Here is a 144,179-nt window from a genome sequence, read left to right on the forward strand (position 1 = left end):
AGTATTGGGACCTGACGAGCTGTTGGAGTGTGAGCTGGGTACTATTTTGTGAAGGGATTCAGGGAACCAGTTAGCCAGACTTGAGTCCTAGAGGTGGGAAGTACAGTGGACCCCCAGTTTACGATCAGCTCCCAATGCGACCAATTATGTAAGTGTATTTATGTAAGAGCATTTGTATGTGTATGTTTGGGGGTCTGAAATGGACTAATCTAATTCACAATATTCCTTATGGGAACAAATTCGGTCAATACTGGCACCTGAACATACTTCTGGAATGAAATAATATCGTAAACCGGGGGTACACTGTACAATGCTTGTACTCTAAAGGAGGAGATCGGGATTTTTGCTGTTTGGAGGGGCATCCAAACTGCTGTATCTGTGCACCTCTGGCAAGGTAGTGATAGTGTGAATGATGATGAAAGTATTTCTTTATCGGGTCACCTTGCCTCGGTGGGAGATGGCCAATGTGTTAAAAAAAAATTTCCTTAATCAAAAATTAAGACATTTAAGTGAAATAACCCCTTTTGGTTTAGGATATTGGCAGTTTGGAGGGATATGTTGTGTATTTTTATATGTGTATGCTTCTAAACTTTTGTATTCTGGGCACCTCTGCAAAAACAGTGATAATGTGTGAGTGAAGTGAAAGTGTTGAATGATGATGAAAGTATTTTCTTTTTGGGGATTTTCTTTCTTTTTTGGGTCACCCTGCCTCGGTGGGTCACCCTGCCTCGGTGGGTCACCCTGCCTCGGTGGGTCACCCTGCCTCGGTGGGTCACCCTGCCTCGGTGGGTCACCCTGCCTCGGTGGGTCACCCTGCCTCGGTGGGTCACCCTGCCTCGGTGGGTCACCCTGCCTCGGTGGGTCACCCTGCCTCGGTGGGTCACCCTGCCTCGGTGGGTCACCCTGCCTCGGTGGGTCACCCTGCCTCGGTGGGTCACCCTGCCTCGGTGGGTCACCCTGCCTCGGTGGGTCACCCTGCCTCGGTGGGTCACCCTGCCTCGGTGGGTCACCCTGCCTCGGTGGGTCACCCTGCCTCGGTGGGTCACCCTGCCTCGGTGGGTCACCCTGCCTCGGTGGGTCACCCTGCCTCGGTGGGTCACCCTGCCTCGGTGGGTCACCCTGCCTCGGTGGGTCACCCTGCCTCGGTGGGTCACCCTGCCTCGGTGGGTCACCCTGCCTCGGTGGGTCACCCTGCCTCGGTGGGTCACCCTGCCTCGGTGGGTCACCCTGCCTCGGTGGGTCACCCTGCCTCGGTGGGTCACCCTGCCTCGGTGGGTCACCCTGCCTCGGTGGGTCACCCTGCCTCGGTGGGTCACCCTGCCTCGGTGGGTCACCCTGCCTCGGTGGGTCACCCTGCCTCGGTGGGTCACCCTGCCTCGGTGGGTCACCCTGCCTCGGTGGGTCACCCTGCCTCGGTGGGTCACCCTGCCTCGGTGGGTCACCCTGCCTCGGTGGGTCACTCTGCCTCGGTGGGAAACGACCAACTTGTTGAAAAAAAAAAAAAATCACTTCAGTTAACTTAATCACTGTATATTATTTCCAATGAACAATTTATGTAATACTATACTGGACTGCAAATGAACATTCTTACAGCATATAATAAACTTAACCAGTTAATTCTTCAATATACAGAAATTTAATAAATTTGAAACTTTCTGAAGACTAAATTATTGTAATAGTTTTTACATAGATACAAGAGAATGCACTTAATGAATATTTTTTTTCAGTTATCTTCGCAGCAGCCATTCCAAACATTGGATTGTTTATCTCACTAGTGGGCGCAGTGTCATCATCTGCCTTGGCCATCATTTTTCCACCCATCTTAGAAATAGTTACATTTTGGCCAAGGTAAGATTTACATTTTGTTTATGCAAATTTTCATAATACAGTGGACCCCCAGTTAACGATATTTTTTCATTCCAGAAGTATGTTCAGGTGCCAGTACTGACCGAATTTGTTCCCATAAGGAATATTGTGAAGTAGATTAGTCCATTTCAGACCCCCAAACATACACGTACAAACGCACTTACATAAATACACTTACATAATTGGTGGCATTGGGAGGTGATCGTTAAGCGGGGGTCCACTGTATAATGAAGTTTCCAGCCAATGCTGTCTGTACATATTTTCAAATCTGTGCCGAGATTATACCTACAGTAATAATTTGGAAACTATTTAACAATTTAGAGAGGAAGCTTGAAAATAGACGAAGATGGAGCTGAATGTTTGTACATGTGAAACACGCTTAGATAAAGGGAGGAAGCTGTTGTATGTACGTATTTGGGAAAGGCACAGGATAGGCAGGATAGGGCAAATATGAGGCTACATGTCATATAAAATAACCATCTTCATTATGTGTTTTTATACTGCCTGTCAGCTTGTTGCTCTGCTCTTCAGGTGGTCAGTTGTAGAGTTTATGAGAAGCTTCAAGGCTTTATTTAAGTTAGAGTAAATGGGAAAGAGGAATATTTACCAATAAAAGCAGCCTATGGTAAGTGTGTGATGTCAGTCTGGCTGATCTAACTAATACCGTAATGTGTGATGTTAGTCTGACTGATCTAACTAATACCGTAATGTGTGATGTCAGTCTGGCTGATCTAACTAATACCATAATGTGTGATGTTAGTCTGACTGATCTAACTAATACCATAATGTGTGATGTCAGTCTGACTGATGTAACTAATACCATAATGTGTGATGTCAGTCTGACTGATGTAACTAATACCATAATATGTGATGGCACTAATGTTGAATAACATTCAGACCTGTAATATAATTTTTAGCTGAACAGTAACTTGCATACAGGTGCTCCTTGACTTACAATGGTTTGACTTATATTTTGACTTGACAATGGTGCAGTAGTAATTACTTTAGAAATAAATCTTAAGATAATTAGCCAGCATGAAGGCAGCAAGTCCATAGCTTGTAATTATTTATTTACTTTTCAATACTGGTATTTAGTAAGTTACAGTAATTATTTATTTACTTATTCAGTGACAGTACATGTAGTTATTTATTTGCTTATTTATTTAGCAAGCATGCATGAGTGTGTTAGAAGTGAATGGAGGTGAATGGTTTTTGAGACCTGATGAGCTGTTGGAGTGTGAGCTGGGTAATATTTTGTGAAGGGATTCAGGGAAACTGGTTAGCCAGACTTGAGTCCTGGAAATGGGAAGTACAATGCCTGCACTTTAAAGGAGGGGTTTGGGATATTGGCAGTTTGGAGGGACGTCTAAACCGTCATATCTGAGCACCTCTACAGAGACAGTGATTATGGATGAGTGATGGTAAAAGTGTTGAATGATGATGAAAGTTTTTTTGGGGGGGCTTTTCTTTCTTTTTGGGTCACCCTGCCTCGGTGGGAGATGGCCAACGTGTTGGAAAAAAAAATTATATTCATATTCAACCTATGATGGGTTTGTCAGAATGTAATCCTGTTGTAAGTCAAGGAGCACCTATGCTTTATATAAGTTATCAAAATTAGGCTTTTTCTTTTCCAGAGTAACAAGATTCACCATGATCAAGTGTGCTTTATTCTTCACATTTGGAATCGTGTGCTTTGTCACAGGAACTTACGCCAGCATTGAAGCTATAGTTGAATACTTCAAGCATTCTGCAGACCCTCTACCTGGGGTAATTTGCTAAAAATAATTATATGTATGTTGCATCTGTCCACTTAAGTGTTCCATACACAACTTTTATTTTGAGGTTAATTATTTTTTAAGGTACTGAAATGAATATAGACCAAATAATACACTTTTGTAGGTCTACTGTGAGAATTTGAATGACTATTTCTTGATTTTGATAAGAACAATCGATGTGGATTTTTGTCTTCATCAGTTTTTAAAAACTTAAAAGTTCAATACAGCAAGGAATAAAATGCAAAATATTTCAGATTCAAATACAAAAAGGAAATAATATTTTTTTACGTAATAGTTTCTAACAGTGTTTGTAGTTACATCTGTATAATTTTTAATCTGGATCACAGAAATTTATCAAACTAGTCTCTTAAATTTTATTTATTTGTTAGCATACTGATAGATAATTAGGACCCCAATAATTGTGGTGCCTTGGTGCAGAATAAATAATATTGGGAGAATTGCCAACAATATGTTAGGTAAAAGGACACAAGTGTAATTAATGTGGCATTTTATTGTGGCAACGTTTTGCTCTCCAGAAGCGTCGTCAAGCTGTCAAAGCTCCTGGAGAGTAAAACGTTGCCATGATAAAATGTCGTATTAGGCGCACTTGTGTTTTTTTTTACCTGACAATAACTTTATTATTTAAACTTCCAGCATTTCCAAGTACCATTAATATATAGAGTCAATAGCCTGGTTGATCAGTTCATTCACTGGGAGGCCTGGTCTGGGACCAGGTTATGGAGTCATTCACTGGGAGACCTGGTCTGGGACCAGGTTATGCAGTCATTCACTGGGAGGCCTGGTCTGGGACCAGGTCATGGAGTCATTCACTGGGAGGCCTGGTCTGGGACCAGGTCATGGAGTCACTCACTGGGAGGCCTGGTCTGGGACCAGGTCATGGAGTCACTCACTGGGAGGCCTGGTCTAGGACCAGGTCATGGAGTCACTCACTGGGAGGCCTGGTCTGGGACCACGTCATGGAGTCATTGACCCCCAGAGCACTCCCTGGGTAGACGCCAAGTAAATAACCTTGAGAAAATCGTTTGTGATTTGAAACGTTCCCGTCTTGCAAATCAGTTCATTTTATACTGTTTATATTACATATACAACATTTATATATTGGTATATTGCTTTGTACAATCAGATAGTTGATAATTTTATACATTTTCATAAAGAATGGATCCTACTTTTAGTGTAAATTTTGTACATAAGTCACTTTCATTTGTATAGGTAAACTCTAAATTCAATCAGTAAAGAAATATTTTCATTTCAGTTTACACCGACCATCCGACTTACGACCGAGTTCGGTTCCGAGAAACCGGTCGTAAGTCGAACTTTACTACTGAATATCAACATAAAATTTTTGTAATGACTTTATTTTATTGTTTTATTTTGGTATTTCATGTTTTACTTTACTTTTTATGCTGTTAGTACTGTATTTTATACTGTAAGGTTTAGGATAAACACTGTGTACAACACAAATAGTTGTTTATTTCCCAGAAATTTGGCATAAAAAACACGGTCGTAAGTCGAGTCGTCGTATGTCGAGCAGGTCGTAAGTTGGATGGTAGGTGTACATATTTATATTTCAGTATGTACTGTATGTTTTCGTTTTTTCAGTCATCTGCCTTTGTGAGAAACCTGTTAAAATATGTATGTATATACTGTATGTATGTATATACTGTATGTATGTACTCTCAATTTTTATAATGTATGATATACATATAGTTACTTTAATATTACTTGATACAAATATTTAATATTGTCAACAGTCGTTATCTGTTACTGTAGCTTCATTATTTGAAGTTTTGTAACATATTAAGACACTATTATACCAACTTTTTTTATATGAAAAAACAATATTTAACCGAGTGATTTGATCACATATATAATGCAGACAAATAATTAAGCCTTAACCCGTAAACGGTCCAAACGTATATATACGTTTTTTCAACATTTGAAAGTTTGTAAAAAAAAATAGATCTTTTTGTTTTTTTACATTTGAAAATGTGTAAAAAAACTTTGATCTACTTTTTTTTTGTTGTTATATTTGAAAATATGTAAAAAAAAACGTAGATCTACTTTTATAGCACTACACGTGTGAACGTAGATCTGCTTGGACCGTTTACGGGTTAAACTGTCCAAACAGATCTATGTTCACATGTGTAGTGCTCCAAAAGTAGATCTACGTTTTTTTTACATACAGTGGTCCCTCGTTGTTCGTAATTAATCCGTTCCTGGAGCCATTACTATAAACGAAATTTACGATTTACGAATCAATTTTCCCCATAAGAAATAATGTAAATACAATTAATCCGTTCCTGACACCCAGAAGTATTAAAACAAAAAAATTTTTTAACATGAAATATAGATGTAGTACATAAACAATACAATGGGAAATGATGAATGAAACATTAACAGCATAACACTTACCTTTATTGGAGATTCTTCTTAGTGTATGGGAGACTGGAGGAGGAGAGAGATTGGATTGTTTACAGTTTGGAAGGGGAATCCCCTTCCATCAACACCTCAGGTACCATTTGCTTTTCTGGGGTTGCTTCTCTTCTCTGTTTCTTAATGCCACTAGGACCACCTTGAGAGTCACTGGAGTCCTGTCTCGCAAAATAACTGTGGAGAGAGCTCTGTTTCTGGCATCTCTTTAACACTTCCCTAAAATGGCCCAAGACTTTGTCACTGTACATGTTGCCAACCTGGCTTGCAACAACCTTGTTAGGGTGATGTTTCTCCATAAAGCTTTCCATCTTACCCCACATAGTAAAAATCTCTTTAATTTCTGAAGAAGGCACCTTCTTCCATCTCTCTTCCTCCTTCTCTGCAGCAAGATTCTGAGCTGTGATGTGTTGCTCTTCCTGCTGAAGCTCTTGCAGCTCCTCAGTGGTGAGCTCTTCATTGTGGTCTTCCACCAATTCTTCCACATCCTACTAACTCACATCCAACCCCATGGAACTCCCCAGTGCCACAATTGATTTTACAACAGACATAGGCTCATTAGGGTCAGTCCCAAATTCTTCAAAATCCCTCTTGTCAACACAATCTGGCCACAATTTTCTCCAGGCAGAGTTCAAAGTCCTGGTAGTCACTCCCTCCCAAGCCATACCTATAAGGGTTATGCAGTGGAGGATGCTGAAGTGTTCTCTCCAAAATTCCCTTAGGGTCAAGTGAGTGTCTGTGGTCACAGTCAAGCACCTGTGAAACATTGCTTTTGTGTAGAGTTTTTTAAAGTTTGCAATAACCTGCTGGTCCATGGGTTGGAGGAGAAGAGTGGTATACGGGGGCAAAAACTTTACTGTGATGAACCCAAACTCCTCGAAAATTAGGTCATCCAAGTTTGGAGGATGAGCAGGTGCATTGTCCATTACTAGCAGGCACTTGAGATCCAATTTCTTTTCCAGGAGATACTCCTTCACACTAGGGCCAAACACTTCATTGAACCACTCGACGAAAATTTCCCTCGTGACCCATGCCTTACTATTAGATTTCCAAAACACACACAATTTACTCTTCATAACATTGTTTTTCCTGAACACACTGGGATGTTCAGAATGGTACACTAGTAATGGCTTCACTTTGAAATCCCCACTAGCATTAGCACAGAACATTAGCGTCAGCCTGTCTTTCATAGGCTTGTGTCCTGGCATTGCCTTTTCCTCTTGTGTAATGAAGGTCCTCTTTGGCATTTTCTTCCAAAAGAGGCCTGTTTTGTCACAATTGAACACTTGTTCAGGTTTCAGTCCTTCAGCCTCTATGTACTCCTGGAATTCATGCACATATTTTTCAGCCGCCTTGTGGTCCGAACTGGCAGCCTCACCATGCCTTACCACACTGTGTATGCCAGTACGGTTCTTAAATCTCTCAAACCAGCCTTTGCTGGCCTTAAATTCACCCACTTCACCACTATTTGCAGGCAATTTCTTTACCAAATCTTCATGCAACTGCCTAGCCTTTTCACAAATAAACGAAGTCATAAGAGTATCTCCTGCTAATTGTTTCTCATTTATCCACACCAATAATAACTTCTCAACCTCTTCCAGTACTGGTGATCTCATTTTTGTCAGCATAGTTACTCCCTTTGCAACAACAGCATCCTTTATTTCATTTTTCTTGGTCACTATGGAACATAAGGTTGTGTAGGGTTTCTTATACATCCTGGACAGTTCGGCCACACCTGTACCACTTTCATATTGTTCAATGATGGTTTTCTTAAATTCAATCGTATTTCTCACCTTCTTCACCACAGGCTTGGCACTAGGAGCTTTCTTTGGAGCCATGGTAGCTTATTTAGTACTTGCAAGCACTAAAATATATGGAATATTATGAAATATTTCGCTGGAGCACGTGAGGGGACCTTCGCTCACTGGTAAACAATGCCAGACTGGCTGCCGCCCCGGCTCACGCCGTGGGTACGCGTCCCGGACGAACTACGACTCGCGAGTCAACCTATGAAAAGCGAGTCCATGTTTATACGAAAATACCCCCATGATTGGCGAATTTTACGATTGCCGGGAACTACGAAAAGCGGGGGACCACTGTATTTTCAAATATAACAAGAAAAAAGACATAGATCAAAGTTTTTTATACATTTTCAAATGTAAAAAAAAAAAATCTGCTTTTTTTACATATTTTCAAATGTTGAAAAAAATGTAGATCTACGTTTGGACAGTTTAAGGGTTAATATCAAAGTGAGTTTTTTAAAGCTTATTAATCAAAATTCTTATTTTTATCAGTATAAGTGTTTTAGTGATTTGTTATTTTTAACACAGTGGACCCCTGCTTAACGATCACCTCCTAATGTGACCAATTATGTAAGTGTATTTATATAAGTGCATTTGTACGTGTATGTTTGGGGGTCTGAAATGGACTAATCTACTTCACAATATTCCTTATGGGAACAAATTCGGTCAGTACTGGCACCTGAACATACTTCTGTAATGAAAAAATATCGTTAATCGGGGGTCCACTGTACATGTACAGTGGACCCCCGCCTTACGATCAGTTCCCAATGCGACCAATTATGTAAGTGTATTTATGTAAGTGCGTTTGTATGTGTATTTTTGGGGGTCTGAAACAGACTAATCTAATTTACAATATTCCTTATGGGAACAAATTCGTTCGGTAACAGCACCTGAACATACTTCTGGAATGAAATTATATTGTAAGGCGGGGGTCCTCTGTACAGTGGACCCTCGACATTCGATACTAATCCGTTCCTGAGAGCTATCGAATGTCAAAAATATCGAAAGTCGAATTAATTTTCCCCATAAGAAATAATGGAAATCAAATTAATCCGTGCAAGACATGCAAAAGTATGAAAAAAGAAAAATTTACCACATGAAATATTAAGTTTAATGCAATAGAATAATTACAATAACAACAATAACAATAGAATAATTGACACTTCCCTTTAATAAAGATCTGGTGATGATTGATGGGATGAGAGGAGGGGAGAGTGTGGATGGTGTTAGTGTTTAGAAGGGGAATCCCCTTCCATTAGGACTTGAACTGGCAGCCTCACCATGCTTTACCACACTGTGTATGCCACTACGATTCTTAAATCTTTCAAACCAACCTTTGCTGGCCTTAAATTCACTCACATCACCACTAGTTGCAGGCCCATGGTTACTTATTTTGCAGAAACAAGCACCAAAAACAGTGATAATATGGAATGTACTGAATGTATCCTTAGATGCGCGCACACTGGCTGGCTTGTAAACACTGGCACACACGGTGCAGTTCAGGCCACATGTGGACACGTCTCGTACGAATCGTATCGAATGTCGGGTTTTCCATCGAATGTTGAGGCGAAATTTTTGCGTTAAAATTCATTGAATGTCGGATTTATCGAATGTCGATGCCATCGAATGTCGGGGGTCCACTGTATTATAAAAGGTATACAGTACTGTATACAGTGATGTATAAGTGACATCATTTTAATGAGCAATAGCTAGTATGTAAATACAAAATTGACAATGTTTTTCAAACATTTTCCTAATACAGTGGTACCTCAGGATACGAAATTAATTACAGTGGACCCCCGCATAACGATGGCATCACATAGCGATTTTTCCGCATACCGATTACTTTTATCGCAAAATTTTTGCCGCGCATACCGATTAAAAACCCGCTTACCGATTTTCGTCCGAGACGCGTCCAATGTGCCCTCAGCCAGCCTCACATGTGCCAGCCGTCCCATTGTTTACCAGCCAGCCTCCGCGGTAACATCCAAGCATACACTCGGAATATTTCGTATTATTACAGTATTTTCGGTGCTGTTTCTGGAAAATAAGTGACCATGGGCCCCAAGAAAGCTTCTAGTGCCAACCCTACACCTCAAAGGGTAAGAATTACTATAGAAATGAAGAAAGAGATAATTGATAAGTATGAAAGTGGAGTGCGTATAGCCGACCTAGTCAAGCTGTACAAGAAACCCCAATCAACCATCGCTACTATTGTGGGCACCAGAAAGACAATCAAGGAAGCTGTTCTTGCCAAAGGTTCAACTGTGTTTTCGAAACAAAGATCGCAAGTGATGGAAGATGTTGAGAGACTCTTATTGGTGTGGATAAATGAAAAACAGATAGCAGGAGATAGCGTCTCTCAAGCGATCATATGTGAAAAGGCTAGGAAGTTGCATGAGGATTTAATTAAAAAAATGCCTGCAACTAGTGATGATGTGAGTGAATTTAAGGCCAGCAAAGGTTGGTTTGAGAGATTTAAGAAGCGTAGTGGCATCCATAGTGTGATAAGGCATGGTGAGGCTGCCAGTTCGGACCACAAAGCGGCTGAAAAATATGTGCAGGAATTCAAGGAGTACATAGAAACTGAAGGACTGAAACCTGAACAAGTGTTTAATTGTGATGAAACAGGCCTGTTCTGGAAGAAAATGCCAAGCAGGACCTACATTACTCAGGAGGAAAAGGCACTCCCAGGACATAAGCCTATGAAAGACAGGCTTACTTTGTTGATGTGTGCCAATGCTACTGGTGATTGCAAAGTGAAGCCTTTATTAGTGTATCACTCTGAAACTCCCAGAGCGTTCAGGCAAAAGAATGTCCTCAAGGATAATTTGTGTGTGCTGTGGAGGGCAAACAGTAAGGCATGGGTCACTAGGGAATTTTTCTATAACTGGTTACACCATGCATTTGCCCCCAATGTGAAAGATTACCTAACTGAAAAGAAATTAGAACTTAAGTGCCTCCTGGTGTTAGACAATGCCCCTGGTCATCCTACAGACGTGGCAGAGCGACTTTATGGGGACATGAGCTTCATTAAGGTGAAGTTTTTGCCTCCTAATACCACTCCTCTCCTGCAGCCCATGGACCAGCAGGTTATTTCCAACTTCAAGAAACTGTACACAAAAGCTCTGTTTGAAAGGTGCTTTGTAATGACCTCAGAAACTCAACTGACTATAAGAGAGTTTTGGAGAGATCACTTTAATATCCTCAATTGTGTAAACCTTATAGGTAAGGCTTGGGAGGAAGTGACTAAGAGGACCTTGAACTCTGCTTGGAAGAAACTGTGGCCAGAATGTGTAGACAAAAGGGATTTTGAAGGGTTTGAGGCTAACCCTGAGATGATTATGCCAGTTGAGGAATCCATTGTGGCATTGGGAAAGTCCTTGGGGTTGGAGGTTAGTGGGGAGGATGTGGAAGAGTTGGTGGAGGAGGACAATGAAGAACTAACCACTGATGAGCTGATAGATCAACTTCAAGAGCAAGAGGCCAGACCTGGGGAAACTGGTTCAGAGGAGGGGACAGAGAAATTGAAGAAGTTGCCTACTACAAAGATAAAGGAAATCTGTGCTAAGTGGCTTGAAGTGCAAACCTTCATGGATGAAAATCACCCTCACACAGCTATTGCAAGCCGTGCTGGTGATTATTACACTGACAATGTTGTGAAACACTTTAGGCAAGTCATAAAGGAACGAGAGGTACAGGCCACTATGGACAGATATCTTGTGCGAAAGAAGTCCAGTGACTCTGAAGCTGGCCCTAGTGGCATTAAAAAAAGAAGGGAAGTAACCCCAGAAAAGGACTTACTACCTCAAGTCCTAATGGAAGGGGATTCCCCTTCTAAACACTAACACTCTCTCTCCCCTTCTCCCATCCCATCAATCATCACCAGATCTTCAATAAAAGTAAGTGTCATTTAATTGTGCATGCCTTTTTCAGTTTGTGTGTATTAAAATTAACATTTCATGTGGTAAAAAAAAATTTTTTTCATACTTTTGGGCGTCTTGCACGGATTAATTTTATTTCCATTATTTCTTATGGGGAAAATTCATTCGCATAACGATTATTTCGCATAACGATGAGCCCTCTTGCACGGATTAAAATCGTTAACCGGGGGTCCACTGTAGTTCCAGAAGACTGCTCCAGTGCCGATACCGAACGAATTTGTTCCCATAAGGTATAATGTACATTAGATTAATCTGTTTCAGACCCCCAAAAATACACTTAAAAAATCACTTACATAAATGTTCAAATTTTGAACAGTTCGTATCCCGAGGTACCACTGTACAGTACAGTGGACCCCCGCAAAACGATCAGCTCCCAACTCGACCAATTATGTAAGTGTATTTTTGTAAGTGCTTTTGTAGGTGTATTTTTGGGGGTCTGAAACGGACTAATCTAATTCACAATATCTCTTATGGGAACAAATTCGGTCTATAACGGCACCCAAACAGACTTCTGGATTGAAATAATATCGTTATCCGGGGGTCCACTGTATTATGTCAGTTTGAATTATTCAAATTCTATAAAATTTGGGAAACATATTTTAAATTTACATTGAATAAAACTTTGAATTGTCCAAATAAAAGCAACACTTATAAATTTCTGTCTAAAATTCAGAATTAGAGAGAATTTCATATGATTTATATTTTTGAAATCTTTCTGTAATTTGAATTTTCCTGCACATCATTATTATAAATAAGTGATATTAATGTACTACTGTCGGGTCTTAAGTTTCACATCACACATTTGCCTTTACATTATTTACTGATCTTCATTTCAGTTCTACAAATTAAATTTTAAAGAATCCTCAACCTGCATTATTTAGTACTGTACACTAAGTACAGTGGACCCCCAGTTTACGATATTATTTCATTCCAGAAGTATGTTCAGGTGCCAGTACTGACCGAATTTGTTCCCATAAGGAATATTGTGAATTAGATTAGTCCATTTCAGACCCCCAAACATACACATACAAACGCACTTACATAAATGCACTTACATAATTGGTCGCATTGGGAGCTGATCGTAAAGTGGGGGTCCACTGTATTTTCAACAAGTACACTCATCCCTTTATTTGCACAGTAGATGAGTTCCAGAATACTGCATTACAAGGTGATAATGTCCTAATCATAAATACTTTAGGATGTGCATGATTGAACACTCAGGCACTTGTATTGGCTGGGAAGCCAGTTTCCTCTCGAGAACTGTTTTGATATCTGCTAGTAACAGGTATTGTGTGTTTGCAAATGCCAACAAATACCTAATGAAATACACTGGCCACTTCATTAGGTATACCATTCTAGTACTGGGTAGGGACATCCCTTTGCCTCCAGAACAGCCAGAATTCTTGGTGTCATGATTGAACAAAGTGCTGGAAACATTTCTTAAGAGTTCCTGGTCCATGTTGACATGATAGCATCATGTTGCTGCACACTCATGCTGTGAATCTCCTGTTTCACTGCATCCCAAGGTTTACACCATATTCTGATCCTACCTCTGCATGTTGCAACAGAAATTGCAATTCATATGACCAGGCAATGTTTTTCCAGTCTTGAACTGCTTCAGTCTTCTATTTTTGGCTGACAGGAGTGGAACTTGATGTGGTGTTTTGCTACTGTAGCCCATCCACTTCAAGGTTTGACATGTTGTGCATTCAAATGCTCTTCAGCATACTGCTGTTGTAACATGAGGTTATTTGAGCTGCTGTCACCTTGTCAGCTTGAAACAGTCTGGTCATTTTCCTCTGACCCCTCATTAAGACATATTCACCCACAGAACTGCTCACTGAATGTTTTGTGGTTCACACCATCTTTTTGTAAACTCTAGAGACTGTTGTACATGAAAATTCTAGATCAGCAGTTTTTGAGATACTCAGACCACACCATCTGTCTGGCACCAACAATCATTCCACAGTCACGAGCCACTTCGATCACATTTCTTCCCCATTCTGAGGTTCAGGCTGAACAACAAATGATCCTTTAGATGATGTCTGCGCTTTTAGCCATTGAGGTGCTGCCACATGATTGGCTGATTAGATATGTGTATTAAAGACAAGGGAAACCGGTTATTTTTATATAGCCGGACTTGAGTCCTGTAAATGGGAAGTACAATGCCGGCACTCTAAAGGAGGGGTTCGGGATATTAGCAGATTGGAGGAATATGTTGTGTATCTTTATACGTATATGCTTCTAAACTGTTGTGTTCTGAGCACCTCTGCAAAAACAGTGATTATGTGTGAGTGAGGTGAAAGTGCTGAATGATGATGAAAGTATTTTCTTTTTGGGGATTTTCTTTCTTTTTGGGTCACCCTGCCTCGGTGGGAGACGGCCGACTTGTTGAAAAAAAAAAATACAGGTGTACCTAATAAAGTGGCCACTGAGTGTATATTGCATCAGTTTGAGTCTACTGTGTCATAGTTAAGCCTTTTACACACTACCTGGGTGTCCTAGGAGCAAGGTGCAAGAATGTTACTATACACCTTCATGTTGTCAGAGATGTAGAATTTATTATAGTCATAATAGTGTAATATCAGTTTGTGAAAGGATATATTTTTCACATAAAGTTGGGTATCATTAGTTCCAGTAGTTGGAAATTTGATATACATGTATTATAAAACTGCATAGAAGTTCTGACACCTCAGAGACTAATTACATAGTGACCAAGACTCACGAAATCATAATGACATGATTGCAAACAAACCATACCACAGGCGGGATTTGAACCCACGGTCAGAGAGTCTCAAAACTCCAGACCGTCGTGTGGCTAACGCGACGGTCTGGAGTTTTGAGAATCTCTGACCACGGGTTCAAATCCCGCCTGTGGTATGGTTAGAGTGACCAAATTAAGACTAAGACCCTTCAAGGCAGGCACTTTGAGGCTAATGAAATTCTCTTGACCTGAGGAATTTGAGTTATGTTCATGTTTCTCAGCTGAAATATAGTTAACTTTCATTTGCCAAGTACTGTATGACCCCAGCAAGTTCAGCACTTCCTCATAAATATAATAATTAGGATAAAAGGTTTATTGTGGCTTATGAAGAAGCTTTGGATGTAGAGTTCTGGAAGTAGGTAGTATAAAAGCTTCAATTTAGTAAGGCACAAAAAGGCCCAGTACCCTGACCATTATGCAAATAAGCTGCTCATAGGAGAATGGGTTTAGTGCTCCCCATGTTAATAACAATAAAAATGCTCATAGGACAATTATTATTTTTTCTAACACATCAGCCATTTCCTACTGAAGCTAAGTAATGGTCCAAGTTGGACCAAAATGTCGTCATAAGTTTTTTCTCCTACGTGGGTTATTAGTATAGAAGAATAACTGGAGAGAGCAGGTGGCTAGAGAAGAGGGTGTTTTGCTGTGATAATAATTGACAGTTCTGTAACCAACACACCTTAACCCTTAAACTGTCCAAACGTAGTTCTAAGTTTTTTCAACATTTGAAAGTATGTAAAAAAACGTAGATCTTTTTTTTCTTTACATTTGAAAACGTGTAAATAAAACTTTGATCTACCTTTTTTTTTTTTTGTTATTGAAAATATGTAAAAAAACGTAAATCTACTTTTGGAGCACTACGCATGTGAACGTAAATTTGTTAAGACAGTTTAAGGTTTAATGGTTATTTCTGGATTAGGTGACCCAGCGACTTTATTCCCTGCCTTGGTGGGAAATGGTTGACGTGTTGAAAAAAAAATGTAAAATGCGTTAAATTTATGGAGAAGCACCAAACCCATGTGGGTCATACATCTCCTGGGGAGTAGGCAGTAATTGGTACTTAATTGAAAAAAGGGAACCTCTGGTTCCTCACATCAAGAACCCTTCACAGGAATCAAGGTAGCTGACTTGAAGGGAGTGAAAAGTGGAGTACCTGCACTCCAAGTGATAGGTCGAGTTTTTAGTTTGGTGAATTTTATGAAGCCTGATGTCTGCACTTTTCAGGCAATCGACTAGAACAAAAGCAATGGTGGATGTGTTTCCTTCTTAGGGTCACTCTACCTTGGTCTGAAATTATTGATGTGTTAAACAAAAGATGTAGATTGGTATAGCATAATGTACGGTGTTGTACTGAATGATTGTTTTGACTTTTTTTTAATAATTTTTTTAATAATTAAATAAAAATTTAACCACTTTGTGTTAAGTGCATCTACATGTGTAACAAATATAAGACAGATTACAGGAGGTCTTCCACATTTGTGAGGGTTAGGGGATCAAGAACCTCACAATCTTGAAAATTCGCAAATGTTTGGTGCACGAAATAATGTAGGGAAATATAATAATACTGTACTGAAGTGTTCACGATTGTTTTGATGCGCAAATATATTGTAGGGAAATATAATAACAGTATTTACTTAGCCTAACAATACTGCTTCCTTAACCTATTGAACCACAAATAATCATAAAACATTGTAAAATATTGTATATACATGTTATGGCTTAATAACAAATAATGAACATTTGCATACGCAAATGTTCGAAGCTCGCTAAAGTGGAGGGTTAGCTGTATTATTATCTTTACCGGAAACTACTAATCCTGTAAGGGTTAGGGAAGGGTTGGGTGTAATCAAGTTTGATCCTAGATCCAATTCCTTGTATCTAGAGCACCTCTCCAGTATCCAGACATCCCTTTTTGAAGGAAAAAGTTGGATGAAATAAATAATAATCTTGTCAGACAGTTATGGATAATTGTATCATGGTCTTATAATAATTATCCTCCCTATATGGCTACTGTATTTATATAATGATTCCACTCATTCAGTAACCTTTTGTTATGTTTTATAGATGTTATTTTGTTAAAGGAATTCAGTTTGTACATTTTAATTTTTTAATTATGTTGTATTTATTACGTATTTTATTATATAAAAGTCTCAGAGTTTTCTTTCCCACTTATGTTCTTGCCATGTCGAATTTTGTGTTGTACAGACGAATTTGTAAGTTCCAATGAGTGTATCTCTTAGAGCAGCCAGCGGTCTACATTTTGGTCAGTGTATAGTATGTACAGATGTCCTGGGCTTTATGCCATAGATGTAGTCAATGCTCATGAGAACTAGTAACCTCAATCAGGTCATCACTTATGTTTTGTAAACCTCATGATCGTTTAAGTCAAATTTATAAAGAACATCGGGAATTATTTACTTGTAGAGATGGGCCATGACGTACTGTTGGAGTGTGATCAAGATAACATTTATGAAGGGATTCAGGGAAACTAGTTAGCCAAAACTGAGTCCTACAGGTGATAAATACAGTGTTACAGTGGAGGGGTGAGGATGTTGCAGTTTTGAGCACCATCTGTGATGCGAGCTGAATGATGTATGGGTTTCCTCTTATTTTTTAGGGGGGTGTCACCCTACCTCAGTAGATAGCCAGAATAAAATGGGTATCACAGAGAAATCCTCATGTAACAAACTGCATAACACAAGGGATTACTGTACTGAATATATACAGGGAACATTAAGACAAATATGTGTACAATACCAGCTTTAGAACTGAAGTTCAAGTCATGCATAATTTAATATGAGCTTATATAAAACTGCAGTGCTGTAGATATTGTAAATAAATGTTATCAGAAGTTAATAATAGTTGTGAGCTTAAGATATATACACGGTACTCTACAAAATATAACAAGTATTGGTCGTAGTACAGTGGACCCCCTGCCTAATGATATTATTTCAATCCAGAAGTCTGTTTGGGCGCCATTATAGACCGAATTTGTTCCCATAAGGAATACTGTGAATTAGATTAGTCCGTTTCAGACCCCCAAAAATACACCTACAAAAGCACTTACAAAAATACACTTACATAATTGATCGAGTTGGGAGCTGATCATTAAGCGGGGATCCACTGTATTAACATGTATTATATACAGGAAATATAGCATTCTTTGTCAAAAACTTTCAGAATTAGCCAAAGATGTGTGTGCATTGCTAGTGGTTTAGAACCTATTATTCCAAAATTATTTCATAGTTTTACTCATAATTTATTGTAAAACTATTTTCTGTAACTATAAATAACTTATTCTAAATATACAGTACTTTACTGTTGTTGTAATGTATGTTTGCATTTAGTGTTTGCAGTGAATGCGCGCCAGATCCTGGGTCGTGTTTATATTCTTTAATCTACTGGTGTGATAACTATTTAACCTCATGGGTTTTGCTGTACAATAAGATGTCAATAATTTGTTAAGATTTAAAACCCAGTAATTACAGTAATGGGTTTCAGATGTTGCCAAGAAAACTCTTGAAACCCATCAAATGTATATCAAAGATAATATTTAGATAGCTACAGTGAGCAAGAGACTGTAATGTTTGTGTAACTTTACCAATGTACAATAATTGTATTTCTTCTTCTTTCAACAAATCGGCCGTATCCCACTGAGGCGGGGTGACCCAAAAGGAAAAACTAGTTTCTCCTTTTAAATTTAATAATAGTATATACACCTAGGTAGTAGGTTGATAGACAGCAACTGCCCAGGGAGGTACTACCGTCCTGCCAAGTGAGTGTACAACGAAAGCCTGTAATTGTTTTACATGATGGTAGGATTGCTGGTGTCTTTTGTCTGTCTCATAAAAATGCAAGATTTCAGGTATGTCTTGTTACTTCTACTTACACTTAGGTCACACTACACATACATGTACAAGCATATATACACACACCCCTCTGGGTATTCTTCTATTTTCTTTCTAGTTCTTGTTCTTGTTTATTTCTTATCTCCATGGGGAAGTGGAACAGAATTCTTCCTCCGTAAGTCATGCATGTTGTAAGAGGCGACTAAAATACCGGGAGCAAGGGGCTAGTAACCCCTTCTCCTGTATGTATTACTAAATGTAAAAGGAGAAACTTTAGTTTTTCTTTTGGGGCCACCCTGCCTTGGTGGGATACAGCCAGTGTGTTGAAAAAAAAAATAGTATATACAGGAGAAGGGGTTACTAGCTTCTTGCTCCTGGCATTTTAGTTGCCTCTTGTGACACGCATGGCTTACAGAGGAAGAATTCTGTTCCACTTCCCCATGGAGATAAGAGGAAATAAACAAGAACAAGAACTAGAAAGAAAATAGAAGAAAACTCAGAGGGGTATTTATATATATGTTTGTACATGTATGTGTAGTGTGACCTAAGTGTAAGTAGAAGTAGCAAGATGTACCTGAAATGTTGCACGTTTATGAGACAGAAAAAAGACACCAGCAATCCTACCATCGTGTAAAACAATTACAGGCTTCCGTTTTACACTCACTTGGCAGGACGGTAGTACCTCCCTGGGCGGTTGCTGTCTACCAACCTACTACCTATTAATTTTGTAGTTATAATTGTTAAAATTATTTCCAGCATAGAGGATGAAGAGTTTTTCATGCTATTGGTTGGTAACTGGTAGCCGAGCACAGGCCAAACTGCTCAAAAGATTTTTAATTCTAAATAAAAGTACAATGCCTGTGCTCTGAAGGAGGGATGGAGATATGTTGCAGTTTTTAAACTGTAGTATCAGCACACCTTTGGCAGGACAGTAAGAGAGTGAGTGATGATTAAAGTGTTTCTTTTTTTCGGATCACCCTGCCTTGGTAGAAAATGGCCGCTGTGTTAACAAAAATAAGAAAATCTAGCAATATCCAGTGCTAGCACCACTTGGGAATTGTGCTACCACAAATTTGAGAAAAGTAAATACACTATTTGTAGCTTGTGTTATCAACGGCTCCTGACAACATGACTAGTTTCAAATTTAAAGACACTTATATTCAGAACACCAGATTATCGACATCCTCATGTACATACATTCTATTTCTTGAAGTTTGTCTTAACTACCATTCTACCACTATAGTGTGTTCTATTAACAACCCATCACAGTGAAGATATTTCTAATTATTTATGTGACTACTGGTTCAGTGTGCTTTACTTACAACCCACCACAATGAAGATACAGTGGACCCCTGGTTAATGATATTTTTTCATTCCAGAAGTATGTTTAGGTGCCAGTACTGACCGAATTTGTTCCCATAAGGAATATTGCGAAGTAGATTAGTCCATTTCAGACCCCCAAACATACACGTACAAACGCACTTACATAAATACACTTACATAATTGGTCGCATTGGGAGGTGATCGTTAAGCGGGGGTCCACTGTATTTCTAATTATTTATGTGACTACTGGTTCAGTGTGCTCTACTTACAAACCATCACAGTGAAGATATTTCTGATTATATATATATGCTTGTTAGGTTCAGTGTGTTCAAGTTAGATAAAATGATGTGCAACTAACATGACAATTTATTGTGGAGCCATTTCACTCTCCAGGATCTTTGTCAGGTGTTACAAAATATATAGGGACACACAAGGTTTATACAGAAAACAGTGTGGAGTGAAAAGGCATACCGTATTTTGCTGCTTATTAGACACATTTTTTCCATAAAATGTCTCCAAAAACCAGCCTGCATCCTATAAACTGAAGGTCAGTGACAGGAGCTATAAGTTTGGGGCGTGGGGTGGGTTGTAGCTCTCCCATTTACGTCTGATACTGAGCCACTGAAACTAAAAAAAGTCTTATAAGCCACAAAATATGGTAAGCACTGTAGTAGGCTAAGTGGCCCACACTGTTGGTAGTAGTAGTAGTAGTGGAGGTAACTGATGGTGACTATGTGATGGCAGGGTTTATTGTTTTGATGACAACAACACTTACTAATACTTCAGAGGTGACAAAGTTGCCTTTATTCTGTTTAATAGTGTTTGATATGACGATTAAAGATGATTCAAAGCATTTTTGTCTGCAAAAATTTAGTTGTTTAATCACAAGGCAGGCATTGTTAAATCTCATCAAATGATTGGTGGAATTCCTTTGTTGTACACATGCATTGCTCAAGTTATTGTTCCTGCACGTGTGTTCTTTTACCTAATATATTGTCAGTAATTCTGCCAAAATTATTACATCACTGTGTTCAATTTACAATTGTCACACTCAAGATATTTCTAATTATTTGTGACTAATTCAGTTCAATGTGTTCTACTCACTACCCTGAAACATGATGTTTCTAATGGTCCGAGTCAGACCAAAACATCGTCATAAGTTTGTCTCCTACATTCGGGTTATTTTGTACCGTTCCAATCACGGTATTATGCCTTTTTATTCTTCATGTCTATTAGTTATTTTTTTTTTTTTTTTTATTATCACACCGGCCGATTCCCACCAAGGCAGGGTGGCCCGAAAAAGAAAAACTTTCTCCATCATTCACTCCATCACTGTCTTGCCAGAAGGGTGCTTTACACTACAGTTTTTAAACTGCAACATTAACACCCCTCCTTCAGAGTGCAGGCACTGTACTTCCCATCTCCAGGACTCAAGTCCGGCCTGCCGGTTTCCCTGAATCCCTTCATAAATGTTACTTTGCTCACACTCCAACAGCACGTCAAGTATTAAAAACCATTTGTCTCCATTCACTCCTATCAAACACGCTCACGCATGCCTGCTGGAAGTCCAAGCCCCTCGCACACAAAACCTCCTTTACCCCCTCCCTCCAACCCTTCCTAGGCCGACCCCTACCCCGCCTTCCTTCCACTACAGACTGATACACTCTTGAAGTCATTCTGTTTCGCTCCATTCTCTCTACATGTCCGAACCACCTCAACAACCCTTCCTCAGCCCTCTGGACAACAGTTTTAGTAATCCCGCACCTCCTCCTAACTTCCAAACTACGAATTCTCTGCATTATATTCACACCACACATTGCCCTCAGACATGACATCTCCACTGCCTCCAGCCTTCTCCTCGCTGCAACATTCATCACCCACGCTTCACACCCATATAAGAGCGTTGGTAAAACTATACTCTCATACATTCCCCTCTTTGCCTCCAAGGACAAAGTTCTTTGTCTCCACAGACTCCTAAGTGCACCACTCACTCTTTTTCCCTCATCAATTCTATGATTCACCTCATCTTTCATAGACCCATCTGCTGACACGTCCACTCCCAAATATCTGAATACGTTCACCTCCTCCATACTCTCTCCCTCCAATCTGATATTCAATCTTTCATCACCTAATCTTTTTGTTATCCTCATAACCTTACTCTTTCCTGTATTCACCTTTAATTTTCTTCTTTTGCACACCCTACCAAATTCATCCACCAATCTCTGCAACTTCTCTTCAGAATCTCCCAAGAGCACAGTGTCATCGGCAAAGAGCAGCTGTGACAACTCCCACTTTGTGTGTGATTCTTTATCTTTTAACTCCACGCCTCTTGCCAAGACCCTCGCATTTACTTCTCTTACAACCCCATCTATAAATATATTAAACAACCACGGTGACATCACACATCCTTGTCTAAGGCCTACTTTTACTGGGAAAAAATTTCCCTCTTTCCTACATACTCTAACTTGAGCCTCACTATCCTCGTAAAAACTCTTCACTGCTTTCAGTAACCTACCTCCTACACCATACACTTGCAACATCTGCCACATTGCCCCCCTATCCACCCTGTCATACGCCTTTTCCAAATCCATAAATGCCACAAAGACCTCTTTAGCCTTATCTAAATACTGTTCACTTATATGTTTCACTGTAAACACCTGGTCCACACACCCCCTACCTTTCCTAAAGCCTCCTTGTTCATCTGCTATCCTATTCTCCGTCTTACTCTTAATTCTTTCAATTATAACTCTACCATACACTTTACCAGGTACACTCAACAGACTTATCCCCCTATAATTTTTGCACTCTCTTTTATCCCCTTTGCCTTTATACAAAGGAACTATGCATGCTCTCTGCCAATCCCTAGGTACCTTACCCTCTTCCATACATTTATTAAATAATTGCACCAACCACTCCAAAACTATATCCCCACCTGCTTTTAACATTTCTATCTTTATCCCATCAATCCCGGCTGCCTTACCCCCTTTCATTTTACCTACTGCCTCACGAACTTCCCCCACACTCACAACTGGCTCTTCCTCACTCCTACAAGATGTTATTCCTCCTTGCCCTATACACGAAATCACAGCTTCCCTATCTTCATCAACATTTAACAATTCCTCAAAATATTCCTTCCATCTTCCCAATACCTCTACCTCTCCATTTAATAACTCTCCTCTCCTATTTTTAACTGACAAATCCATTTGTTCTCTAGGCTTTCTTAACTTGTTAATCTCACTCCAAAACTTTTTCTTATTTTCAACAAAATTTGTTGATAACATCTCACCCACTCTCTCATTTGCTCTCTTTTTACATTGCTTCACCACTCTCTTAACTTCTCTCTTTTTCTCCATATACTCTTCCCTCCTTGCATCACTTCTACTTTGTAAAAACTTCTCATATGCTAACTTTTTCTCCCTTACTACTCTCTTTACATCATCATTCCACCAATCGCTCCTCTTCCCTCCTGCACCCACTTTCCTGTAACCACAAACTTCTGCTGAACACTCTAACACTACATTTTTAAACCTACCCCATACCTCTTCGACCCCATTGCCTATGCTCTCATTAGCCCATCTATCCTCCAATAGCTGTTTATATCTTACCCTAACTGCCTCCTCTTTTAGTTTATAAACCTTCACCTCTCTCTTCCCTGATGCTTCTATTCTCCTTGTATCCCATCTACCTTTTACTCTCAGTGTAGCTACAACTAGAAAGTGATCTGATATATCTGTGGCCCCTCTATAAACATGTACATCCTGAAGTCTACTCAACAGTCTTTTATCTACCAATACATAATCCAACAAACTACTGTCATTTCGCCCTACATCATATCGTGTATACTTATTTATCCTCTTTTTCTTAAAATATGTATTACCTATAACTAAACCCCTTTCTATACAAAGTTCAATCAAAGGGCTCCCATTATCATTTACACCTGGCACCCCAAACTTACCTACCACACCCTCTCTAAAAGTTTCTCCTACTTTAGCATTCAAGTCCCCTACCACAATTACTCTCTCACTTGGTTCAAAGGCTCCTATACATTCACTTAACATCTCCCAAAATCTCTCTCTCTCCTCTGCATTCCTCTCTTCTCCAGGTGCATACACGCTTATTATGACCCACTTCTCGCATCCAACCTTTACTTTAATCCACATAATTCTTGAATTTACACATTCATATTCTCTTTTCTCCTTCCATAACTGATCATTTAACATTACTGCTACCCCTTCCTTTGCTCTAACTCTCTCAGATACTCCAGATTTAATCCCATTTATTTCCCCCCACTGAAACTCTCCTACCCCCTTCAGCTTTGTTTCGCTTAGGGCCAGGACATCCAACTTCTTTTCATTCATAACATCAGCAATCATCTGTTTCTTGTCATCCGCACTACATCCACGCACATTTAAGCAACCCAGTTTTATAAAGTTTTTCTTCTTCTCTTTTTTAGTAATTGTATACAGGAGAAGGGGTTACTAGCCCATTGCTCCCGGCATTTTAGTCGCCTCATACGACACGCATGGCTTACGGAGGAAAGATTCTTTTCCACTTCCCCATGGACAATAGAAGAAATAAAAAAGAACAAGAGCTATTTAGAAAAAGGAGAAAAACCTAGATGTATGTATATATATATATATGCATGTGCGTGTCTGTGAAGTGTGACCAAAGTGTAAGTAGGAGTAGCAAGATATCCCTGTTATCTTAGCGTGTTTATGAGACAGAAAAAGAAACCAGCAATCCTACCATCATGCAAAACAGTTACAGGTTTTTGTTTCACAGTCATCTGGCAGGACGGTAGTACTTCCCTGGGTGGTTGCTGTCTACCAACCTACTACCTATTAGTTATCTTGACTAATTCAGTTGCATAGTTTGTTCTGTTCACTATCCTTACATTTAAGATACAATACGTATTTATAATTTTTTTATCTGACTCGTGCATTTGTTGAAGATATTTCTAATTAATTCTCCATGGGGAAGTGGAACAGAATTCTTCCTCCGTAAGCCATGCGTGTTGTAAGAGGCGACTAAAATGCCGGGAGCAAGGGGCTAGTAACCTCTTCTCCTGTATATATTACTAAATGTAAAAGGAGAAACTTTCGTTTTTCCTTTTGGGCCACCCCGCCTCGGTGGGATACAGCCGGTGTGTTGAAAGAAAGAAGAAGATTTCTAATTAATGGTATTTTATAGGAGTCATTTAGTTAGCATTTCTTAAATGCCTTGTGCTTACTTGTTTGTGATTATCAATTTAAAATGACAGGATTACAGCTGTTTTAGTGGTGTCCTTTTCATTAATCATAATTATCTTGATTATTATTATTATAATCAAAGAGGAAGGACTAAATAATTATTGTGAAATATTTCATTGGTTGTGGTGCATACTACCTCTTCTTTGAGTCCATTCCGGTTAGCTATCATTCTGTTTGTGAAGAAATACTTCTTACAGACATATTGATGTGTTGCATTCTTTAACCCGTAAACGGTCCAAACGTATATATACGTTTTTTCAACATTTGAAACTATGTAAAAAAAGTAGATCTTTTTGTTTTTTTACATTTGAAAATGTGTAAAAAAACTTTGATCTACCTTTTTTTTTGTTATATTTGAAAATATGTAAAAAAACGTAGATCTACTTTTGTAGCACCACACATGTGAACGTAGATCTGCTTGGACCGTTTACGGGTTAAACAGAATTTATCAATTTTGCTTATTCAGTAACACAAGTTTATTAAGTGATTTAAAGACATTAAAGAAGATATATATGTATAGTTATGCCACTTAAAGGAGATGCTTTCTCTTTGCACATCTTGTTGGTATCACATACCCTCTACAACTTTTTATTTTTTATTTATTAATTTGAACATGGTACGGAAAAGTACAAAAGAATACAGTTAAGTGCAGCATGCCAAAGCCCCTTGTATGCAGAGCATTACGGGCTGGCTTAAAATTAACTTAAGATTAACTAAGCAATGATGTAATCAGTGATAAAACATTATTGTAAACAGATAACAATAAAGCACAAATGAGTATTACAAAGATACTTTAATCAAGGAAAATCTTTCTTGGTCGACGTGTTACCCACAGCGGAACCTTATCAAACGATGGGTAAAACACAATAAAATTAAAGTTCTGCTGCTTAGTGTCTTTCAGTTATTATTTATCAACCTTCACCATCGTCTACCTGAGAATTATTTTGTCAAAAATTTTTGCATATATATTTTTGCTTTAACTCCACATCAACAAATTAATGTACCGTATTTATTAATTATAACTAATAAAAACTGATTTTAAGTTGCTGGTGGGCAGCACTTAAATTACAACTACGGTTTTGCCATGTAGAATATCTCTAAAAGCAACAAGTGGCAACTTCTAACAGAATAAAATGTTATAGATAATTTTGTACTGCAATCACGAACACAATTACCAACGCAAACAAATAACTGGGACAAGAATGAATTAGTATTATTACAAAGCTGTTGTTCACTGAGAACATTTGCAGATGTATTTCTTCACTAATTAACATTCCCTTATATTAACTTAACAGATTACAGTTGATTTGACTGGTTCAGGAGTCAGGTAGGGCATTTTATATGTGTAACAAACGTAAAACATATTTTATTTTCTAAGTATTGTACGTACTATGAGAGCAGAAATATACATATATCCATATTGCAGTATTTTCTCTAACCTAATGATGCAGTAACTTCTTTCTATAAAATATAGAGGCGAAACAACATGATATACATCACCATGTACAAGTCTGGCTTAGAGCAAGTAAGTTTATTCAGGTACTATACATAAATACAGTTACATAGATTATCATACATAGCAGCATATGTGTAGAGAACCTATGATTACCCAAAAAAGTCAAAGTGACTTATTTCCATTGGAAAACTCTTGAAACCCTTCATAAGTACATAGTATAACATTTTTTTCCATTGTCTGATGCTAAACTGAAATGGAGGCCATGATTGATCTATAAATTACATAACTGATCACAGCTCCTAAATGATGTAAGTAACATAAAGCTGAGTGCATCGATAAATTTAGTGATTTTGTCACAGTATTACGATTATTCCAAGTTAAGGGTTCTTCATCCAAGAAATTGTAGCTATCCTCCCTCAAATCAAATCTGATTATGTATCTGCTATTCTCCAGGTGCTATATGACCCCTCCCCCTGTTTTTTTAACACACCGGCCATCTCTCACTGCGGCCCCTCACGGAAGGTTCCTTGAAGTTGGTGAGGGGCTCTTGATTTAGGGAATTGGATCTGTGTTCCAGTTCCCCGAATTAAACCTGAATGCCTTCCACATCCCCCCGGCACTGTATAATCCTATGGGTTTAGCGCTTCCCCTTGATTATAATAATAATAATCTCACTGCGGCAAGTGACCTAATAAAGAAGAAAAAAAATTTTCTTTTTACATTTACTGATTTATACAGGTGAAGGTTACTAGCACCTTGCTCCTGGCATCTTAGTTGCCTCTTAAGACCTCTTAAGACATGCATGACTTATAATAATAATATATCTTTATTTTTACAAGTACATGTACAAGGTATACAGGCCTAGCTGACATCAATGACATACTATATAGAAAGCTGCTTGTTATGCAGAGCATTTTGGACAAATTAGGTCAGTTTTGTCCCAGGATGCAACCCACACCAGTCCACTAACACCCAGGTACCCATTATTACTGATGGGTGAACATGGACAGCTGGTGTAAGGAAACACGCCCAATGTTTCCACCCCTTTGCCGGGAATTGAACCCGGACCCCTCACCGTGTGAAGTGAGAACTTTAGCCTCCAGGCCACGTGGCACAGGAGGAAGTCCCCTCAGGGGAGAGTCTTCGATGCTGGTGAGGGGCTCTTGATCTAGGGAATTGGATCTGTGTTCCAGAGCCTGAATGCTTTTTATCATCCCCCACCAGTGCTGTATAATCCTTATGGGTTTAATGCTCCCCCTGATAATAAGGATTCTTCTCCACTTCCCCACGGAGAATGGCCTCTAGGAATAGTAATAATAATGATGATAATAATCCAAATTGAGAAAACAAACATAGACTGGATAGTTTAACAAGTGACAGTTACAAACAACTGCACTGCTCAGTGCTATGACCCTTATGGGTTTAGCACTTCCCCTGTTTAAAATAATTTTTCCAGATTCACTTGAAGAAAAATGACTGAGCTAGAGCCAAAAGGATTATAGAAGAATTGTTAAGTGTGTTAAATGATCTCAACAAGGAGAGAATGGAAGAATATTAACAAAATTATTTAGAAAGACGAAACTAGTTTCTAACTCAAACTTGCTTCACAAATTCTAAATGAGTGATTACCAAGTCAATATGGAGGTGAAACAGCATGATATACACCACCAATAGTTTGTTATTATATTGCTGCGTATTTCTTCACTGGACTTGTGGTTGGACTTGTGGGTTTAGTACTTAGTTCTTACACAAAAATTTAATTATAATAACAGCACTTAGTTCTCATTGTAATAAAAATAATAATAATAATAATATTTCTTCACTACACTGCAAATTAATTCCCCACTACTCACCCTCGCTGGTCTCTGATCTGACATGTTACATATTTAGCACATCCTACCCACCAGCATTGTATGACCCTTGTGGGTTTAGCACTTGGTCCCCTCAAGGGAGATTCCAATTCCCTGAATTAAGCCTATATACCTTCCAACCCCTCCCCGCAAACAGGCGCTGTATAATTCTTAAGGGGTACATTAGAATGTACCACTCCATAACCTGTGTCAGTATAGAGTAAGAATTAGTATTAGTCTGCCCAAAATGCCTAGGCATGCTAGTGGCTTTCTTTGTACTTCATATTTTGTAATATGTAAATCACACATTCTAAACTTTACAAATAAATAAAAATTTTGATTTTGATAATAATAATTTTGATTATAATAATTAGTGCTTGGTGATTAGAGATGAATAGTTTTTTGGGACCTGATGAGTTGTTGGAGTGTGAGCCAAGTAATATTTTGCGAAGGGATTCAAGGAAACCTGTTAGCCAGACTTGAGTCCCGGAGGTGGGAAGTACAATGCCTGCACTCTAAAGGAGGGGTTTGGGATTTTTGCTGTTTAGAGTGACATCTAAACTGTCGTATCTGAGTGCAGTGCCTCTGGCAAGACAGTGATAGTGTGAATGATGATAAAAGTGTTTCTTTTTCTTTCTTGGGTCACCCTGCCTCTGTGGGAGACAGCCAGGGTGTTAAAAAAAAATATTCCCTACTAAGTTAAAAATACATTATTTTTATTATTCATGAACCATACAAAGTTCAAAGTGAATATATATAATTTGATACAGTGGCCTGTGGCCTGGTGGCAAAAGCTCTTGCTTCACACACTGAGGGGTCTGGGTTCGATTCCTGGCGAGGGCAGAAACGTTGGGTGCATTTCCCTACAGTAGCTGTCTATGTTCACCCATCAGTATAAAATGTCACTCTAAACAGCAAAAATCCCAAACCCCTCCTTTAGAGTGCAGGCATTGTACTTCCCACCTCCGGGACTCAAGTCTGGCTAACAGGTTTCCTTGAATCCCTTCGCAAAATATTACTTGGCTCACACTCCAACAACTCATCAGGTCCCAAAAAACTATTCGTCTCTAATCACCAAGCACTAATTAGTGGGTGTTAGTGGACTGGTGTGGGTTGCATCCAGGGGACAAAATTGACCTCTCTCAGCATAACAAGTGACTTTCTACACAGTAGTATGGCCTCTCTCAGCATAACAAGTGACTTTCTACACAGTAGTATGTCACTGATGTCAGCTAGGTCTGTATACAAGGTATACAGACCTAGCTGACTGTATACCTTGTATACAGATAATAGCTGACAATGAATATCTTTCAGACAATCGATATTTATCATATTATTATTATAATCAAGGAGAAGCGCTAAACCCGGAGGATTATACAGCGCCTGGGGATATAGCCTTTTATAACATAGGCACGACAAGAGAGGCACAGCTGCGTTGATACATTTTCCTTTTCATCAGCCAGCTTGGGGTAATAATCAAGGATCCCCATGGAAATCAAAAATTCTTAATGGAAAGCAAGGACCCCATGGAAATCAAGGACCCCTATGGAAATCAAGAATCCCCATGGAAATCAAGGACCCCATGGAAATCAAGGACCTGTATGGAAATCAAGAATTCCTAATGGAAATCAAGAATTCCTAATGAAAATCAAGGACCCCCATGAAAATCAAGGACCCCTATGGAAATCAAGAATCCACATAGAAATCAAGGATTTCCAATGTAAATCAAGGACCCCATGGAAATCAAGGGCCTGTATGGAAATAAAGAATTCCTGATGGAAATCAAGGACCCCATGGAAATCGAAGATTCCCAATCGAAATCAAGGATTCATAATGGAAATCAATTACCCCAGAGAAAATCAAGGCTCCCCATGGAAATAAGTCATCATAATTTGTGTTATCCTGGAGGATAATTTACACATACGTATGATAACTGTGCTTATGTGTACCAGTCTAAATAACATACATAAGTGCATAAGGATTATTATTATTATTATTAAGGGGAAGCGCTAAACCCGTAGGATTATACAGCGCCTGGGGGGGGGGATGTGGAAGGCATTCAGGCTTAATTCGGAGCACAGATCCAATTCCCTAAATCAAGAGCCCCTCACCAACTTCAAGGAACCTTCCGTGAAGGGTGCATAAGGAGGAAAGTTCTATGATAGAATAAGCTGTCAATGACCCTTAATACCCACAACATGAACTTGCTGATGTTTTAGTGGCCCTAAACCACCCAAAAAACACATCACAGTTTCTGTGCTTTAATTAAAACCTCCAGTGATCTAAGTGGACCTTAAAAACCAAGAAAAACAACAGAAAAAAAAAACAAGAAATAAGGCTGTATTTGCATCCTCATCTTAGGCCTAAGGTCAAAATCCTCCACGGCCTATGTAACAGGCCTTTTTATCCCTTATCTTTGGTATTTAAAAAAAAATTTACGTCTGGTAGCACAGCTCACACACATTGAGGTCCGGGGTTCGATCCCCGGTACGGGTTGAAACATTTGAACTTGTTTCCTTAAAGACACCTGCTGCCCATGTTCACCTAGTAGTAAGTAGGTACCTGGGTGTTAGTGGACTGGTGTGGGTCACATGCTGGGTGTTAGTGGACTGGTGTGGGTCACATCCTGGGTGTTAGTGGACTGGTGTGGGTCACATGCTGGGTGTTAGTGGACTGGTGTGGGTCACATCCTGGGTGTTAGTGGACTGGTGTGGGTGGCATCCTGGGTGTTAGTGGACTGGTGTGGGTCACATGCTGGGTGTTAGTGGACTGGTGTGAGCCACATGCTGGGTGTTAGTGGACTGGTGTGGGTCACATCCTGGGTGTTAGTGGACTGGTGTGGGTGGCATCCTGGGTGTTAGTGGACTGGTGTGAGCCACATCCTGGGTGTTAGTGGACTGGTGTGGGTCACATCCTGGGTGTTAGTGGACTGGTGTGGGTCACATCCTGGGTGTTAGTGGACTGGTGTGGGTCACATCCTGGGTGTTAGTGGACTGGTGTGGGTCGCATCCTGGGTGTTAGTGGACTGGTGTGGGTCACATCCTGGGTGTTAGTGGACTGGTGTGGGTGGCATCCTGGGTGTTAGTGGACTGGTGTGGGTCACATCCTGGGTGTTAGTGGACTGGTGTGGGTCACATCCTGGGTGTTAGTGGACTGGTGTGGGTCACATCCTGGGTGTTAGTGGACTGGTGTGGGTCACATGCTGGGTGTTAGTGGACTGGTGTGGGTCACATCCTGGGTGTTAGTGGACTGGTGTGGGTGGCATCCTGGGTGTTAGTGGACTGGTGTGGGTCACATGCTGGGTGTTAGTGGACTGGTGTGAGCCACATGCTGGGTGTTAGTGGACTGGTGTGGGTCACATCCTGGGTGTTAGTGGACTGGTGTGGGTGGCATCCTGGGTGTTAGTGGACTGGTGTGAGCCACATCCTGGGTGTTAGTGGACTGGTGTGGGTCACATCCTGGGTGTTAGTGGACTGGTGTGGGTCACATCCTGGGTGTTAGTGGACTGGTGTGGGTCACATCCTGGGTGTTAGTGGACTGGTGTGGGTCGCATCCTGGGTGTTAGTGGACTGGTGTGGGTCACATGCTGGGTGTTAGTGGACTGGTGTGAGCCACATGCTGGGTGTTAGTGGACTGGTGTGGGTCACATCCTGGGTGTTAGTGGACTGGTGTGGGTGGCATCCTGGGTGTTAGTGGACTGGTGTGAGCCACATCCTGGGTGTTAGTGGACTGGTGTGGGTCACATCCTGGGTGTTAGTGGACTGGTGTGGGTCACATCCTGGGTGTTAGTGGACTGGTGTGGGTCACATCCTGGGTGTTAGTGGACTGGTGTGGGTCGCATCCTGGGTGTTAGTGGACTGGTGTGGGTCACATCCTGGGTGTTAGTGGACTGGTGTGGGTGGCATCCTGGGTGTTAGTGGACTGGTGTGGGTCACATCCTGGGTGTTAGTGGACTGGTGTGGGTCACATCCTGGGTGTTAGTGGACTGGTGTGGGTCGCATCCTGGGTGTTAGTGGACTGGTGTGGGTCACATCCTGGGTGTTAGTGGACTGGTGTGGGTGGCATCCTGGGTGTTAGTGGACTGGTGTGGGTCACATCCTGGGTGTTAGTGGACTGGTGTGGGTCACATCCTGGGTGTTAGTGGACTGGTGTGGGTGGCATCCTGGGTGTTAGTGGACTGGTGTGGGTCACATCCTGGGTGTTAGTGGACTGGTGTGGGTCACATCCTGGGTGTTAGTGGACTGGTGTGGGTGGCATCCTGGGACAAAACTGACCTAATTTGTGGGAAATGCTCAGCATAACAAGGGACTTTCTATATAGTAGTATGTCACTGATGTCAACTATGGTCTGTATACCTTGTACATGTACTTGTATACCTTGTACATGTACTTGTATACCTTGTACATGTACTTGTATACCTTGTACATGTACTTGTATACCTTGTACATGTACTTGTATACCTTGTACATGTACTTGTATACCTTGTACATGTACTTGTATACCTTGTACATATACTTGTATACCTTGTACATGTACTTGTATACCTTGTACATGTACTTGTATACCTTGTACATATACTTGTATACCTTGTACATGTACTTGTATACCTTGTACATGTACTTGTATACCTTGTACATGTACTTGTATACCTTGTACATATACTTGTATACCTTGTACATGTACTTGTATACCTTGTACATGTACTTGTATACCTTGTACATGTACTTGTATACCTTGTACATATACTTGTATACCTTGTACATGTACTTGTATACCTTGTACATGTACTGATATACCTTGTACATGTACTTGTATACCTTGTACATGTACTGGTATACCTTGTACATGTACTTGTATACCTTGTACATGTACTGGTATACCTTGTACATGTACTTGTATACCTTGTACATGTACTGGTATACCTTGTACATGTACTGGTATACCTTGTACATGTACTTTTATACCTTGTACATGTACTGGTATACCTTGTACATGTACTTGTATACCTTGTACATGTACTTGTATACCTTGTACATGTACTTGTATACCTTGTACATGTACTTGTATACCTTGTACATGTACTTGTATACCTTGTACATGTACTTGTATACCTTGTACATGTACTTGTATACCTTGTACATGTACTTGTATACCTTGTACATATACTTGTATACCTTGTACATGTACTTGTATACCTTGTACATGTACTTGTATACCTTGTACATGTACTTGTATACCTTGTACATATACTTGTATACCTTGTACATGTACTTGTATACCTTGTACATGTACTTGTATACCTTGTACATGTACTTGTATACCTTGTACATATACTTGTATACCTTGTACATGTACTTGTATACCTTGTACATGTACTTGTATACCTTGTACATGTACTTGTATACCTTGTACATATACTTGTATACCTTGTACATGTACTTGTATACCTTGTACATGTACTTGTATACCTTGTACATATACTTGTATACCTTGTACATGTACTTGTATACCTTGTACATGTACTTGTATACCTTGTACATGTACTTGTATACCTTGTACATGTACTTGTACACCTTGTACATGTACTTGTATACCTTGTACATATACTTGTATACCTTGTACATGTACTTGTATACCTTGTACATGTACTTGTATACCTTGTACATATACTTGTATACCTTGTACATGTACTTGTATACCTTGTACATATACTTGTATACCTTGTACATGTACTTGTATACCTTGTACATGTACTTGTACACCTTGTACATGTACTGGTATACCTTGTACATGTACTTGTACACCTTGTACATGTACTGGTATACCTTGTACATGTACTGGTAGAAATAAAGATATATTATCAATGACATTCTATTATATAGAAAGTCGCTTGTTATGGAGAGCATTTCCTGCAAATCAGGCCAATTTTGTCCCAGGATGCGACCCACACCAGTCCACTAACATCCAGGTACCTACTTACTGCTAGGTGAACATGGGCAGCACGTGTCTTATGAAAACACGTCCCTAATGTTTTCCAGCCGTACCGGAGGCTGAAATCCGGCCCTCAGTGTGTGACCTGAGTGCGCTGCCAATCATAGTGTGACGATAGTGCCAATTTACCCCCTATTATTATTACAATCATGACTAAGTGTTAAACCCACCAGGGTCATAGAGTATTGCAATTTCCCCTAATGGAAAACTAGGGGGAAAATAATGGCTAAATCTTCATAATTTACAACCAATATATGTCTAGAGTATTATGTGTTTATCACCCCTCAAGGAAGGTTCCTTGATGTTGGTGAGGGGCTCTTGATTTAGGGAATTGGATCTGTGCTCCAGTTCCCCGAATTAAGCCTGAATGCCTTCCACATCCCCCCCCCCAGGCGCTGTATAATCCTACGGGTTTAGCGCTTCCCCCTTGATTATAATAATAATAATGTGTTTATCAGATCTATTGTATAATATTATATTCTCTTTAACTGCAATTAGTAACCTAAATATACCTTAAAAAAGTTTTTATTTAGATATTCCATATTACATAAATTATCGTATTTTACGGTGTCGAATAAGTTTTTATCCCCAGAAAATAATGTGTACATTTAGCTAGAATCATGGAAGCCAAAAGTTACATTGCTCATAGGCCTCAACCTAAGCCTCGAGAAGTGTTTCAGTACTAGATAGTAATCTTAGCTGCTGTATATGACACAGTAATGAATTGTGTAATCTAATCTTTATAAAATAATGTCTAAACAACAAAAATAATCATAAATTATGGGAGACCATAATTGCTCTAATGTGATTTAACTATATCTAGTTTAGAATAAGTGGTTTGTGTATCTTCGATAATTCTCAGTGAATAAGCAGAACAGTATCTCATATTTTACACTTCTTCATGTTTGTATTTTTTCAATATACCGTGTATTTTTTTTTTTTTTTTATCACACCGGCCGATTCCCACCAAGGCAGGGTGGCCCGAAAAAGAAAAACTTTCACCATCATTCACTCCATCACTGTCTTGCCATTAAAATTTTAGTCAAATGGTCATTTCTCACCAAAGTAAGGTGACCCAAAAAAGAAGAAACACTTTCATCGTCAGTCACTCCATCACTGTCTTGCCAGAGGTGTCTTTATACTACAGTTCAAGAACTGCAACATATCTGCACCCCTCCTTCAGAGTGCAGGCACTGTACTTTCCATCTGCACCCCTCCTTCAGAGTACAGGCACTGTACTTTCCATCTGCACCCCTCCTTCAGAGTACAGGCACTGTACTTTCCATCTGCACCCCTCCTTCAGAGTGCAGGCACTGTACTTTCCATCTGCACCCCTCCTTCAGAGTGCAGGCACTGTACTTTCCATCTGCACCCCTCCTTCAGAGTGCAGGCACTGTACTTTCCATCTCTACCCCTCCTTCAGAGTGCAGGCACTGTACTTTCCATCTCCACCCCTCCTTCAGAGTGCAGGCACTGTACTTCCCACCTCCAGGACTCAAGTCCGGTAATAATGTCTGACTATTTTTCAGGTCACACAAATTCGAACATGTGTGAAGAAGGTTCAGCCAGTGTAGAGAGCTTACCTTCACTGCCTGGTGCTGATGAAGAGGTGGGAGAATATTATTTTGAGTCAGACCCTCTGGCTCTGAAAGAGAACCCTGATTACCAGCAACTGATCAAGGCTATGGTCAAGTTACAAGCACAACGCACGAAGGCTGTTAAGGTAATTAAGAAACTTCGGTGGGAAGTATCTGGTAATGTTTTACAGTCTGAAGCTCTTCTGTATTGCAGTACTCTACTGTATTTCATTATACAATACAAATTTATTTCTTTTCTGCAGTATGTAAAATGTACTTTACATGTAATAAAATAATGTTAATCACAAAGGAAAGCCACTAGTCAAACAGTGTGACTTATTTCCAGTAAGTGCACACTACATACTTCACTAATATGGTAGGTTAGGCTCCACACCGCTGTTGTAAGGCCTGTATTGCCTTAAAGCAAATCACAGCCTTTTTTTTTTTTTCACTTGCCAGTGCATATAAAAGCCTAAAAACATGATTACACTATCATTTATTAAGTATGCAGTAGCACTAGGCCTAAAAAAATTATACAAAGTAAAAATAATTTTTTTTTAAATTACTAAAGACCATCTTAAGAGCAAATTAAGCACCAAAAATAATAAATATGAATATACAGCCTCTCCTCACTTAGCGACGTACTTGTTTACCAACAATTCGGACTTACGATGACCTCTCTGACCAGTATGCATATCTAAATAATGTACATTAGAGCTAATTTCCTCTATTCTGTTTATTACAGTACACTACTGTACAAACATCAAAAAATATACCAGAAATATAAATGGTGCAAAAATGACATTAAAACAGTATCAAAGATGGCTGACACAAACCCACTACCATTATACTGCACTCCTCACTTACCCATGAATTATTTACCGACCTGGTCTTAACCCTTTGACTGTCGCAACCCCCAATCCTGAGGTGTCTCCTGGTGTCACAAAATTTAAAAAAAAAAAAAAAAATTATTTTTTCTTATGAAATGATAGAGAATCTTTTCCCGATTGTAATGACACCAAAAAAACGAAATTTGATGGAAAACTGACGGAATTATGCTCTCGCGAAGTTAGCGACCTCAGCGATGTTTACAAATCGGCGATTTCGCCAACTTTGAGCAATATTTTCAGCAAATTCCATTGTTCCAGTCGCCAAAACTCATAGCTATTTCTTTAGAACTCCATTTTTTCTATCGATTGAGCACAAGAAACTGCCCATTTACCGATTTCAACTACCTAATAATGTGGTCAGAAATTTGGAATTTGGCCAATTTCACGAGAACTAAAAAATATGACAATTTCAAAATAAGGTCCAGAATGAACAATGCAGACATTCCTGGCTCTAAAATAACATTTTCTTTGCTCATCAGTCACGTCTCCAGGCCCCTCTGATATTATTCTTGCTTTCTATTTTGAATTTTTATTCAAACAAAAAATAGAAGATTTACTATTATGCGGACTACTGCAATACTGTAATATTTGTATAAATAACATCAACCCATTCGTGACTGCATATTAGAATGGCTAGTTGGACATTTATTGGAAAATGGCATCATTTGTTTACTTTTGAACATTGGCAAAAATCAAACATTTCCCCTACTTTGAGCTCCATTTCTAGGTTCTTTTTATAGTAAAATCAATCAAAATCACCTCTATTTCTATAAAATGTTTTCCATTCTATCAAATGAGACCAAGAAAGTGAGAATACAACCATAAATACTATACGAAAATAGACCACAAAGTTAGCATTTTAATAAAAAAAACGGTCGGATTTTTTTTTTCTCATTATGCACTGTGTGCTCCAGGATTTTTTTTATATGGTGCACACTGACCACACAGACCCATTCTCTCACATGTGGGCCTACCAGCTTTCTCCTGCTTGATTTGAAGCCGCTAGAATTTATGAGTATATATACGTCAAACATGGTACCTCGTAAGACGTACATATACGGCCGCGACAGTCAAAGGGTTAAGAACGGAACTCCATCGTTAAGTGAGGAGAGGCGGTAATTGGAAAGTGCCATATTAGTAAGGCACTCTAAAGCGAGCACTGCATTAATTAACAAGGTATGCTTGTATTCAGTCAGGTAATGACAGAGGAAGTCTCTGTTACAGCCATCCACTTGTCTATCATAAAAGTTAGTGTAATATCTTAATTATGCAACCCATACCCATCCTGTGGGTGGTAGTCAAAAGATTACAGAGGTACATAATGGGTCCAGGGACTGTACCCCGAGTTTACAAAGGTAATGAATTTGATTAGGAGGAGGAGCAGCTAAACTATATATTGTACATAAAAAAAATTGCATACTGATTATTTCTTCTGAGAAGCTTGTGTAGTGTTGTTTCAAGGCTTATTATTTTTATTTCCACAAGATATAAATACAGAAGCAGAAAAATTGTAAAAGATTTTGAAGGCTGACAATGTGCTTAATGAGTTGACAGTACAGCTATTCATAAATGCAAAAAATGTGCATAAAACAGAACAGTAATATAGGTGTTTGTCAGTAGCTTCATATACAGTACAGTACTTGCCACTTGCTCAAAATATTGCAAGACTAAATTTACTTACATTGTAAAAAATTTTTTTAGCTTGTAAAAGTGAAATATATGTTTGCTGTCTGAGGATTCTGTCTCTCAGACACTGTCAGACACTGCAACTTCTTGGGATCTTAATACAGTGGACCCCCGGTTAACGATATTTTTTCACTCCAGAAGTATGTTCAGGTGCCAGTACTGACCGAATTTGTTCCCATAAGGAATATTGTGAAGTAGATTAGTCCATTTCAGACCCCCAAACATACACGTACAAACGCACTTACATAAATACACTTACATAATTGGTCGCATTCGGAGGTGATCGTTATGCGGGGGTCCACTGTACTTAGGAATTCTTAGCTTGCCTAATTCTTGGGCACGACCTACTTCCACAATGAACAAATGTGACACCACCTATGACTGCTGCACCTCTCCTGCCATACGGTTTATAAGCTGCTTCTCCGCCCATATGCCGTATTCTATTCAAGATTGATAGACTGAACACATCGACTCAAGGTTGAGGGACTGATTACCTCATTCTCCTCCTGTTCTTCAAGTTTCTCCTACGTATGGACTGATGAAGCCACTGTGTGGCGAAACATTTCCTCAATAAAGATACCCAAGAGTTGCACTTGTGTCTAATTTATCATCCTCTCAGAGGTAATTGTGATATCTTGCTCAAGTTTTGTGTGGGTTTTTGTGAGGTCTCTCAGTAGGTCTGTGTGGGGTCTCTTAGTAGGTCTTTTTGGGGTCTCTTAGTAGGTCTTTTTGGGGTCTCTTAGTAGGTCTTTGTGAGGTCTCTTAGTAGGTCTTTGTGGGGTTTCTTAGTAGGTCTTTGTGAGGTCTCTAAGTAGGTCTTTGTGGGGTCTCTTAGTAGGTCTTTGTGGGGTTTCTAAGTAGGTCTTTGTGAGGTCTGTCAATAGGTCTTTGTGGGGTCTGTCAGTAGGCCTTTGTGGGGTCTCTCAATAGGCCTTTGTGAGGTCTGTCAGTAGGTCTTTTTGAGGTCTCTTGGTAGGTCTTTGTGTGAAATAATTAATATTATATCACTGAATCCTAAGACTAACCTTATTCATTTACATTTATCTATATACACTATTTTTTAAAATAAACTTGATTCATTGTTTTAGCTTCAAGAAACTCAAGTGTTTTTTTCCTTTTTTGAGGATATGGAACGACTGCAAGAAGCAAGAGAGGAGGCACTACGTGATCCTTTAGAATTTGTGACAGCACTGCAAAATGGCGTATGTTTGAATCTTCCTGGTCCTCAGGAAATCACACAGGTACGGTTCATTATTAACCCCCAATTTGGAGGGGAAATGTTAAATGACATTTCAGTCCCTTATGGCCCATTAGCATGTCTAGAAAGAACAAAAAGGCACAATACCATTACTGGAACAACACATAAATAACCCGCACATAGGAGAGAGAAACTTCAGACGATGTTTTGGTCCGACTTTCACCATTTACAGTCACAGTGTGACTTGTAAATGGTCAAAATTGGACCGAAACGTCATCTTAAGTTTCCCTCTCCTATGTGCGGGTTATTTGTGTATCATCCTGTACCAAATGAGAGAAAATTAAAGGTCAGAAGACAGGTCAGGTTAAGTGGTATGGAGAAAACCAAGGTCAGGCCAGGTCATGTGTTCTGAAGAACAGAGTATGTGCCAGTGTACAGCAAAAAGAAGGTATCAACAGAAGCGAAACTAAAACTGTTTATGTAAGGAATGATGTGTATAAATGTTTAATTTTACAAAGGTGGGATCTGAAGGCTAGAAGAGGGAGAGTTTTGGCTGAGGTGTCGCTTATGGAATGACTATGACCTTTAATTTTGACGGAAATGCTGTTAGTGTCACCAAGACAATACAGTGGACCCCTGCCTTACGATTTAATTTCATTCCAGAAGTATGTTCAGGTGCCGTTACCGAACGAATTTGATCCCATAAGGAATATTGTGAACTAGATCAGTCCATTTCAGACCCCCAAAAATACACGTACAAAAGCACTTACATAAATACACTTACATAATTGGTCGCATTGGAAGCTGATCGTAAGGCGGGGGTCCACTGTACTTGTTTTGTATTCTTAAAGTCTGTCAGAAAAGTAAATGGCCAGTTTCAACAATGGCCTGAAGAGGGAAAGGGGATCATGAAATGTTTGACTACATTTAATATAACGGCTGCTCCACGACTTACGATGATTCAGCTCATGATATTTTGACTTTACGATGATGCAAAAGTAATTACTATGGGGATGAAACTTAGGATAATTATCCAGCATGAAGGCAGGAAGTCCATAACTTTATTTATTTACTTTTCAATACTGGTATTTAGTTAGTTTTTATTTTTTTTATTAGCACACTGGCCGATTCCCACCAAGGCAGGGTAGCCCGAAAAAGAAAAACTTTCACCCCATTACTGTCTTGCCAGAAGGGTGCTTTACACTACAGTTTTTAAACTGCAACATTAACACCCCTCCTTCAGAGTGCAGGCACTGTACTTCCCATCTCCAGGACTCAAGTCCGGCCTGCCGGTTTCCCTGAATCCCTTCATAAATGTTACTTTGCTCACACTCCAACAGCACATCAAGTATTAAAATAATTTGTCTCCATTCACTCCTATCACACACGCTCACGCATGCCCGCTGGAAGTTCAAGCCCCTCGCACACAAAACCTCCTTTACCCCCTCCCTCCAACCTTTCCTAGGCCGACCTCTACCCCGCCTTCCTTCCACTACAGACTGATACACTCTTGAAGTCATTCTGTTTCGCTCCATTCTCTCTACATGTCCGAACCACCTCAACAACCCTTCCTCAGCCCTCTGGACAACAGTTTTGGTAATCCCGCACCTCCTCCTAACTTCCAAACTACGAATTCTCTGCATTATATTCACACCACACATTGCCCTCAGACATGACGTCTCCACTGCCTCCAGCCTTCTCCTCGCTGCAACATTCATCACCCACGCTTCACACCCATATAAGAGCGTTGGTAAAACTATACTCTCATACATTCCCCTCTTTGCCTCCAAGGACAAAGTTCTTTGTCTCCACAGACTCCTAAGTGCACCACTCACTCTTTTTCCCTCATCAATTCTGATTCACCTCATCTTATTTAGTTAGTTATAGTAACTACTTGTTTATTTACTTATTAACTGACAGTTACAGTATTTATTTACTTATTTATTTAGCATATCATATTCATATTTGACTTCCAGTATTTTCGACTTACAATTGTTTCATTAGAATGTAACTTCATTGTAAGTCAAGGATCACCTATATTTTGCCAACTTAGGTTTGATTCAGAAACTAAATACAGTGGTACTCCGAGTTTCGAACTTTCTTCGTTCCAGAAGGCTGGTCGAGTGCCGATACCGAACGAATTTGTTCCCATAAGAAATAATGTAAATTAGATTAGTCCGTTTCAGACCTCCAAAAATACACTTACATAATTGGTCAAATTGGGAGCTGTACGAAACTCGGGGTACCACTCTATTACAGTGGAACCTCAAAAATCGAACTGCTCCCAACTCAACCAATTATGTAAGTGTATTTTTGTAAGTGCTTTTATAAGTGTATTTTTGAGGGTCTCAAATGGACTAATCTAATTTACATTATTCCTGATGGGAATAAATTCGTTCGGTAGCGACACTTGAACAGCCTTCTGGACCGAAGAAAGTTCTATATTTGAGGTTCCACTGTACTTTATTCAGTATTTGCATATAAAACTTTCTTTAGCAATTGTGAATTTATAGTTTTGATAAAAATGATATTCTATTTATGCTTAATGCATTTTTTCTTTGAACTAGATTCCACACATTGAATGGGAGAAATATAACGTTAAGTCCATCATGCAAGGCATGAGACCAAACACACGTAAACGTGTTCTTCAGGAGAACTTAGCGGCACAGCAGCCAGTTCAGGTAAGATGTTCACTGCTAATAAATAACACTAACTTTATTGGGATGAAGTAGATTAAATCTACAAAATGTACTGGTACTACAGTGGAACCTTGGTACTCAGTAGATAAATCTACAAAATGTACTGGTACTACAGTGGAACCTTGGTACTCAGTAGGTTAAATCTACAAAATGTACTGATACTACAGTGGAACCTTGGTACTCAGTAGGTTAAATCTACAAAATGTACTGATACAGTGGAACCTTGGTACTCAGTAGGTTAAATCTACAAAATGTACTGGTATTACAGTGGAAGCTCGGTACTCAAACATAATTCGTGCCAGAAGGTTGTTCGAGTGCTGATCTGTTCCATTTTCTTGATTGATGGACGGGTGAAATGTTTCGAGACCCAAACGTTGTTCAAAGTGTCTCATTTATCAATTTCATTAAGTTGTTTGAGAGTTAGAGCTGTTAAGAAGTGGGTGTTAATGCATTAAGGGTTAGTAAAAAATGGGTTTGGTCCATATTTTGTGAATATTATAATAAAAAATATAAAGAGTTGAAAAATTATTAAATATACAGTGGACCCCCGCATAACGATCACCTCCGAATGCGACCAATTATGTAAGTGTATTTAAGTAAGTGCGTTTGTACGTGTATGTTTGGGGGTCTGAAATGGACTAATCTACTTCACAATATTTCTTATGGGAACAAATTCGGTCAGTACTGGCACCTGAACATACTTCTTGAGTGAAAAAATATCGTTAACCGGGGGTCCACTGTACATCAATAATAATAATGTAGTACTTGCAGTTATAATTCATTAATGATCATAAAATGAAAAGCAATAATTTTTTACAGGGTAATATACAGTTGCTTAATATTGATTAAAAGTAAAACAATAACACAATAATTCTTCTTACAGGACAGCAAAGAGTCATTTAATGACGATGCAAAAATTTTGGTACGAGGTCGGATATATGACGGAAGCAAACCTCAAACCTTCAATCAGATCTGGACTGATGAGGAGCAGCGCAAGTTAGTCCACTTACTTTTATATACTACTTGCTTTATCAGGTTGAAATATTTTGTTGTACATATATGTTGGATGGTTGAGAGGAAAGGCGGTTCCTTTATTGTTCAGTGCCATGGCAGCACGCTACCCATAGAGGAGGAGGCCTAGTCCTGGCTATTAAGAGCCCTTTAGGGGTGGAGGTGTGACATACAGAATATGTTATGTGTGGTTCATTCTTAGAGGCAACACCAAGGGTGTTGAAGCCCTTTATAACAGCATCAAGATGCATCCCTTTAACAGTCAGTCATCAAGCTTTCAAGATATTCCCCTCAAGGAAGGTTCCTTGATGTTGGTGAGGGGCTCTTGATTTAGGGAATTGGATCTGTGCTCCAGTTCTCAGAATTAAGCCTGAATGCCTTCCACATCATCCCCCCAGGCGCTGTATAATCCTCCGGGTTTAGCGCTTCTCCTTGATTATAATAATAATAATAATTCAAGATAAATCTTGTTTAACCCATCAATGTGCTTGACCTTTGAGGAGGAATGACTAAATGAAGGCGAAGGGTTCTTGATCTGAGACATTGGAGATACCCTCTCCTTCTTTGGATCACACTTGATTACTTCTCATTTCCCATGTACTGTACTGTAAGATAAGATTTCTTCAGATTTTTAACCCAGAGGGTTAACCACCCAGGACAGCCCAAGAAAGTCAGTGCATCATCGAGGACTGTCTGTCTTATTTCCATTGTGATTTTTCAGTCTTGTCCCCTAGGATGTGACCCACACCAGTCAGCTAACACCCAGGTACCTACTTACTGCTACATGAACAGGGACAGCGAGTGTAAGGTAACATGCCCAACATTTCCACCTGTCGGGGATCAAACCACAGACACTCGGTGTGTGAGGTTAGAGTGTTGCCAACCAAGCCATGGGACACCTGTATGACTCGTATAGGTTAAGTGTTTCCACACAAATCTTGCATCCTCCGGTGGAGTGTACCTCCTGTTTTGCAGAGGACAGTAAAATACAACCTGCAACGTAGGTCCTATTTTACGGCAGATAATAGAATTCAACATTCACATAACCTGCACTACATGCAAGGTTAATATTGGACATTTTATGAATGTAATGGTGATGTAAGTGATAATATTGCCTGCAGAATCTTAGTATACAGTGGTCCCTCGTTTTTCGTAATTAATCCATTCCTGGAGCCATTACTATAAACGAAATTTATGATTTGCGAATCAATTTTCCCCATAAGAAATAATGTGGAGACAAAGAACTTTGTCCTTGGAGGCAAAGAGGGGAATGTATGAGAGTATAGTTTTACCAACGCTCTTATATGGGTGTGAAGCATGGGTGATGAATGTTGCAGCGAGGAGAAGGCTGGAGGCAGTGGAGATGTCATGTCTGAGGGCAATGTGTGGTGTGAATATAATGCAGAGAATTCGTAGTTTGGAAGTTAGGAGGAGGTGCGGGATTACCAAAACTGTTGTCCAGAGGGCTGAGGAAGGGTTGTTGAGGTGGTTCGGACATGTAGAGAGAATGGAGCGAAACAGAATGACTTCAAGAGTGTATCAGTCTGTAGTGGAAGGAAGGCGGGGTAGGGGTCGGCCTAGGAAGGGTTGGAGGGAGGGGGTAAAGGAGGTTTTGTGTGCGAGGGGCTTGGACTTCCAGCAGGCATGCGTGAGCGTGTTTGATAGGAGTGAATGGAGACAAATGGTTTTTAATACTTGACGTGCTGTTGGAGTGTGAGCAAAGTAACATTTATGAAGGGATTCAGGGAAACCGGCAGGCCGGACTTGAGTCCTGGAGATGGGAAGTACAGTGCCTGCACTCTGAAGGAGGGCTGTTAATGTTGCAGTTTAAAAACTGTAGTGTAAAGCACCCTTCTGGCAAGACAGTGATGGAGCGAATGATGGTGAAAGTTTTTCTTTTTCGGGCCACCCTGCCTTGGTGGGAATCGGCCAGTGTGATAATAAAAAAAAAAAAAAAAAAATAATGTAAATACAATTAATCTGTTCCTGACACCCAGAAGTATTAAAACAAAAAAAATTTTTAACATGAAATATGCATGTAGTACATAAACAATACAATGGGAAATGATGAATGAAACATTAACAGCATAACACTTACCTTTATTGGAGATTCTTCTTAGTGTATTGGAGACTGGAGGAGGAGAGAGATTGGATTGTTTATAGTTTGGAAGGGGAATCCCCTTCCATCAACACCTCAGGTACCATTTGCTTTTCTGGGGGTGCTTCTCTTCTCTGTTTCTTAATGCCACTAGGACCACCTTGAGAGTCACTCTAGTCCTGTCTCACAAAGTAACTGTGGAGAGAGCTCTGTTTCTGGCATCTCTTTAACACTTCCCTAAAATGGTACAAGACTTTGTCACTGTACATATTTCTCACCACCTTTACCACAGGCTTGGCACTAGGAGCTTTCTTTTGAGCCATGGTAGCTTATTTAGTAATTGCAAGCACTAAAAAGAGTGGAATATTATGAAATATTTCGTAGGAGCACTTGAGGGGACCTTCACTCACTGGTAAATAATGCCAGACTGGCTGGGTAGGGAGGCCGCCCCGGCTCACACCGTGTGCACGCGTCCCGGACGAACTACTATTCGCGAGTCGACCTATGAAAAGCGAGTCCCTGTTTATACGAAAATACCCCTATGATTGGCGAAATTTACGATTGCCGAGAACTACGAAAAGCGAGGGACCACTGTACAATGGTAGCTCGGGATACGAGCTTAATTCGTTCCAGAAGGCTGTTCAAGTGCCGATACTAAACGAATTTGTTCCCATAGGGAATAATGTAAATTAGATTAATGCATTTCAGACCCCAAAAATACACTTACAAAAGCACTTACATAAATACACTTACATAATTTTTCAAGTTTTGAGTTGTTCATATCCCCAGGTTCCACTATATTCCACACATGACACATGGCACTCCCACACACTGCTCAAATTTCCATTTAGTTTTTATTTTTACAAAAAAATGGAATTGGGATCCACTGGGGTAACCAGATGCAAGTCTAACAATAATAATAATAATAATAACTATAATAATTTTATTTCAAATTATACCTAGATATGCAATAATTTGAAAGCCCATAGTATACACAGCATTTTAGGCATCTTATGTTAGGACTAAGATCACTTAACTTTACAAGACTACATAGTCAATTTTTATGTTCCTCAACATAAATGAAGCAGCTGTGATTAGGGTTAGATCTAAGATGTCACCCCGAAGCTTCCACAGCCGAAGAGGACGTTGTCATAAACTCTTACTCTCTATAACTACTATATCGTACATTTCATTGTTATTTTACAGACTTGAGGAACTACTAATTAAATATCCAGATGAAGCCATTTCCTCTCATCGGTGGGTTAAAATTTCCAAAGAACTTGGTATGTATAATATTTTATATATTAATCCTAAATCTCTCAAATATAATGAAATATTATTTACCATTTTACTACTGTTTTTCAATATTATTTTTACGGTGGTATCTCCAGAACTATAAGTGCCTTTTTTAAGTGCCTTTTCTATGTCAACTTTCCAATTTAAGGTAAAGATTAAAGAGTTGGTCCTATAATATTATTCATAAAGCTAAAAAATATAAATAAAGGTTAAACAGTTGGTGTAAGTTAAATAAGAAAGAAAAAATAATATTGTACAGAAATACAGTTGACTCCCGCTTAACGATCACCTCCCAATGCGACCAATTGTGTAAGTGTATTTATGTAAGTGCGTTTGTACGTGTATGTTTGGGGGTCTGAAATGGACTAATCTACTTCACAATATTCCTTATGGGAACAAATTCGGTCAGTACTGGTACCTGAACATACTTCTGGAGTGAAATAATATCGTGAACCGGGGGTCCACTGTATTTAAAGACATGTGAAGAATTAAATAAAACTAATACAATAGTTTGTTTCCAAAATACATGTACAAGTGTTACATATTTTGAAAAATGAGGTTTTTTTTTTTTTTTTTTCATTTTTTCAGAAAGTTATGCTTAGCACAGTGGACCCTCACATAACGATACTAACCCTTAAACGGTCCAAACAGATCGACATTCAAATTCGTAGTGCTCCAAAAGTAGATCTACTTTTTTTTACATATTTTCAAATATAACAAAAAAAAAAGTAGGTAAAAGTTTTTTTTACACGTTTTCACATGTAAAACAAAAAAGAAGATTACATTTTTTTACATACTTTCAGATGCTGAGAAAACATATATATACGTTAGGACCATTTAAGGGTTAATTGGTACCCGAGAACGAATATTGTTAGGTGAGTTTTTTAGCGTTAGCCGAGGCAAAATGTTAGCGTTAAAATGTATCGTTAGGCTAATTTAACATTATGCGATGCATTCGTTAGGCGAGGGTCCACTGTATATTATAGTAGTGAGAGATGAAGTACACCTGTACTTTGTACAACACCACTGTAGTAATATAGTACATTGGGCTGAACTTTTAATGCAAATTAATATCAATTTAAGTGTACTGTTTTCAATAATGTAAATGAGTTTACACTGCAGGCACACGAACACCACTTCAAGTTCAGAGTCGAGTACAGAAGTATTTCATTGCCCTGAAGCGAGGAGGTTTACCAGTCCCTGGTAGAAACCCCAGAGCATCAGTCATGAGGAGACAGGTAACAAGTGACATCATTCTCTATATCCTCAAAAGTTCACTACTGACTAGGAACTTCTCTGGATACATTTAATATAAATCTAAACATAGGAAGGGTGGAGATATGTTGCAGTTTTGAACTGCAGTGTCGGAATGCCTCTGGCAATACAGTGATGGAGTGAATGATGATCAAAGTGTTTCTTCTTTATTTTGGCGGGCAATGACTGATGTGTTAAAAAAAAAGTGTCTTGATGCTGACGAAGAATTTTTAATTCAAGGAATTAAAGCTGCCCTTCTCCTCCCTAGGTTAAACCCAATAACCTCGTAGACTCCCGGGGCAGTATAACTTATGACTTAGATTTGCTTCCATGCAGCGAAAGCAGCATTTTGTTTATCACATTCTAAACGAAATAATTCACGAACTCGATGGAGAAAGCAAAACAGAAGAAACACTTTCATCACCACTCACACCATCACTGTCTTGCCATAAATGTATCATAAGTGTTGGCAGTACACCTCTGTATCCAACAACTGATAACTGACAGTATAGCCTCACTTAACAAAGGAGTTCTGTTCCTAAGACCACATTGGTAAACGAATTCGTGGCTAAGCAAGGAGCACACTATAATGGTAGTGGGTTTGTGTCAACCATCTCTGATATTGTTTTAATGTCACCTTTGTACTATTTATAACATTTTTAGTATATTTTCAAATGTTTATACAATAGTGTACTGTATATTGTAACACACAGAATAGAGGAAATAGCTTTAATATACATTACAGCGGACCCTCGACTAACAATCAGCTCCCAACTCGACCAGTTATGTAAGTGTATTTTTGTAAGTGCTTTTGTACGTGAATTTTTGGGGGTCTGAAACGGACTAATCTATTTCACAATATTCCTTATGGGAACAAATTCGGTCGGTAACTGCACCTGAACAGACGTCTGAAATGAAATAATATCGTTAGTCGAGGGTCCACTGTATTTAGGTATGCATACTGGTCAGAGAACCCGTCGTAAGTCCAAGCCGTCGGTAAACGAGTATGTTGCTAAGTGAGGAGAGGCTGCATAAGATTCTCAAATAAAATTTATCACCATCTTACACTACATTTCAGGGTGGAAGGAAACGTGCCTCGTTATTCCATGGATATCATCCTGGAAGAATTTCCAATTTTATGAGAGCTTTCAACATGTATGAAGATGAAGATCAAGGAATTAATTTTAACAATATATCAAGTTTGACAGAAGGTGATGCTTATGAAGATGAGGCCACAACTAAAACAGAAATTGTAAGTGTGGAGGTATTCCATACATACTTCAAGGTATTTTATAATGAAATTGTTAGGCAGTAAATTGAAAGTTATTACATGACAGGCATACTTTGCTTTACGACGCTTCGCTTTAGAGTGCTTCGTTAATATTGCCCACTAGTTAAGTAGGCCCGTAATGCCTAGGCATAATAGAGGCTCTCTTTGCATTGCAGCCCACTATTGTAAATACAAAATCTCAATGTACTGTTTGCAAAGACATAAAATAAATAAATAAATAAATAATAAATAAATGGCATTTTTCAGTTGTATTCATGTTTATTATTTTCAGTGCTTGCCTTGCAATACACTGTAGCATTTTTCTTTTTTATTAACACATTGGCCATTTCCTAGCAAGGCAGGGTGGCCAGAAAAAGAAAAACTTTTATCATTATTCACTCCATCACTGTCTTGCCAAAAGCATGGTTACACTACAGTTATAAAACTGCAACATTAATACCCCTCCTTCAGAGTGCCGGCACTGTAATTCCCATCTCCAGGACTCAAGTCCGGCCTGCCGGTTTTCCTGAATCCCTCATATTACCTTGCTGACACTCCAACAGCATGTCAAGTCCTAAAAACCATTTGTCTCCATTTGCTCCTATCTAAAATGCTCACGCACACTTTCTGGAAGTCCAAGCCCCTCGCACACAAAACCTCCTTTACCCCTTCCCTCCAACCTTTCCTAGGCTGCCCCCTACACCACCTTCCCTCTACAGATTTATACACTCTCGAAGTCATTCTATTGCATTCCACCTTCTCTACATGTCCAAAACATCTCAGTAACCCCTCCTCAGCCCTCTGGATAATAGTTTTGGTAATCCCGCACCTCCTCCTAATCTCACAACTACAGATTCTCTGCATTTTATCCACACTGCACATTGCCCTCAGACATAACATCTGCACTGCCTCCAGCCTTCTCCTTGTTACAACATTCACAACTCATGCTTCACACCCAATAACTTATTCTATATACTCTATGTTATTGTACTAATAATATAATGTATTAAAACAACTTTTTCATTTGAACTTTTTTTATATATTTTTATTCCAAATTAAAAAAAAAAACTTTTGTCGTAAAATGCATGACATGAATTTACAAATACAGTGGACCCCCGGTTTACGATCAGCTCCCAATGCGACCAATTATGTAAGTGTATTTATGTAAGTGCGTTTGTATGTGTATGTTTGGGGGTCTGAAATGGACTAATCTAATTCACAATATTCTTTATGGGAACAAATTCGGTCAGTACTGGCACCTGAACATACTTCTGGAATGAAATAATATCGTAAACCGGGGGTCCACTGTACATGTCAATGATACAGATGTATATTTCTTCTTTCTTTCAACACACCGGCCGTATCCCACCGAGGCAGGGTGGCCCAAAAGGAAAAAACGAAAGTTTCTCCTTTTACATTTAGTAATACATGTATATACAGGAGAAGGGGTTACTAGCCCCTTGCTCCCGGCATTTTAGTCGCCTCTTACAACACGCATGGCTTACGGAGGAAGAATTCTGTTCTACTTCCCCATGGAGGTAAGAGGAAATAAACAAGAGCAAGAACTAGAAAGAAAATAGAAAACCCAAAGGGGTGTGTATATATATGTTTGTACATGTACGTGTAGTGTTACCTAAGTGCAAGTAGAAATAGCAAGACGTTCCTGAAATCTTGCATATTTATGAGACAGACAAAAGACACCAGCAATCCTACCATCATGTAAAACAATTACAGGCTTTCGTTTTACACTCACTTGGCAGGACGGTAGTACCTCCCTGGGCGGCTGCTGTCTACCAACCTACTACCTAGGAGATGTATATTTACAATATTAAAAAATAAACAGGCAAAATATCATGACTGGAACGATGCACGAATAACCCACATATAATGCAGGTTGTGTATTTAAAATATTATTTGGTAATATACAGGTTGGTTTATATTAAGTAATGTCAATTAAGAATTCCTTTGTATGCATAATGTTCCAGTTAATAACTAACTTTAATTAAAAGTATACCCAGCACATGGGTACAAGTTTTAGATACAGTATCTCACATATTTTGAATTCTCGCATTTATAATTTGTATCTTGAATTTAGAATACAGTATATTTCTAAAATTTGGAATTTTTGGAATTAGGTGAAAACTCAAAATTTTGATTTATTAATCAGTTTATGCATAATATGGTGATACATATAATGTAAAATTTTCAGACATGTTGATGGGTAATGTGCTTTGATAAGACTAATCCTGGATCCAGATGGCATTCTGCCGACAGTGTTTATCACTGCCGAAGAAGTTTTTATCGAGGCGATGTTCCTCTCCATGTAGAGGAAAACATTGTTGTGATAAACACTTGTTGAAGTCCTCCTGTGTCTTCAAAACTAGTTTTGTCTGCAGGTGATGTACTGCAGCAACAAGACTAGTGATCAAGAAGCACTTGAACTTTGCTTCTCTATTAGTGGCTTTTATACCACAAGATGGGCAGCCAGCAGCAACTTCACTCTGGCTGTAACCTTCTCCAGAACATCACTCCATCTGAGATCATATATACCCAGGATGACTCGAGTATGGAACACATTTGTACAGCATAATGATGTCAACGAGATAAAGTCAGTTGATCAAATGAAAATGCTGGCCCACAGATGGCTCCAATTTCATCCTGTTCCCTATTTGTATGTCTCATAACAATAAAAATGCTTTCAAATGAGGTGATGTAGGTAACAGCTCTTAGCTTGCCAATAAAGTTAGGAATCCTTAACCTGTAAATAGCTTGTCAATAAAGCTAGGGATCCTTAACCTTGTCAAACCCAGTGTAAAAAAAAAAAAAAAAAAAAGAGAACTCTGCATATTAAATTACCATGCAGTCATTAAAGAACATTTAGCTAACACCTCTTACCAACATTTTGTATTTGAATGATATTAGCATATTATAATTAACTAATTTATATTTTTAGGAGGAGGAAGAGGAGGAGGAGGAGGAGGAGGAAGACATAGCCGAAGAGCTTCATAACACTGAGGAGTACCAACAGATTATGAGGCTGAAACAAGTACGGTCACTAAAGGTCCGTGAAATGGAAACTGGCATTATCTCTCATCCAGGATTCACAGTAAGTCCATTTTATTATTTTAGTAAAAAGAGGACCTTAGTAACCCTAGGGCTTTTCAAAATGTTGTCTGTATATACATGTATACTTGATTTTTTTCAAGAGAGATATTACTGATTATTATTATACAGTATTAAAAAGAAGTGCAAAACCCATGTGGGTTATTCAGTTTTCAAAAAAATTATTATCAGTATTCTATTGTCTGTTTGTCCTCCCATTTCAATTAGTATGTTCATTCCTTTGAGCACATGGCACATTTTCATAATGTAATGATTAACTAAAGAAAGTTTAACTGGTTTGTCCTAGTGACTGTTTCACCAGATATAGACATCGAGATGAACTGGGTGGGTTTGCTTTTGTACATCCATTGAGAGATTACAAATTGGGCAGAATATATCACCTACATTTATATAGAAACCTAGGTAGTAGGTTGGTAGACAGCAGCCACCCAGGGAGGTACTACCGTCCTGCCAAGTGAGTGTAAAACGAAAGCCTGTAATTGTTTTACGTGATGGTAGGATTGCTGGTGTCCTTTTTTCTTTCTCATAAACATGCAAGATTTCAGGTACATCTTGCTACTTCTACTTACACTTAGGTCACACTACACATACATGTACAAGCATACATATATACATACCCCTCTGGGTATTCTTCTATTTTCTTTCTAGTTCTTGTTCTTGTCTATTTCCTCATAACCCCATGGGAAAGTGGATCAGAATTCTTCCTCCGGAAGCCACGCATGTTGTAAGAGGCGACTAAAATGCCGGGAGCAAGGGGCTAGTAACTCCTTCTCCTGTATATATTACTAAATGTAAAAGGAGAAACTTTCGTTTTTCCTTTTGGGCCACCCCGCCTCGGTGAGCCACCCCACCTCGGTGGGCCACCCCGCCTCGGTGGGCCACCCCGCCTCGGTGGGCCACCCCGCCTCGGTGGGCCACCCCGCCTCGGTGGGCCACCCCGCCTCGGTGGGCCACCCCGCCTCGGTGGGCCACCCCGCCTCGGTGGGCCACCCCGCCTCGGTGGGCCACCCCGCCTCGGTGGGCCACCCCGCCTCGGTGGGCCACCCCGCCTCGGTGGGCCACCCCGCCTCGGTCTGTATGCTGAGATTGTTGTTGAAAATAGCATTCTAAAACAATTGTAAAGGGACCATTTCAAGTTTCATGTTGTTAAGGATTTGTAAGTTTTTGTAAGTTTAGATCTGTTTGTGACAATGAGTGGAACACTGTTCCATCTACCAATTTTATCAGTGCTTGCGGGTGGCCCGGTGGCCTGGTGGCTAAAGCTCCCGCTTCACACACGGAGGGGCCTGGGTTGGATTCCCGGCGGGTGGAAACATTTCGACACGTTTCCTTACACCTGTTGTCCTGTTCACCTAGCAGCAAATAGGTACCTGGGTGTTAGTCGACTGGTGTGGGTCGCATCCTGGGGGACAAGATTAAGGACCCCAATGGAAATAAGTTAGACAGTCCTCGATGACGCACTGACTTTCTTGGGTTATCCTGGGTGGCTAACCCTCCGGGGTTAAAAATCCGAACGAAATCTCTCTCTCTCTCTTGTGTACTCTTTTTCAGAAAGTCTTACTTTCGATAGAGACTTTCTGATTTTTTATGTCGAGTTAATATGCCAACTTCAGCTTTCCTTGTTAGCTTATGAGTTCATTGGCCACACTACTCCTTTTATGACTCACAAAATTGTAGTAATTACAAACAAAGCACAGAATGAGTGCTGTTTGAAGCCTTGGTGAGAGTCCTAAACCTCCTTTTGTCCACTGTTTCCTCTCAGCCCTGTGGTGCCTCATGACCTACACATGTTAAGCATATTTTGTGAATATGCTGTGGTTTTTATAATACAGTGGTACCCCGAGTTTTGGCCATAATTCGTTCCAGAAGGCTGTTCGAGTGCCATTACCGAATGAATTTGTTTCCATAAGGAAATGGGAAGTACAATGCCTGCACTCTAAAGGAGGGGTTCGGGATATTGGCGGTTTGGAGGGATATGTTGCGTATCTTTATACATATATGCTTCTAAACTGTTGTATTCTGGGCACCTCTGCAAAAACAGTGATTATGTGTGAGTGAGCTGGAAGTGTTGAGTGATGATGAAAGTATTTTCTTTTTGGGGATTTTCTTTCTTTTTGGATCACCCTGCCTCGGTGGGAGATGGCCGACTTGTTGAAAAAAAAAAAAAAGGAATAATATAAATTAGTCCATTTCAGACCCCCCAAAAATACAGTGGACCCCCGGTTTACGATATTATTTCATTCCAGAAGTATGTTCAGGTGCCAGTACTGACCGAATTTGTTCCCATAAGGAATATTGTGAATTAGATTAGTCCATTTCAGACCCCCAAACATACACATACAAACGCACTTACATAAATACACTTACATAATTGGTCGCATTGGGAGCTGATCATAAACCGGGGGTCCACTGTACACTTACAAAGGCACTTAAAATAATACACTTACATAATTGTTCGAGTTGGGAGCTGTACGAAACTCGAGGTACCACTGTGCATAATGTGCTTTTGAAATGCGAACATGGTAACAAGACTCATGAAATCGTAATGACACGATTGCAAACAAACCATACCACGGGAGGGATTGAACCCACTGGTCCAGTGGCTAACGCGACAGTCTGGAGTTTTGAGACTCTCTGACCGCGGGTTCAATCCCGCCCGTGATATGGTTTGTTTGCAATCGTGTCATTACTATTTCGTGAGTCATGTTGACGGCATTGAGGGGACTTGAGCTAGAGTTCATCACGGTCACGCTAGCTTGAGATTCGTCTGTAAAAACTTGCACTTGTGGTCACAGTGGTGCCTATGCTAACCTTCCTATGGTGTAGAAATATACCTAGTTGGACGAATCTTATTGTGGCTAGCTGGTCCAGTGGCAAACGCGACGGTCTGGAGTTTTGAGACTCTCTGACCGTGGGTTCAATCCCGCCCGTGGTATGGTTTGTTTAACATGGTAACAATTTTAAAGGGACTCAGGAAAAGCAGTTTGCAAAACTTAGTCCTGGATGTGGGAAGTACAGTATCTGTATTCTAGAGGGGCGAAGATATTGCAGTTCTGAAGGCCATCTGAAGTGTTATGTCAGAAGACTTCTGACAAGACAGTGATTGAATGAATGATGGTCTCCTTGTTTTCTTTTTTGTCACCTTACTTTGGTGGAAGACAAGTGGTGTTAAAATATAATTCCCTGGTCATTCTACTTCATTTGATATATCTTTACTCCTTGTCCTTCCTGCTCCTTCCTTACATTTACCTCATTTCCTTTATCCTTTCAGTAACTAATGTTTTTAATATTATCTTTACAGTGTGATGTGTGTGGCATGGAGCCAATCATGGGGCCACGTTGGCACTGTGTCGAGTGTCCGGCCTCTACCAGTGTCGATTTCTGTGAGAAATGCGTGAAGACCAATTTAACTATAAATTCACACCAGCCTTCTCATATACTGCAGTCAGTTAAAGCTCTTTGTATGAGAGACACCATAGAAGTTTTAACTTAAATAACTCCATTCAGAAATACAGTTGATTTTAACAAACTGAACAAGTTCTTTATTTTTATCAGGAATAACTTAAATACATTTACTTTTTTACATATGTAAAGCTTTTCCTACATTAAACTTTTGAACATTCATATACAGTGGTACCTCGAGTTACGAAGTTAATTTGTTCCAGAAGGCTGTTCGAGTGCCGTTACGAATGAATTTGTTCCCATAAGAAATAATGTAAATTAGATTAGTCCGTTTTAGACCCCCAAAAATATGCTTACAATAGCACTTACAATAATACACTTACATAATTGTTCGAGTTAGGAACTGTTTGAAACTCAAGGTACCACTGTACATACACTTTTGTATTACAAATAGCAGCTTCAATATTTAGGAATTTTAGCCTGTACATAAACTTGCTTATACACCTACCATCTGACTTACGACCACTCGACTTACGACCTGCTCGACTTGTGACCACTCGACTTACAACCTGCTCGACTTACGACCGTATTTTTTATGCCAAATTTCTGGGAAATAAACAACTATTTGTGTTGTACACAGTGTTTATCCTAAACCTTACAGTATAAAATACAGTACTAACAACATAAAAAGTAAAGTAAAACACGAAATACCAAAATAAAACAATAAAATAAAGTCATTACAGAAATGTTTTGTTGATATTCAGTAGTAAAGTTCGACTTACGACTGGTTTCTCGGAACCGAACTCAGTCGTAAGTCGGATGGTAGGTGTACTTGCCTTTCCTTAGTAGTTTCCACAATAGTTTTTCTGTAGAGGATGAAATACTCATTGATTAATATCTAATATATCCAGAATTTCCTTTTTGAGAAATTAAAAATGTGTTAATATTAAATTTGTACTGTAGTTCCCAATAAAACTGCAAGGAATGACTTGTGAAATTGTAATGGAACGGTTGTAATCAGCCGGCTAAATGTAGTCAGGTTCAAAATCATGGGAAGAGTCCTTTAAGATAGCAAGCAGTGTATTATCTACTGTACCATGACATCCTTCAATGATTTCTACACACTGGCAAGTTAAGGATGATCCCTACTGATAGCACCACACTGATATATTAATTTTAGTACTGACTTATCATGGGGTGTGAATCCCACTTCATTCAATGCATCAATAATGTGTTTTTTATATTATATATTATACCTTAAGCTGAGCTGCACAGCTATGAAGTTTTGAATTGTTAAAAGACATTCTAGAGGAAGTTCCCCAACATACACATTGTCTTTCTGGTGTTTCCAGTAATATTAAGGTTACATACACCAAGGAGGGTATTTTCTCACTGTATATAGTATATACAGGTCTTTCCATGGGGAAGTGGAACAGAATTCTTCCTCCATGAACCATGCGTGTCATAAGAGGTGACTAAAATGCCGGGAGCAAGGGACTGGTAACTACTTCTGTATATAGTATTTCTAAACTGAAAAGGAGAAACTTTTACTTTTCCTTTTGTGCCATTGTGCCTCAGTGGGCCACCCTGCCTCGGTGGGCCACCCTGCCTCGGTGGGCCACCCTGCCTCGGTGGGCCACCCTGCCTCGGTGGGCCACACTGCCTCGGTGGGCCACCCTGCCTCGGTGGGCCACCCTGCCTCGGTGGGCCACCCTGCCTCGGTGGGCCACCCTGCCTCGGTGGGCCACCCTGCCTCGGTGGGCCACCCTGCCTCGGTGGGCCACCCTGCCTTGGTGGGCCACCCTGCCTCGGTGGGCCACCCTGCCTCGGTGGGCCACCCTGCCTCGGTGGGCCACCCTGCCTCGGTGGGCCACCCTGCCTTGGTGGGCCACCCTACCTCGGTGAGATATGATCGGTTTGTTGAAAGGAGAAGATATATACAGTTTACTTTAATCCCTATATCAGGGATTAGTCTCCTTTAAAACTAATAAATCAACTAACCAATAAAGCTGTTAACAAGTCGTTTACGTATTTGTTTTAGTTAAGTGCTAAACCCAGAGGGGCCACATAGCACCTGGGGAATGGGAGGTATTGATTTGATCCAGGAAAGGGGAGATAAAAGTCTAATAGATCGCTGGATCAAGAGCCCCTCACTGGCATCAAGGCACCTCTATGAGGGGAGTTGTTTGTATAGAATACAGAAGAATAAATGATTGGTATGTTTCATACTAATTTGTATAAAAAAAATACCTGGAATGACTGTTGAGATTCCTGAAAGCCATTCTTAGATTTGCCAGGTTAGCATTGACTTCAGAGCTTATTTGAAGTGAGCTTTGGCAACATGGTAGGCACTATGCTTACTCCCAGGTCCTTTTTTGTAATAATGTTGGTAGAATTACTGACAATATGTAAAGTAAAAGGACACAAGTGCAACTAATGAGGTCTTTAGTAGTAGTATTACAATCAAAACTAAGTGAAAAACCCACAAATATCACACAACATTGTGATGAGGGCTGTAGCTTTTGTCCCCCAAATCTGTGTCCACTCCTCCCCTCAAGGAAGGTTCCTTGATGTTGGTGAGGGGCTCTTGATTTAGGGAATTGGATCTATGCTCCAGTTCCCCGAATTAAGCCTGAATGCCTTCCACATTCCCCCCCCCCAGGCGCTGTATAATCCTCCGGGTTTAGCGCTTCCCCCTTGATTATAATAATAATAATGTGTCCACTCCTCTGACCCCTTCCCCAAACTTCAAAACCTTTCATTTTCTGGGGTTGAATTCAAGCAACCACTAATCAACCGTGCAGTTTGTCCAGATCATTTTCTGCAGCCTTTCTCCTGCCCTTGACCCCTCTAGGGACGTTCCTTGATGCTGGTGAGGGGCTCTTGTTCTAGGGAAATGGATCTGTGCTCTGGTTCCCTGAATTGAGCCTGAATACCTTCCATCTCCCCCCCTTATGCACTGTATAATCCTACGGGTTTAGCGCTCCCCCGTGATTATAATAATGATCTCCTGCCCTTGTTTGTTTGTATTCTCGCAGTGCTGTATGGCCCTTAAGGGTTTAGCACTTCATTATGATTACTATAACTGGATTCTCCTCATTAATTTCACTTCAATAGAGATCCACATGACTCAATTCCATCTGGCACATCATTTACATGAAGCAAAAAAAGCACTTGTCCTAATACTGATCCTTGTGGTACACTGCTTGTTACTCTTTCCCATTCTGAAGTCTCCCAGACAATCATTTACTTCCTGTCCCTCAGGTATTCCTCTTGTGTGTATATATATCTGGCAAGACAGCGATAATGTGAGTGATGTTTAAAGTGTTTCTTTTTCGGGTGACTCTGCCTTGGTGGGAGACCGCCGGCGTGTTAAAAAAATATATTTGAGATTATCAGTTCTATATAAACTGTATGATCTCTACGGGTTTGGCACTCTGCCTATGAGTGTAATGTTGAACTCTTCAGATTCCTCACCCACCAGTGATGGATGAGTGCACTAACCCACCAGTGATGGATGAGTGCACTAACCCACCAGTGATGGATGAGTGCACTAACCCACCAGTGATGGATGAGTGCACTAACCCACCAGTGATGGATGAGTGCACTAACCCACCAGTGATGGATGAGTGCACTAACCCACCAGTGATGGATGAGTGCACTAACCCACCAGTGATGGATGAGTGCACTAACCCACCAGTGATGGATGAGTGCACTAACCCACCTGGAGTTTACCTGGAGAGTGTTCCGGGGGTCAATGCCCCCGCGGCCCAGTCTGTGACCAGGCCTCCTGGTGGATCAGAGCCTGATCAACCAGGCTGTTACTGCTGGCTGCACACAAACCAACGTACGAGCCACAGCCCGGCTGGTCAGGAACCGACTTTAGGTGCTTGTCCAGTACCAGCTTGAAGACTGCCAGGGGTCTGTTGGTAATCCCCCTTATGTATGCTAGGAGGCAGTTGAACAGTCTCGGGCCCCTGACACTTATTGTCTGGTCTCTTAACGTGCTAGTGACACCCCTGCTTTTCATTGGGGGGATGTTGCATCGTCTGCCAAGTCTTTTGCTTTCGTAGTGAGTGATTTTCGTGTGCAAGTTCGGTACTAGTCCCTCTAGGATTTTCCAGGTGTATATAATCATGTATCTCTCCCGCCTGCGTTCCAGGGAATACAGGTTCAGGAACCTCAAGCGCTCCCAGTAATTGAGGTGTTTTATCTCCGTTATGCGCGCCGTGAAGGTTCTCTTTACATTTTCTAGGTCAGCAATTTCACCTGCCTTGAAAGGTGCTGTTAGTGTGCAGCAATATTCCAGCCTAGATAGAACAAGTGACCTGAAGAGTGTCATCATAGGCGTGGCATCCCTAGTTTTGAAGGTTCTCATTATCCATCCTGTCATTTTTCTAGCAGATGTGATTGATACAATGTTATGGTCCTTGAAGGTGAGATCCTCCTACATGATCACTCCCAGGTCTTTGACGTTGGTGTTTCGCTCTATTTTGTGGCCAGAATTTGTTTTGTACTCTGATGAAGATTTAATTTCCTCGTGTTTACCATATCTGAGTAATTGAAATTTCTCATCGTTGAACTTCATATTGTTTTCTGCAGCCCACTGAAAGATTTGGTTGATGTCCGCCTGGAGCCTTGCAGTGTCTGCAATGGAAGACACTGTCATGCAGATTCGGGTGTCATCTGCAAAGGAAGACACGGTGCTGTGGCTGACATCCTTGTCTATGTCAGATATGAGGATGAGGAACAAGATGGGAGCGAGTACTGTGCCTTGTGGAACAGAGCTTTTCACCGTAGCTGCCTCGGACTTTACTCTATTGACTACTACTCTCTGTGTTCTGTTAGTGAGGAAATTATAGATCCATCGACCGACTTTTCCTGTTATTCCTTTAGCGCGCATTTTGTGCGCTATTAAGCCATGGTCACACTTGTCGAAGGCTTTTGCAAAGTCTGTATATATTACATCTGCATTCTTTTTGTCTTCTAGTGCATCTAGGACCTTGTTGTAGTGATCCAATAGTTGACACAGACAGGAGCGACCTGTTCTAAACCCATGTTGCCCTGGGTTGTGTAACTGATGGGTTTCTAGATGGGTGGTGATCTTGCTTCTTAGGACCCTTTCAAAGATTTTTATGATATGGGATGTTAGTGCTATCGGTCTGTAGTTCTTTGCTGTTGCTTTACTGCCCCCTTTGTGGAGTGGGGCTATGTCTGTTGTTTTTAGTAACTGTGGGACGACCCCCGTGTCCATGCTCCCTCTCCATAGGATGGTAAAGGCTCGTGATAGGGGCTTCTTGCAGTTCTTGATGAACACAGAGTTCCATGAGTCTGGCCCTGGGGCAGAGTGCATGGGCATGTCATTTATCGCCTGTTCGAAGTCATTTGGCGTCAGGATAACATCAGATACGCTTGTGTTAACCAAATTTTGTGGCTCTCTCATAAAAAATTCATTTTGATCTTCGACTCTCAGTCTGGTTAGCGGCTTGCTAAAAACTGAGTCATATTGGGACTTGAGTAGCTCACTCATTTCCTTGCTGTCATCTGTGTAGGACCCATCTTGTTTAAGTAGGGGCCCAATACAGTGATGGATGAGTGCACTAACCCACCAGTGATGGATGAGTGCACTAACCTACCAGTGATGGATGAGTGCACTAACCCACTAGTGATGGATGAGTGCACTAACCCACCAGTGATGGATGAGTGCACTAACCTACCAGTGATGGATGAGTGCACTAACCCACCAGTGATGGATGAGTACACTAACCTACCAGTGATGGATGAGTGCACTAACCCACCAGTGATGGATGAGTGCACTAACCCACTAGTGATGGATGAGTGCACTAACCCACCAGTGATGGATGAGTGCACTAACCCACCAGTGATGGATGAGTGCACTAACCCACCAGTGATGGATGAGTGCACTAACCCACTAGTGATGGATGAGTGCACTAACCCACCAGTGATGGATGAGTGCACTAACCCACCAGTGATGGATGAGTGCACTAACCCACCAGTGATGGATGAGTGCACTAACCCACCAGTGATGGATGAGTGCACTAACCCACCAGTGATGGATGAGTGCACTAACCCACTAGTGATGGATGAGTGCACTAACCCACCAGTGATGGATGAGTGCACTAACCCACCAGTGATGGATGAGTGCACTAACCCACCAGTGATGGATGAGTGCACTAACCCACCAGTGATGGATGAGTGCACTAACCCACCAGTGATGGATGAGTGCACTAACCTACCAGTGATGGATGAGTGCACTAACCTACCAGTGATGGATGAGTGCACTAACGCACCAGTGATGGATGAGTGCACTAACCCACCAGTGATGGATGAGAGCACTTACCCACAAGTGATGGATGAGAGCACTTACCCACAAGTGATGGATGACTGCACACTCACCCACCAGTGATGGATGACTGCACACTCACCCACCAGTGATGGATGACTGCACACTCACCCACCAGTGATGGATGACTGCACACTCACCCACCAGTGATGGATGACTGCACACTCACTCACCAGTGATGGATGACTGCACACTCACCCACCAGTGATGGATGACTGCACACTCACCCACCAGTGATGGATGACTGCACACTCACTCACCCACCAGTGATGGATGACTGCACACTCACCCACCAGTGATGGATGACTGCACACTCACCCACCAGTGATGGATGACTGCACACTCACCCACCAGTGATGGATGACTGCACACTCACCCACCAGTGATGGATGACTGCACACTCACCCACCAGTGATGGATGACTGCACACTCACCCACCAGTGATGGATGACTGCACACTCACCCACCAGTGATGGATGACTGCACACTCACCCACCAGTGATGGATGACTGCACACTCTCCCACCAGTGATGGATGACTGCACACTCACCCACCAGTGATGGATGACTGCACACTCACCCACCAGTGATGGATGACTGCACACTCACCCACCAGTGATGGATGACTGCACACTCTCCCACCAGTGATGGATGACTGCACACTCACCCACCAGTGATGGATGACTGCACACTCACCCACCAGTGATGGATGACTGCACACTCTCCCACCAGTGATGGATGACTGCACACTCACCCACCAGTGATGGATGACTGCACACTCTTGCACCAAGGTCTTGCTGCGTCTTAATGCCGGTCGTGAAGCCTCCATTACCTGGGATCGTGAGCTTCCTATATGGACTGATCGTGTGTTATATGGCCTCTTGTTCTCACTGTTGACTCCCATGTATTCTTCTCCCACACTGCTCATCTTATAACTCCCATGTATTCTTCTCCCACACTGCTCATCTTACAACTCCCATGTATTCTTCTCCCACACTGCTCATCTTACAACTCCCATGTATTCTTCTCCCACACTGCTCATCTTACAACTCCCATGTATTCTTCTCCCACACTGCTCATCTTACAACTCCCATGTATTCTTCTCCCACACTGCTCATCTTACAACTCCCATGTATTCTTCTCCCACACTGCTCATCTTACAACTCCCATGTATTCTTCTCCCACACTGCTCATCTTACAAAGTCAAAATAAACTATAATCACAAAATACAATAAAGGAGAGACGGTACAACTATAAGAAAAATTACAAATAAACGGTATTTTCAATTTCATTATATTGGACTGAAGACGCCTGCTGCCCAGGCGAAACATTTCGCTAATAAATAAATGTAGTGTGGGAGGCCTACTGTCTCCCTAGTGCTGTCAAACTTGATGTATGGGAGGCCTACTCTCTCCCTATTGCTGTCATACTTGATGTATGGGAGGCCTACTCTCTCCCTAGTGCTGTCATACTTGATGTATTGGAGGCCTACTCTCTCCCTAGTGCTGTCATACTTGATGTATGGGAGGCCTACTCTCTCTCTAGTGCTGTCATACTTGATGTATGGGAGGCCTACTCTCTCCCTAGTGCTGTCATACTTGATGTATGGGAGGCCTACTCTCTCTCTAGTGCTGTCATACTTGATGTATGGGAGGCCTACTCTCTCCCTAGTGCTGTCATACTTGATGTATGGGAGGCCTACTCTCTCCCTAGTGCTGTCAAACTTGATGTATGGGAGGCCTACTCTCTCCCTAGTGCTGTCATACTTGATGTATGGGAGGCCTACTCTCTCCCTAGTGCTGTCAAACTTGATGTATGGGAGGCCTACTCTCTCCCTAGTGCTGTCAAACTTGATGTATGGGAGGCCTACTCTCTCTCTAGTGCTGTCATACTTGATGTATGGGAGGCCTACTCTCTCCCTAGTGCTGTCAAACTTGATGTATGGGAGGCCTACTCTCTCCCTAGTGCTGTCAAACTTGATGTATGGGAGGCCTACTCTCTCCCTAGTGCTGTCATACTTGATGTATGGGAGGCCTACTCTCTCCCTAGTGCTGTCATACTTAATGTATGGGAGGCCTACTGTCTCCCTAGTGCTGTCAAACTTGATGTATGGGAGGCCTACTCTCTCCCTAGTGCTGTCAAACTTGATGTATGGGAGGCCTACTCTCTCCCTAGTGCTGTCATACTTGATGTATGGGAGGCCTACTGTCTCCCTAGTGCTGTCAAACTTGATGTATGGGAGGCCTACTCTCTCCCTAGTGCTGTCATACTTGATGTATGGGAGGCCTACTGTCTCCCTAGTGCTGTCATACTTGATGTATGGGAGGCCTACTGTCTCCCTAGTGCTGTCAAACTTGATGTATGGGAGGCCTACTCTCTCCCTAGTGCTGTCATACTTGATGTATGGGAGGCCTACTCTCTCCCTAGTGCTGTCAAACTTGATGTATGGGAGGCCTACTCTCTCCCTAGTGCTGTCATACTTGATGTATGGGAGGCCTACTCTCTCCCTAGTGCTGTCAAACTTGATGTATGGGAGGCCTACTCTCTCCCTAGTGCTGTCAAACTTGATGTATGGGAGGCCTACTCTCTCCCTAGTGCTGTCAAACTTGATGTATGGGAGGCCTACTCTCTCCCTAGTGCTGTCAAACTTGATGTATGGGAGGCCTACTCTCTCCCTAGTGCTGTCATACTTGATGTATGGTAGGCCTACTCTCTCCCTAGTGCTGTCAACGTCAAGTAACTTTATCCAAGTATACATATTATCATACATAACAGGACATGTGTAGTTACTCAGAATAACCAAAGTAAGTCAGAGAAAGTGACTTATTTCCACTGGGGTCTTTGTAATATTTAAAGCCTAGCTGTATCTATCTATCTATCTATATACAGAGTTGTCAGGAAGTGGAATAGTTTGGGAAGCGATGTAGTGGAGGCAGGATCCATACATAGCTTTAAGCAGAGGTATGATAAAGCTCATGGTTCAGGGAAGGTGACCTAGTAGCGACCAGTGAAGAGGCGGGACCAGGAGCTAGGATTCGACCCCTGCAACCTCAATTAGGTGAGTAACTAGGCGAGTACATACATACATACATACATACATACATACATATATACATACATACATACATACATACACATACATACTTACACATACTTACACATACATACATACTTACACATACATACATACATACATACATACATACATACTTATACATACACATACTTACACATACATACATACTTACACATACATACATACATACATACATACATACATACATACACATACTTACACATACATACATACTTACACATACATACATACATACATACATACATACATACATACATACATACATACGACCTAAAATGGAGAAATCCTGACAAGTTTTTTTGAGAATACAAATTAACTAGTCAGTATTAAATTGGATCTGTGCTCCAGTTCCCTGAATTAAGCCTGAATACCTTCCTCATCCCCCCACAGGCGCTGTATAATCCTACGAGTTTAGCGCTTCCCCCTTGATTGTAATAATTTCCTAAGCCTATTAGAAACCCCAATATACCAAACTATATTGTTGACACTTTCAATGGAAATACAAGGATTCCAATGGAAATACAAGGATTCCAATGGAAATACAAGGATTCCAATGGAAATACAAGGATTCCAATGGAAATACAAGGATTCCAATGGAAATACAAGGATTCCAATGGAAATACAAGGATTCCAATGGAAATACAAGGATTCCAATGGAAATACAAGGATTCCAATGGAAATACAAGGATTCCAATGGAAATACAAGGATTCCAATGGAAATACAAGGATTCCAATGGAAATACAAGGATTCCAATGGAAATACAAGGATTCCAACGGAAATACAAGGATTCCAATGGAAATACAAGGATTCCAATGGAAATACAAGGATTCCAACGGAAATACAAGGATTCCAATGGAAATACAAGGATTCCAATGGAAATACAAGGATTCCAATGGAAATACAAGGATTCCAACGGAAATACAAGGATTCCAACGGAAATACAAGGATTCCAATGGAAATACAAGGATTCCAATGGAAATACAAGGATTCCAATGGAAATACAAAGATTCCAACGGAAATACGATGATTCCAACGGAAATACAAGGATTCCAATGGAAATACAAGGATTCCAACGGAAATACAAGGATTCCAATGGAAATACAAGGATTCCAACGGAAATACAAGGATTCCAACGGAAATACAAGGATTCCAATGGAAATACAAGGATTCCAACGGAAATACAAGGATTCCAATGGAAATACAAGGATTCCAACGGAAATACAAGGATTCCAATGGAAATACAAGGATTTCAACGGAAATACAAGGATTCCAACGGAAATACAAGGATTCCAATGGAAACACAAAGATTCCAATGGAAATAAGGGTTATCCTGGCTGGGTAATTTACACATATGTTACATGTATGTATACCTGTTACATTTATGTATACCTGTAGCTGAATAACGTTAGTGAAGCTGTCACCAGGAGTAAGTCAGTCAGTTTATTTAGACAGGTACACATAGGTACAATTATCATACGTAGTGTCAGTTATCCAAGATTACCAAACACAGTCAGTCAGAGTGACTTATTTCCGTTGTTGTCAACAGTGACTTAATTTATTTGTGGTCAACAGTGACTTATTTCCTTTGTTGTCAACAGTGACTTAATTTCCTTTGTTGTCAACAGTGACTTATTTCCTTTGTTGTCAACAGTGACTTAATTTCCTTTGTGGTCAACAGTGACTTAATTTCCTTTGTGGTCAACAGTGACTTAATTTCCTTTGTGGTCAACAGTGACTTAATTTCCTTTGTGGTCAACAGTGACTTAATTTCCTTTGTGGTCAACAGTGACTTAATTTCCTTTGTGGTCAACAGTGACTTAATTTCCTTTGTGGTCAACAGTGACTTAATTTCCTTTGTTGTCAACAGTGACTTAATTTCCTTTGTGGTCAACAGTGACTTAATTTCCTTTGTGGTCAACAGTGACTTAATTTCCTTTGTGGTCAACAGTGACTTAATTTCCTTTGTGGTCAACAGTGACTTAATTTCCTTTGTGGTCAACAGTGACTTAATTTCCTTTGTGGTCAACAGTGACTTAATTTCCTTTGTGGTCAACAGTGACTTAATTTCCTTTGTTGTCAACAGTGACTTAATTTCCTTTGTGGTCAACAGTGACTTAATTTCCTTTGTTGTCAACAGTGACTTAATTTCCTTTGTGGTCAACTGTGACTTAATTTCCTTTGTGGTCAACAGTGACTTAATTTCCTTTGTGGTCAACAGTGACTTAATTTCCTTTGTGGTCAACAGTCCTTTGTGGTCAACAGTGACTTAATTTCCTTTGTGGTCAACAGTGACTTAATTTCCTTTGTTGTCAACAGTGACTTAATTTCCTTTGTTGTCAACAGTGACTTATTTCCTTTGTGGTCAACAGTGACTTAATTTCCTTTGTGGTCAACAGTGACTTAATTTCCTTTGTGGTCAACAGTGACTTAATTTCCTTTGTGGTCAACAGTGACTTAATTTCCTTTCTCAGCTCAGTTTATTATTATTACAATCAAGGGGGAAGCGCTAAACTCGTAGGATTATACAGCGCCTGTGGGGGGATGAGGAAGGTATTCAGGCTTAATTCAGGGAGCTGGAGCACAGATCCAATTCCCTAGATCAAGAGCCCCTCAACAGCATCAAGGAACCTCCCTTGAGGGGCCCTGGATCAAGCGCCCCTCACCAGCATCAAGGAAAGTCCCTTGAGGGGCCCTAGATCAAGAGCCCCTCACCAGCATCAAGGAAACTCCCTTGAGGGACCCTGGATCAAGAGCCCCTCACCAGCATCAAGGAAACTCCCTTGAGGGGCCCTAGATCAAGAGCCTCTCACCAGCATCAAGGACTCCCTTGAGGGGCCCTAGATCAAGAGCCTCTCACCAGCGTCAAGGACTCCCTTGAGGGACCTTGGATCAAGAGCCCCTCACCAGCATCAAGGAACCTCCCTTGAGGGGTCTTAGATCAAGCGCCCCTCACCAGCATCAAGGAACCTCCCTTGAGGGGCCCTGGATCAAGCGTCCCTCACCAGCATCAAGGAACCTCCCTTGAGGAGCCCTGGATCAAGCACCCCTCACCAGCATCAAGGAACCTCCCTTAAGGCGCCCTGGATCAAGCACACCTCACCAGCATCAAGGAACCTCCCTTGAGGGGCCCTGGATCAAGCACACCTCACCAGCATCAAGGAACCTCCCTTGAGGGGCCCTGGATTAAATGCCCCTCACCAGCATCAAGGAACCTCCCTTGATGGGCCCTGGATCAAGTGCCCCTCACCAGCATCAAGGAACCGCCCTTAAGGGGCACTGGATCAAGTGCCCCTCACCAGCATCAAGGAACCTCCCTTGAGGGAACCTGGATCAAGCACCCCTCACCAGCATCAAGGAACCTCCCTTGAGGGGTCCTGGATCAAGCGTCCCTCACCAGCATCAAGGAACCTCCCTTGAGGGGCCCTGGATCAAGCACCCCTCACCAGCATCAAGGAACCTCCCTTGAGGGGCCCTGGATCAAGCACCCCTCACCAGCATCAAGGAACCTCCCTTGAGGGGCCCTGGATCAAGCGCCCCTCACCAGCATCAAGGAACCTCCCTTGAGGGGCCCTGGATCAAGCGTCCCTCACCAGCATCAAGGAACCTCCCTTGAGAGGCCCTGGATCAAGCACCCCTCACCAGCATCAAGGAACCTCCCTTGAGGGGCCCTGGATCAAGAGCCCCTCACCAGTTTCAAGGAACCTCCCTTGAGGGGCCCTGGATAAAGCGTCCCTCACCAGCATCAAGGAACCTCCCTTGAGGGGCCCTGGATCAAGCGTCCCTCACCAGCATCAAGGAACCTCCCTTGAGGGGCCCTGGATCAAGCACCCCTCACCAGCATCAAGGAACCTCCCTTGAGGGGCCCTGGATCAAGAGCCCCTCACCAGTTTCAAGGAACCTCCCTTGAGGGGCCCTGGATCAAGCGTCCCTCACCAGCATCAAGGAACCTCCCTTGAGGGGCCCTGGATCAAGCACCCCTCACCAGCATCAAGGAACCTCCCTTGAGGGGTCCCGGATCAAAAACCCCTTACCAGTATCAAGGAACCTCCCTTGAGGGGCCCTGGATCAAGCACACCTCACCAGCATCAAGGAACCTCCCTTGAGGGGCCCTGGATCAAAAGCCCCTCACCAGCATCACGAATACCACCTGGTGGTTCACACTTCCACTCACTCACTCATTTGACCATAAACAGAAATATTAATCTCAATCTTAAAATAATGAATCCTGTGATACTCCAATACTGAAACTATGTACTGTGCCAAAACAAAAGCATTCACATTGCTAAACTCACAAACTAGTATTTAGTCACTTAGCCATAATACCAACTTACCTCATAATTTGTAATATTTTACAATTAAGAATAAAACTAAGTATGCCCGAAATGCCTAGCCATGCTAAGCGTTCTAGTGGTACACTCTGTAATCACAATTTTACTACATGTAAACCAAACAATAACCAAATTTCTGTAAACTCAGCATTGTAATCCTTATAGAGAATAAACTTTGAATTGAATTGAACTGAAGGAACCTCCCTTGAGAGGTTCTCAGCTACAGCTTAAATTAACCACTAACATGGATACTATTACAATCACATATCTACCGTAACTAATGTATACCAAAAATGGATTATCCCAGGTTCTCTACACATCTGCTGTTATGTATGATAATCTATGTAACTATATTTATGTATATTTATGTATACTGTCCTGGTAGACAGTAATGGTGAAGCTGGAGATTTTGTCCAGGTAGTCGGGAATTATACGCAGGAAGGAATACATATAAATGACCTCATAGAGGACAGGAGCCATAGTAGGGAAACAAGTGTAGTCAAAGATAAGATAAAACCAATATTGCAAACCAGAAATACCGCAGGAAATAGCAAACAAGAGGACTCCAATAGCAATAGTGAGGATAAATTACCAAAAACAACTGGTGGGAGCTCCATTGTTGGTGCTAAGGAGGATAGGAATAAGACAGGGAAACATGCACCAACAGGGAATACAGTCACAGAAACCCAAGGCAAACGGAAACCAAGCCTGTGCACATACTATGCACTTGGTATCTGCTGGCATGGGAAATCTGGAAAAACAGATGGGACATGCAACTATGACCACCCTAGAAAATGTCATGCCCATATGACAACAGGAAAATGCAAACTCCCTTCCTGTAAGCTTTTTCACCCTGAAATGTGTACCTCTTCAGTACAGGAAAGACTGTGCTATAACTTAAATTGCCAGGCATACCATCTAAAGGGGACAAAAAGATACAAAACATCCAGGCCATGGGAAAACCTGGGTAGCCACAGCCACTCAAGAGGGAGAGGTTTTTTAGTGCCAGGAAGGAAAAAAAACTGGCAGGAAATGGCAGAAATCGTACACCAAATCCAGTCATTCCTGGAGTGGAACCACAGTCGATGGCCTCCACTCCAAACCAACAGATACAGATACTAATGCCGGAAAAAAAATCCCCCCCCAGTACCAACAATACCACCAGTCCGATAACATTCTTCTTTGCAAATATACAGGGTCTAAAGCCAGCAATAAACAACAAAATACCTTTCATCCGTGGACTGCTTGCAGAGGCAAAGGCAATGTTCGCGGCTTTCACTGAGACCCACATAAAGGATCACTTGGACAACGAAATATGGATCCCAGGTTACAACCTATACAGATGTGACAGAGTGAACAGGCAAAAGGGGGGGGTTGGCCTGTACATTGCAGAGTCACTTGTTTGCACAGAACTGCTTAATGCCTCAAATGACGTAGTGGAAGTTTTAGCAGTAAAGGTCGAGAACCAAAACCTAGTCATTGTGGTAGTCTACAAGCCTCCGGATGCAACATCCCAGCAATTCCAGGAACAGCTGTTAAAAATTGACCACTGTCTGGAAAATCTTCCAGCTCCTGCACCCAACATCTTGCTCCTGGGGGATTTCAACTTAAGGCACCTAAAATGGAGGAATATAGCAAATAATATTGTTGCAGTAATAACACCAGGAGGCAGCTCTGATGAAAACTCACACTCACACGAGCTTTTAAATCTCTGCACAAAATTCAATTTAAACCAGCAAATAATAGAGCCTACTAGACTGGAGAATACACTAGACCTCATCTTCACTAACAATGATGATCTGATAAGAAATGTCACCATATCAAAAACAATATACTCAGATCACAACATAATTGAGGTTCAGACATGTATGCGTGGAGCCCCAGACCGACAAAATGAGACTAGTCACGAGGGAGCATTCACCAAATTCAACTTCAATAACAAAAACATAAAGTGGGACCAAGTAAACCAAGTCCTAACCGATATAAGCTGGGAAGATATACTAAGCAACACAGACCCAAACTTATGCCTAGAACAGATTAACTCGGTGGCACTCGATGTATGCACAAGGCTTATTCCTCTAAGAAAAAGGAGGAGTAGATGTAAAATAGAAAGAGACAGGCGCTCCCTTTACAGGCGACGGAAAAGAATAACAGAGCGGCTAAAAGAGGTCAATATATCAGAAATGCGCAGGGAGACACTGGTCAGAGAAATAGCAAGCATCGAACTTAAGCTAAAAGAATCCTTTAGGAGTCAGGAATCGCGGGAAGAACTAAAAGCCATAAATGAAATCGAAAGAAACCCAAAGTATTTCTTCTCCTATGCCAAATCAAAATCGAGAACAACGTCCAGTATTGGGCCCCTACTTAAACAAGATGGGTCCTACACAGATGACAGCAAGGAAATGAGTGAGCTACTCAAGTCCCAATATGACTCAGTTTTTAGCAAGCCGCTAACCAGACTGAGAGTCGAAGATCAAAATGAATTTTTTATGAGAGAGCCACAAAATTTGATTAACACAAGCCTATCCGATGTTATCCTGACGCCAAATGACTTCGAACAGGCGATAAATGACATGCCCATGCACTCTGCCCCAGGGCCAGACTCATGGAACTCTGTGTTCATCAAGAACTGCAAGAAGCCCCTATCACGAGCCTTTTCCATCCTATGGAGAGGGAGCATGGACACGGGGGTCGTCCCTCAGTTACTAAAAACAACAGACATAGCCCCACTCCACAAAGGGGGCAGTAAAGCAACAGCAAAGAACTACAGACCAATAGCACTAACATCCCATATCATAAAAATCTTTGAAAGGGTCCTAAGAAGCAAGATCACCACCCATCTAGAAACCCATCAGTTACACAACCCAGGGCAACATGGGTTTAGAACAGGTCGCTCCTGTCTGTCTCAACTACTGGATCACTACGACAAGGTCCTAAATGCACTAGAAGACAAAAAGAATGCAGATGTAATATATACAGACTTTGCAAAAGCCTTCGACAAGTGTGACCATGGCGTAATAGCGCACAAAATGCGTGCTAAAGGAATAACAGGAAAAGTTGGTCGATGGATCTATAATTTCCTCACTAACAGAACACAGAGAGTAGTCGTCAACAGAGTAAAGTCCGAGGCAGCTACGGTGAAAAGCTCTGTTCCACAAGGCACAGTACTAGCTCCCATCTTGTTCCTCATCCTCATATCCGACATAGACAAGGATGTCAGCCACAGCACCGTGTCTTCCTTTGCAGATGACACCCGAATCTGCATGACAGTGTCTTCCATTGCAGACACTGCAAGGCTCCAGGCGGACATCAACCAAATCTTTCAGTGGGCTGCAGAAAACAATATGAAGTTCAACGATGAGAAATTTCAATTACTCAGATATGGTAAACATGAGGAAATTAAATCTTCATCAGAGTACAAAACAAATTCTGGCCACAAAATAGAGCGAAACACCAACGTCAAAGACCTGGGAGTGATTATGTCGGAGGATCTCACCTTCAAGGACCATAACATTGTATCAATCGCATCTGCTAGAAAAATGACAGGATGGATAATGAGAACCTTCAAAACTAGGGAGGCCAAGCCCATGATGACACTCTTCAGGTCACTTGTTCTATCTAGGCTGGAATATTGCTGCACTCTAACAGCACCTTTCAAGGCAGGTGAAATTGCCGACCTAGAAAATGTACAGAGAACTTTCACGGCGCGCATAACGGAGATAAAACACCTCAATTACTGGGAGCGCTTGAGGTTTCTAAACCTGTATTCCCTGGAACGCAGGAGGGAGAGATACATGATTATATACACCTGGAAAATCCTAGAGGGACTAGTACCGAACTTGCACACGAAAATCACTCACTACGAAAGCAAAAGACTTGGCAGACGATGCACCATCCCCCCAATGAAAAGCAGGGGTGTCACTAGCACGTTAAGAGACCATACAATAAGTGTCAGGGGACCGAGACTGTTCAACTGCCTCCCAGCACACATAAGGGGGATTACCAACAGACCCCTGGCAGTCTTCAAGCTGGCACTGGACAAGCACCTAAAGGCAGTTCCTGATCAGCCGGGCTGTGGCTCGTACGTTGGTTTGCGTGCAGCCAGCAGCAACAGCCTGGTTGATCAGGCGCTGATCCACCAGGAGGCCTGGTCACAGACCGGGCCGCGGGGGCGTTGACCCCCGAAACTCTCTCCAGGTAAATACCTGAATATACTTACTTATATAGTGAGGCTAAACAGAGCTTATCCCATGGTAAGACCAGAGGATTATAACATTACTTATCTTATTGACCTCCTGACATTACCAATCACACTAAACCCTTCAATGATTTCTCAAAGTTTAGTTTAATATGTTTATTATGCACCCCATACCCATCCTGTGGGCGGTAGTCACCCCATACCCATCCCGTGGGCGGTAGTCACCCCATACCCATCCTGTGGGCGGTAGTCACCCCATACCCATCCTGTGGGCGGTAGTCACCCCATACCCATCCTATGGGCGGTAGTCACCCCATACCCATCCTGTGGGCGGTAGTCACCCCATACCCATCCTGTGGGCGGTAGTCAAAAGATTACAGAGGTACATAATTGGTCCAGGGACTGGACTCCAAAGTTTTGATAGCTGAGCAAGTTACAGAGGTAATGAACTCACAATTTACAAAGGTAATGAACTCACAATTTACAAAGGTAATGAACTCCAGGTAGGTCTGGTCACAATCATGACAAGACAAAAAAAAATATGAATTTCAACCAAAAATTATGAATAAAACGGTTTATATTTGAAGTTAGTTAAGAAAACGAGAGGGAGAGCCTCCTTAGCTCAGGGGCAGAGCACTGGTCTTGTAAACCAGGGGTCGAGAGTTCAAATCTCTCAGGGGGCAAGTTTAATTTTTTCTCTTCTTTTCAAGTCAGCAGTTTTATTTAGGCACAGGTATACATGAGTACAATTATCATACATAGTGTAACTTAGTTAGGTTAAGCCCCTTAAAAAAGGTCAAGGTGACTTATTTCCAAAGCTGCCTACACATGGAAATAAATCACTGATTTTTTGTACTTATTCTGTGTAATTTACACATATTACTATATATGCTAATTATTGTAACTGTATTTATGTATAATTGTACTTAAATCTAAATCTTTATTATATTACATAGTAGCCAAAATTTAACTAAAATATATTTACAGGTCAGCACCTGGGAAGGCTCCACTGTGACACTAATGAAGCTTAAGCTTCAGGGCCCCTAATCCCGGAGGGGCCCCAGGACCCACTTTAGTCCACACTGCTTAAAAATTTGGGTCTACTGTATGAAGTGTTGGATATAAGTCACTTTGACTGACTTTTTTTGAGTTATCCTGGAAGGTAATCTTCACATATGCTGCTATGTACGATAATTTATGTAACTGTATTTATGTGTACCTGTACCTGAATAAACTTACTTGCGCGAAGGGGCCCCCATAACAGTTCAAGCTTCAGGGCCCCAAACACAGATTTGCCACTGATAAGCACTACTGACTCAAGACTGAGGGACTAATTACCTCAAACTCCTCCTCTCCTTACACCTTTCTGCTTTGTATTGGACTGATGAAGTCACTGTGTGGCGAAACGTTTCTTCAATAAAGATTCCCATATGTTGCATAAGTGTCTCAATCTTCAACTGCTGACTAGGTTGGGTCATTGGCTCAAGCCGGCAGGAGACTTGGACCTGCCTCGCATGGGCCAGTAGGCCTGTTGCAGTGTTCCTTCTTATGTAGTGTCTGAGGACTCAGAAGTGATCAGTTTTGGCGGGGTCGGGGTGAACAAAATAAGATAGAGCTCTATTGCCCAGGAGCAAGAGCCCATCCCCAGTATCTAGACGCCTCCCACTTCTCAAGAACAAAAATATAACAAATAACAAAAAAGGGCACAATACCGTGACTGGAACGGTCGCCATGTTGTACTGGCACAATACCGGAACGGTCGCCATGTTGTACTGGCAGGTACTGGCTAGTGTAAAAAAAAAAAAAATCACATTTAACTGTATCAGTCGTACACCAGCCCCCTGTATGGTTTTTCTAGTTGTACTCCAGCCCCCTTGACGGTTTTTCTAGTTGTACTCCAGCCCCCTTGGCGGTTTCCAGTTGTATTCTAGTCCCTGGATGGTTTTCCAGTCGTAATCCAGCCTCCTGTATGGTTTTCTAGTTGTACTCCAGCCCCCTGTATGGTTTTTCTAGTTGTACTCCAGCCCCCTTGACGGTTTTTCTAGTTGTACTCCAGCCCCCTTGACGGTTTTTCTAGTTGTACTCCAGCCCCCTTGACGGTTTTTCTAGTTGTACTCCAGCCCCCTTGACGGGTTTTCTAGTTGTACTCCAGCCCTCTTGACGGTCTTTCTAGTTGTACTCCAGCCCCCTTGACGGTTTTTCTAATTGTACTCCAGCCCCCTTGACGGTTTCCAGTTGTATTCTAGTCCCTGGATGGTTTTCCAGTCGTAATCCAGCCTCCTGTATGGTTTTCTAGTTGTACTCCAGCCCCCTGTATGGTTTTTCTAGTTGTACTCCAGCCCCCTTGACGGTTTCCAGTTGTATTCTAGTCCCTGGATGGTTTTCCGGTCGTAATCCAGCCTCCTGTATGGTTTTCTAGTTGTACTCCAGCTCCGTTGATGGTTTCCAGGCATACTCCACCCCGTGGATGGTTTCCAGTTGTCCTCCAGCCCCTGATGATTTTCCAGTCATAATCCATCCCCTGGATAGTTTTCCAGTTGTACTCCAAACCCTGGATGGTTTTCCAGTCATACTCCAGCCCCCTAGATGGTTTTCCAGTTGTACTTCAGCCTCCATTAGGGTCCTTAATTCAAGTCTAATAGTCAGAGTGATAACTGACGAGGCCGGGACATTATTGATCCCTTACTGTAACACCTACATATTTATAATCCCAGTTATTCTCTCTAAAACAAATGTCTGCCACCATGTGTGTTGAAGGCAGATACACACATATAAACACCACATAATACACAGTAATGGTGTAAAGAGGTGATGGTTACACAAGCGACAAAAGTAACTATCAGCCTCCTTAGCTCAGTGGTAGAGCACTGGTCTCGTAAACCAGGGGTCGTGAGTTCAAACCTCACAGGGGGCATAAGCCTTTAGTGCTGCCTTTGTTAAGGGTTTTCATCACAGTTCACTTGTTACTCTCCTCCTAACATAAATTGCAACCCCTTTAAAAACACGGGTACAACTGTCAGTGGATATTACCCGCCATCTTGAGTCTCCATTGAATATTTATCGCATTTGTTAATTAAAACCTCGTTAATCTTACACATATAAAAGTTAACTTAATCTCTCAATATTCAGGTCTGTAAGGGCAAGATTTCCTTCAACATCCCGCAGCAGCACAACTTTAATGCCACACTCTCACAAAGGTCATCCTTCCACGGAAGTTCTGTAGTTCAGTTTATTATGTACCCCATACCCATCCTGTGGGCGGTAGTCACCCCATACCCATCCTGTGGGCGGTAGTCACCCCATACCCATCCTGTGGGCGGTAGTCACCCCATACCCATCCTGTGGGCGGTAGTCACCCCATACCCATCCTGTGGGGGTAGTAGTCGGTAGTCAATACCCATCCTGTGGGCGGTAGTTACCCAGTGGGCGGTAGGTACATACCCATTGTGGGCGGTCCCCCAGTGGGGGGTACTTACAGAGACCCCTGGAAAAGTTATGATAGCTGAACTAGTTACAAAGGTAATAAACTCCAGGTAAATCTGGTCACAATCATGGCAAGTTACAAAGGTAATGAATCATCTATACTCCTATACATGGCTACAATCATGAACAAACTACATCTATACTCCTATACATGGCTACAATCATGAACAAACTACATCTATACTCCTATACATGGCTACAATCATGAACAAACTACATCTATACTCCTATACATGGCTACAATCATGAACAAATTACATCTATACTCCTATACATGGCTACAATCATGAACAAATTACATCTATACTCCTATACATGGCTACAATCATGAACAAATTACATCTATACTCCTATACATGGCTACAATCATGAACAAATTACAAAGTAATGAGAAGCTCTGCATTAGGATAAAACAAGTTTAATTCACGTATACTACATGTACTTCTACAATCTATTAACAAGTGTTGTGACAACTAGCACATCTGGCCACAATAAAATATTCACTTCCTTAACAGACATATATTCTGAGCAATAAAATTACAATGGAAAGCTGTATTAGGCGGTTTTGTGATCTCATATTATTAAGAAGCACGTGTACGTACCCATCTATATTGTTATAGGAATGCAGTTAGAAGCCTGAGTAGATCTATAACCCACTATGATAACATGAACGTAGTTAAGTATGTTTATGGAGCAACTTGCAATGTGAACACTGACTGATGTTGTAGTGGCCAGGCTTAGGCTTGGTTACAAGTACTGACTGATGTTGTAGTGGCCAGGCTTAGGCTTGGTTACAAGTACTGACTGATGTTGTAGTGGCCAGGCTTAGGCTTGGTTACAAGTACTGACTGATGTTGTAGTGGCCAGGCTTAGGCTTAGTTACAAGTACTGACTGATGTTGTAGTTTCCAGGCTTAGGCTTTGTTACAAGTACTGACTGATGTTGTAGTGGCCAGGCTTAGGCTTGGTTACAAGTACTGACTGATATTGTAGTGGCCAGGCTTAGGCTTGGTTACAAGTACTGACTAATGTTGTAGTGGCCAGGCTTAGGCTTAGTTACAAGTACTGACTGATGTTGTAGTGGCCAGGCTTAGGCTTGGTTACAAGTACTGACTAATGTTGTAGTGGCCAGGCTTAGTCTTAGTTACAAGTACTGACTGATGTTGTAGTGGCCAGGCTTAGGCTTGGTTACAAGTACTGACTGATGTTGTAGTTTCCAGGCTTAGGCTTTGTTACAAGTACTGACTGATGTTGTAGTGGCCAGGCTTAGGCTTGGTTACAAGTACTGACTGATGTTGTAGTGGCCAGGCTTAGGCTTGGTTACAAGTACTGACTAATGTTGTAGTGGCCAGGCTTAGGCTTAGTTACAAGTACTGACTGATGTTGTAGTGGCCAGGCTTAGGCTTGGTTACAAGTACTGACTGATGTTGTAGTGGCCAGGCTTAGGCTTGGTTACAAGTACTTCTGGTAGTCTGACAGACACACAGATGACGATCAAACTAAATGTAAATTATGTGATCAGGCATATGGTCACTGTCATGAACACTATGTGCTTAATTGTCCACTTATTGAGGAATACAGAGACAGACAGTATAATAACCTATGTGACATGTCAAGATATCTTATTAATGAAAATAAGATACCAGATATACTAAGCAAATTTCCTAAATTTGCTTGTAACAGATAAGTGAACTATAGATATGTAGATAAATAAAAACCTATATGTACACCTGTTAACCGTTTTGAGGCCTAGTTCCTAGGCCTTTTGTGTACCTCAACATTACAGAGGTACATAATGGGTCCAGGGATTGTATCTCAGCATTACAGAGGTACATAATGGGTCCAGGGACTATACCTCAAACTTACAGAGGTACATAATGGGTCCAGGAACTGGGCCACAAAGTTTTGATAGCTGAACAAGTTACAGTGGTAATGAACAAGTTACAGTGGTAATGAACAAGTAACAGTGGTAATGAACAAGTTACACTGGTAATGAACAAGTTACAGTGGTAATGAACAAGTTACAGCGGTAATGAACAAGTTACAGTGGTAATGAACAAGTTACAGTGGTAATGAACAAGTTACAGTGGTAATGAACTATTTACATGCCTATATCTGGTCAGAATGGTAATGAGTTATTCATGCAGACATGAATTAGGTCACAAAGCGGAACAACAAAACCCCAAAAAACTCATCAAAGGCGTTATTACTGATGATAATAATGGTAAAATAGAGGCGTTTATCACCCCTGGCAGGGGGTAGGGGTCAAGTATTTATGCAGTACAGATACTGGTGGGGGATGGAGGGATGTGTCTATCACCTTGACATCTTGCAAGAAGCAGATGATGATGATGATGGTAGAGGTGATGGTGGAAGCCGCGTTGTTGAAGCACAAAGAAGATACTCTGTTGAGATTTAGCGGGAAAGTTATGAACGTGACTTTCAGTGCGCGATGCTGAGTGCTAGTGTGTGTTAAGGTGGTGTGAAGATGGTTGTACAGGGGTGTTACGGCAGTGCTAGGGTGTTAGCCCAGCTGTAGCATCTTCAAAGATTCTTTATTTTAGCATGGTACAATGTTCATACAGAGATGGGTGACATTTAGGTGTACATACAGAAAGCCCCTTAGTATGTAGAACATAACTACATAAAAAGCACCTACTGGTCCACACTTACACTCACTCACTCACCCATTTGACTATAAGCACAGAAATACGTATCTTAATCTTAAAATAATGATTCCTAACTAGTCACAAGTTTGCCTGTGATACTCCAATATAGAAACTATGTATTGTGCCAAAACAAAAGCATTCACACTGCTAAACTCACAAACTAGTATTTAGTCACTTAGTATTTAGTCAACTTACTCCACAATTTGTAATAATTTAGAGTTAAGAATTAATCTAAGTTTGCCTGAAATGCCCAGCCATGCTAGGTGTTCTAGTGGCCCCCTCTGTAATTAGCATTTTATTACATGTAAACCACACAATAACCAAAATCTGTAAACCCCGCATTGTAATTCTTATAGAGAATAAACTTTGATTTGATTTAGGCTAGATTAGATTTTGCCACCGAAGTGGCTAGTTTATTGTGCACCCCATATCCATCCTGTGGACGGTAGCGCGAGAGCATATGGATACACAAAAGGCCTAGGAACTAGGCCCCAAAGGGTTAACAGGAATACATATGGATTTATATCTACATATCTATAGTTCACTTATCTGTTACAAGCAAATTTAGGAAATTTGCTTAGTATATCTGGTATCTTATTTTCATTAATAAGATATCTTGACATGTCACATAGGTTATTATACTGTCTGTCTCTGTATTCCTCAATAAGTGGACAATTAAGCACATAGTGTTCAAGAGAGTGACCATATGCCTGATCACATAATTTACATTTAGTTTGATCATCATATGTGTGTCTCCCAAACTGCCAGAAGTACTTGTAACCAAGCCTAAGCCTGGCCACTACAACATCAGTCAGTCTGTTCACATTGCAAGTTGCTCCATAAACATACTTGTCTACGTTCATGTTATCATAGTGGGTTATAGATCCCGGCTAGCATCCTGGGCGGGGAGACGTATGGACAATTCTCCTATCACCTGGGTGTTAGTAGATTGTTATGGGTGGCATCCTGGGAAGAGGACTAAGACCCACAGTGGAAATAAGCCACGCTTTTTGACCTTGGGTTATCTTGGGATATTAATCCATCTGGGTTACTAGGAACTAGGCCCCAAAGGGTTAACAGGAATACATATGGATTTATATCTACATATCTATAGTTCACTTATCTGTTACAAGCAAATTTAGGAAATTTGCTTAGTATATCTGGTATCTTATTTTCATTAATAAGATATCTTGACATGTCACATAGGTTATTATACTGTCTGTCTCTGTATTCCTCAATAAGTGGACAATTAAGCACATAGTGTTCAAGAGAGTGACCATATGCCTGATCACATAATTTACATTTAGTTTGATCATCATATGTGTGTCTCCCAAACTGCCAGAAGTACTTGTAACCAAGCCTAAGCCTGGCCACTACAACATCAGTCAGTCTGTTCACATTGCAAGTTGCTCCATAAACATACTTGTCTACGTTCATGTTATCATAGTGGGTTATAGATCCCGGCTAGCATCCTGGGCGGGGAGACGTATGGACAATTCTCCTATCACCTGGGTGTTAGTAGATTGTTATGGGTGGCATCCTGGGAAGAGGACTAAGACCCACAGTGGAAATAAGCCACGCTTTTTGACCTTGGGTTATCTTGGGATATTAATCCATCTGGGTTACTAGGAATACAGTATTCTTCGCTAGCATAGCCTGTAGGTAAACCGACAAGTGGAAATATAGTACCAGGAAGACCTTAGTTTACAACACTGAAGGTAGGTTAGAGGAAACCCACCGACCAGAAATAATAATACGTAACGCAATTATTACCTAATGAATCCTAACTAGTCGTAAGTTTGCCTGTGATACTCCAATATAGGAACTATGTAATGTACCAAAACAAAATAATTCACATTGCGGTTACTTAGCCTTAATACCAATATGTTCCAAAATCTGTACCAATATAGAGTTTTGAATTAATCTTAGCCTGCCTGAAATGCCTAGTCATAGCCTGCCTGAAATGCCTAGTCATGCTAGGTGTGATAGTGGCCCTCTCTGGAATTAGTATTTTATAATAAGTAAACCACACAATATCCTATAATATGTAAACCCCACATTGTAATCTGTATAGAGAATAAACTTGATTTGATTTGAATAAACTTACAGTATGGACTCACTGTTCCTGTTCTTGTGTGACTGGACATTACAAGTCGTGAATGCTCAGAGTAACAAGCCTATGATAGCATCATGCTCTGCTTGTAGGCGATATATACAAGTACACCTATAATTATTTGTAAAAATAACCGTAACCCAATGGAAATAAGTCCAGTTCAAGATTGATGGACTGAACACATCGACTCAAGGTTGAGGGACTGATTATCTCATTCTCCTCCTGTTCTTCAAGTTTCTCCTACGTATGGACTGATGAAGCCACTGTGTGGCGAAACGTTTCCTCAATAAAGATACCCAAGAGTTGCACATGTGTCTAATTTATCAACATGTCGGTTCTCTGAACCATTCATCTACAAGTCCAGTACCCCAAAGGAAATAAGTAATGGATCCCAATGGAAATAAGTTACTCTGACTTTTTTGGTTACCTTGAAGGGTAATTTACACTATGTATAATAACTGTGCCTTAACAAACTCAACAAAATACTTTAATAAATACGCTTAACTGATACAAACGTTCCATCCGCCTCCTTAGCTCAGTGGTAGAGTACTGGTCTCGTAAACCAGGGGTCGTGAGTTCAAACCTCACAGGGGGCAACTATCATGTTAATGACCTTTAATTAACGCCTGTTCTTTAACCTGATGGACGCAATGGTGTTACCTACAAGTACCACTGTGAAGACAAGATATAAATTACAGGTCTGGTTTTATTAGGGACAACGACCCGCTCTTGTTCCTGGCACAGAGAGTAACGTTTTTAGTGTACAGAGAAATGTTGCTCCAATTATATGTTGTTCTGCAGATTGTCTCTATCTCGTGTTTAGTGTCCAATGATTATTATTATTATTATTATTATTATTATTATTATCGTGGGGGAGCGCTAAACCCAGAGGATTATACAGCGCATGTGGGAGGGGGGAAATGGGAGGCATTCAAGGTCAATTCAGGGAACTGCAGCACCGATCCAATCCCCTAGATCAAGAGCCCCTCACCAGCATCAAGGATCCTTCCTTGAGGGGTAGTGTTCAATGAGTTATAATGAACAGGCTTATAGCTGGCCTACACTAACGACCGAATGAACTCACGAAATCGTAATGACACGATTGTAAACAAACCCGAGTTCTATCCCCGCCCGTAGTATGGTTTGACCGAATGAATATATATACACTAAGTGTTGTATCTACATTAACAATTTTATCTACACTTGACCCAAGCCCGGTGGCCTGGTGGCTACAGCTCCCGCTTCACACATGGAGGGCCCGGGTTCGATTCCCGGCGGGTGGAAACATTCGACACGTTTCCTTACACCTGTTGTCCTGTTCACCTAGCAGCAAATAGGTACCTGGGTGTTAGTCGACTGGTGTGGGTCGCATCCTGGGGGACACGATTAAGGACCCCAATGGAAATAAGTTAGACAGTCCTCGATGACGCACTGACTTTCTTGGGTTATCCTGGGTGGCTAACCCTCCGGGGTTAAAAATCCGAACGAAATCTTATCTTATCTTATCACGAGGAGCCTTAGCATAAGCCTACGGCTCCTTTTACGAACCCAATAAACGTAAAAATTACGTATTGTATCTGCTATATACTTTATCTGAAGCCAGGCAGGCGTTGGCTTAGGTTCTCCCTATATTCTTAAAGTTACATTATATGGCTGAGAATACTTGTACCAGCCTGGTGGCAAGCAGCCTGAGAATACTTGTACCAGCCTGGTGGCAAGCAGCCTGAGAATGCTTGTACCAGCCTGGTGACAAGCAGCCTGAGAATGCTTGTACCAGCCTGGTGGCAAGCAGCCTGAGAATACTTGTACCAGCCTGGTGGCAAGCAGCCTGAGAATACTTGTACCAGCCTGGTGGCAAGCAGCCTGAGAATACTTGTACCAGCCTGGTGGCAAGCAGCCTGAGAATGCTTGTACCAGCCTGGTGACAAGCAGCCTGAGAATGCTTGTACCAGCCTGGTGGCAAGCAGCCTGAGAATGCTTGTACCAGCCTGGTGGCAAGCAGCCTGAGAATACTTGTACCAGCCTGGTGACAAGCAGTCTGAGAATGCTTGTACCAGCCTGGTGACAAGCAGCCTGAGAATGTTTGTACCAGCCTGGTGACAAGCAGTCTGAGAATGCTTGTACCAGCCTGGTGACAAGCAGCCTGAGAATGCTTGTACCAGCCTGGTGGCAAGCAGTCTGAGAATACTTGTACCAGCCTGGTGGCAAGCAGCCTGAGAATGCTTGTACCAGCCTGGTGGCAAGCAGCCTGAGAATGCTTGTACCAGCCTGGACACAAGCAGCCTGAGAATATTTGTACCAGCCTGGTGACAGCAGTCTGAGAATGCTTGTACCAGCCTGGTGACAAGCAGCCTGAGAATATTTGTACCAGCCTGGTGACAAGCAGCCTGAGAATATTTATACCAGCCTGGTGACAAGCAGCCTGAGAATATTTGTACCAGCCTGGTGACAGGCAGTCTGAGAATGCTTGTACCAGCCTGGTGACAAGCAGTCTGAGAATGTTTGTACCAGCCTGGTGACAAGCAGCCTGAGAATGATTGTACCAGCCTGGTGACAAGCAGCCTGAGAATGCTTGTACCAGCCTGGTGACAAGCAGCCTGAGAATGCTTGTACCAGCCTGGTGACAAGCAGTCTGAGAATATTTGTACCAGCCTGGTGACAAGAAGCCTGACAATACTTGTACCAGCCTGGTGACAAGCAGCTTGACAATACTTGTACCAGCCTGGTGACAAGCAGCCTGACAATACTTGTACCAGCCTGGTGACAAGCAGCCTGAGAATACTTGTACCAGCCTGGTGACAAGCAGCCTGAGAATACTTGTACCAGCCTGGTGACAAGCAGCCTGAGAATGCTTGTACCAGCCTGGTGACAAGCAGCCTGAGAATACTTGTACCAGCCTGGTGACAAGCAGCCTGAGAATACTTGTACCAGCCTGGTGACAAGCAGCCTGAGAATACTTGTACCAGCCTGGTGACAAGCAGCCTGAGAATACTTGTACCAGCCTGGTGACAAGCAGCCTGAGAATACTTGTACCAGCCTGGTGACAAGCAGCCTGAGAATGCTTGTACCAGCCTGGTGACAAGCAGCCTGAGAATACTTGTACCAGCCTGGTGACAAGCAGCCTGAGAATACTTGTACCAGCCTGGTGACAAGCAGCCTGAGAATCCTTGTACCAGCCTGGTGACAAGCAGCCTGAGAATACTTGTACCAGCCTGGTGACAAGCAGCCTGAGAATACTTGTACCAGCCTGGTGACAAGCAGCCTGAGAATACTTGTACCAGCCTGGTGACAAGCAGCCTGAGAATGCTTGTACCAGCCTGGTGACAAGCAGCCTGAGAATACTTGTACCAGCCTGGTGACAAGCAGCCTGAGAATACTTGTACCAGCCTGGTGACAAGCAGCCTGAGAATACTTGTACCAGCCTGGTGACAAGCAGCCTGAGAATGCTTGTTCCAGCCTGGTGACAAGCAGTCTGAGAATGCTTGTACCAGCCTGGAGACAAGCAGCCTGAGAATATTTGTACCAGCCTGGTGACAAGCAGCCTGACAATACTTGTACCAGCCTGGTGACAAGCAGCCTGACAATACTTGTACCAGCCTGGTGACAAGCAGCCTGAGAATACTTGTACCAGCCTGGTGACAAGCAGCCTGAGAATACTTGTACCAGCCTGGTGACAAGCAGCCTGAGAATGCTTGTACCAGCCTGGTGACAAGCAGCCTGAGAATACTTGTACCAGCCTGGTGACAAGCAGCCTGAGAATACTTGTACCAGCCTGGTGACAAGCAGCCTGAGAATACTTGTACCAGCCTGGTGACAAGCAGCCTGAGAATACTTGTACCAGCCTGGTGACAAGCAGCCTGAGAATACTTGTACCAGCCTGGTGACAAGCAGCCTGAGAATGCTTGTACCAGCCTGGTGACAAGCAGCCTGAGAATACTTGTACCAGCCTGGTGACAAGCAGCCTGAGAATACTTGTACCAGCCTGGTGACAAGCAGCCTGAGAATACTTGTACCAGCCTGGTGACAAGCAGCCTGAGAATACTTGTACCAGCCTGGTGACAAGCAGCCTGAGAATACTTGTACCAGCCTGGTGACAAGCAGCCTGAGAATACTTGTACCAGCCTGGTGACAAGCAGCCTGAGAATGCTTGTACCAGCCTGGTGACAAGCAGCCTGAGAATACTTGTACCAGCCTGGTGACAAGCAGTCTGAGAATACTTGTACCAGCCTGGTGACAAGCAGTCTGAGAATGCTTGTACCAGCCTGGTGACAAGTAGCCTGAGAATACTTGTACCAGCCGGGTGACAAGCAGCCTGAGAATACTTGTACCAGCCTGGTGACAAGCAGCCTGAGAATACTTGTACCAGCCTGGTGACAAGCAGCCTGAGAATACTTGTACCAGCCTGGTGACAAGCAGCCTGAGAATACTTGTACCAGCCTGGTGACAAGCAGCCTGAGAATGCTTGTACCAGCCTGGTGACAAGCAGCCTGAGAATACTTGTACCAGCCTGGTGACAAGCAGCCTGAGAATACTTGTACCAGCCTGGTGACAAGCAGCCTGAGAATACTTGTACCAGCCTGGTGACAAGCAGCCTGAGAATACTTGTACCAGCCTGGAGACAAGCAGCCTGAGAATACTTGTACCAGCCTGGTGACAAGCAGCCTGAGAATACTTGTACCAGCCTGGTGACAAGCAGCCTGAGAATACTTGTACCAGCCTGGTGACAAGCAGCCTGAGAATACTTGTACCAGCCTGGTGACAAGCAGCCTGAGAATACTTGTACCAGCCTGGTGACAAGCAGCCTGAGAATACTTGTACCAGCCTGGTGACAAGCAGCCTGAGAATACTTGTACCAGCCTGGTGACAAGCAGCCTGAGAATACTTGTACCAGCCTGGTGACAAGCAGCCTGAGAATACTTGTACCAGCCTGGTGACAAGCAGCCTGAGAATACTTGTACCAGCCTGGTGACAAGCAGCCTGAGAATACTTGTACCAGCCTGGTGACAAGCAGCCTGAGAATACTTGTACCAGCCTGGTGACAAGCAGCCTGAGAATACTTGTACCAGCCTGGTGACAAGCAGCCTGAGAATCCTTGTACCAGCCTGGTGACAAGCAGCCTGAGAATACTTGTACCAGCCTGGTGACAAGCAGCCTGAGAATACTTGTACCAGCCTGGTGACAAGCAGCCTGAGAATACTTGTACCAGCCTGGTGACAAGCAGCCTGAGAATACTTGTACCAGCCTGGTGACAAGCAGCCTGAGAATGCTTGTACCAGCCTGGTGACAAGCAGCCTGGACATCATGAGGTATACAGGCCTAGGTGACATCAGTGACATACTAATATATACAAAGTCCCTTGTTATGCAGAGCATTTCCCGCAAATTAGGTCAGCTGTGTCCCAGCATGCGACCCACACCAGTCCACTAACACCCAGGTACCCATTTTACTCGCCGGGAATCGAACCCGGATCGTTACGTGTACCTGTGCCTAAAAAAAACTTACTGACTGGTGTAATGAAAATGTAATTCCTGTTTGTTATTCCACCAACATTTGTGTACCATACTTTTGGCTCCATTTTGTTACTGTGTTTCCTGGTCCTTGTTCATGAGAGGGGCATGGAGGAAGGTAGAAGTGGGTCTACCTCTAGTTTACCTGGAGAGAGTTCCTGGGGTCAACGCCCCCGGGGCCCGGTCTGTGACCAGGCCTCATGGTGGATCAGAGCCTGATCAACTAGGCTGTTACCGCTGGCTGCACGCAATCCAACGTACGAGCCACAGCCCGGCTGGTCAGGTACCGACTTTAGGTGCTTGTCCAGTGCCTGCTTGAAGACAGCCAGGGGTCTATTGGTAATCCCCCTTATGTATGCTGGGAGAGGCTGAGGAAGTGACTGTCATGTGAAGGTCTTGCACTAGAAGACGTTAGCAAGGTTCCTGAGGTTTGCAAGCAAATATTTTTTTCAGTGTTCTTGACGACACACACACACACATGGGGCCAGGAGCTTGGACTCGATCCCCGCAACCTCAACTAGGTGAGTACACACGAGGTATGATAAAGCTGACAGAGCAAGGAGTGACCCAGTAGCGACAAGTAGAGGCGGGGCCAGGAGCTTTGAGTCGACCCCTGCAACCACAATCAGGTGAGTGCAATTAGGTGAGTACACACACTGGGAAAGGGCAAAGAAGACCTCAGACAGAGTACAGGCTAGAGGGCCAAAAACTGAAAACCTTACTCATGAAAAAGGATCTCGGGGAAGGATCCTGAGGCGCACACCAACCATAGATTTGTTTAGTTATACCATGAATTAAGAAAAGATCTTAGATTTCATCTTACGAAAGTAGGCAAAGTAAATGCGAGAGTAATTAAATAGTTACACTCAACTAATTAATACACCAACCCTGATCACACAGTTCTCAGCCACCCTAATTGACCACATACTTTGTAACCGCTCTGAGAACATTAGTCAGTCAGGCGTCATTACCACAGGTCTTAGTGATCATTTCATCATTTACTGCACCAGGAAAATCACTAGGGATAGGATAGGCCTACACAGGACAACAAAAATGAGGTCAACTAGAAACTACAGTAAAGAAACACTGGTAAATAGGCTACACAATTGTGACTGGACAGAGATAACAAGTTGCACGGACGTAAACGATGCCTGGGAAAAATTCAAAACAATGTTCACTACCATCCTTGATAATATTGTACCAGTTAAAGAGGTTAGGATTAAACGAAGAACTGAACCCTGGATGACTACTGAGATATTAGATAATATGAAATTCAGAGACCAGCTGCTAAAAAGATTTAAAGTAAACAGACAGGATATTGCAGCACTAAATGAATTCCAAAGGGTGAGGAACAGAGTACAGAGGCTTATAAAAGGAGCAAAGGCAAAGCACTACTGCTCAAAAATTGAAGAGTATAAGCATAACCCCAGAAAGCTCTGGCAACAACTAAAACAGTTGGGGTATAACCATAAGCCAGTAGATAGGTCTAACATAGTACTCACTATCGATAATGAGGTATGCCACGAAACATCTAAGGTGGCAAATTGCTTTAATTCCTACTACACATCTGTTGCATCAACACTAGTAAGTAAACTACCAGCTGCATCAAATACCTTTAACACAGACTCTGATAAGTTTCAAACATACTATACCAATAAAGGGGTAACCCCAAACAGTTGTCAACTAGTAAGTGTATCTCATGACTTTATTCAAAAAGAACTAAGCAGGTTAAACCCAACTAAGAGCACAGGCCCTGATAACATCCCGTCTAAGTTCCTAAAAGATGGTGCTTCTGAACTGTCAATCCCTATTGCTCACATAATAAATCTATCAATCACCACTAATACCGTACCGGAGGGGTTCAAGGAGGCCACTCCTATCTTCAAGAAAAATAGTAGGTCTGATGTCAGCAACTATAGGCCTGTTAGTATACTCAGTATAATATCTAAAATTCTAGAGAGGGCGGTGTATTCTCAAGTAGTTAAGTACCTTAATGAAAACAACATTCTCCATAGCTATCAATCGGGCTTTAGAAGATCCTACTCAACCGACACCTCCCTTATTAATCTGATGGATTACCTGAGAACTGAAATGTCAAAGGGGAACCTCATAGGTATGGTAACCTTAGACCTGCAAAAGGCCTTCGATACTGTCAACCACAATATATTATGTAAGAAACTTCAAGCTATCGGTATAGGTTCTGTAGACTGGTTTAAGTCCTACCTTAGCAACAGGAGACAAATAGTCAAAATCAACAAAACGGAATCAGAACCCCTGCCGATAGCATGTGGAGTTCCCCAAGGTAGTATTCTGGGTCCCTTATTATTCTTATGTTATGTCAATGACATGCCTATCAGTGTCAAGTGCAAACTCCTACTGTATGCAGATGACAGTGCTCTGTTAGTGCCAGGTAAAGATCCACAAGATATTGGTAATGTTTTAACACTGGAACTGGAGTCCTGCAGCAAATGGTTAGTAGACAACAAACTATCATTACACCTAGGGAAAACTGAAGTCATTCTCTTTGGCACGAAACATAAACTGAGAAGGGTAAATAATTTTAAAGTTCAGTGTAATGGGGAGCCCATCACTTTGGTTTCATCAGTAAAATATCTGGGAATCCCCTTTGACCCATGCATGTCAGGAGAATTGATAGGGAAAGCGAATGCCACCACTGCCCCTACACCACCATCCTCCCCCTACCAGAGCCCCAACACCACCACCACTGCCCCTACACCACCATCATCCCCCCACCACAGCCCCAACACCACCACCACTCCCCCCACACCACCATCATCCCCCACAACAGCCCCACCACTGCCCCCACACCACCATCATCCCCCACCACAGCCCCAACACCACCACTACCACAGAGAATCACCATATCAAGTGGGAACTGCTCCTTCCATAACATCCGCCTCCTTAGCTCAGGGGCAGAGCACTGGTCTTGTAAACCAGGGGTCGTGAGTTCGATTCTCACAGGGGGCATATGTCTTTAGTGACCAGAGTATCTATACATAATTCTATATATATAATACATACACAGCTTAGATACCTACACACAAAGTGAATTATGAAACACATCGTGTTATAACACCTAGCTAAATTAACAAGTTTCAAACCTATATATTACTTATATACCTGTAAACCATAGCTTACCACATTACATAATATAATACCACCAATATTACATACCTGGTGGCCTTATTTATACTTAAAAATATTTTATATGTAAGCCTCACGTTGTATACATACAGTGATAGTTTGTATATGTAGGTATGTGTGTACTCGTAGAAAATGGAGAGGCGGGAGAAGTAGATTTTTCAAACAGCCTAATTACGTTTATTCAGGTATCCACAAATATAGTTACATAGATTATTATACATAGCAGCATATGTGTAGAGAACCTGGGATAACCCAAAAAAGTCAGTGATTTATTTCCATTGGGGTCCTTTAACAGGTACCAGTAACAGGTACAGGTAACAGGTACAGGTAACAGGTACAGGTAACAGGTACAGGTACCAGTAACAGGTACAGTACCAGTAACAGGTACAGGTACCAGTAACAGGTACAGGTAACAGGTACAGGTAACAGGTACAGGTACCAGTAACAGGTACAGTACCAGTAACAGGTACAGGTACCAGTAACAGGTACAGGTAACAGGTACACATAAGTACAATAACCACACACAGTGTAAACTACTCTCCAGGATAACCCCAAAAAGTCAGTGATTTATTTCCACTGATCTCAAGAATAAATTCATTTATATTTCCCGACCAATGGAAATAAGTCAGTGTGTCTTGACTGTTATGGGTTATCCTGGACGATAATTTACACTATGTATGATAATTGCACTTATGTGCATCTGTGCCTAAATAAACTTTGTATCGATGTCTCCGACGTTATGGGTCCCCAAAATCTGCACTTCGAGATCCCCTCAAGGAAGGTTCCTTGATGTTGGTGAGGGGCTCTTGATTTAGGGAATTGGATCTGTGCTCCAGTTCCCCGAATTAAGCCTGAATGCCTTCCACATCCCCCCCCCCAGGCGCTGTATAATCCTCCGGGTTTAGCGCTTCCCCCTTGATTATAATAATAATAATACACTTAGAGGTGTAATACAGTGTATACAGGTAGAGGTACACATCAATACAGTTACATAAATTATCATACATAGCAGCATATGTATAGATTATCCTCCACGATAACCCAGTCAGAATAATAATAATAATAATAATAATAATAATAATAACACCTTTATTTACTACCAGTACATGCACAAGGTATACCAGTACATGTACAAGGTATACAAGTACATGTACAAGGTATACCAGTACATGTACAAGGTATACAAGTACATGTACAAGGTATACCAGTACATGTACAAGGTATACCAGTACATGTACAAGGTATACCAGTACATGTACAAGGTATACAAGTACATGTACAAGGTATACCAGTACATGTACAAGGTATACAAGTACATGTACAAGGTATACAAGTACATGTACAAGGTATACCAGTATATGTACAAGGTATACCAGTACATGTACAAGGTATACAAGTACATGTACAAGGTATACCAGTACATGTACAAGGTATACAAGTACATGTACAAGGTATACAAGTACATGTACAAGGTATACCAGTACATGTACAAGGTATACCAGTACATGTACAAGGTATACAAGTACATGTACAAGGTATACCAGTACATGTACAAGGTATACAAGTACATGTACAAGGTATACCAGTACATGTACAAGGTATACAAGTACATGTACAAGGTATACCAGTACATGTACAAGGTATACAAGTACATGTACAAGGTATACCAGTATATGTACAAGGTATACCAGTACATGTACAAGGTATACAAGTACATGTACAAGGTATACAAGTACATGTACAAGGTATACAAGTACATGTACAAGGTATACAAGTACATGTACAAGGTATACAAGTACATGTACAAGGTATACAAGTACATGTACAAGGTATACAAGTACATGTACAAGGTATACAAGTACATGTACAAGGTATACAAGTACATGTACAGGGTATACAAGTACATGTACAAGGTATACAAGTACATGTACAAGATATACAAGTACATGTACAAGGTATACAAGTACATGTACAAGGTATACAAGTACATGTACAAGGTATACCAGTACATGTACAAGGTATACAAGTACATGTACAAGGTATACAAGTACATGTACAAGGTATACAAGTACATGTACAAGGTATACAAGTACATGTACAAGGTATACAAGTACATGTACAAGGTATACAAGTACATGTACAAGGTATACAAGTACATGTACAAGGTATACAAGTACATGTACAAGGTATACAAGTACATGTGCAAGATATACAAGTACATGTACAAGGTATACAAGTACATGTACAAGGTATACAAGTACATGTACAAGGTATACCAGTACATGTACAAGGTATACAAGTACATGTACAAGGTATACAAGTACATGTACAAGGTATACAAGTACATGTACAAGGTATACAAGTACATGTACAAGGTATACCAGTACATGTACAAGGTATACAAGTACATGTCCAAGGTATACAAGTACATGTACAAGGTATACAGACCATAGCTGACATCAGTGACATACTACTATATAGAAAGTCCCTTATTATGCTGAGCATTTCCCGCAAATTAGGTCAGTTTTGTCCCAGGATGCCACCCACACCAGTCCACTAACACCCAGGATGTGACCCACACCAGTCCACTAACACCCAGGATGTGACCCACACCAGTCCACTAACACCCAGGATGTGACCCACACCAGTCCACTAACACCCAGGATGTGACCCACACCAGTCCACTAACACCCAGGATGTGACCCACACCAGTCCACTAACACCCAGGATGTGACCCACACCAGTCCACTAACACCCAGGATGTGACCCACACCAGTCCACTAACACCCAGGATGTGACCCACACCAGTCCACTAATACCCAGGATGTGACCCACACCAGTCCACTAACACCCAGGATGTGACCCACATCAGTCCACTAACACCCAGGATGTGACCCACACCAGTCCACTAATACCCAGGATGTGACCCACACCAGTCTACTAACACCCAGAATGCGACCAGCACTAGTCCACTAACACCCAGGATGCGACCCACACTAGTCCACTAACACCCAGGATGTGACCCACACCACTCCACTAACACCCAGGATGTGACCCACACCAGTCCACTAACACCCAGGATGCGACCCACACCAGTCCACTAACACTCAGAGTGTGACCCACACCAGTCCACTAACACCCAGGATGCCACCCACACCAGTCCACTAATACCCAGGGTGTGACCCACACCAATCCACTAACACCCAGGATGCGACCCACACCAGTCCACTAACACCCTGGATGCGACCCACACCAGTTCACTAACACCCAGGGTGTGACCCACACCAGTCCACTAATACCCAGGATGCCACCCACACCAGTCCATTAAAACCCAGGATGTGACCCACACCAGTCCACTAACACCCAGAATGCGACCCGCAAAAGTCCACTAACATCCAGGATGTGACCCACACCAGTCCACTAATACCCAGGATGTGACCCACACCAGTCCACTAATACCCAGGATGTGACCCACACCAGTCTACCAACACCCAGAATGCGACCCGCACTAGTCCACTAACACCCAGGATGCGACCTACACCAGTCGACTAACAGCCAGGATGCGACCCACACCAGTCCACTAATACCCAGGATGTGGCTCACACCAGTCTACCAACACCCGGAATGCGACCCGCACTAGTCCACTAACTCCCAGGATGCCACCCACACCAGTCCACTAACACCCAGGATGCCACCCGCACCAGTCCACTAACATCCAGGATGCCACCCACACCAGTCCACTAACACCCAGGATGTGACCCACACAAGTCCACTAAAACCCAGGATGCCACCCACACCAGTCCACTAACACCCAGGATGTGACCCACATCAGTCAACTAACACCCAGGATGCCACCCAAACCAGTCGACTAACACCCAGGATGTGACCCACACCAGTCAACTAACGCCCAGGATGCCACCCACACCAGTCCACTAAGACTCAGGATGCCACCCACACCAGTCCACTAACAACCAGGATGCCACCCACACCAGTCCACTAACACCCAGGATGTGACCCACACCAGTCCACTAAAACCCAGGATGCCACCCACACCAGTCCACTAATACCCAGGATGTGACCCACATCAGTCAACTAACACCCAGGATGCCACCCACACCAGTCCACTAACACCCAGGATGTGACCCACACCAGTCAACTAACGCCCAGGATGCCACCCACATCAGTCAACTAACACCCAGGATGCCACCCACATCAGTCAACTAACACCCAGGATGTCACCCACACCAGTCCACTAACACCCAGGATGTGACCCACACCAGTCAACTAACGCCCAGGATGCCACCCACACCAGTCCACTAACACCCAGGATGCCACCCACACCAGTCCACTAACGCCCAGGATGTGACCCACACCAGTCAACTAACGCCCAGGATGCCACCCACACCAGTCCACTAACACCCAGGATGCCACCCACACCAGTCCACTAACGCCCAGGATGTCACCCACACCAGTCCACTAACACCCAGGATGTGACCCACACCAGTCAACTAACGCCCAGGATGCCACCCACACCAGTCCACTAACACCCAGGATGCCACCCACACCAGTCCACTAACGTTTCCCCCAGGATGCCACCCACACCAGTCCACTAACGTTTCCCCCAGGATGCCACCCACAACAGTCCACTAACGTTTCCCCCAGGATGCCACCCACACCAGTCCACTAACGTTTCCCCCAGGATGCCACCCACACCAGTCCACTAACGTTTCCCCCAGGATGCCACCCACACCAGTCCACTAACACACAGGTACCCATTTTACTGACTTATTTCCACTGGAACCCACGAAGTCTTTATACGTGTTTTTAATTTATAACATTTCTGAATATTTCTTTATTCTGCAAACGTTGCACCTGCCAGTGTCTTCTTCAGTCCAATACAGAGAACCGCGGCAGATGAGTAGTCTAAAGTAATCAGTCCACCAGCCTTGACCTAGACAACTATGTGACAGGGTGAGCACAGGCCTCCTTAGCTCAGGGGCAGAGCACTGGTCTTGTAAACCAGGGGTCGTGAGTTCGATTCTCACAGGGGGCAGGATCCCTTTAGTTCGATTCTCACAGGGGGCAGGATATCTTTAGTTCGATTCTCACAGGGGGCAGGATCCCTTTAGTTCGATTCTCACAGGGGGCAGGATATCTTTAGTTCGATTCTCACAGGGGGCAGGATATCTTTAGTTCGATTCTCACAGGGGGCAGGATATCTTTAGTTCGATTCTCACAGGGGGCAGGATATCTTTAGTTCGATTCTCACAGGGGGCAGGATACCTTTAGTTCGATTCTCACAGGGGGCAGGATATCTTTAGTTCGATTCTCACAGGGGGCAGGATATCTTTAGTTCGATTCTCATAGGGGCAGGATATCTTTAGTTCGATTCTCACAGGGGGCAGGATCCCTTTAGTTCGATTCTCACAGGGGGCAGGATATCTTTAGTTCGATTCTCACAGGGGGCAGGATACCTGTAGTTCGATTCTCACAGGGGGCAGGATACCTTTAGTTCGATTCTCACAGGGGACAGGATACCTGTAGTTCGATTCTTACAGGGGGCAGGATCCCTTTAGTTCGATTCTCACAGGGGGCAGGATACCTTTAGTTCGATTCTCACAGGGGACAGGATACCTGTAGTTCGATTCTCACAGGGGGCAGGATACCTGTAGTTCGATTCTCACAGGGGGCAGGATCCCTTTAGTTCGATTCTCACAGGGGACAGGATACCTTTAGTTTGATTCTCACAGGGGGCAGGATCCCTTTAGTTCGATTCTCACAGGGGGCAGGATACCTGTAGTTCGATTCTCACAGGGGGCAGGATACCTTTAGTTCGATTCTCACAGGGGACAGGATACCTGTAGTTCGATTCTCACAGGGGGCAGGATACCTTTAATGTCTGGACCAACACAAAATATCCATCACCTACACCACTCAAAACAAGTCTTTGGCCAGGAAAAAAATCGTTCAGATAATTAATTTTAGCGTGTGTACGTAAGTTAAAATATACTTATAATACCATATTATGTAATAAAATATATATATTGGAATCAAAGAATGAAAAGATGGAGTGGTCAAATCGCTTAGTTTATTATGCAGCCCCATACCCATCCTGTTAGTGGTAGTCAAAAGATTACAGTGGTACATAATGGGTCCAGGGACTGTACCTCAACATTACAGTGGTACATAATGGGTCCAGGGACTGTATCTCAACATTACAGTGGTACATAATGGGTCCAGGGACTGTACCTCAACATTACAGAGCTACATAATGGGTCCAGAGACTGTACCTCAACATTACAGAGGTACATAATGGGTCCAGAGACTGTACCTCAACATTACAGAGGTACATAATGGGTCCAGGGACTGTACCTCAACATTACAGTGGTACATAATGGGTCCAGGGACTGTACCTCAACATTACAGAGCTACATAATGGGTCCAGGGACTGTACCTCAACATTACAGAGGTACATAATGGGTCCAGGGACTGTGCCTCAGCAATACAGTGGTACATAATGGGTCCAGGGACTGTACCTCAACATTACAGTGGTACATAATGGGTCCAGGGACTGTACCTCAACATTACAGAGCTACATAATGGGTCCAGGGACTGTACCTCAACATTACAGAGCTACATAATGGGTCCAAGGACTGTACCTCAACATTACAGAGGTACATAATGGGTCCAGGGACTGTACCTCAGCAATACAGTGGTACATAATGGGTCCAGGGACTGTACCTCAAACTTACAGAGGTACATAATGGGTCCAGGGACTATACCTCAACATTACAGAGCTACATAATGGGTCCAGGGACTGTACCTCAGCAATACAGTGGTACATAATGGGTCCAGGGACTGTACCTCAACATTACAGAGGTACATAATGGGTCCAGGGACTGTAGCTCAACAATACAGAAGTACATAATGGGTTCAGGGACTGTACCTCAACAATACAGAGGTACATAATGGGTCCAGGGACTGTACCTCAACATTACAGAGGTACATAATGGGTCCAGGGACTGTACCTCAACATTACAGAGGTACATAATGGGTCCAGGGACTGTACCTCAGCAATACAGTGGTACATAATGGGTTCAGGGACTGTACCTCAACATTACAGAGGTACATAATGGGTCCAGGGACTGTAGCTCAACAATACAGAGGTACATAATGGGTCCAGGGACTGTACCTCAGCAATACAGAGGTACATAATGGGTCCAGGGACTGTACCTCAACAATACAGAGGTACATAATGTGTCCAGGGACTGTACCTCAACAATACAGAGGTACATAATGGGTCCAGGGACTGTACCTCAGCAATACAGAGGTACATAATGGGTCCAGGGACTGTACCTCAGCAATACAGAGGTACATAATGGGTCCAGGGACTGTACCTCAGCAATACAGAGGTACATAATGGGTCCAGGAACTGGGTCCCAAAGTTTGATAGCTGAGGAAGTTACAAAGGCAATAAACTCCAGGTAGATCTGGTCACAATCATGACAAGTTACAAAGGTATTTACAGATTACAGAGGTACATAATGGGTCTAGAGATTGGGCCCCAAAGTTCTGATATCTGAACAAGGTACAAAGGTACGGCTTCAGGAAGAAATCCAAATATTCTTCCTTGAAGCCTTTTTATCCACTTCTCCGAGGCTGTGGGTCCCACAATTTGTACCAGAGCTTGTAAAACGTGTACAAAATACTTGTAATACATTTGACAATACAGCTGTATTATACCTACTGTCTAAGTAACTTGCATTAAACATACAAAACTAACGATTGTTGTTAGTAAATCCGGATTAACGGTTCGTAGATGATGCCTAGAATATCACCTGTTTACTGTGATCTTATTGCATATATATGTTGTGCCGAATATGTATTATTATAACCATGGGGAGCGCTAAACCCGTAGGATTATACAGCGTATGTGGGGGGATGGGAGGCATTCAGGATTAATTCAAGGAACTGGAGCACAGACCCAATTCCCTAGATCAAGAGCCCCACACCAGCGTCAAGGAATCTCCCTTGAGGGGCTGTATAGGTAATACTTGCGATTTTGGCTTAAATAGCAACACTCTTCTTGCCGAATAAGACAAGCGAAAATTTGTGTATGCAATAATTTGGCAAAAATCATTCTGAACCTTACGAAAAAATATATTTCATTGCGTTTGTTTATTATTAAATTATTGTAAACTAATCTAAAATATATTTAGTTGTATTAGGCTGAATTAAATTGCGCTTGTTATAATAATGTCAGGTAAGTTTTCTAAGGTTCTTTTGGTGCAAAATTAAATTTTTGACATTAACATTAATGAAAAAAAAAATATATCTATAAACGTATAAGAAAAAAATTTAGAAAGGACTTAATTTTAAATGAGTTCTTGATAATTAACCAATTTTTACCTATTCTGCACCACATATATTATGCAAAACTCGCGAACAAACGATACAAACAACCACGGGGGTGTAGACAGTGTTCGCAGTGCACACTGGGTAGCAGCGCAGAAGCCTTAGCAGTAGTTTGCTGTGCACCCACAGTGCACCCTGAGTAGTGTACCTGTTACATCCCCGAGCCTGACCCATGGCCGGGTCCCCAGAGCAGAAAATCTGTTGGAACTCATTAACGGGATCCTGGTCAGGTCAGGTTAGATATGATTTGTCAGGAAACAGGACAAGTGTTTCCTAACGCGGGTCTTAGTCATATGATGACCCGCAGCTAGAGCTTTCAGTCATCTGACCGAGGCCTTCCACTGGCTTACCCCTCCATCTCTTTAACAATTATGGTTATGATTATATCTCATCTGTGTTATTATCTGGTGTGTTGCACCATCTGTCTTGCAATACCCCCACTCTTGCATGCAATAATTTCAGTGAGCACATTTGGAAGTAGTTTCTCAGGGTATTGGCTATATGTAAACTGGTATAGCTTTCTCGCCTACACCTCAAGGAGTACAGTTTTAGTCATTTTCAATGTTTGAGATCCACTCATAGGAGGTTCGCTTGCTAGCGTCCCTCTGAAAGAATCTGCCGCGATCCCTTACTCATTTCAACATTGCAAGCGCCTGGTGATGAGTTGATTGCAATACGAAAAGCCTAGAGCTGTTATTTAACTCCCCTGTGGTTGTTCTGCATCTTGTATCACTTATTCGTGATTCTTGCATAATATGACTGTTAATGTACAGTAATATTCCTGACAGTCTACCATCACAGTCATGTCGTCAATATTCCTGACAGTCTACCATCACAGTCATGTCGTCAATATTCCTGACAGTCTACCATCACAGTCATGTCGTCAATATTCCTGCCAGTCTACCATCACTGTCATGTCGTCAATATTCCTGACAGTCTACCATCACAGTCATGTCGTCAATATTCCTGCCAGTCTACCATCACAGTCATGTCGTCAATATTCCTGCCAGTCTACCATCACTATCATGTCGTCAATATTCCTGATAGTCTACGATCACTGTCATGTCGTCAATATTCCTGCCAGTCTACCATCACTATCATGTCGTCAATATTCCTGCAAGTCTACCATCACTGTCATGTCGTCAATATTCCTGCCAGTCTACCATCACTGTCATGTCATCAATATTCCTGACAGTCTACCATCACAGTCATGTCGTTAATATTCCTGCCAATCTACCATCACAGTCATGTCGTCAATATTCCTGCCAGTCTACCATCACTGTCATGTCATCAACATTCCTGCCAGTCTACCATCACAGTCATGTCAATATTCCTGATAGTCTACGATCACTGTCATGTCGTCAATATTCCTGCCAGTCTACCATCACTATCATGTCGTCAATATTCCTGCAAGTCTACCATCACTGTCATGTCGTCAATATTCCTGCAAGTCTACCATCACTGTCATGTCGTCAATATTCCTGCCAGTCTACCATCACTGTCATGTCATCAATATTCCTGACAGTCTACCATCACAGTCATGTCGTTAATATTCCTGCCAATCTACCATCACAGTCATGTCAATATTCCTGCCAGTCTACGATCACTGTCATGTCGTCAATATTCCTGCAAGTCTACCATCACTGTCATGTCGTCAATATTCCTGCCAGTCTACCATCACTGTCATGTCGTCAATATTCCTGCCAGTCTACCATCACAGTCATGTCAATATTCCTGCCAGTCTACCATCACTGTCATGTCGTCAATATTCCTGCCAGTCTACCATCACTGTCATGTCGTCAATATTCCTGCCAGTCTACCATCACAGTCATGTCAATATTCCTGCCAGTCTACCATCACTGTCATGTCAATATTCCTGCCAGTCTACCATCACTGTCATGTCAATATTCCTGCCAGTCTACCATCACTGTCATGTCAATAAACATTAGGGTTCAATCTATCATCTGTAAGTTAGATATCGTTAATTAACCTAACACCTCCAGCAGGTACTCGAGTTTCTTACTCAGGATTATACAAGTCTCTTATACAGGATGTGATATATTAACAACACATTTTCCCTGGGTGTTGAGTTCACTACACAACGGTCGGCTGCTAACAAGCGAACCACTGCTAGGTCGTCAGGGTACGTGTGAGAAGCCTTACTCATATGTTGATTTACTCCTGGTTACCGAACTCACTACCTTGTGATTGTGAATCCAATGTGCGACTTCGGGAATTCAACATTTATGAAGGATATGATTCCAAGTATTGGTATTAAAGGTTGGAATTAAACACCGCTGCCCCCTGTGAGAATCGAACTCACGACCCCTGGTTTACAAGACCAGTGCTCTGCCCCTGAGCTAAGGAGGCCTGTGTAGCTGGCCAACACTTGAGGGTTTTACACTGACTTATGGTAGTTATTTGGTGTATAAGTACACCTAAGTACAACTGCCATAGTGTAAATTACCTAAGATAATCCAGAGTGACTTATCTCCAGGAGTCAAGTCGTAGCTCCTGGCCCCGCCTTTTCACTGGTCACTACTGTGTGTTAATTACCATTATGTCCTAGGCACATGTCGATTAGACACAGCCTAATTGTGGTTGCAGGGGTCGAGACTCAGCTCCTGGCCCCGCCTCTTCACTGTGTGTGTGTGTGTAGTCACCTAGTTGTGTTGCAAGGGTCGAGTCACAGCTCCTAGCCCCGCCTCTTCACTGGTCGTTACTCGTGTGTGTGTACTCACCTATTTGTGGTTGCAGGGGTTGATTCACAGCTCCTGGTGGCACAAGCGTGTGTATGTAAAGCTCTACAAACAGGTGTGGAGGCAGGTGTGTGATTGTAATAAATCACATTAGTCTCCAGTGCCACACAGGTGCTACTGTTACAGTGCTGACACCTGGTCCACACCTATAGACATCACCTGAATGTACTCTTCTAGTTTTATAAGGGCACTTTAATGTACTCTCTAGTTTCCGAACATTAAAATGTACTCTCTAGTTACAGGACACTTGAATGTACTCTCTAGTTTCAGGACACCTGAATGTACTCATTTCTAATTTCAGAACACCTGAATGTACTCTCTAGTTTCAGAAGGATACCTGAATGTACTCTGTGCTTTTCTCTAATGTAAATAAATCACTTTGACTTATTTGGGTTATCGTGTAGAGTAATTAAACTATGTATGATAATTGTACCTATGTGGCCCGGTGGCCTGGTGGCTACAGCTCCCGCTTCACACACGGAGGGCTCGGGTTCGATTCCCGGTGGGTGGAAACATTTCGACACGTTTCCTTACACCTGTTGTCCTGTTCACGTAGCAGCAAATAGGTACCTGGGTGTTAGTCGACTGGTGTGGGTAGCATCCTGGAGGACAAGATTTAAGGACCCCAATGGAAATAAGTTAGACAGTCCTCGATGACGCACTGACTTTCTTGGGTTATCCTGGATGGCTAACCCTCCGGGGTTAAAAATCCGAACGAAATCTTATCTTATATCTTACTTGTGTCTAAATAAACTTAGTAATATCTGTTCCAGTCCCTGTTCACCCATCAGTAAAATAGGTACCTGGGTGTTAGTGGACTGGTGCGGGTGGCATCCTGGGGATAAAACTGACCTAATTTGCTATGGTCTGTATACCTTGTACATGTATTTGTATACCTTGTACATGTATTTGTATACCTTGTACATGTACTTGTAGAACTAAAGATAAGATAAGATAAGATTTCGTTCGGATTTTTTAACCCCGGGGGGTTAGCCACCCAGGATAACCCAAGAAAGTCAGTGCGTCATCGAGGACTGTCTAACTTATTTCCATTGGGGTCCTTAATCTTGTCCCCCAGGATGCCACCCACACCAGTCGACTAACACCCAGGATGCCACCCACACCAGTCGACTAACACCCAGGTACCTATTTGCTGCTAGGTGAACAGGACAACAGGTGTAAGGATACTGTAGCACACAATATGGGACCCCAATAAGGACCCCAATGGAAATAAAGGATCCCAATGGAAATAAGTCACTCTCTGACTTTTCTGGGTTATCCCAGGTTCTCTACACATATGCTGCTATGTATGATAATTCTATGTAACTGTATTTGTGTATACCTGAATAAACTTACTAGGTAACCTAGCAACTAAGCCTCCTTAGCTCAGGGGCAGAGCACTGGTCTTGTAAACCAGGGGTCGTGAGTTCGATTCTCACAGGGGGCAGGTAAACTAATCCGAATTTAATTTATTTGTTGGCATGAGGCTGGTTAATTAGGTTATTAACCTTGCCTGTTACCAATATATCACATACGATATATTTCACCGTGTATAAGTTAGCAGTTTCTGAATCAATATCCCCATAAGGGAGGCTCCTTGAGGGGCTCTGGATCAAAGGAATTAGACTTGTGCTCCATCTCTGAATTTCTATTCCTCCAGGTGCTGTATGGCAGCTACGGGTTTAGCACTTCCCCTCATCTTGAAGGTCAGCATCAAGTTGTACTGATACCTCAGTCACATAGCACTAGCGAAATAGAACATCTGGGGTATCTTTATTTGAAGATGTTTCGCCAATATCGGCTTTCTCAGTTCAAAACAGATATGTGAAAACAGTGGAGGATAAGGTAATCAGTCCCGCTGCAGTGTTCCTTCTTATGTTTTTGTGTTTTAAGGTGATAAGGATATCGTCAGGCAATCCACTATGGCTCAGTAGTTACGACAGCCTCAAAAACCTACAGAATTACAGCTACTGTTACTTAGGAGACAATATCGTCTTCAGGTGAACGAAAGATAATAAAACATTGAACTAGCGACTACGACAGCAAAGGTCGTAAATACACACCTTGAAGGCAAATAAACTAAAGATAGGCTGGTATACCTGCCCCCTGTGAGAATCGAACTCACGACCCCTGGTTTACAAGACCAGTGCTCTGCCCCTGAGCTAAGGAGGCTCACGTGGAATGTATTCTACCTCATCTTGTATGGCACATAAGGAAGGAATATGTAAGTTTATTCAGGTATACATAAATACAGTTACACAGATTATCATACATAGCAGCATATTTTTACAACTGTCCTGAAGGTACAGGTGTTATAAACACATATGTTAATATAACCCAACATGTGTGGCCAGGAGCTTGGACTCGACCCCTGCAACCTCAACTAGGTGAGTACATGTGGGAAACATGTAGCCAACATGTCTGTAACATGTTTACTACAGGTTGTAAACATGTAACACGTACCGTACATGTATTATTATTATTACTATTATTAAAATCAGAACCAAGCGCTAAACCCACAAGAGTTATACAGCCATGCTGCATACATGTATTACTTTAAAAGTACTCGCTGAGTTGGGTTCGGGGGGTCGGGACTCAGCTCCTGGCCCAGCCTCTACACCTCAAAAACTGACATTTGGGACTTGTCATATTCTTCCACCGAGTGGTCTATACACATATATACTGAGTCAGGTGTATATATGTGTATATACACCGTGAGGTGTATGTATGTGTATATACACCGTGAGGTGTATATATGTGTATATACACCGTGAGGTGTATATATGTGTATATACACCGTGAGGTGTATATATGTGTATATACACCGTGAGGTGTATGTATGTGTATATACACCGTGAGGTGTATATATGTGTATATACACCGTGAGGTGTATATATGTGTATATACACCGTGAGGTGTATATATGTGTATATACACCGTGAGGTGTATGTATGTGTATATACACCGTGAGGTGTATGTATGTGTATATACACCGTGAGGTGTATATATGTGTATATACACCGTGAGGTGTATATATGTGTATATACACCGTGAGGTGTATATATGTGTATATACACCGTGAGGTGTATATATGTGTATATACACCGTGAGGTGTATGTATGTGTATATACACCGTGAGGTGTATATATGTGTATATACACCGTGAGGTGTATATATGTGTATATACACCGTCAGGTGTATATATGTGTATATACACCGTGAGGTGTATATATGTGCATATACACCGTGAGGTGTATAGATCTGAGTGTATATATACCACAAAGTGTCTATATCTCAGAGCATATACACACAACGAACTTCATATATATCAGTGAATATACACTGAATATATACAGTAACAGCTACATGTATGTTACAGTAACAGGTACATGTATGTTACAGTAACAGGTACATGTATGTTACAGTAACAGGTACATGTATGTTACAGTAACAGGTACATGTATGTTACAGTAACAGGTACAAGTATGTTACAGTGACAGGTACATGTATGTTACAGTAACAGGTACATGTATGTTACAGTAACAGGTACATGTATGTTACAGTAACAGGTACATGTATGTTACAGTAACAGGTACATGTATGTTACAGTAACAGGTACATGTATGTTACAGTAACAGGAACATGTATGTTACAGTAACAGGTACATGTATGTTACAGTAACAGTTACATGTATGTTACAGTAACAGGTACATGTATGTTACAGTAACAGGTACATGTATGTTACAGTAACAGGTACAAGTATGTTACAGTAACAGGTACATGTATGTTACAGTAACAGGTACATGTATGTTACAGTAACAGGTACATGTATGTTACAGTAACAGGTACATGTATGTTACAGTAACAGGTACATGTATGTTACAGTAACAGGTACATGTATGTTACAGTAACAGGTACAAGTATGTTACAGTAACAGGTACAAGTATGTTACAGTAACAGGTACATGTATGTTACAGTAACAGGTACAAGTATGTTACAGTAACAGGTACATGTATGTTACAGTAACAGGTACATGTATGTTACAGTAACAGGTACATGTATGTTACAGTAACAGGTACATGTATGTTACAGTAACAGGTACATGTATGCTACAGTAACAGGTACATGTATGTTACAGTAATAGGTACATATATGTTACAGTAACAGGTACATGTATGTTACAGTAACAGGTACATGTATGTTACAGTAACAGGTACATGTACGTTACAGTAACAGGTACATGTATGTTACAGTAACAGGTACATGTATGTTACAGTAACAGGTACATGTATGTTACAGTAACAGGTACATGTATGTTACAGTAACAGGTACATGTATGTTACAGTAACAGGTACATGTATGTTACAGTAACAGGTACATGTATGTTACAGTAACAGGTACATGTATGTTACAGTAACAGGTACATGTATGTTACAGTAATAGGTACATGTATGTTACAGTAACAGGTACATGTATGTTACAGTAACAGGTACATGTATGTTACAGTAACAGGTACATGTACGTTACAGTAACAGGTACATGTATGTTACAGTAACAGGTACATGTATGTTACAGTAACAGGTACATGTATGTTACAGTAACAGGTACATGTATGTTACAGTATCAGGTACATGTATGTTACAGTAACAGGTACACATGTATGTTACAGTAACAGGTACATGTATGTTACAGTAACAGGTACATGTATGTTACAGTAACAGGTACATGTATGTTACAGTAGCAGGTACATGTATGTTACAGTAACAGGTACACATGTATGTTACAGTAACAGGTACATGTATGTTACAGTAACAGGTACATGTATGTTACAGTAACAGGTACATGTATGTTACAGTAACAGGTACATGTATGTTACAGTAACAGGTACATGTATATTACAGTAATACGTACATGTATGTCACAGTAACAGGTATATGTATGTTACAGTAACAGGTACATGTATGTTACAGTAACAGGTACATGTATGTTACAGTAACAGGTACATGCATGTTACAGTAATAGGTACATGTATGTTACAGTAACAGGTACATGTATGTTACAGTAACAGGTACATGTATGTTACAGTAACAGGTACATGTATGTTGCAGTAACAGGTGCATGTATGTTACAGTAACAGGTACATGTATGTTACAGTAACAGGTACATGTATGTTACAGTAACAGGTACACATGTATGTTACAGTAACAGGTACATGTATGTTACAGTAACAGGTACATGTATGTTACAGTAACAGGTACATGTATGTTACAGTAACAGGTACATATATGTTACAGTAACAGGTACATGTATGTTACAGTAACAGGTACATGTATGTTACAGTAACAAGTACATATATGTTACAGTAATAGGTACATGTATGTTACAGTAACAAATACACATGTATGTTACAGTAACAGGTACATGTATCTTACAGTAACAGGTACCTGTATGTTACAGTAACAATTACATGTATGTTACAGTAACAGGTACATATATGTTACAGTAATAGGTACATGTATGTTACAGTAACAGGTACATGTATGTTACAGTAACAGTTACATGTATGTTACAGTAACAGGTACATGTATGTTACAGTAACAGGTACATGTATGTTACAGTAACAGCTACATGTATGTTACAGTAACAGGTACATATATGTTACAGTAATAGGTACATGTATGTTACAGTAACAAATACACATGTATGTTACAGTAACAGGTACATGTATCCTACAGTAACAGGTACCTGTATGTTACAGTAACAGTTACATGTATGTTACAGTAACAGGTACATGTATGTTACAGTAACAGGTACATGTATGTTACAGTAATACGTACATGTATGTTACAGTAACAGGTATATGTATGTTACAGTAACAGGTACATGTATGTTACAATAATAGGTACATGTATGTTACAGTAACAAGTACATGTATGTTACAGTAACAGGTACATGTATGTTACAGTAACAGGTACATGTATCTTACAGTAATAGGTACATGTATGTTACAGTAACAGGTACACATGTATGTTACAGTAATAGGTACCTGTATGTTACAGTAACAGGTACATGTATGTTACAGTAATAGGTACATGTATGTTACAGTAACAGGCACACATGTATGTTACAGTAATAGGTACATGTATGTTACAGTAACAGGTACATGTATGTTACAGTAGCAGGTACATGTATGTTACAGTAATAGGTACATGTATGTTACAGTAATAGGTACATGTATGTTACAGTAACAGGTACACATGTATGTTACAGTAATAGGTACATGTATGTTACAGTAACAGGTACATGTTACAGTAATAGGTACATGTATGTTGCAGTAACAGGTACATGTATGTTACAGTAACAGGTACACATGTATGTTACAGTAATAGGTACATGTATGTTACAGTAACAGGTACACATGTATGTTACAGTAATAGGTACATGTATGTTAAAGTAACAGGTACATGTTACAGTAATAGGTACATGTATGTTACAGTAACAGGTACATGTATGTTACAGTAACAGGTACATGTATGTTACAGTAACAGGTACATGTATGTTACAGTAACAGGTACATGTATGTTACAGTAACAGGTACATGTATGTTACAGTAACAGGTACATGTATGTTACAGTAACAGGTACATGTATGTTACAGTAATATGTACATGTATGTTACAGTAACAGGTACATGTATGTTACAGTAACAGGTACATGTATGTTACAGTAATAGGTACATGTATGTTACAGTAACAGGTACATGTATGTTACAGTAATAGGTACATGTATGTTACAGTAACAGGTACATGTATGTTACAGTAATAGGTACATGTATGTTACAGTAACAGGTACATGAATGTTACAGTATCAAGTACATGTATGTTACAGTAACAGGTACATGTATGTTACAGTAATAGGTACATGTATGTTACAGTAACAGGTACACATGTATGTTACAGTAATAGGTACATGTATGTTACAGTAACAGGTACATGTATGTTACAGTAATAGGTACATGTATGTTACAGTAACAGGCACACATGTATGTTACAGTAATAGGTACATGTATGTTACAGTAACAGGTACATTTATATTACAGTAGCAGGTACATGTATGTTACAGTAATAGGTACATGTATGTTACAGTAACAGGTACACATGTATGTTACAGTAATAGGTACATGTATGTTACAGTAACAGGTACACATGTATGTTACAGTAATAGGTACATGTATGTTACAGTAACAGGTACATGTTACAGTAATAGGTACATGTATGTTGCAGTAACAGGTACATGAATGTTACAGTAACAGGTACACATGTATGTTACAGTAATAGGTACATGTATGTTACAGTAACAGGTACACATGTATGTTACAGTAATAGGTACATGTATGTTACAGTAACAGGTACATGTATGTTACAGTAACAGGTACAAGTATGTTACAGTAACAGGTACATGTATGTTACAGTAACAGGTACATGTATGTTGCAGTAACAGGTACATGTATGTTACAGTAACAGGTACATGCATGTTACAGTAACAGGTACATGTATGTTACAGTAATAGGTATATGTATGTTACAGAAATAGGTATATGTATGTTACAGTAATAGGTTTATGTATGTTACAGTAACAAGTACACATGTATGTTACAGTAACAAGTACATGTATGTTACAGTAACAGGTACATGTATGTTACAGTAACAGGTACATGTATGTTACAGTAACAGGTACATGTACGTTACAGTAACAGGTACATGTATGTTACAGTAATAGGTACATGTATGTTACAGTAACAGGTACATGTATGTTACAGTAACAGGTACATGTATGTTACAGTAATAGGCACATGTATGTTACAGCAATAGCTACATGTATGTTACAGTAACAGGTACATGTATGTTACAGTAATAGGTACATGTATGTTACAGTAACAGGTACATGTATGTTACAGTAATAGGTACATGTATGTTACAGTAATAGGTACATGTATGTTACAGTAACAGGTACATGTATGTTACAGTAACAGGTACATGTATGTTACAGTAATAGGTACATGTTACAGTAATAGGTACATGTATGTTACAGTAACAGGTACACATGTATCTTACAGTAACAGGTACACATGTATGTTACAGTAACAGGTACACATGTATGTTACAGTAACAGGTACACATGTATGTTACAGTAACAGGTACACATGTATGTTACAGTAACAGGTACATGTATGTTACAGTAACAGGTACACGTATGTTACAGTAACAGGTACACATGCATGTTACAGTAACAGGTACACATGTATGTTACAGTAAGAGGTACATGTATGTTACAGTAACAGGTACACATGTATGTTACAGTAACAGGTACATGTATGTTACAGTAACAGGTACACATGTATGTTACAGTAACAGGTACACATGAATGTTACAGTAACAGGTACACATGTATGTTACAGTAACAGGTACATGTATGTTACAGTAACAGGTACATGCATGTTACAGTAACAGGTACATGTATGTTGCAGTAACAGGTACATGTATGTTACAGTAACAGGTACACATGTATGTTACAGTAACAGGTACATGTGTGTTAGAGTAACAGGTACACATGTATGTTACAGTAACAGGTACACATGTATGTTACAGTAACAGGTACATGTATGTTACAGTAACAGGTACATGTATGTTACAGTAACAGGTACACATGTATGTTACAGTAACAGGTGCATGTATGTTACAGTAACAGGTACATGCATGCTACAGTAACAGGTACATGTATGTTGCAGTAACAGGTACATGTATTTTACAGTAACAGGTACACATGTATGTTACAGTAACAGGTACATGTATGTTACAGTAACAGGTACACATATATGTTACAGTAACAGGTACATGTATGTTACAGTAACAGGTACATGTATGTTACAGTAACAGGTATTTTGTATGTTACAGTAATAGGTACATGTATGTTACAGTAACAGGTACATGTATGTTGCAGTAACAGGTACATGTATGTTACAGTGACAGGTACACATGTATGTTACAGTAATAGGTACATGTATGTTACAGTAACAGGTACATGTATGTTACAGTAACAGGTACATGTATGCTACAGTAACAGGTACATGTATGTTACAGTAATAGGTACATGTATGTTACAGTAACAGGTAAACATGTTACAGTAACAGGTACATGTATGTTACAGTAACAGGTACATGTATGCTACAGTAACAGGTACATGTATGTTACAGTAACAGGTTCATGTATGTTACAGTAACAGGTACATGTATGTTATAGTAACAGGTACATGTATGTTACAGTAACAGGTACATGTATGTTACAGTAACAGGTACATGTATGTTACAGTAATAGGTACATGTATGTTAAAGTAACAGGTAAACATGTTACAGTAACAGGTTCATGTATGTTACAGTAACAGGTGCATATATGTTACAGTAACAGGTACATGTATGTTACAGTAACAGGTACATGTATGTTACAGTAACAGGTACATGTATGTTACAGTAACAGGTGCATGTATGTTACAGTAACAGGTACATGTATGTTACAGTAATAGGTACATGTATCTTACAGTAACAGGTACATGTATGTTACAGTAATAGGTACATGTATCTTACAGTAACAGGTACATGTATGTTACAGTAATAGGTACATGTACGTTACAGTAACAGGTAAACATGTTACAATAACAGGTACATGTATGTTACAGTAACAGGTGCATGTATGTTACAGTAACAGGTACATGTATGTTACAGTAACAGGTACATGTATGTTACAGTAACAGGTACATGTATGTTACAGTAACAGGTACATGTATGTTACAGTAATAGGTACATGTACGTTACAGTAACAGGTAAACATGTTACAGTAACAGGTACATGTTACAGTAACAGGTGCATGTATGTTACAGTAACAGGTACATGTATGTTACAGTAACAGGTACATGTATGTTACAGTAACAGGTACATGTATGTTACAGTAACAGGTACATGTATGTTACTGTAACAGGTACATGTATGTTACAGTAACAGGTACATGTATGTTACAGTAATAGGTACATGTACGTTACAGTAACAGGTAAACATGTTACAGTAACAGGTACATGTATGTTACAGTAACAGGTGCATGTATGTTACAGTAACAGGTACATGTATGTTACAGTAACAGGTACATGTATGTTACAGTAACAGGTACATGTATGTTACAGTAACAGGTACATGTATGTTACAGTAACAGGTACATGTATGTTACAGTAACAGGTACATGTATGTTACAGTAACAGGCACATGTATGTTACAGTAGCAGGTACATGCATGTTACAGTAACAGGTACATGTATGTTACAGTAACAGGTACATGTATGTTACAGTAACAGGTACATGTATGTTACAGTAATAGGTACATGTATGTTACAGTAACAGGTACATGTATGTTACAGTAACAGGTACATGTATGTTACAGTAACAGGTACATGTATGTTACAGTAACAAGTACACATGTATGTTAGGTATACAAGAACACACTCTCCTCCCTCTATATGTTATGTCTTCTTGTTAACCTGAAGGATAATTGACACGTATGTTACTATGTATGTTACTATGTATGTTACTATGTATGTTACTATGTATGTTACTATGTTAGTATGTATGATCATTGTACTTATATCTGAATATACTTTCATTACACAATTTAAATTAGAAGAGTGAAGGTGAGTAGTGTTATCCTAGGTCATCCAAGGCAATCTTGGGTAATATCCTAGGTCATCCAAGGCAATCTTGGGTAATATCCTAGGTCATCCAAGGCAATCTTGGGTAATATCCTAGGTCACCCTAGGCAATCTTGGGTAATATCCTAGGTCACCCTAGGCAATCTTGGGTAATATCCTAGGTCACCCTAGGCAATCTTGGGTAATATCCTAGGTCATCCTAGGCAATCTTGGGTAATATCCTAGGTCATCCTAGGCAATCTTGGGTAATATCCTAGGTCACCCTAGGCAATCTTGGGTAATATCCTAGGTCATCCTAGGCAATCTTGGGTAATATCCTAGGCCATCCTAGGCAATCTTGGGTAATATCCTAGGTCATCCTAGGCAATCTTGGGTAATATCCTAGGTCACCCTAGGCAATCTTGGGTAATATCCTAGGTCACCCTAGGCAATCTTGGGTAATATCCTAGGTCACCCTAGGCAATCTTGGGTAATATCCTAGGTCACCCTAGGCAATCTTGGGTAATATCCTAGGTCATCCTAGGCAATCTTGGGTAATATCCTAGGTCATCCAAGGCAATCTTGGGTAATATCCTAGGTCATCCAAGGCAATCTTGGGTAATATCCTAGGTCACCCTAGGCAATCTTGGGTAATATCCTAGGTCATCCTAGGCAATCTTGGGTAATATCGTAGGTCACCCTAGGCAATCTTGGGTAATATCCTAGGTCACCCTAGGCAATCTTGGGTAATATCCTAGGCCATCCTAGGCAATCTTGGGTAATATCCTAGGTCACCCTAGGCAATCTTGGGTAATATCCTAGGTCACCCTAGGCAATCTTGGATAATATCCTAGGCCATCCTAGGCAATCTTGGGTAATATCCTAGGTCACCCTAGGGAATCTTGGGTAATATCCTAGGTCATCCTAGGCAATCTTGGGTAATATCCTAGGTCACCCTAGGCAATCTTGGGTAATATCCTAGGTCACCCTAGGCAATCTTGGGTAATATCCTAGGTCACCCTAGGCAATCTTGGGTAATATCCTAGGTCACCCTAGGCAATCTTGGGTAATATCCTAGGTCACCCTAGGCAATCTTGGGTAATATCCTAGGTCACCCTAGGCAATCTTGGGTAATATCCTAGGTCACCCTAGGCAATCTTGGGTAATATCCTAGGTCATCCTAGGCAATCTTGGGTAATATCCTAGGTCACCCTAGGCAATCTTGGGTAATATCCTAGGTCACCCTAGGCAATCTTGGGTAATATCCTAGGCCATCCTAGGCAATCTTGGGTAATATCCTAGGTCACCCTAGGCAATCTTGGGTAATATCCTAGGTCACCCTAGGCAATCTTGGGTAATATCCTAGGTCATCCTAGGCAATCTTGGGTAATATCCTAGGTCACCCTAGGCAATCTTGGGTAATATCCTAGGTCACCCTAGGCAATCTTGGGTAATATCCTAGCTCACCCTAGGCAATCTTGGGTAATATCCTAGGTCACCCTAGGCAATCTTGGGTAATATCCTAGGTCACCCTAGGCAATCTTGGGTAATATCCTAGGCCATCCTAGGCAATCTTGGGTAATATCCTAGGTCACCCTAGGCAATCTTGGGTAATATCCTAGGTCACCCTAGGCAATCTTGGATAATATCCTAGGCCATCCTAGGCAATCTTGGGTAATATCCTAGGTCACCCTAGGGAATCTTGGGTAATATCCTAGGTCATCCTAGGCAATCTTGGGTAATATCCTAGGTCACCCTAGGCAATCTTGGGTAATATCCTAGGTCACCCTAGGCAATCTTGGGTAATATCCTAGGTCACCCTAGGCAATCTTGGGTAATATCCTAGGTCACCCTAGGCAATCTTGGGTAATATCCTAGGTCACCCTAGGCAATCTTGGGTAATATCCTAGGTCACCCTAGGCAATCTTGGGTAATATCCTAGGTCACCCTAGGCAATCTTGGGTAATATCCTAGGTCATCCTAGGCAATCTTGGGTAATATCCTAGGTCACCCTAGGCAATCTTGGGTAATATCCTAGGTCACCCTAGGCAATCTTGGGTAATATCCTAGGCCATCCTAGGCAATCTTGGGTAATATCCTAGGTCACCCTAGGCAATCTTGGGTAATATCCTAGGTCACCCTAGGCAATCTTGGGTAATATCCTAGGTCATCCTAGGCAATCTTGGGTAATATCCTAGGTCACCCTAGGCAATCTTGGGTAATATCCTAGGTCACCCTAGGCAATCTTGGGTAATATCCTAGGTCACCCTAGGCAATCTTGGGTAATATCCTAGGTCACCCTAGGCAATCTTGGGTAATATCCTAGGTCACCCTAGGCAATCTTGGGTAATATCCTAGGTCACCCTAGGCAATCTTGGGTAATATCCTAGGTCACCCAAGGCAATCTTGGGTAATATCCTAGGTCATCCTAGGCAATCTTGGGTAATATCCTAGGTCACCCTAGGCAATCTTGGGTAATATCCTAGGTCACCCTAGGCAATCTTGGGTAATATCCTAGGCCATCCTAGGCAATCTTGGGTAATATCCTAGGTCACCCTAGGCAATCTTGGGTAATATCCTAGGTCACCCTAGGCAATCTTGGGTAATATCCTAGGCCATCCTAGGCAATCTTGGGTAATATCCTAGGTCACCCTAGGCAATCTTGGGTAATATCCTAGGTCACCCTAGGCAATCTTGGGTAATATCCTAGGTCACCCTAGGCAATCTTGGGTAATATCCTAGGTCACCCTAGGCAATCTTGGGTAATATCCTAGGTCATCCTAGGCAATCTTGGGTAATATCCTAGGTCACCCTAGGCAATCTTGGGTAATATCCTAGGTCACCCTAGGCAATCTTGGGTAATATCCTAGGTCACCCTAGGCAATCTTGGGTAATATCCTAGGTCACCCTAGGCAATCTTGGGTAATATCCTAGGTCACCCTAGGCAATCTTGGGTAATATCCTAGGTCATCCTAGGCAATCTTGGGTAAGATCCTAGGTCATCCTAGGCAATCTTGGGTAATATCCTAGGTCACCCTAGGCAATCTTGGGTAATATCCTAGGTCACCCTAGGCAATCTTAGGTAATATCCTAGGTAATTCACCCATATGTTACTATATATATTAATCGTTATCGCCTAAATTTATATAATTACATTTTTTTCAACAAACCGGTTATATGAAACCGGTTATATTCAAGGATGACCTAAAAAAGGGTATTTTCTCATTTAAATTTAGTAATGTATACAAGAGAAGGGGGTTATTATCCCCTTGCTCCCGGCATTTTAGTCGCCTCTTACGGCACGCACGGCTTACGGAGGAAGAATTCTGTTCCACTTCCCTATGGAGAATAACTGTGTTTTTTGTGTACAGGTGCCTCAGTAAAGTTACTATCGCTGAGCTGAGTGGTACAGTGACGTTAGTAATGTACCGACACAGCCAGGAGCTGTGAATCAACCCCATGCAGCCACATATAGGTAAGTACACACACACACACACACACACACACACACACACACACACACACACACACACACACACACAGGATCCATATATAGTTTTAAGCAGAGGTATGATAAAGCTCACGGTTCAGGGAGAGTGACCTAGTAGCGACCAGTGAAGAGGCGGGGCCAGGAGCTTGGACTCGACTCCTGTAACCTCAACTAGGTGAGTACACACACACTCACAACTAACATGTCCTACGAGGAGAGGTTAAGGAGACTCGACCTGACGACACTGGAAATATAAGCACATATGCAGTATAATGCGATCCTTAATTGACAACGTTTCGCCAACACAGTGGGCTTTTTCAAGTCACAAACAGATCTACCTGGAGGACAGGAGGGACAGGGAAGGGGGATGATAACATATAATATACTGAGAGGAATCGACAAGGTGGACAGACATGATGTTCCAGAGATGGAACACAGCAACAAGAGGACACAATTGGAAATTAAATAATCAGATGAGCCACAGAGATGTTAGAAAGTATTTCTTCAGCCATAGAGTTGTCAGGAACTGCAATAGTCTGGAAAGTGAGGTGGTGGAGGCAGGATCAATACATAGCTTTAAGAAGATGTATGATAAAGCTCAGTGAGCAGGGAAAGTGGACCAAGTAGCGGCCAGTGAAGAAGCAGAGCCAGGAACTGTGAATCGACCCCTGCAACCACAACTAGGTGAGTACACACACAAAAAAAACATACACATAGACATACACACACACACACACTTCACCCTACCATCCCTCCCACAACCCCAAGTATACACACCTACCACCATCCTTCCAGCTGAGACTTTACTCCCTATAACTACATATAGTTAAGTACAAGTACCATACATTAGAGTTAAAATATAAACACCTAGTATCCGCCTCCTTAGCTCAGAGGTAGAGCACTGGTCTCGTAAACCAGGGGTCGTGAGTTCAAACCTCACAGGGGGCACAAGTCTTTAACACGTCTCTACTGCTAAGTCACAGCTACAATCTTGGGAACTCTCACACCATGGACCACTGTCAAGTACAGTGGTTTTTGCCTATATTAATTTATATTAAATCCAATGGCTGATCTACATTTTTGGGGGCCCTGAAGCTTGAATTGTTATAGTAACCCTTCGCAACCCCTTTTCATACAGCAGACCCGAAAATTTTAAGCAATGTGGACTAAAGTCGCTTGTGGTGCCCCTCCGGGATTAGGGGCCCTAAAGATTAAGTTTCATTAATTTCATAGCAAATCCGCCCATGATTACTCCTAATCAGTTATTATTTAGTCTTCACTGTAAACAAGGGAGGTTTCTGCCTACATTAATTTACATTAAGCCTAATCGAATTATTTCGTACGTTACGGTACGGTACAGTATTATTCGGTTGTCGTACTTGTACACAATACCATACTGTAATTTTGTACCGTACTTTCCAACAAAACAGTCCACAGTACCGTACCGAACACCGTACCGCCCCGTACCGTTCTGGCAGCCTTGTGAAGCTGCTTCTCCTAGGACCACAATGGAAATAAGTCACTCTGGTACTGTGTGGCTTCATCAGTCCAATGTGTATATGTACTTTAGATTACCTGAGAAAACCTTTGTGAAAAGTGGGCGTGGCAGGGTTGTGAGGAGGTGATGACGTCACAGTCGCCACACACACCAGCTGACTCACTACAAGTGAAAAAAAAAAATATCCACGACCTCGTGTCAGGTGTGGGGTTCGAACCCACGCACTCTCTCGAGTACCAGAGCTTAAGTCTGGCGCCTTAGACCACTCGGCCAACCTGACCGTAGCTACAGTCTACTCCAGTCTACTCCAGTTATCAGTTATTTAACATTATCAATTGTAATAGTCATGTTTAATATTTTTTTCATTAAATATTGAACCCGTGTGGGTCGTTCAGTTAGTGTCTCGATCCTCCGTCCACACAGAGTATAGTGAATTATGATAGTTGGTCTGTGACCAGCTGTGACCTGATCTCTCACTAATTGTGACCTCATCCTGGGGCTGGGACCAAGAGAACATGTAGGCCAGGATGAATTACAGCAGTTGGATATGCTGAATGTTGAAGACAGAGTAAAACAACTGAAGCTAAATCATGTTTATAAAATTGCTCACAAACAGTGTCCAGAATATCTTGCTGTCAATTTTGTCAAGGTTGGGAACCGCAGCAATCATAGTACTAGGGGGAGAGAGCACAACTTTGTAGTACCCACAGTCAGTGGCCAGGCTTCAAACACCTTTTATTGTACAGCAATAAAGGAATGGAACAGACTACCCGCACACGTCAAAGCCAGTCATAGCATGAACCAGTTCAAGAAGAGTGCCAAAAGATGTCTGATGAATGAAGCTACAGAAAGGGAGGGGAATGATTTTCTATTTTTTTAGCTAACATACGTGTAAATTTTACCTTATTCCTAGTAATGACCCTCGTATTGTAGATAGTCTTAATGACCCTCGTGTAGTAGATAGTCTTAATGACCCTCGTATTGTAGATAGTCTTAATGACCCTCGTGTAGTAGATAGTCTTTTAGTATAATAAGATGTTATCTTCATTATAGAATAATAAGAAAATATTATAACCTTTATATTATAATAATAAGGTAAAAGGACCCCAATGGAAATAAGTCACTCTGACTTTTTTGGGTTATCCCAGGTTCTCTACACATATGCTGCTATGTATGATAATTCTATGTAACTGTATTTGTGTATACCTGAATAAACTTACTTACTTACTTACCTCTCCCTAGCTGTGATATGACCTCTCACACTAGCTGTGGCCTGACCTATCACCAGCTGTGACCTGACCTCTCACACCAGCAGCGACCTGACCTCTCAACAGCTGTGACCTGACCTCTCACCAACTGCGACCTGACCTCTCGCTATCCCGAATAATGCTTTTTAAAACCGGGAGATGCGCTAAACCCACAGAGGTCACATATCGTCCGGGATGAATGAGAAACATTAAGAAACATGACTTCCAATATCTTCCTCAACAGTATATAAGAACATAAGGAAGAAGGAACACTGCAGCAAGCCTACTGACCCATGCAAAGCAGGTCCATGTGTCCCCCCCCCATTTAACCACGTCAAATACCACAGTATATTTTATAAACGGTTCTAAGACACAACAACAATAAAAAATCATAGACTAAATGGTATTGTAGACAGCCTGTACTGTCAGAACAGACAGCCTAGCCGTCTGTTCTGACTAGTTCATATTTCGCGGCATTTAAGTGCTGCCCTCTGTAGACTCACCCAGGTCAGTGGGAGGCTGAGCCCATTCGGTCTCTCAGGAGGACCGACCTGATAGGCACAAGTGCTCCCCCTCCACGGACTGGCTTGCGGTCACTCCCTCACACTGCCCGTTGTGTTCTCCTATGCAATTAAAGCCAAACTAGTCCACAGCCGTATCATTGCTACCTACGCTACCTTCATCGGCACTAAACCGTTGTTCAGCAGCAAGAACAGTAATAACAGTATATATAGAAGAGATAACATCAAGCAACCTTTCAAACTGTCTATTATTCCAGATAAAGAATGAACTTCCAGACCAGGAAAATCTCAGCTATAAATGACAATATGAAGCAGCTGATAGTAATTTCACGACGTTGTTGCCTTCAGGAGAAAATAACAAGAACTGCGAGGCTAGGAAATAGGTGACCACTGTTATTATATTCATGGGGTGTTGCTAAACCAGTAAGGGTCATGCAGTGCCTGGGGAATAGAAAGTAGGCGAGAGTAGAATGGATTACCCGCGTGAGGCGTATGAGTACACACAAATAACAAAAAGGCACAATACCGTGACTGGAACGATACACAAATAACCCGCACATAAAAGAGAGAAGCTTACGACGACGTTTCGGTCCGACTTGGACCATTGACAAAGTCACACTGTACACACAATTAGTGCAATGGAGGTTCCTTATGACCTACGGTATTTGTTTACGTCTGTATTAGTAGACAAGGTGACATCTAACATTTGTTTGATTTCTAAACTGAACTAGACGTTCTAAATCAAACCTGGAAACTTATTAAAATCTCCAAGTGTATATGCACTAGAGAGGTTCCTCTCGGTGTATATATCCTGTATATCAGTAATGTATATAGTTTATATAACTTTGCAATTTATGATAATTTATAGCAAAGAAAAGCAATATTTAATACTGGTCGCTGGTCAAATCATTCTGAAAATGAGGCGCTTATAACCACGCACCTCGCACATGCGTTGGAAAACGAACGTATGGGGGAGGTCGATGATACACAGGTATATTAACTACCAGTGAGAGGTGTTCTCTTGAACCCTGGTGACCTCTGAAGAGCCTCTGTGATCTCTGAATACCCTCTGTGACCCCTGAAGACCCTCTTTAACGTCTGAAGACCTTCCATGACCTCTGACCTCCAAGACCCTACATCTATGTGCCATCAGACCCACTGTACAAATTTATATTACTGCCTATATAAATATTTATAGATCAATTTATCTTACCCTAGACGCTGATAGGTTTCCAGCAATGTGTGTTACCCTAGGTAATTTACACGTTACTATCTATGATAATTTGGGTAACTAGTTAAGTATACTATATCTTGCTTATCAGCTAGGCTAGTAACTTTAGCCTAGCTGACAAGCTAGGCTAGTAACCTTAGCCTAGCTGACAAGCTAGGCTAGTAACTTCAGCCTAGCTGACAAGCTAGGCTAGTAACCTTAGCCTAGCTGACAAGCTAGGCTAGTAACCTTGGCCTAGCTGACAAGCTAGGCTAGTAACTTTAGCCTAGCTGACAAGCTAGGCTAGTAACCTTAGCCTAGCTGACAAGCTAGGCTAGTAACTTTAGCCTAGTTGACAAGCTAGGCTAGTAACTTTAGCCTAGCTGACAAGCTAGGCTAGTAACTAGGTAGAAGGATACAAGAGAAGCTAGTGAGACTTGTCTTAGTGAAGGTGTAAATTAGGTGTGTGTATGTTGGTTCTGACGGGTGACTTGAGAGTAACCTTGCTCCACACACTGAGGCCATGACTTCATCTGCTCTCATCTGCCGCCTCCTGCAGCCTCCCTGCCAGCATCACCATTGTCTACCTCGTGCAACATTTGGGAATCTTTACTGAGGAAGCGTTTCACCAGCCAGTGGCTTCTTCAGTCCAATACAGAGAAGAACGGTGAAAGATGAGTAGAATGAGATAATCAGTCCCTCAACCTGGAGTCAACGTGTTCACCCCAAGATTGCTAGATTGAATACAAGTGTTCATCACATCACAAGATACCTGACAAGCTTACAACCCTCGCCCAACTCCAATAATTATTTAATAACTCTCAACACATGATATGTGTTATAACCTGTCTTGTCAATTACAAGTTCGCGAATTTACGCCAAGGTTCTTGCCACTAGTGTTTAGAAAAGATATTCTGATACTGCAAAAGCCTGAGTGAGTAGTAGGTGATCGTCTTTTGTTTATGTTGTCCTTGACGGACAACACCCACTGACACTTATACAGTCACGTCTCTTATACAGATCATGTGTATAGTGTATCACGGGTAGTGCCAGTATGTATCACTGATAGTGCCAGTATCACTGGTAGTGCCAGTATCACTGTTAGTGCCAGTATGTATCACGGGTAGTGCCAGTATGTATCACGGGTAGTGCCAGTATCACCGGTAGTGCCAGTATGTATCACTGGTAGTGCCAGTATCACTGGTAGTGCCAGTATCACTGGTAGTGCCGGTATCACTGGTAGTGCCAGTATCACTGGTAGTGCCAGTATGTATCACTGGTTGTGCCGGTATGTGTCACTGGTAATGCCAGTATGTATCAATGGTAGTGCCAGTATCACTGGTAGTGCCAGTATGTATCACTGGTAGTGCCAGTATGTATCACTGGTAGTGCCAGTATCACTGGTAGTGTCAGAATGTATCACAAACATCACTGACAGTGCCAGAATGTAGTAGTGAAATGAAGATGATGTAATCAGTCCATCAACCTGGAGAAGAGTTCAGCTCCATGGTCTGGAACAAGGTGGTCAGTCCCTCAACCTGGAGAAGAGTCCAGCTCCATGGTCTGGAACAAGGTGATCAGTCCCTCAGCCTGGAGAAGAGTCCAGCTCCATGGTCTGGAACAAGGTGGTCAGTCCCTCAGCCTGGAGAAGAGTCCAGCTCCATGGTCTGGAACAAGATGGACAGTCCCTCAGCCTGGAGAAGAGTTCAGCTTCATGGTCTGGAACAAGGTGGTCAGTCCCTCGAAGGTGAGGTGGAAGATCTGGAAGACGTTGTAGGGGACGGGACTCTGGCAGGTCCCTCTGGAATCCAACCCTTCTCACTCACAGCTAGCAGTTATGAAGTGTGTCACTTATAGTGACACACTGTATCACCTTAGTCTGGATACAAGAGGGCCTCGCTTTACAGCGTTTCGCTAATGCAGCGGTTTTTAATTGTACCTATTCATTTATTCAGACTTCCTACAGTAAATACATTCACTACTCAAGCTAAGAACGAAAATATTTTACGGTAAATAACGTGTGTATTGTATATACATTTTTTTAAGCCTAGCTCTATTGCTCACTTAATATATGATAATGTAAACATGTTACCAGACTTTTATATGCATTTGAGAGTTAAAACGTCTATGGTTCAGTTTACAGCGATTTTAACTTGACAGCAGTAGCCCGGAAACTGACCTGCTGCATAAGCGGGGCCCTCCTTTACATCAGTAGCCTGGAACCTAACTACTGTATAAGTGGGGCCCTTCTTTACAGCAGTAACCTGGAACCTAACTGCTGTATAAGTGGGGCCCTCCTTCACAGCAGTAACCTGGAACCTAACTGCTGTATAAGTGGGGCCCTCCTTCACAGCAGTAACCTGGAACCTAACTGTTGTATAAGCGGTGCCCTTCTTTACAGCAGTAACCTGGAATCTAACTGCTGTATAAGCGGTGCCCTTCTTTACAGAAGTAACCTGGAACCTAACTGCTGTATAAGTGGGGCCCTCCTTCACAGCAGTAACCTGGAACCTAACTGCTGTATAAGCGGTGCCCTTCTTTACAGCAGTAACCTGGAATCTAACTGCTGTATAAGCGGTGCCCTTCTTTACAGCAGTAACCTGGAACCTAACTGCTGTATAAGTGGGGTCCTCCTTCACAGCAGTAGCCTGGAACCTAGCCTGCTGTATAAGCGGTGCCATTCTTTACAGCAGTAACCTGAAACCTAACTGCTGTATAAGCAGTGCCCTTCTTTACAGCAGTAGCCTAGAACCTAACTGCTGTATAAGTGGGGCCCTCCTTCACAGCAGTAGCCTGGAGCCTAGCCTGCTGTATAAGCGGGGCCCTCCTTCACAGCAGTAGCCTGGAACCTAGCCTGCTGTATAAGCGGGGCCCTCCTTCACAGCAGTAGCCTGGAACCTAGCCTGCTGCATAAGCAGGGCCCTCCTTCACAGCAGTAGCCTGGAACCTAGCCTGCTGCATAAGCGGGGCCTTCCTGTATTGTTCTGGTCACCAGTACAAAGCCTTCCTGACCGTGGAACTTACAAAGAAAATTCCACCTTCTCAAGGCGACCAGCAGTCCTCAACATGTCTTTATGCTCAAGACTTACACAGGCTCCAACAACATTTCGCCCTATGTAAAGCTTTATCTGGTTATGCATGCAACGTTTCGCTCTGTTAGAGCATTATCAAGTTATACGATGCTTCGCTCTGTTAGATCATAATAAACGTTTACCAGGAAAGGAACTAACCCACGTCAAGAATACAAAGCAAAACTGAAGCATTATTCTCGTTACCTTACGACCTTCCACTGAAGAGGACCTCACTTGGAGGTCGAAATACAGACAACAATTCTCTCTGGTTAAAGCTTTCTCACGCTATGGGTTTTTCTTTCAAATATACGTCTGGCAAGGCGGTGGTTGAGGAGTCGAAAGAAACGTACAGATGTGAACGCACTTACCCATACGTACTCTATGTGTTTGCAGGGGCCGAGTCTCAGCTCCTGGCCCCGTCTCTTTGCTAGCCGCTACTGGGTTCACTTCTGGTTTCGAGAGCCTTATCGTACCTCTGCTTAGAGCAGTGTATTGATCCTGCATCTACCATTTACCTGTCCAGGTCGTTCCATTTCCTGACTATTTTGGCGATGCTAGAATGTGCACTAGTGTCACTGGTATTGCTAGAATGTGCACTAGTGTCACTGGTGTTACTAGAATGTGCACTAGTGTCACTGGTGGTGCTCGAATGTGCACTAGTGTCACTGGTGGTGCTCGAATGTGCACTAGTGGCACTGGTAGTGCTAGAATGTGCACTAGTGGCACTAGAATGTGCACTAGTGGCACTAGAATGTGCACTAGTGGCACTGGTGGTGCTCGAATGTGCACTAGTGTCATTGGTATTGCTAGAATGTGCACTAGTGTCACTGGTGGTGCTCGAATGTACACTAGTGGCACTGGTAGTGCTAGAATGTACACTAGTGGCACTGGTAGTGCTAGAATGTGCACTAGTGGCACTGGTAGTGCTAGAATGTGCACTAGTGGCACTGGTAGTGCTAGAATGTACACTAGTGGCACTGGTAGTGCTAGAATGTACACTAGTGGCACTGGTAGTGCTAGAATGTGCACTAGTGGCACTGGTAGTGCTAGAATGTACACTAGTGGCACTGATGGTGCTAGAATGTGCTCTCGCGTCACCTTCAGTGTTTGAATGTGCTGTCCAGGAGGGCGGAATGACAGCGAAGGCCACTCGCTGTTCACAAGACGACAACCGTTGTGTTTACCCTGTTAGATGTGATCCCGTGTGATGGTTCTGCCGTAACTAGCATTGTGTTTACCCTGTTAGATGTGATCCCGTGTGATGGTTCTGCCGTAACTAGCATTGTGTTTACCCTGTTAGATGTGATCCCGTGTGATGGTTCTGCCGTAACTAGCATTGTGTTTACCCTGTTAGATGTGATCCCGTGTGATGGTTCTGCCGTAACTAGCATTGTGTTTACCCTGTTAGATGTGATCCCGTGTGATGGTTCTGCCGTAACTAAACTCAAGGAGGAGGGTAGAGTAATCTTAACCTAGCACTGTTGCTAAGCCATTTTTAGCTAGCTTAAGGATAGCTAGGCTATCCAACAAGGGAGCCTAGCAATCCTTCGTGACTGAAAGTTAGTTTAATATGTTTATTATGCACCCCATACCCATCCTGTGGGCGGTAGTCACCCCATACCCATCCTGTGGGCGGTAGTCACCCCATACCCATCCTGTGGGCGGTAGTCACCCCATACCCATCCTGTGGGCGGTAGTCACCCCATACCCATCCTGTGGGCGGTAGTCAAAAGATTACAGAGGTACATAATTGGTCCAGGGACTGGACTCCAAAGTTTTGATAGCTGAGCAAGTTACAAAGGTAATGAACTAGATCTGGTCATAATCATGACCAAGTTACAAAGGTAATGAGCTCTAGGTTGAGCTGGTCACACTCATGAATAATTGCAAAGGTAATGAATCATAAACACATTAATCATGAGAATTTACAAAGGTGATGAGCTCCAGGTAGAGCTGGTCACACTCATGACAAGTTTCAAAGGTAATGAATGATAGACACGTTATCAAGTCTAGCCATTCTTTGTGAACACGGAAGCCTAGACATTATGGGAGCCTAGCCATCCTTAGCCATTATGGGAGCCTAGCCATCCTTAGCCATTATGGGAGCCTAGCCATCCTTAGCCATTATGGGAGCCTAGCCATCCTTAGCCATTATGGGAGCCTAGCCATTCTTAGTCATCATGGTAGACTAGCTATTCTTAGCCATCATGGTAAACTAGCCATCCTTAGCCATCATGGTAGACTAGCCATTCTTAGCCATCATGGTAGACTAGCCATTCTTAATCATGGTAGACTAGCCATCCTTAGCCATCATGGTAGACTAGCCATTCTTGGCCATCATGGTAGACTAGCCATCCTTAGCCATCATGGTAGACTAGCCATTCTTAATCATGGTAGACTAGCCATCCTTAGCCATCATGGTAGACTAGCCATTCTTAGCCATCATGGTAGACTAGCCATCCTTAGCCATCATGGTAGACTAGCCATCCTTAGCCATCATGGTAGCCTAGCCATTCTTAGCCATCATGGTAGACTAGCCATTCTTAATCATGGTAAACTAGCCATCCTTAGCCATCATGGTAGACTAGCCATCCTTAGCCATCATGGTAGACTAGCCATTCTTAGCCATCATGGTAGACTAGCCATCCTTAGCCATCATGGTAGACTAGCCATCCTTAGCCATCATGGTAGACTAGCCATTCTTAGCCATCATGGTAGACTAGCCATCCTTAGCCATCATGGTAGCCTAGCCATTCTTAGCCATCATGGTAGACTAGCCATTCTTAATCATGGTAGACTAGCCATCCTTAGCCATCATGGTAGACTAGCCATCCTTAGCCATCATGGTAGACTAGCCATCCTTAGCCATCATGGTAGTCTAGCCATTCTTAGCCATCATGGTAGACTAGCCATTCTTAGTCATCATGGTAGTCTAGCCATTCTTAGTCATCATGGTAGCCTAGCCATTCTTAGCCATCATGGTAGACTAGCCATTCTTAATCATGGTAGATTAGCCATTCTTAGTCATCATGGTAGACTAGCCATTCTTAGCCTTCATGGTAGCCTAGCCATTCTTAGCCATCATGGTAGCCTAGCCATTCTTAGTCATCATGGTAGCCTAGCCATTCTTAGTCATCATGGTAGTCTAGCCATTCTTAGCCATCATGGTAGACTAGCCATTCTTAGCCATCATGGTAGCCTAGCCATTCTTAGCCATCATGGTAGACTAGCCATTCTTAGTCATCATGGTAGCCTAGCCATTCTTAGTCATCATGGTAGCCTAGCCATTCTTAGCCATCATGGTAGTCTAGCCATTCTTAGCCATCATGGTAGACTAGCCATTCTTAGCCATCATGGTAGCCTTGTACACCAGGAGACATATACCAGGCAAGTGTCTATCGACGAGTAACTTTTAACTGGTAACTAACACACACACACACACACACACACACACACAGCTCGGACTCGACCCCCGCAACCTCAACTAGGTGAGTACAACTAGGTGAGTACACACACACACACACACACTGAATAAGGTCAAATTATTGACTTGGCAAACACAAAGGTCGCCTTCAACAATGACCTTTACATTCTAGATGTAGCAATGACCAATTGCACCGACTATCAATGCACTTCAGTGAGTGTTAAATCACATAGAATTACCTCGTTAAACTTACACAATTATTAATAATCACTAGGGAGTTAACAATGAATTAAACTCAATTATAATTTATAATAATTGTCTTGTGTACTTTTTGACGAGATCCTCAACCTGGGATCCAAGGGGTCGATCCCCTCTTAGGGGTCCAGAGGGCCGATCCTCCCCTTGGGGTCCAGGAGTCAGGGGAGTCAATTCTCCTGGGGGTCCAAAGGGTCTATCTTCCATTGGGATCCAAGAATCATTGGTTGATGGAGGTTCACTGTGATACGTGTGTGTGTGTGTGTGTGTGTACATGTATCTGTGGATAATGACAGTGAACCATGATAAATTAAAACTGGATCACCCGGGAAGCATCCATGGATGATTTTTCTCAACGCCGCCCGCGCGAGCAAGTTAGCTCAGAAGCTATATAAGGGAGGAGCACTTCGGCAGACGCTCCAGAGTGACTTGTGGTGCAGGCGTGGTTAGAGTTGTCTCTCTCTCTCCCACATTGTTCTCCTGTCGAGCTCTTGGTCCACTACACACATTATAATGAGGATAAAGGTACGATATTTATGCTCAATAATAACCCACATAGAGATAAACTGATCTGTATATTTCGACCCCCTTCAGGGATCCTCTTCAGCTGAAGAGGATACCAGAAGGGGATCGAAATATACAGATCAATTTTATCTCTCGAGTGTCTGTCTCCATGTGGATTATTACTGAGCACTGACAAGTGTTCATTATACTTTAATTATACATGTATGACTATACACCTCGAGATGTATATCTCTCACTGTATGTGTTCAAAGTTTATTTTAATCCCTAAGTTAAGAATTAAAATAATCTTGACTGTTAGTGTAGTGTAATAGTTATAATTATAACCATAATTTTTAAAAGTGGTGGAGTGGTAAGCCAGTAGAAGGCCTCGGTCAGATTACCAAAAGGTCCAGCTGTGGGTCATCATATGACTAAGACCCGCGCCAGGGAACACTTGTTCTGTTTCCTGACAAACCTTACCCAAAATAACCTGGTGATGTATAGGTGACCTGCAGCCTCAATGACCCTCGTGTAGTGGATAGGGTTTCAACAGGTAATATGTAGCTTAAATGATCCTCGTGTAGTAGACAGACTTCAAACCAACGTGAAGTGATCCACGAGGATAGGTATTATTATTATAATCAAGGGGAAGCGCTAAACCCGGAGGATTATATAGCGCCTGGGGGGGGGGATGTGGAAGGCATTCAGGCTTAATTCGGGGAACTGGAGCACAGATCCAATTCCCTAAATCAAGAGCCCCTCACCAACATCAAGGAACCTTCCTTGAGGGGACGAGGATAGGTAAATCTCCAGCATTCGTACCAAAGCAACATTGATACCCAACACACGTGCCCAGTTACTATCCTCCACTCGTCACCTAAAAAGATGAACCCATTAATGTGTTCCATTGTTAATACAGAAACATTGTTGGTTCAGTGGAGAGGATAATTGTTACTAAGTAATGTTGCTTCTGCCATCTCTGGCGTGTTGGTGTGCCAGCAAAACTCTCACCGCCAGTCACGTCACATGTCGCGCAGCAACCCTTCTCTGGGACAATGTTTCGCGCTCTTTACATCTCTATCAAGTTGTTTCCTTTCGTGTAGAGCTTTATCAAGTCGTGTTTCGCTTTGTAAAGTTTATTAAGTTAAATAATTATACTTGATAAAGCTCTACACAACGAAAATCTTCCTCAAAATAAAGTCTTACCTTGCATGTTGTCAACATCTCGCCCTTGTTGTCAACATCTCGCCCTTGTTGTCAACATCTCGCCCTTGTTGTCAACATCTCGCCCTTGTTGCATCCTATTGCAGCCACAGTATTGTTGCGTATATACCTCACTCTGAGACATTCTTTCTCACCTCCTGGACCGTGTAGTCACCCTTAAACATACACACACGCGCGCGCGGGGCCAGGAGCTAAGTCTCAACCCCTGCAACCACAATTAGGTGAGTACACACACACACAGCTTTAAGATGAGGCACGATAAGGCTCTCGGAACGGGATGAGCGAGCAGTGATGAGGCGGAGTCAGGAGCTGTGAATTGATCACAACACACATACACACACATACACACACACACACACACACACATACACATACACACATACACATACACACACACACATACACACACACACACACACGCACACGCACACACATGCACAGCTTAAGATGAGGTACGATAAGGCTCTTGGAGCGGGAGACAGTGAACCTACTAGCGACCAGCGATGAGGCGGGGTCAGGAGCTGTGAACTGACCCCTGTAATCACATAAAGGTGAGTACACACACACACATATCAATCTCAATGTTTTCGAGTCATCATCTCACACAAGCTACACGGTTTCTGGCCACCATAATCACACTTTTTCTGGCACTGTGTTTATAACTCGCTAGACTGACTTTCGCGCGTCAAAATGGGAATTACTCTGGAGTTACCTGTGCTCCAGCGGCTGTGCGGAAATTGTCACTACTGGTGCTACTGACGTTCCGGCTCACGTGATCTGAAATAAGAAAGAAAATATTGAGACAGAGACATTTAAGAGAGTTTAGTGAAAACGTCAGTGTTTATGTTTGAGAGGAAAGTTGTATTGCACAAGGGTTTTTAACTGGGTGAACGTTTCGCTCTGTTAGAGCTTTATAAAGTCGGTTACTTTATTAAACTTAAAGGCTGTTGAGTTGAGGCGGGTCATTAGGGCTGTGTAGTCTTAAATTCCTCTCCAGTGGATGCTTAACCAGTGTCAAGTAACACTCGTTGTTTCTGACCAGCAACACACACCCACCACCTTAGTACTAGTGTCAAGTAACACTGTGGTGAGGAATTAGACACATGTACAACATCTGGATATCTTAATTTGTAGACGTTTCGCCATCCAGTGGCTTTACCAATACAAGGACATAATGTGAAGACTGTCCTTGTATTGATAAAGCCAATGGACGGCGAAATGTCTACAAATTAAGATACCCAGATGTTGTACACGTGTCTTAGTCTTCACGTTGTCTGTACTGTGTACCATTCATATATAACATTGTATCCTAACCAATAACACCACCACCAAAATCTAAGTACCAGTCTCAAGTAACACTTGTGGTGTTTCCTGAGCAATCAAACACCAAGTAATAACAACAATAATAATAATAATAATAATAATAATAATAATAATATATACAAAGTCTGTTGTTATGTCGAGCATTTTCCGCAAATTAGGTCAGTTTTGCCCCGGGATGCGACCCACACCAGTTCAGGCACGCATTTTACTGAGAGGGGAACATAAGACAACCGGTATAAACACACCCAATGTTTCCACCCTCGCCGGGAATCGAACCTGGGCCCTCGCCACACATAACAAGAAAGCAAAACAGATGGTGTGGTAGTTGATAATAAGCGTCAGGTGTGTTTACTCTCAACGCGGCCATAAACACACACAAGCGCACATACATGAATACACACAACACCAGCACTAGAACTAAAGAATTCTGGACAAACACAACACCAGCACTAGAACTAAACAATTCTGGACAAGATTTTTATGATTTTTTTAATGGTAAATACAAAAAAATAGTCTGTTAGCGACTTTAAGATCTTCTAAGTAAACAGCGAAGAGCAAGCAACCGTTTATCTGGTAAGACGAGTTGTAATTAATTCTGCCTGTTTGCGAATTGTTAAACAGTAGCAGTGATTGCTGTTACGTAGCAGTGAGGAGTAATATTATGTAGCAGTGAGCGTTGTTACGTAGGAGAGTGCTAATGTTACGTAGCAGTGAGGAGTAATATTATGTAGCAGTGAGCGTTGTTACGTAGGAGAGTGCTAATGTTACGTAGCAGTGAGCGTTGTTACGTAGGAGAGTGCTAATGTTACGTAGCAGTGAGCACTAATGTTACGTAATATCCATACAATTCTCCCTATATCTTATTTAAAGACGAAATACATTGACAAAAATACAGTAGGGAGTAGAATTCTACAGCATAGATAATAACTCAGAGCTACATCTCGAATACTTTGTCCAGCTCCCCGGCGGTGAGCCGCGTGCCCAGAATGCTGCAGGCATTTCCCCTCTGGATCGCAACACTGAGTCCCTGAAAGAGGAAGCTGGCTGCCCTGTGGTCCTTGATTTCTATGATGAGCTATTCACCCAGCTCTTTGAGGAACTTTAGAGCACACTTGCCCCATGTTCCTCCAAGGGTCTCCGACCCTATCGGGATTAAGTTATTGCAAAGGGGAAGGTCTTCATATTTGCGGGTCTTCTGGGTCTCCCTGTACACACACACACACACACAATATATATATATATATATATATATATATATATATATATATATATATATATATATATATATATATATATATATATATATATATATACCTAAGGCAGAGAATGGAAAGTTAAGGAGAGGAGCAAGTCAGTGGGTTTACAGCTGTTGTCAGTTTCATTAGCAGCATGTGTTTCTTAACTAATAAGATTGAGTTGCACCACATTGCTCGGTAGTGAGTTTAGACAGTGTCTACACCTTGCCAATGCTGGGTAGTGAGTTTAGACAGTGTCTACACCTTGCCAATGCTGCGTAGTGAGTTTAGACAGTGTCTACACCTTGCCAATGTACTTAGCATTCCCTTGGTGGTTGCTGAAACGTCCTGCCGAGGTGAGAAACACCTTAGCAACATGTAACCTGGAATTCCAGGTTACATGGACACTAAATACACAAAACCGGACTGGAACACTTTTTGTGTATAATTGTACAATAATTTAATACCATTTTTGGAACAATTCACACACGAAAACTTAACTAACAAAGATTATTATAATCAAAAAGAAGCGCTAAACCACAAGGGCTATACAGCAACTGACAAAGAAACAAGAGACCTTGTTCTGACCTTTCTAGAACCATTGTTAGTAACTACAATACCATAATTAGTAACTACAATACCATAATTAGTAACTACAGTACCATTATTAGTAACTACAATACCATAATTAGTAACTACAGTACCATTATTAGTAACTACAATACCATAATTAGTAACTACAATACCATTATTAGTAACTACAATACCATAATTAGTAACTAAAGTACCATTATTAGTAACTACAATACCATTATTAGTAACTACAATACCATTATTAGTAACTACAATACCATAATTAGTAACTACAGTACCATTATTAGTAACAATACCATAATTAGTAACTACAATACCATTATTAGTAACTACAATACCATTATTAGTAACTACAATACCATTATTAGTAACTACAATACCATAATTAGTAACTACAGTACCATTATTAGTAACTACAATACCATTATTAGTAACTACAATACCATTATTAGTAACTACAATACCATTATTAGTAACTACAATACCATTATTAGTAACTACAATACCATTATTAGTAACTACAATACCATTATTAGTAACTACAATACCGTTATTAGTAACTACAATACCATTATTAGTAACTACAATACCATTATTAGTAACTACAATACTATTATTAGTAAGTACAATACCATTATTAGTAACAATACCATTATTAGTAACTACAATACCATTATTAGTAACAATACCATTATTAGTAACTACAATACCATTATTAGTAACAATACCATTATTAGTAACTACAATACCATAATTAGTAACTACAATACCATTATTAGTAACTACAATACCATAATTAGTAACTACAATACCATTATTAGTAACTACAATACCATTATTAGTAACTACAATACCATAATTAGTAACTACAATACCATTATTAGTAACTACAATACCATTATTAGTAACTACAATACCATAATTATTAGTAACTACAATACCATTATTAGTAACTACAATACCATTATTAGTAACTACAATACCATTATTAGTAACTACAATACCATAATTAGTAACTACAATACCATTATTAGTAACTACAATACCATTATTAGTAACTACAATACCATAATTAGTAACTACAATACCATTATTAGTAACTACAATACCATTATTAGTAACTACAATACCATTATTAGTAACTACAATACCATTATTAGTAACTACAATACCATTATTAGTAACAATGCCATTATTAGTAACTACAATACCGTTATTAGTAACTACAATACCGTTATTAGTAACTACAATACCATTATTAGTAACTACAATACCATTATTAGTAACTACAATACCGTTATTAATAACTACAATACCATTATTAGTAACTACAATACCATTATTAGTAACTACAATACCATTATTAGTAACAATACCATTATTAGTAACTACAATACCGTTATTAGTAACTACAAAACCATTATTAGTAACTACAATACCATTATTAGTAACTACAATACCATTATTAGTAACTACAATACCGTTATTAGTAACTACAATACCGTTATTAGTAACTACAATACCATTATTAGTAACTACAATACCGTTATTAGTAACTACAATACCATTATTAGTAACTACAATACCGTTATTAGTAACTACAAAACCATTATTAGTAACTACAATACCATTATTAGTAACTACAATACCATTATTAGTAACTACAATACCGTTATTAGTAACTACAATACCATTATTAGTAACTACAATACCATTATTAGTAACTACAATACCATTATTAGTAACTACAATACCATTATTAGTAACTACAATACCATTATTAGTAACTACAATACCATTATTAGTAACTACAATACCATTATTAGTAACTACAATACCATTATTAGTAACTACAATACCATTATTAGTAACTACAATACCATTATTCATTAAGTACTTTCACGTCCACAAGTATAAGAGAGTCATGTAAACAGAGACAGAGAAAGAGAGACATAATTATAATCATGGGAAGCGCTAAACCCATAGGATTATACAGCGCGTGTGGGGGGGGGTGGAAGGTATTCAGGCTTAATTCAGGGAACTGGAGCACAGATCCAATTCCCTAGATCAAGAGTCCCTCACCAGCGTCAAGGAACCCCCCTTGAGAGGTAGACAGAGAGACGGAGAGAGACAGAGAGAGAAAGAGATACCTCTCAGTGTGCTGCTTAACATTTCGCAAACGGGCGAAATTATTTACAAACATTATCTCTCTATCCACAGCAGGATTCGAACCTGCACACAAAGTACACAGTACTTAAGCCAGCTTTCTAGGATCTGGCTGAGTGGCTCAAGTACTGTGCACTGTGATGCAGAATGTGTGGGTTCGAATCTTGACTCAGTTAATGGTCACAAATCAATACTTTCTTCCCGTTTATTTATCGTCATTATTTTGTCAGTGACGTAGCTCGATTGGTAGCGCACTCGGCTCACATACTGATGTCAGGGGTTCGATCCCCGGTACGGGTGGAAACATTACGACGTGTTTCCATAAGATATCTGCTGCCTATGTTCACCTAGCAGTAAAATAGGTACCTGGGTGTTAGTGGATTAGTGTGGGTCGCATCCTGGAGACAAAATTGACCTAATTTGCGGGAAATGCCCAGCATAACAAGTGACTTTCTATATAGTAATATGTCAGCTATGGTCTGTATACCTTGTACATGTACTGGTAGTAAATACAGATATTATTATTATTATTATTATTATTATTATTAATTATTATTTAATATAGATATTAATAATTAATAATAATATTTAATAAAGACATTTAATATATCAAATTAAGAAATACTGAGTAATAAGCAGCCTGACAGTTACATTGATAACCATAATTTTAAATGGAGTGGTAAGCCAGCGGAAGGCCTCGGTCAGATGGCCAAAAGCTCCAGCTGTGGGTCATCATATAACTAAAACCCGCGCCAGGAAACACTTGCCCTGTTTCCTGATAAATAATATACCTATTAATAAATATTATTATTATTATTATTATTATTATTATTATTATTATTATACTGCTAGGGAAACTCTGATCCTGTAAGTCATACCACTCTTGATCCTTGGATCAAGAGCCCTTCACCCCTTTTGAAGGGACAACACAGAAATAGACAAAAAAAAATATAGCTTGGAATATAATATTTATCTTCGTTACCGCTATAACAAAGAAAGAAAACGAAAAAGTTCTCTATAAAAGGTGACAGAATTAAAGTTTTCTGTAACTGAGAGCGTAAACTAAAGTAAACTTTGCGATTTATTTATATTATTTGTGCATACTGTATATTATTATTATTATTATAATCAAGGGGGAAGCGCTAAACCCGGAGGATTATACAGCGCCTGGGGGGGGGATGTGGAAGGCATTCAGGCTTAATTCGGGGAACTGGAGCACAGATCCAATTCCCTAAATCAAGAGCCCCTCACCAACATCAAGGAACCTTCCTTGAGGGGTGCATACTGTATAAACCTGGTTAATGGGGTTTAAAGTCTGTCTACTACACGTGGGTCATTAAAGTAGGTTAATGGGGGTTTAAAGTCTTATCTACCACACGGCGAGGGTGTGCGTTCGATTCCCAGCGAGGGTAGAAACATTGGGCGCGTGTTTCTTTACACCAGTTGTTTATGCTCACCCATCAGTAAAACTGGTACCTGGGTGTTAGTAGACTGGTGTGGGTCGCATCCTGGGTGTTAGTAGACTGGTGTGGGTTGCATCCTGGGTGTTAGTAGACTGGTGTGGGTCGCATCCTGGGTGTTAGTAGACTGGTGTGGGTTAAGATAAGATAAGATAAGATTTCGTTCAGATTTTTAACCCCAGAGGGTTAGCCACCCAGGATAACCCAAGAAAGTCAGTGCGTCATCGAGGACTGTCTAACTTATTTCCATTGGGGTCCTTAATCTTGTCCCCCAGGATGCGACCCACACCAGTCGACTAACACCCAGGTACCTATTTGCTGCTAGGTGAACAGGACAACAGGTGTAAGGAAACGTGTCGGAATGTTTCCACCCACCGGGAATCGAACCCGGGCCCTCCGTGTGTGAAGCGGGAGCTTTAGCCACCAGGCCACCAGGCCACTAGCCACCAGGCCACCGGGCCATGTACATGTACAAATAAATATATTATTATTAATGGGGTTTAAAGTCTATCTACTACACGAGGGTCATTAAGACTCCATATGGAGATTTAATTAAAGACTGTCTACTGCAACACAATAAGTGTCCGGGGCCCAAGACTGTTCAATTGCCTCCCAGCATACATAACGGGGATTACCAATAGACCCCTTGGCTGTCTTTAAGACCCCTGACTGTCTTCAAGACCCCTGGCTGTCTTCAAGACCCCTGGCTGTCTTCAAGACCCCTGGCTGTCTTCAAGACCCCTGGCTGTCTTCAAGACCCCTGGCTGTCTTCAAGACCCCTGGCTGTCTTCAAGACCCCTGGCTGTCTTCAAGAAGGCACTGGACAGGCACCTAAAGTCAGTACCTGACCAACCGGGCTGTGGTTCGTACGTCAGCTTGTGTGCGGCTAGCAGTAACAGCCTGGTTGATCAGACCCTGATCCACCATGAGGCCTGGTCTCAGACCGGGCCGCGGGGGCGTTGACCCCCGAAACCCTCTCCAGGTATACTTGGGTAATTAAAGTTGATAACAGCCTGATTAACCAGTTTATTACTGTTGGTGGAAAAGTTTATCGTTTTGCCTTAATGGCGCTAGTACAGTCGATAGGATTTAAACCTTTCCTTATTAAACACAGTGGTATTTTGTCTTATTTCGTTTGTGTCACCTGCAGTACCTGCTGGTGGCGACGCTGGCGGCGGCGTCCACAACACAAGCAGATAAACATCCCGATGGAGGACACAGTTCCGGAATTCCGGCCAACGCCGACGGCATCTTCGGAGAACGCATCAAGATTCGTGAACAGATACCCTCGTTAGGTTCCCAGAGCCGAGGTGGCGGTGGGTCAGGATCAGGGGGAGACCTGACTAGTTCCTACACCTCCTTAGATGTGCGAGGTGACATTACCTTTCCTAGTTTGTCTAAAGACTTGGCTGACAGCCGGTCCCCGGCCAGCCAGGCCAAACAGTCGAGTAAGCAGACAGACCAGACACAGGCAGTAATTCAAACTTTTGGTAGTTTGAAACAGACACAGACTCCCCAGACATATCCAGCCCCTTCGTCTTTAAACAGTAATCAGGTGAGTCACTAACAGTCTGTAATATGTGATGAATGGTTTGAAAAACCGACAAGTTGAAGATTGAGACACTTATGCAGCATATGGGAATCTTTATTCAGGAAACGTTTCGCCACACAGTGGCTTCATCAGTCCAATACAAAGAGGAAGGCGTAAGGAGAGGAGGAGTATGAGGTAATCAGTCCCTCAGCCTGGAGTCGATGTGTTCAGTCCATCAATCTTGTAGAAGCCACGTCTACGGCCCTTTGCTGTACATTCTACAAGATTGATGGACTGAACACATCGACTCCAGGCTGAGGGACTGATTACCTCATACTCCTCCTCTCCTTACGCCTTCCTCTTTGTATTGGACTGATGAAGCCACTGTGTGGCGAAACGTTTCCTGAATAAAGATTCCCATATGCTGCATAAGTGTCTCAATCTTCAGTCTGTAATATGTAAATTAGTTGATGACTGAGACAAAGGTACAACAGATGGGTACCATCATTTGAATGGTGTCATTGGGTACGGGAGTTATTTCTTGGGTATCTTTAGGTAGTGGTCGTTGTTTTGATAAGGACCTGCCTCGCATGGGCCAGTAGGCCTTCTGCAGTGTTCCTACATTCTTATGTTCTTATTACTGTTGTGCAAGACAGGTATACAATACAATACAGTCCCTGGACCCATTATGTACCTCTGTAATGTTGAGGTACAGTCCCTGGACCCATTATGTACCTCTGTAATGTTGAGGTACAGTCCCTAGACCCATTATGTACCTCTGTAATGTTGAGGTACAGTCCCTGGACCCATTATATACCTCTGTAATGTTGAGGTACAGTCCCTGGACCCATTATGTACCTCTGTAAAGTTGAGGTACAATCCCTAGACCCATTATATACCTCTGTAATGTTGAGGTACAGTCCCTGGACCCATTATGTACCTTTGTAATGTTGAGGTACAGTCCCTAGACCCATTATGTACCTCTGTAATGTTGAGGTACAGTCCCTAGACCCATTATGTACCTCTATAATGTTGAGGTACAGTCCCTGGACCCATTATGTACCTCTGTAATGTTGAGGTACAGTCCCTAGACCCATTATGTACCTCTGTAATGTTGAGGTACAGTCCCTGGACCCATTATATACCTCTGTAATGTTGAGGTACAGTCCCTGGACCCATTATGTACCTCTATAATGTTGAGGTACAGTCCCTGGACCCATTATGTACCTCTGTAATGTTGAGGTACAGTCCCTAGACCCATTATGTACCTCTGTAATGTTGAGGTACAGTCCCTGGACCCATTATATACCTCTGTAATGTTGAGGTACAGTCCCTGGACCCATTATGTACCTCTGTAATGTTGAGGTACAGTCCCTAGACCCATTATGTACCTCTGTAATGTTGAGGTACAGTCCCTGGACCCATTATGTACCTCTGTAATGTTGAGGTACAGTCCTTGGACCCATTATGTACCTCTGTAATGTTGAGGTACAGTCCCTAGACCCATTATGTACCTCTGTAATGTTGAGGTACAGTCCCTAGACCCATTATGTACTTCTGTAATGTTGACGTACAGTCCCTGGACCCATTATGTACCTCTGTAATGTTGAGGTACAGTCCCTAGACCCATTATGTACCTCTGTAATGTTGAGGTACAGTCCCTGGACCCATTATGTACCTCTGTAATGTTGAGGTACAGTCCCTGGACCCATTATGTACCTCTGTAACGTTGAGATACAGTCCCTAGACCCATTATGTACCTCTGTAATGTTGAGTTACAGTCCCTAGACCCATTATGTACCTCTGTAATGTTGAGGTACAGTCCCTGGACCCATTATGTACCTCTGTAATGTTGAGGTACAGTCCCTGGACCCATTATGTACCTCTGTAACGTTGAGATACAGTCCCTAGACCCATTATGTACCTGTGTAATGTTGAGTTACAGTCCCTAGACCCATTATGTACCTCTGTAATGTTGAGGTACAGTCCCTAGACCCATTATGTACCTCTGTAATGTTGAGGTACAGTCCCTAGACCAATTATGTACCTCTGTAATGTTGAGGTACAGTCCCTAGACCCATTATGTACCTCTGTAATGTTGAGGTACAGTCCCTGGACCCATTATGTACCTCTGTAATGTTGAGGTACAGTCCCTAGACCAATTATGTACCTCTGTAATCTTCTGACTACCGTCCCCAGGATGGGTATTGGCTGCATAATAAATCAAACTAATTAACATTATCTTACGCTAATTCTATATCTGGTTCGTGTTTGTGTTATTCTGAAGCTAATTAACAAATTAAACTAATATGCCGAACTATACTTTACAGTACACTGAGGCCAAGCAAAGGTCCCAGACCGTCGGTGCTCCACAACAGTCTTCACAGACCTTCGGTGCTCCACAACAGTCTTCACAGAGCTATGGTGCACCACAGAAGCTTTCACAGAGCTATGGTGCTGCACAACAGTCTTCACAGAGCTTTGGTGCACCACAGAAGCCTTCACAGAGCTTTGATTCAGCACAGCAGCCTTCACAGAGCTATAGTGCTCCACAGCAGCCTTCACAGAGCTATGGTGCTCCACAGAAGCCTTCACAGAGCTATGGTGCTCCACAGAAGCCTTCACAGAGCTATGGTGCTCCACAGAAGCCTTCACAGAGCTACAGTGCTCCACAGCAGCCTTCACAGAGCTATGGTGCACCAAAGAAGCCCTTACAGAGCTATGGTGCTCCACAACAGTCTTCACAGAGCTTTGGTGCTCCACAGCAGTCTTCACAGAGCTTTGGTGCTCCACAGCAGTCTTCACAGAGCTTTGGTGCCCCACAGCAGCCTTCACAGAGCTATAGTGCTCCACAGCAGCCTTCACAGAGCTATAATGCTCCACAGCAGCCTTCACAGAGCTATAGTGCTCCACAGCAGCCTTCACAGAGCTATAGTGCTCCACAGCAGCCTTCACAGAGCTATAGTGCTCCACAGCAGCCTTCACAGAGCTATAGTGCTCCACAGCAGCCTTCACAGAGCTATAATGCTCCACAGCAGCCTTCACAGAGCTATAGTGCTCCACAGCAGCCTTCACAGAGCTATAGTGCTCCACAGCAGCCTTCACAGAGCTATAGTGCTCCACAGCAGCCTTCACAGAGCTACAGTGCTCCACAGCAGCCTTCACAGAGCTATAGTGCTCCACAGCAGCCTTCACAGAGCTACAGTGCTCCACAGCAGCCTTCACAGAGCTATAGTGCTCCACGACAGCCTTCACAGAGCTATAGTGCTCCACAGCAGCCTTCCCAGAGCTACAGTGCTCCACAGCAGCCTTCACAGAGCTATAGTGCTCCACGACAGCCTTCACAGAGCTATAGTGCTCCACAGCAGCCTTCACAGAGCTATAGTGCTCCACAGCAGTCTTCACAGAGCTATAGTGCTCCACGGCAGCCTTCACAGAGCTATAGTGTTCCACGGCAGCCTTCACAGAGCTATAGTGCTCCAAAGCAGCCTTCACAGAGCTATAGTGCTCCATGGCAGCCTTCACAGAGCTATAGTTCTCCAAAGCAGCTTTCACAGAGCTATAGTGCTCCAAAGCAGCCTTCACAGAGCTATAGTGCTCCAAAGCAGCCTTCACAGAGCTATAGTGCTCCACGGCAGCCTTCACAGAGCTATAGTGCTCCAACGCAGCCTTCACAGAGCTATAGTGCTCCACAGCAGTCTTCACAGAGCTATAGTGCTCCACAGCAGCCTTCACAGAGCTATAATGCTCCACAGCAGCCTTCACAGAGCTATAGCACTCCACAGCAGTCTTCACAGACCTATAGTGCTCCACGGCAGCCTTCACAGAGCTATAGTGCTCCAACGCAGCCTTCACAGAGCTATAGTGCTCCACAGCAGTCTTCACAGAGCTACAGTGCTCCACAGCAGCCTTCACAGAGCTATAGTGCTCCAAAGCAGCCTTCACAGAGCTTTGGTGCTCCACAGATTTACGGACCTCCCAAAGAATCTCGGCAAAAACCGTTGCAACAGTACACTGCTCCTCAAGAGAGTCGGAAAAACGGTTACAGTGGCCAACAGAGCAACGGAGGTGGGTACAATGACCAACAGAACAACGGAGGTGGCTACGGTGGCCAACAGAACAACGGAGGTGGCTACGGTGGCCAACAGAACAACGGAGGTGGCTACGGTGGCCAACAGAACAACGGAGGTGGCTACGGTGGCCAACAGAACAACGGAGGTGTCCTTAATGTTGCAGATCACAAGGTTCTTATTTTCAACTTAATATGTGATTTAAATGATTATATATATATATATATATATATATATATATATATATATATATATATATATATATATATATATATATATATATATATATATATATATATATATATATATATATATATATATCAATGTTTCACTTAATTTCTAAGTTTAGGTTAGAGTACTGTACATTAGGTTAGAGTACTGTACGTTAGGTTAGAGTACTGTACGTTAGGTTAGAGTACTGTACGTTAGGTTAGAGTACTGTACATTAGGTTAGAGTACTGTACATTAGGTCAGAGTACTGTACATTAGGTCAGAGTACTGTACATTAGGTTAGAGTACTGTACATTAGGTTAGAGTACTGTACATTAGGTTAGAGTACTGTACATTAGGTTAAAGTACTGTACATTAGGTTAGAGTACTGTACATTAGGTCAGAGTACTGTACATTAGGTTAGAGTACTGAACATTAGGTTAGAGTACTGTACATTAGGTCAGAGTACTGTACATTAGGTTAGAGTACTGTACATTAGGTTAGAGTACTGTACATTAGGTTAGAGTACTGTACATTAGGTCAGAGTACTGTACATTAGGTTAGAGTACTGTACATTAGGTCAGAGTACTGTACATTAGGTTAGAGTACTGCACATTAGGTTAAAGTACTGTACATTAGGTTAAAGTACTGTACATTAGGTTAGAGTACTGTACATTAGGTTAAAGTACTGTACATTAGGTTAGAGTACTGTACATTAGGTTAAAGTACTGTACATTAGGTTAGAGTACTGTACATTAGGTTAAAGTACTGTACATTAGGTTAAAGTACTGTACATTAGGTTAGAGTACTGTACATTAGGTTAAAGTACTGTACATTAGGTTAAAGTACTGTACATTAGGTTAAAGTACTGTACATTAGGTTAAAGTACTGTACATTAGGTTAGAGTACATTAGAGTGAATTAGGTTAAGAGTAGATTAAGTTAAGAGTACATATATTAAATTACATAAAACAACAAAACAGTATAACCACATTCAGTGAGAATTCATCTGCTTGTCGCAACTGTATACCATTAACACCATTATATACCATTAACACCATTATATATCATTACTATCCCATAAATACAATAACCGAGTAAATAATGGTGTTCCAGGGAATGCCATACGGGTTTGACTACTCGGTTAACGATGTGGACTCAGGGGCAGACTTCTCACAGAAAGAATCTTCTGACGGGACTGTGGTGAAGGGGGAGTACAGAGTACAGCTTCCTGACGGCCGGCTCCAGATTGTTACCTACACTGCTGACCATCACAGCGGCTACACTGCTGACGTTCGGTGAGTGAACAGATATACTACTGACAGTGAGAGGCTATATTACAGTGAGAGGCTATATTACAGACAATGACAGGCTATATTACAGTGAGAGGCTATATTACAGACAATGACAGGCTATATTACAGTGAGAGACTATATTACTGACAGTGAGAGGCTATATTACTGACAGTGAGAGGCTATATTACTGACAGTGAGAGGCTATATTACTGACAGTGAGAGGCTATATTACTGACAGTGAGAGGCTATATTACAGTGAGAGGCTATATTACTGACAGTGAGAGGCTATATTACTGACAGTGAGAGGCTATATTACTGACAGTGAGAGGCTATAATACTGACAGTGAGAGGCTATAATACTGACAGTGAGAGGCTATATTACAGTGAGAGGCTATATTACTGACAGTGAGAGGCTATATTACTGACAGTGAGAGGCTATATTACTGACAGTGAGAGGCTATATTACTGACAGTGAGAGGCTATATTACTGACAGTGAGAGGCTATATTACTGACAGTGAGAGGCTATATTACTGACAGTGAGAGGCTATATTACAATGAGAGGCTATATTACTGACAGTGAGAGGCTATATTACAGTGAGAGGCTATATTACTGACAGTGAGAGGCTATATTACTGACAGTGAGAGGCTATATTACTGACAGTGAGAGGCTATATTACTGACAGTGAGAGGCTGTATTACAGTGAGAGGCTATATTACAGTGAGAGGCTATATTACTGACAGTGAGAGGCTATATTACTGACAGTGAGAGGCTATATTACTGACAGTGAGAGGCTATATTACTGACAGTGAGAGGCTATATTACTAACAGTGAGAGGCTATATTACTGACAGTGAGAGGCTATATTACTGACAGTGAGAGGCTATATTACTGACAGTGAGAGGCTATATTACTGACAGTGAGAGGCTATATTACTGACAGTGAGAGGCTATATTACTGACAGTGAGAGGCTATATTACTGACAGTGAGAGGCTATATTACTGACAAACAGTGAGTTACTACTTTCAAACGTGTATAGAATGCAATCCTGTTAATTTTCTTTGCACTTTGGCAGGACTGCTTATTTTTTCTTTGTCTCGTAAACACGTAAGATGATAGGAAAATCTTTGTGTTATAAACTAGCCACTACCATCCACAGGATAGATATGAGGTGCACAATAAACTGGCCTCTACCATCCACAGGAT

The 144,179-nt window shown here is 41.7% G+C and overlaps 3 protein-coding genes, 1 long non-coding RNA gene and 10 other non-coding genes across 15 annotated transcripts in view; 10 read left to right on the forward strand and 4 right to left on the reverse strand.

Annotated features, from left to right (window-relative positions):
• Positions 1 to 8,965, forward strand: part of LOC128701715 (proton-coupled amino acid transporter-like protein CG1139) — a 72,717-nt gene extending 63,752 nt beyond the window's left edge. For both annotated transcript variants that reach the window (XM_053795582.2, XM_053795583.2), the window contains exons 9-10: positions 1,728 to 1,848; positions 3,501 to 8,965. In XM_053795582.2, the coding sequence (XP_053651557.1) occupies positions 1,728 to 1,848; positions 3,501 to 3,645 (266 nt within the window). In that variant the 3' untranslated portion in view covers positions 3,646 to 8,965. The remainder of the gene's footprint in view (positions 1 to 1,727; positions 1,849 to 3,500) is intronic.
• Positions 8,966 to 30,525: 21,560 nt separating this feature from the next.
• On the forward strand, positions 30,526 to 57,853 carry Atac1 (Ada2a-containing complex component 1). Its single transcript, XM_053795580.2, has 10 exons — positions 30,526 to 30,699; positions 35,852 to 36,045; positions 39,600 to 39,716; positions 42,241 to 42,354; positions 43,256 to 43,368; positions 46,688 to 46,764; positions 47,900 to 48,015; positions 49,110 to 49,283; positions 52,255 to 52,407; positions 55,726 to 57,853. Exons 2-10 carry the CDS (start codon positions 35,869 to 35,871, stop codon positions 55,915 to 55,917), a joined length of 1,233 nt encoding a protein of 410 aa, XP_053651555.2. The 5' UTR covers positions 30,526 to 30,699; positions 35,852 to 35,868; the 3' UTR covers positions 55,918 to 57,853.
• Positions 57,854 to 74,424: 16,571 nt separating this feature from the next.
• TRNAT-UGU (transfer RNA threonine (anticodon UGU)) lies at positions 74,425 to 74,496 on the forward strand. Its single transcript has one exon. It is a non-coding gene; the product is annotated as a tRNA-Thr (tRNA).
• Positions 74,497 to 76,655: 2,159 nt separating this feature from the next.
• On the forward strand, positions 76,656 to 76,727 carry TRNAT-CGU (transfer RNA threonine (anticodon CGU)). Its single transcript has one exon. It is a non-coding gene; the product is annotated as a tRNA-Thr (tRNA).
• Positions 76,728 to 82,601: 5,874 nt separating this feature from the next.
• Positions 82,602 to 82,673, forward strand: TRNAT-CGU (transfer RNA threonine (anticodon CGU)). Its single transcript has one exon. It is a non-coding gene; the product is annotated as a tRNA-Thr (tRNA).
• Positions 82,674 to 90,500: 7,827 nt separating this feature from the next.
• On the forward strand, positions 90,501 to 90,572 carry TRNAT-UGU (transfer RNA threonine (anticodon UGU)). Its single transcript has one exon. It is a non-coding gene; the product is annotated as a tRNA-Thr (tRNA).
• Positions 90,573 to 95,730: 5,158 nt separating this feature from the next.
• Positions 95,731 to 95,802, forward strand: TRNAT-UGU (transfer RNA threonine (anticodon UGU)). The gene has a single exon. It is a non-coding gene; the product is annotated as a tRNA-Thr (tRNA).
• Positions 95,803 to 101,462: 5,660 nt separating this feature from the next.
• Positions 101,463 to 101,534, reverse strand: TRNAT-UGU (transfer RNA threonine (anticodon UGU)). The gene has a single exon. It is a non-coding gene; the product is annotated as a tRNA-Thr (tRNA).
• Positions 101,535 to 103,298: 1,764 nt separating this feature from the next.
• On the forward strand, positions 103,299 to 103,370 carry TRNAT-UGU (transfer RNA threonine (anticodon UGU)). Its single transcript has one exon. It is a non-coding gene; the product is annotated as a tRNA-Thr (tRNA).
• Positions 103,371 to 104,023: 653 nt separating this feature from the next.
• TRNAT-UGU (transfer RNA threonine (anticodon UGU)) lies at positions 104,024 to 104,095 on the reverse strand. Its single transcript has one exon. It is a non-coding gene; the product is annotated as a tRNA-Thr (tRNA).
• Positions 104,096 to 117,014: 12,919 nt separating this feature from the next.
• TRNAT-CGU (transfer RNA threonine (anticodon CGU)) lies at positions 117,015 to 117,086 on the forward strand. The gene has a single exon. It is a non-coding gene; the product is annotated as a tRNA-Thr (tRNA).
• A 746-nt stretch (positions 117,087 to 117,832) lies between these two features.
• TRNAL-UAA (transfer RNA leucine (anticodon UAA)) lies at positions 117,833 to 117,916 on the reverse strand. Its single transcript has one exon. It is a non-coding gene; the product is annotated as a tRNA-Leu (tRNA).
• Positions 117,917 to 129,799: 11,883 nt separating this feature from the next.
• The window catches only part of LOC138855472 (uncharacterized), a 39,694-nt gene continuing 25,314 nt past the window's right edge, over positions 129,800 to 144,179 (reverse strand). Inside the window, exon 3 of the long non-coding RNA XR_011394720.1 lies at positions 129,800 to 129,869. This is a non-coding gene — a long non-coding RNA (uncharacterized lncRNA). The remainder of the gene's footprint in view (positions 129,870 to 144,179) is intronic.
• The window catches only part of LOC128701776 (ribosome-binding protein 1-like), a 9,930-nt gene continuing 2,546 nt past the window's right edge, over positions 136,796 to 144,179 (forward strand). Inside the window, exons 1-4 of the mRNA XM_070104948.1 lie at positions 136,796 to 136,852; positions 136,985 to 137,425; positions 139,732 to 141,645; positions 142,797 to 142,978. Coding sequence (XP_069961049.1) covers positions 136,796 to 136,852; positions 136,985 to 137,425; positions 139,732 to 141,645; positions 142,797 to 142,978 — 2,594 coding nt within the window. The remainder of the gene's footprint in view (positions 136,853 to 136,984; positions 137,426 to 139,731; positions 141,646 to 142,796; positions 142,979 to 144,179) is intronic.

The sequence above is a fragment of the Cherax quadricarinatus genome, chromosome 96, assembly GCF_038502225.1.
Source record: "Cherax quadricarinatus isolate ZL_2023a chromosome 96, ASM3850222v1, whole genome shotgun sequence".
Classification (NCBI taxonomy): Eukaryota; Metazoa; Arthropoda; class Malacostraca; order Decapoda; family Parastacidae; genus Cherax; species Cherax quadricarinatus.

What these genes read in the sequence shown, in the direction of transcription:
- Atac1 (XM_053795580.2), top strand. Translation starts at nt 35,869, where the DNA reads ATGTGTGAAGAAGGTTCAGCCAGTGTAGAGAGCTTACCTTCACTGCCT. An exon ending in GTCCTCAGGAAATCACACAG is followed by an intron (nt 39,717 to 42,240) that starts GTACGGTTCATT and finishes TCTTTGAACTAG; the next exon opens with ATTCCACACATTGAATGGGA. An exon ending in TCTCTCATCCAGGATTCACA is followed by an intron (nt 52,408 to 55,725) that starts GTAAGTCCATTT and finishes TTATCTTTACAG; the next exon opens with TGTGATGTGTGTGGCATGGA.